This window comes from Rhipicephalus microplus, chromosome 9 (assembly GCF_043290135.1).
Source record: "Rhipicephalus microplus isolate Deutch F79 chromosome 9, USDA_Rmic, whole genome shotgun sequence".
NCBI lineage: Eukaryota > Metazoa > Arthropoda > Arachnida > Ixodida > Ixodidae > Rhipicephalus > Rhipicephalus microplus.
The window spans coordinates 56362902-56507080 of record NC_134708.1 but is presented as its reverse complement, the minus strand read 5'-3'; the positions used below and the strand labels follow the sequence as shown (position 1 = coordinate 56507080).

Below are 144179 nucleotides of genomic sequence, written 5' to 3'. Positions count from 1 at the left end.
CGTGACAGAGAGGAGTGAAAACTTTATGCTTTAGTGACCAAAGTTTCAGACCGTGCGGTGGGTTTTAGCCCTCTCGGTAATGTTTCGTTTTTTGAACCACCCTGCGTGAGCCGGCTGGCCTGCGCCGAACAAGCGCTATTCGGATTAAAACTATATCGGGTGCCACACACTGAAATCTCGGCAAATCTCGTTGCTTGCATAATCTCGATGCAAAAGGTCACGTGTTGGGTCGGCACTGCTTGCTTCAAAACGGGATGGCTTGCAAAGACTGGCGGCAGGATGTCACGCCCTCTTCTTTCTTTTCCTTACTTCATGCGTGACACTACTGCGCTGTGATGATGCCGTCAGAATGAGTTCACCAATTTGGCGGTTAGTGATGTCATAGCAATGTCATATTATGACGTCTTCTAATGACGATAATTTTTTTTCATCAATCGTCTCGGATGCCACGGACGCGGGATGCCGAAGGTCTAATTTCGGGTTTGATGAGGCATTTGAGGTCATCGTCTTAATCATGTTACCTGCGATTTTACTTGCCATAATCACGATATGATACTGAAAGTCAAGGTTAGGTGGTAGCTCCCCGAATCAGACACCGACATTTTTAACATGCGCTGACATAGAATAGTATAAGCCTCTAGCGTTTTAGCTCCATGCATTTGTCGTGGACGGCATCAAACCCGCGACCTTATACAGTCAGTATTTAGTATGATTACACTAGTAACACCACGGCGTGCAAGGCAGGAAAGTTAACAAGACACCTGGTTGGCTATCACAGATAATTATAGGTCGGCAAAAAAATGTTGGGCTCACTGTCACACAGGTCCCGTTAATTAGGGAGGCGATCGCCGGGCTAATTCCAAGGGCCAAAGTATCGGCCCCCCGAATTGCACCACGAAAGCGTGGACAATTTAGAAGTGGTCCTTTCTGACGCGCCAGCGGACGCCGGCTGTGGCCCAAAGAACAAGTCAGAGCCGCTATTTGATAAACAAACAAAATTATATTCTCAATAATGGCAGATCGAAAACAATACACAAGTATGTACACTCCACAATAGTTGAGTACGATATGTCACCAACCAAACAACGTACTACACAGAACAATCAGCCCCACTCGAACAACAGACACAGACAACAATACGCACTACAATGCAGTCGCATGCATTGAACAACCAAGGCACTTAAAGACTAAAGAGATAGAAAACCTATCCAGTCCAAAGTTCTTGGAACAAAAGTCTGGATGATACTATTCCGAGAATCACTGACTCAAAGTCCCGCGTTGTTGTCGATCCGCAGCCCCCGAAGTTTCTCTTCCAGGAAACCTCACGTCTTCAATAGGCCACTCTCCAAACTTCAAACTTCTTTGCCGGAAACACGTCGGCTTCACACACGCAGCTGTTGCCACGCGTCTTCGCTCGATAGCAGTAAACACACGCTCTTGCCGGTAGCTCGAGTTGTCACCCCTCAGGTGGAAGTCACCTCCTTCTCCTGCTTTGTCTCTAGGGACAAAACCTCCGCCAACTACACGGCGGAATCCCTACGCGCTCTGGCGCTAACTTTTGTCTTCTCCTGATCTCTCATCTCCGCTGCTCGGTTAAATACCTTCCGCGCGACATTCCAGACAGTTCTCGTCATTTAGTCGGCGCGATACGCAGCGAAGGCTGGGGAGAGGCGCGAGACGGTACGAGGGCCGTCCCCGACAGATGACTAAACCCGGCGTAACACACCCCTTTCCTTCTAGAAATTCTCAGTGCTTGCTCGGCCGCCGTTGTGGTGTGAGGAAGTTCATCGGCGAAGCCACGCTTCCGAGGGGAGAGCGTCGCGCGCCCGCGGAGCCTTGGATGCTTGTTTTCTCTTTTCTCTTTTTTTCGTGGACCTCGCCGTGTCTCTTCCGCGCGTTATCGCAAGAAGTTGGCGGCGCGCCCATTTTGAGCGCTCGTTCTGTGACACTGCCCCCAACTTTAAAAATATTATCTCATAATATTCAAAACCACACAAACGAGCGTGAACAGTTCCCACACACTCAAAGTCTGTAACATAGTCCGTTGCTCATGACACGTCACATTCGCAATAGATCACTAAATACAATCGCACATTGTAGTTCAATTCCACAACACATGAAATATAGCCACAGGTACATGGCTACAACACTTCATCACACATTCCAAACAGTACAAACGTACAAAGTTCTCTCATTACAACAATTATACAACACTATACATCACATCACAGCATCACAGCACAGACACTTCGACACTTGTGACACAGGATAACACAACATTAACACAACATATGGCACTCAGCACTGCCAAACACATTCTGATTCCACCTCAGCACCTATCCTGTGAATTTCGAGCTGCGCTTGCGTCCTTTCTTGCGGTGCTCGCTCGATCTCTTCTTGTTTTTCCTTGTTCTTTTTCGGCAAGCCTTTTCCAACGACGATATCTGAGGCGGCGTCTCAGCTATCGTTGTCGCTTCCGACACTGTTAATGGGTCATAACGTTCAACGGGTCCTGTCTGTTTATTTACCAGCTTGTTCATGTCACGGCATTGGACCTGGCTGGCTGACTCCGTCACCATTACACTGTCGGTCGGTTGGGGTCGTGCCGACGTACGTCCAGCTGCCCAGCACGTGAACTAATCAACACGATCGTCTTCTCATTCGCTGTCTCTTGCGCCGCGGCTTCACCTTGGACTCTAGTGAGATCCATCACGGGATGTTCCTCCACTGTATCTCGCGGTCGCTGGGTTGGCGAGGGCTCTATCTTAGGGTCTTCTCCCAAAAATTCCGGATCATTCGGTCCTCGCGCCCCGTCAATGTTTCCAATGACATGGTCGTAAAAGGGGCTCGTCATACATAGAGCGGTAACCTTCCCGCTGAAGTACGGGGTTTCCACCTCAATCTCTGCTTCGGGAAGCATCCGAACCGTACGGTCAATCAGGCAAACTGGTTTCGTTTTGCCTGTTAACTCACTTTCCCGTAGCAAATTTCTCCGCACGATAACCGTGGAGCTATCGGTATCTCTTTGAACCGTAATCTTCTTGCCTGCAACCTTTCCAGGCAGCGTTGGCATTCCCTTAGTAACACCGGTTGGCTGTTTTGACATTACAGCACCCACAATAGGAATTTTTCCCCATTTTTTACCTCTACGAATCCATCTGTGACGGCATTATTATCGGATTTTGGTGCCGCTTGCACACAGGATACCTGGTGAGTTTGACTCGCTCCGTTTCGACATGTGTCTGCTTTGTGCCCAGTCTGACCACACTTGAAACATTTTACAACCGTAGGGCTTGTGAAGTTAGTTCGGCAGTTTTTAGCACGGTGACCCACTCGGTTACACAGAAAACATCGCGGAATGCTCTCCGGTGCACGCTTCTTTTCTTCGGGAGCCGATTTCTTTGAATCTTCAGGACACTCCTTCTTGACCCTGGCCAAATTAGTTCCACCTTGCGCTTCCAAGAATTGATCAGCCAATTTGAGCATGCCTTCAAGTGACTCAGCTTTCCTCTTTTTCAAGTACAGCTACAGGCTTGGGTGGCAACTAGTAAGAAATTGTTCTCTAATTAGGAGCTCTCTAAGTTCATCGTACTCCTGCGCTGTCCCTGAAAGTTCAATCCATCTGTCGAAATAATGGCTAAGTCGGGCGGCGTACTGCATAGCCGTTTCACCATCAGCTGGCTTTCCTGTCCGAAATCTGTCCCGGAATCCTTCCACAGTAAACCTAAATCGCTTCAGTAAAGCAGTTTTCACTTTTGCATAGTTCGCTGCATCGGTCGGCGTCAGCCTACCGTACACACTGAGCGCTTCACCACTCAAGCAAGTACTCAAAGCAGTTGCCCATTGATGTTCCGGCTAATTCTGGCTCCTCGCAATCGTCTCGAATCAGTGAAGGTACGCGTCAAGGTCGTCCTTTCTTTCATCAAACGCTACAAGCAGCTTGCTTGGGTTCAAGCGGAAGCCATGATCTTCCCGTTCGCTGCTTTCAACTCTAGCTTGGACGGGAGTTTCACTTCGTTGTTGCAACCGGAGCCGCTCGAGTTCCATCTCATGCTGCCGCTGCCGTTCCCTTTCCTCTCTTTCTTCTTTCAGCTGTCGCTCCTTTACCTCTCTTACTTCCTTCGCCCTTTCAGCTGCCAACCTCTCTCGTTCCGACTCAGCGGCTTTTTCTTCCTTGGCTCTCTCTTTTTCTTCTTTTTCCTTCTGGGTGACCCACTTCCGTAGCTCGGGGCCAGAAAGACCCATCTTCTCACCAAGAGCGACTAACTTTTCGAGATCCATTGTGTCTCGCAAATAAAACCTTGCCGCGTGCAAAAAGTATCCGCCTAAATCAGTCTATCGGAACACTCCACTGCACTCGTTAACGAGAACACAGAGCAACACACAAAATCGTTCCGATAGCACTATCAACAACTCGAGGCTCTTTCTCACTACTTTGGACACACTGTGCACCAAAAGGTCCTGTCGCGGACGCCAGATTATTTGTCACACAGGTCCCGTTAATTAGGGAGGCGATCGCTTGACTAATTCCAAGGGCCGAAGTATCGGCCCCCCGAACCGCACCACGAAAGCGTGGACAATTTAGAAGTGGTCCTTTTTGGCGCGCCAGCGGATGCCGGCTGTGGCCCAAAGAACAAGTCAGAGCCGAGAGTTGATAAACAAACAAAATTATATTCTGAATAATGGCAGATCGAAAACAATACACAAGTATGTACACTCCACAATAGTTGAGTACGATATGTCACCAACCAAACAACGTACAACACAGTACAATCAGCCACACTCGAACAACGGACACAGACAACGATACGCACTACAATGCAGTCGCATGCATTGAACAACCAAGGCACTTAAAGACTAAAGAGATAGAAAACCTATCCAGTCCAAAGTTCTTGGAACAAAAGTCTGGATGATACTCTTCCGAGAATCACTCAAAGTCCCGCGTTGTTGTCGATCCGCAGCCCCCGAAGTTTCTCTTCCAGGAATCCTCACGTCTTCAATAGGCCACTCTCCAAACTTCAAACTTCTTTGCCGGAAACACGTCGGCTTCACACACGCAGCTGTTGCCACGCGTCTTCGCTCGATAGCGGTAAATACACGCTCTCGCCGGTAGCTCTAGTGTCACCCCTCAGGTGGAAATCATCTCCTTCTCCTGCTTTGTCTCTACGGACAAAACCTTCGCCGACTACAAGGCGGAATCCCTACGCGCTCTGGCGCTAACTTCCGTCTTCTCCTGATCTCTCAACTCCGCTGCTCGGTTGAATACCTTCCGCGCGACATTCCAGAAAGTTCTCGTCATTTCGTCGGCGCGATACGCAGCGAAGGCTGGGGAGAGGCGCGAGACGGTACGAGGGCCGTCCCCGACAGATGACTCAACCCGGCGTAACACACCCCTTTCCTTCTAGAAATTTCCAGTGCTTGCTCGGCCGCCGTTGTGGGGTGAGGAGGTTCATCGGCGAAGCCACGCTTCCGAGGGGAGAGCGTCGCGCGCCCGAGGAGCCTTGGATGCTTGTTTTCTCTTTTCTTTTTTTTTTCGTTGACCTCGCCGCGTCTCTCCCGCGCGTTATCGCAAGAAATTGGCGGCGCGCCCATTTTAAGCGCTCATTCTGTGACACTAACTCACGCTATATTTGAACTTAGGACTCAGTCAAATTCAGACTAACTGAAATTTTCCTCCGTCGGACTTACTCAGACTCAAAATCACTAATTTCTAGACCATACTCACTCGGAGTCACTCACTCTACTAGTCACTCGGACTCATTCGGAGTCTGGCCCACAACTCGACGTGAGCAGTCGGGGGGTGTCGACCGATGAGCCCCTTGGCGTTTATTTAGCTTTTCAGATCATGGTGTCAATTAATGCTCAACGCCAATGCCTCGCGTATTTGTTGTTGTGCTTTGCGCCTTTTGATTTTTTACCTTGAAATTCTAGTTGAGAGTAGTTGGAAATCTGCACGGACATTTCCGGCACGAAGACTCACACGGTATATTTTTTTCTCAACTCACAGTGAAATGGTCTCTCCCACGTGTTGCACACGCCTCTGGTCCATAAATATTGCCGCTGTGAATGAGCATTTAATTACGCGTGAGCAGGCGTTACTGTACACATGAGAAGGATGTTGTTATTACCTAAGTTGATTAGACGAGAGTCACAAAACTAAGGAAATACCAAATTGCATAAAAACAGCGCAAGAGGAGAGCACTGCATAAAATTTATAACGATGGTGCGTGCAGCATTATTATGTTACTGGGCGCATGCACAGTGGCGTAACCACTGACTGTTTGAGTGGAGGGGTAGGCAAAATACGGTGAGCTGGGACTGCCTATTTATGTCGGTACTAGTCGTCCGAAAGCTTGTTTTTTTTCATCAGTGAAGCCGCTTCAACTATCCGTAGTTTGTGCAGCTAATCACAAAACTGAAGTCATCATAAACGTGTATGTGTCATAGAAATTAGGCAAATCTGACAGCACACGCCTCGTTTACTACAACGTCACAGTTTCCTCCCAAGGGCGAAACAATGAGTGCGATCGCAACACTTTGCCAAATAACGTGAAGAACAGCAAGCAGCTCGACATGCACAGCGGGCTTCTCAAGCACAAAGGATGTGCGAAAATACAAGAAAGTCAAGCGAGAACTAAAAACATTCACAGCTCTACACCTAAAGGGCACTGCCCAAACACAAAGACGCACGAGACTTACGCACAGACATACACAGGGTGAGCGCAAACTGAGAACTGTCTGTCACACCTATGACTTCGCGGTGTTCGAACAGCGTGCCAGTTGAGCAGTGCTGGGTCTGCAGCGAGCGAAGAAGTCTGCAGTGAGTGAAGCAACCTTCCTTCGCTTTGTAACTTCAACACAAACTTTGTGGTGAAAGCTCAAGACGTGCAAACCAACCTCATCATGATAAGCACGCATGTGGAGCCACCACGCACTGTAGGGCAAAGTCTGCCTGATAGACATGCGCGCGCATCGCAACAAATGGCTGCTGATTTCAAAAGCGCGCCCTGCGCACTCTTTTGCCAATAATGCAGAGAACATTCTGAAATGCCTCCCCCCACCCCCTAGATTAGGGTACCACCAGCAGGGAAGGATGTATATAAACAGCTCAGCTTTATTACTCCGAAGAATATACAAGAACGTACGCTTTCGTGGCTGAAGTATTTAACGTCGTGCGCTGCGGAGCGAGGCGCCGCCCGTTCGAATCCGCGCTTTGAAAAATAACTTTTTGAATTATGTTTTAGTGAATTTTACATATGCGCACGTACGTACGTAAGGTTGGCCAAAACTTTAACTATCACGCGCCGCGGCTGCTTTTTTGTTTGTCCCTCAGCGCTGTACATCGAACAAAGTTACGAAAATTATTTCGTGGACATGTGATTTGTGGGCGTACACTTGTCCTCAACTTTTCGAAACCTGATTCAGTCGTATGACAGGCACGCAAAAAACTGCCACTCATGCATGCATACATACATACATACATACATACATACATACATACATACATACATACATACATACATACATACATACATACATACATACATACATACATACATACATGCATACATGCATGCATGCATGCATGCATGCATGCATGCATACATACATACATACATACATACATACATACATACATACATACATACATACATACATACGTACGTACATACATACATACATACATACATACATACATACATACATACATACATACATACATACATACATACATACATACATACATACATACATACATACATACATACATACATACATAGGACATGACCGCGATGGTGATGGCATAGCGGTGGCAAAAACCAGCCGGTAGTGTCCCTCTAATTGATATGGCAATGAATAGAATCCCAACAAATGGTTGCGAAGCGACGGCGGCAAGCCGAAGAACCCGATTATAGGTACAGTTGAAGGACACTAAGAAAAGGGATAAGACAAAGGCGGCTGCGAGCAGATCGCGAAGCAATGGAAGGCATACGCTTACGATGTCGTGCCCGCTGAATTATGCGAGGTGTGAGAGCTTCTTTTCCGCGAAAGTTTCAGTATCTTGAACTTTTTACCCCCATGTTAAGTTTTTTTTTACTTTTTTGTTTAATTTCAAACGTATCTGTGATCAGAATTCATGCACGAGCAACCTAGCATTATTTATAGATAGACCTATACCTACAACCTAAATGTAACCTAAAAAGAACCTGTCTGAACTAGCTAAGCACTGGGAACATCCAAGAAGCATTCAACTTTTTCCTGAGAATCTTCTACTTCGCTATTTCAAGCATTGGGTGGCTAAGGAAAAGCTTTGGCATTCTTTTAGAACTCTAGTTAGAAACTGAGCCACAGAAAACTACGTCTCAAAGAATATAGAAGTATCCAAAGTTAATAATATTGTGTTTGAAAGCGAGACGCATAAACAATTCATTTGCGTTCGTGAAAGGTTTTTCCTCTCGTGTTTTGAGAAAAAAGAAGGGAAAAGAGAAAAGAAAACGTGAATGGCGTGTACACCTATGGCTGTTTATGAGAACTTGCTCGTGCTCGCGAAGAGATATTCTGGCACAAATAAAGCGCAAAGTGAAGGCCAAACACGTACTTCCTCGACTACGCGAAACATGCAGTCGGACGTGCCAACGGCTATAGCTCCTGACTGGTCGCAGCTGCCAGCGTTCGGTCGATACTTCCAAGACCATAAATTTGGAACTTTCGCGTAGGATTTTATATGCTAGAGCTGCGCTTTCTTCATTTCTTTTAGTTATTATTATATTTTTTGTCACAATCTTTTCTCGATGAATAACGGCAAAATAAATACAGCGTTTGCGCGAAATCGATTGCCGGCTCGAAATATATCGAAGAAGAGAGGCAGGACAGATGGTAGTTGAACAAAAAAATTGAAATTCTAGACACTGAAGGAAGCGGATGTTGCTGGCGAGGTTCTCGCAAACAGTATACCGATACACTAAGTAAGTCAACATAAAACGAAGTGAATCATTTTCTTCGCGAAACCATTTCCAGGCCGCTACAAACCACCTGCACAACGCTCCAGAGTTTTCTTTATTTGCACTATCAATTCATGATTGATTCTTTTTTTCTCATTTTTTCGGCATTATATTACAACCACACGTTAAACAATTGTTTGCGGTAGTACGGAAACACATCAGTTTCAGTTTCCTTTGTGGTGGCACCTTCTTGCGGGCGTTCACATGTAAGAAATAAAAGAGAAAACGAGAAGCCAGTTGTGGTTGAACTCAAGCTGCAATTATTTAGAAAAGCTCACTCTCTGTGACGTCTAAAAAAACTCACCTTTTCTGTTCTGACCCATGGTGTGTAGGGGCACTCTTTCTTGTGCGACCTATTTATATGAAGGCGTTCCATCTAGACTCATGCCAGACACCATTTTTGAGTGCTGTGAGAACAAAATTCCGTCCTACTCGGTGTTCGAGTGCTGACTCGAATGCCGCAGTTTTGATCTCGGCTGCTGCGAACGCATATCGATAGCGGCAAAATTGGAGAGTCATATGTACTGTGCGTTGCAGTGCACGTAAAGAACACCAGATGATCAAAATTTTTGAAGCTCTCCACTATTAGTAACCTGCCTCATGATCATATTCTGGTGTTGGTGCATAGAACACCAGATCTTATTAGTAGGAATGAGATTCCAGGACATTTAAGCAGGGGTAGGTTGTGCATACCTATGTGGCATAATTGATAAGTGGGGGTTACTAAATCACGCGGTATAATGTCAAGAGCGGTGTGAAGAGTGGTGGTGTATACCTTTGCAGTGGCACGTAAAGCGTAGTTTCCTATTGACCGAGTCACCATTCCTTCGTTTCATTCGCAATAAATTCCATCGTATATCATACATCGATGTTCTCCTGTTTTAATACTCTTGTTGCAAAGGCAGCCTAAACAGCCTTGAACGTGACCGCGGTTACGTGCAACCGAGGCTCGCTGAGAACGTGAAATCATGGTTATGCCGCTAACAACGGTTGTAGCAAACCGAGCTTCGCAACTTCGGTGTGGCGGTTAACTGAGGAAATACAGGCATTCATGGAGGATGGTCTAGCCGCCTTAACCGAGAATGCTTTTAGCTGTGTAACTTTGGTGAACCGTAGTTTCTTGCCACCACGATTAGCTTGGCTTAGTAAGAAGGTCATCAGATTGTGAGACATGTATGCAGCAAAACAAACAAAAACGAAAACTTTAAAAAATTTTCCGTACATCAGAAAATCCTATGCCCTCGTTCACTACCTTCAAGGGTGAATTACGCGTACTCCACCACGCGATAAATTTCCGAGCTCATCGAAGGATCTATTTCTGTTATTGAAAAGCGCGCTAATTTTGCAATTTTTGCCCGCTAGGCAAGTGCTGCCGCCCTGTGAGTACGAAAAAAACTTTATTTCCTCACACTTAATATTGATTTGTCCGCAGCGCGTACGGGGGCGCGACGGTTAGTTCTCGCTTCGTATAACGTACGGTTTCCGTTTCTGGTGCTCTCGAATGTACTTGTATCCTTCCTTTTTTTTCTAATATCTGGAACAGTACTCGACTGATGAGGCGGGGGGGGGGGGGGGGATAAACAACAAAAGGGAAGGCAGGGAGGTTAACCAGGCACATGCCCGGTTTGCTAGCCTACGCTGGGGGAATAGGAAGGGAGCATAAAGATGAGAGAGAGAGAGGAAAAAAAACAGAAAGAGAGAGAGAGAAAAAAAGGAGGATTGTCAGTCAATCAGCTGGCGCGTATGCAGCGGTGGCACTACACAAAAGTTAAAGGTGGTCACATAGGCCTGTAGTCCTCAAAAAGCACAAGACAGCTTTAACTGCTTTTTGAGCTGTCGAAAGGCGATGACGGTGTTCCAGTAGCATCTGCACAGAGAGTGGCGATCGTCCAATTGTCGCAATGCGTCCGAAAGCTTCTGTCTTTCAGAGGCAAATCAAGGGCAATGGCATATCAGATGGTCGATGTCTTCTTTGGTGCAGCAGACGTCGCATTCCGCATTGTCGGTCAATCCGATGAGGGTTCTATATGCTTTTGTGAAGGCAACCCCCAACCAAAGGCGACAAAGAAGTGAAGCTTCACATCGACGGAGTCCGGATGGAGGTCGAAGTTCCAGTCGGGGGTTTATTTGGTGTAGTCTCGTATGTCTTATGCTTGGGGTGTTCCACTCCTGCAGACTCAGACTACGTGCCAGGTGATGCCGTTAATTTTTTTCTTTTTTCCCGACTGATGAATATTTCCGGAGGAAGTGCAGTTGCAGCCGACGGGTGAGTGCCCCTCTCTCTCTTATGTCTATGTACGGGGCTGACTCCTCCCTCCCCCCCTCTCATCGAGTGGTTCAAGCCCCTCCAAACACTTTCGTTTTATCGCATGTGCTATGCATACGCACATACATACGGCGGTACGCACGAACGTACAACCACCAATTATTTTAACCTGAACGCGCTAGCATCGACTACCTTGTCAATAAGCATCGATTTTTGGTGTCAAGGTGTCGGGTTCCCGGAACAGCCACATTACGTGAGCAGCTGAACAGGATTTTCGTAACGCGTATGCGTGATCATCATTGATTTCGCTGCTGTGGTTAGTTATACAGTGCTTTTCGACGGTGTGGGCGTTCAGGGTAAAAAAGAAAAAATGGACGGAATCACATCGAATGGTAAAGTCGACAGTTGGACGCATTGAAATTGCATCATCAAATGTAAAAGGCATGAAGGCGACGACGTGCAAGAAAGAAATGCCCTGTGAATGCAAGGTGTCCGTCATCATCTTCACGCCTTTTACCTCAGAACATCAAGCATGATTAAAATAGCTAGCTAAACTCTTCATCATTTATGCACTTCATTACTAATAATTCGTACTTAAAACTGTTATACTACTTAATCCCAGCTTATACAAGTAGTATCCTAACGAAAATGCTAAAATATTCACCTATTACTCGGCCAATCTCCTGCATTGGGTATGAGCGATGAGAGAAGAACCCCCTCTCCTTGCCCCCAAAAAATAGCTAGTAATGCCGGTGATCCCCGAGGAAATGCGAAACTGGTCTGGGTAGCAATAACAGAAAAATTGAACTTACATAATAGAAGAAATGGGACAGTTTTCCTTACGTGGGACTCGCGCGTCACTCATGGAGCATAAGCATAAGAAGCCCCGCCGCAGTGGTCTAGTGGCTAAGGTACTCGGCTGCTGACCCGCAGGGTGCGGGTTCGAATCCCGGCTGCGGCGGCTGCATTTCCGATGGAGGCGGAAATGTTGTAGGCCCGTGTGCTCAGATTTGGGTGCACGTTAAAGAACCCCAGGTGGTCTAAATTTCCGGAGCCCTCCACTACGGCGTCTCTCATAATCATATAGTGGTTTTGGGACGTTAAACTCCACATATCATATAAGCATAAGAAAACGCTACCGATTGGTAGTAGAGGCTCCCGAGAACACGCGAGCTAAATGTTATAGTGCAGCACGCGGCCTGAAATATACAACAAATTATCGAAGTCAGCTAAAATTTGCTTTCTCTTCCCTCGACAAATAACGGAAGACGTTCAAAAATCACTCGTAAATAGCCCATCTATCAGCCATTGGCTTATTTGAACATGGCGCGCTCGGCTGCTACAGAGATCACCGCGAGAGGCCGTCACTTGTCGACGCTTGCTCGTGCGATCGCACTGAAGAAGCAACGTATTCGGAAAAAAAAAGAAGGGCTCAAGGTCATGAGGCGTGCGTGTCGTTTTTCGTTTGCCCCTCCCTTCCCTCCCTACTTAGCTTCCAGCGCTTTAGTCGGGACGAAAGAAGAGAGAATGCGATTGCAGCGTGTGACAAATCTTTGTAATACCGATTGTACTGGACGACGTCTTAAAATTTTTGCGGCGTTGAGTTGGTGAGGCAATAGGCTTTTCTAGTGAATTAATTTCATGGTTACTCAAGGAAGTGTTTCAGCGCCCCTTTAAGATAAAGAAGGCACGAAAGACAATTCAGGAGAAGGGAGGTTCTGTCTGGAGAGTTCCTTTACTTCATTGCCTTCTGTAGGGTATGAAATGAAGGCTCAGCAGAAGTACCTTAGTCGATTATTTGGCTTTTATATTGGGCACACTACCCCCACCGTTTTCTTATATGCGCAAGAACGACGAACCGATCCAGCACCCTCCTCTTGGTGTGTCTGTTCCTATTGGTGGTTTCAAGCTTGCGGAGGCTACATTGTTATAGCTTGTGCTTCCAATGCGGGAGGAACCACATTCAATTCCAGGTGCATTTTTTTTTGCGAACGAGTAGAGAAGTACGCCAAACAGTTCTTTGTGAGTACTGATCTCGAAAGGTAGCCCCATGAGCTTCTGCAAAGGCCCCTTAGCGTGCCCTAATCTACCACAGCCTTGGTGAAACAGTTAAGCATTCGTCACTGCTGTGGGAGGGGGGGGGGCAAAATTGCTGCTGCCAGGCACCTAAATAGGTATGTACAAGCGCACTTCTGTACTGGCGCTCGGCCGAACAAAGTTTATGGTCATTGGGGACGGCACCCACTCTGTGCGAAATTGGTGGCATTGGGCCGCCAGACATAAAATTAACGTCATCCAGTTTTCTTTTTCTTGGTTTTGGAGGTTGTAGTAATATGGCTGAGCTAAGCGCCGGCATCATAAGCCGTTTCACCTGCTTCTTGATAGCGATAACAGACTCGAGCATCGCTGTTCTGGATACTGACAAATTTATCCATATTGCCAAATTTCGCAATGACATCATTTTAAGCCAGTCAGACAGGCCGCAGGAGCCATCAGCACCAATCAGAGTTGTCAAGATGGTGAATATGACAGTGATCCAAAGAGCAGACATTTGTCGACTGTTTTGTTCAATGAATCCAATGTAATATTACGGAGTCCGTCGAGTAGTACATGTTTTACTGTCTCAGAAACATGCATTTTATGAGTTTTTATCAGCGACTTATTAAAAAACATTCCATGAAAGGTATTCACAGCAAACACACTAATGGTCATTCCAGCCAAGTCTTTGCATTGCTTTGGTGCCATTGTTACTCAAGCAAAATGATTACAGAAGACGGAATTGCCCCTATCAGTTAATGAAACCATTTACTTCATCATATGGCACCTTACAATTACGTTCGAAGACGTACCCCTGTCATTGAGAACCCGCTTTTAAGGATTTTAGTATGCATTTGTGTATTCGATAGGTGGACAGGAAAATACAGAGATTAGTGACAAGCTACCTAGTGATGGCTCATCCAGATTTGGTAAACACTGCCGTGCCAATTTCAGCCCAACCGAGCGTAATTTCAGCCCACTTGACCGTAGTGTTCGAGCTTCATTCTTTCTCGAGGTTTTTTCTCGAGGTTTATTCATTAACAAGCCCAGTGCGTGGGCCTACTCGTAATGTCACTCTACACTCAGTCCTTATAAATGCCACTCAAGATACGAGCTTCTGTTGTGTGTCCGCGTGTTGAGCCGGCGAACAATGAGACACTGTCAACGAATCGAAGAAACAAGACAAGTTTACCCCCAATCGTTTCGTCACGCGTGGAGCAGTCGAACGTGGGCTCGTCATGGCCAGCTACCACAAACTGAGGGATGCCATCTGTTTATTTCCATTGTCATCGTCGTCATGACCTTTCTCGTCCTCGCTCGTCAACGGCTCAGAGTCGGCCTCGCAACCGGACTCATCCTCTCCTGAGGCGAGCTTGTATGCGCGACGTTGTGCGCGCTTGCGCCTGGCGTTGCGCACCGATCGGGTAAGTGTACGCTTCTTAGAGGGGGCATTGTCCTCATGATAGTGGAACTGGCTGTAGTCCAGCCCCGTGGGCCACAGGCCGTTGCACACGACGATGTTTGGCTCCACTTGGAACACCGCTTGCATGGGATTCTGGACTACGTTCACCGTTACGTAGTCGGTGATGGTGGAAGCACCGCGAGGAACTGTTACCCACAGTGATGGCGCCCAGTATGGTCCAGACGCTTGCGCCGCCGTGACGCCATCTTGGGGAGCATCCGCGCTTGCATCGACTTCGAAGCCAAGTTCCGTTTCTGTCGTCGCGGAAGTGCCGTCACCGGCGGCTCCGGCGAAGGTACATCGCTTTGGGACCACATCTTCGGCACGTGGTGTCGAAATTTCAGCCGGACGAACGGAACCACCAGGAAGCTCCTCGGTGTAGACGACACGGTCATCGGGCTCGCCAGTGAGCACGAGATTCGGCGAGATCGCAGATTTCGCAGTCTCCGAATGCTCGGGAACGACCGAGCAAGGCACCATGTTTGACAAGAGTTGCTTCGCCAGTGACGAAGCAAGACCACCACCCTGCGTCAGTCTTTTCAGCACCACCGTGACGTCACTGATTTCCTCGCGAGGGATAGTCTCGTCCTTCCGAATGAACACTGCAACGGCGTCCCCGGACGTTCAGTGAGCCTGGTTTGGGTTACCTGCGCACCCCTGCCACAAAGTGCAGTGACGGATGAAGAATTTTAATTTATGAATATGTTACGATTACTTTGAAACACATATAGCCGAAGTCAGAGCCAGGGACTCGAATGTTAATACCATGAGCTGAATTGAACAACATACCTGGAAAATCCGTCTTCGTCGTCCTCTTCCTCTTTCCTTTCTTCAAGATGGTTCGCATTTTGTCTCAACACCAATGAAATTCTACCAACTGACGAACTGTTAGAAATTGATCCAGTTGAAAGTCACGTTTTACTCGCAAACGCAGCAGCGAAGCGAAGAGCAATTCATTCGAGTATGTAAAATCAACCATGACCCATTTGTAGGCTGATTGTTCCTCGGGAACCTGGCACAACATGCCACGAGTGCGTAGATGCAACGGGTGGCACCTTGTCAAAAAAACTAAATCATTTAACAATATAAAAATTATTAAGTATAAAAATAAATTATTAAAAATATAAAAAATAGCTCTATGAGATATATAATGAGTAAAATAATGCTACGTTTATATCGTTGAGCAGGTTATCAAGCGAAAAGGACAACTGCTCTTGCTTGCCTTTTTTCATTCACGCTCTCGGTTAATACCCTAATTTATGACGCGCGTGTCTTGTCGAATTTTGCGATACGCGTTTCGGGGGCACTGACCGCTTTCACGCCACTCTTCTTAAGAACGCACTGTGGACAAAGAACACAGCTCACTTTTTTGGTAGACAATCGCTCGCTGGAACTGGCGCGCTTGCGGTGAAACCACAACACCGTATTCTCTTTTCGTCGAGGTAGCACAAATTCACTCCAATAAAAGTATATTGTTATCTTGTTCCTACGCCGTCCATCGACTTCGTGACAATATCAACAAGCAAAAACAAAAGTAAAGAGTTCACCACTTTTTATGTTTTTGTCAAAAATGACTGGGCGCCTTCCCATCCACTCCTTTTTGAAAACTTCCTTAAACACGTTTTTTGCAGTGCTCACGTTTGTTTGACAAAGCGACGATGTCACCATGTGACTTCGTGATGACGTTATCAACTTTTTTTTTTCATCAGTTGATGGTAGCGCTAGCACCGCATGCAGATGTCGCCGTTACCGGCTTTTCACCTTCAATGAGGCATCTACTGCTTTGGTATTAATAAACCAGAGTGATAACCAAAAGTATTCGACAAGTTTTTTTCTTGGTCTCCTGACATGTCCAAGTGATTTTCGTGTTTTCACTTTATTCGTTTGTCTTGGTCTTCTCAGAAGGTTTGAGTAATTTTGCTTGAACTTGTGTGGTTAGGACCAACACGCTTTTGTTAAAGTGCTACAAAGTTTGCTTTTTCTGTTCATGGCTGCAACGAAAAAAAAATAGTTGCAAATCAATCAACAACGCGAAGTTTACAAATTTTTTAACAAATGTTGTGGCTGTGCGTGCAAGAAACGTGATATAATTATGAGGCACGGAGTAGCAGAGGACTCCGGGTAACTTTACATCAGGGATTATTTGACGTGCTCTGACACCGCACAGCACATGCGTCATTACACCTTCATAAAAATGCGATTGAAGCGAATGGGTCGAGCCCCCGTCATTCTTGTCAGCGACCGAGCACCGCTATAACTGCTATAGAAGAGGCTAATAATAGAAGAAGCTAAGCACATTGCACGTAAGTTTATTTCGTCCAGTTGCTATCTTAGTCCCGCGCCTTCAAAGTTTTATCGCCAGAAAAGCATGGTGCACATCAGTACAGAGAGTGTAGGGTCCTTTGATACAGCCTAGAACATACTTAAAATCAATTTTTAGGTGCATTTTGAGCCGCTTCACGAGAAACACGTTTTCGCTGTTCACGTAAACAACCAACCACCCCTGCGTCACGAGCAAGCTGTACACCGTCGTCACTTTTTGGCTACCACAAACCTTGTGAACGCCGTCTCCTGGTGGACCTAATCAATGGAAATCATGCGCAGACTTGCCGAGGAGTTCAGAGGCATATATATGTCCTTGCCTCGGCAGTGCATTTTAGAGGCTAAGCTTCTTACAGAATTGCCTGGTCGGTCGTCGTCCAACGTCGCTCAGTCTGGCGTACCACCCCAGTAGCGTCTCCCTTATTATTGTATAGATGGCGCTGTTATAAAATGATGCAGTTTGGTGATAATATACTAGATGGCGCTGAACGCATTCTATGTCGTCATCGCCATTTCTCGTCTACTTTCGTAAAATTCACACTGTACCATAGAGATAGATGCAATATGTCGTTTCTGTGAATGCACACATGATGGCGTTGGAGGTGCAGATGCTCTACAATTGGCTGCTGCGTAAGCTACTCGCGGCGGCGTGGGGTGCGAGCTCCATAAAGAAAGTCACAGCTTTACGCAAAGGCGAAGCAGTGAACGCGATAGCAAAAAATTGGAAGGTCACGCGCAGGATGGCAAGCAGATCGAAACGTGCCCCACGTTTCTCACGCACAAATGACACACGAAATGCACTCACAGGCACAGATGAACGCGAATAAGCGTCTCAGTTGTTACTTCGCCCTGTCTGAAAAGCGCGCCCTTTTCGCAAACGGAGGATGTGCAAGGATTGCGGTGACCTTTGTAAGCCCGGTAATTACAACAGAATACGTACGAGGCGTACAATCCTCCCCACTGCAAGATAAGCGTGCGCGATCGAGCGTACACACCCTTATTCTCTACGCAGGCCAAAGTACACGTGACAGATGAGAGCCGCCGCGCGCTCACTGCGCCAGCTTGCTGATAATGCTGGCAACACGATAGTTCCCCCCGGAGATGCCCGCTAAGAGCGGTAAGTATAAATAGCTTGCCGTTTGAACGTCCCAGAAGGTACCCCAAGGGGGCTCAGTTGAAACGCCTCGCATTCACGACGCTGAGTTCCCACGTTCGATTCCGCGCGCCGGAGTGTTTTAAAGACGATAGTCTTTCTTGGAGACCCTCGACGCAAAAACTTTGATCTGTCTGTCTGTACAATTGTCTGTTTGTCTACCCTTACCGTGAACTGGGTACTCTAAACAGCACCAGCCGATACACCAAACGGCCGACCCCATCCGCAGTGTCCACCAGTGTTGCTCAAGGTTCAGCGTTCATAATTGTGCGATTATCAATTAAAAAGCAATAATTGCGCACATCTGAGGCACCATAACAACACGTGTATATTCTGCATGTGCGTCTTTTACCAGAAAAGGCATACATAAGTATTTCTAAGGACCGCAGCGTTTATCACGCTGCGCTGACCATGCAACACTTGCACGAACAAGAGAGTGTTTCCAACGCTTTGCTAAGCCGACATGGTGGTGGCACCTACCGTCGCCATGCGTTGCACACCTTATCCCCTCTGAGACGGGTGCGCATGCCCGTCTCAGGGCCACGCGATTCGTTAAAAAAACTGCACTATGGCACTCACGTCTCACGTGTGACGTGATTTGATGCGCTCGATAGTTATAGCGCGAGAACAGAACGACGGCACAGAGACAAGAAGGACACGAAGGATAGGAGCGCTAACTTCCAACTCGTTCGTCTCCGCTGCACGCTCGAGGCACTCTAACGCTGCGCCTCCGGAATAACATTCACCAATTTTCTTGCACAGAACATTAAATAAATGTTTTGTTCACTCTCTTCACATGCAAGACTATCGTCTTTCGATGACATTTGCAGATTACATGCAGATACGGAGCCAATTTTTTTTCTCTTGTTCTTTTTCTTTCTTGCATTTTCTTATGTATAGATACGTATACATATATGGTGCATGACATCGAAGCTGGCGGCGAAATACAGCCGAGAGGGTCCGTATATAATTGCTATCGCAATGAAAGGTGCTGACCCCCATTATCTCTCATTTTCCTTTCCCCGTACTTGGAGAAGTACGGCTTGCCGGATGGTGCTTAGTTTGACGCATGGATGAACGCACAGACGGACCTCACTCATCATTATTCCCTCCGTGGATAAGCTGTGATTTTTTGGGTGTGTCACGCATATTCTCAACGCCACAGACAGCATTATAGCAGCACCCAGGAAGCCTGTCTTGCCAAGAGTTGTCAACGCGATCTTCAAGTGCACGCGGTGTAGCATGCTCACGTAGCCAGTGATGTTCCCACCAAAACCACCCAGCACCCCACTTCATCGGTGGTCTCTGAAAGCGAAATTAGGACTGAGTGCTACAAAACCATCTCTAAGTAATTGTTGTTCCCTCCTGTTAACGAGTTTTTGAGCCATAATAAGTGGGTATGCGTATAGCAACAGGATAAGAAATAGTCGAAATCTGAGCGTCAGTGCTTGTTATTATACGCGATCGAAAGCAGAAACTCAAGGGTTATTTTAACGAAACGTATAGCTTGACTTCATCTAGAAAAGAAACGAAACCGACTTGAATCTTTACCAACCATGCTGGTGTTACAATGGTTGCTGTGCTTGGCTGCTGACACGAAAGTTCCGAGATTGTTCCCGGTTTGGGCGGTCGCATTCGAATGAAGACAAGTTGCTAGAAGCCCTTGTACTTAAATACAGGTGAACGTTAAGTAGGGCCGTGTGTACTAACTTTCCTGGGCCCTCCACTATATACGACATGCATCATAAATGCAGAGTTGTTTTGGCCCATAAATCTCCAAGTTTTTATTATTAATATTATTATTATTATTATTATTATTAATATTATTATTGTTGTTGTTGTTGTTGTCGTTGTCGCTGTCGTTGTCGTTTTTGTTGTTGTTGTTGTTGTTGTTGTTGTTGTTGTTGTTGTTGTTGTTGTTGTTGTTGTTGTTGTTGTTGTTGTTGTTGTTGTTGTTGTTGTTGTCGTTGTTGTTGCCGCCGCCGCCGCCGCTGCTGCTGCTGCTGCTGCTGCTGCTGTTGCTGTTGCTGTTGCTGCTGCTGCTATATTTAGTCACGTCACTTCGAAAACTGGACTGCACCTCTAGTTGGTGCACCAGGATCGAAGTAGGAGCCTCCCAAAATTTAAATTTTTGCACCACCTCACCCTGCAAGGGCAAATAGTTCTCCCCTTCTCGGCCTTTTGGAGGAACTCAATCGTTGTCTGTGCCCCATCCCAGTAAAGAAACCTGCCATTGTCCTTGCCTCCATGGTGTTGTGCAATGTATGACCTGCGATTTGAACCACTTGCGCAGCGCCAAACGTTGCATTGTCAAATAAGGCCCCGCCCTACGAGAGGCTGTCGATGCACTAGCCACACGGCCGATTCCCCTGTAGTGGCCATTTCATGTCTCCACCCACTCCATTGCCGACGACTAATCAAAGAGTGGGGTTGAAGGACGTGGCCTAAAATCGACCCTTCCGGCTCCACAACCGTTTTAGTCAAAGCCGATTGGAAAGCTCTTGGTGAAGTGACCATAGCTCTTTCTAATATCGGCTATGCGCCCGACATTGAGCTAGCGTGATAGGCGTGAACATGCTTAATGGGTAATTACGGGCGTCGTATATCAGCGAAATTCAAAAGGCCAGAGTCGTGTCGTCCTTCAGTTGCATTCACTCGAGTCCCGAATAGCAACATCGTTTCACATTTGGATAGCTAAAGCTCGCGACGCTTGCGTTAATATCGAGCTGATATATCAATACACCTCCGGACGCTTGTTTTGTTCACCGTGCATCTGAAAATAAATAAAACGTGCAAAAAGACACTTTTATCAGCACGTGTAGCAATCGCAGGAAAACGCAGCGTGCATCTCATGACTCCCTAACTAGTGATACCATACCCAAAATAATTCTGAATAAGTAAACCAACATTGTTGTTCTGGTGACTAACTGCCGAGAAAAAAGTTACCTCAATAAGCTTCAGTAGAAATGAAGCCGTTGTGCGATGGTTCTTTTTCAGCTGAAGCCTCTACATTCATAAATGCATTCATATTTATATTTGGCTGCAAAAAACAGCCCTGCGAAGTTTCCCCTGTCTCGTTGCAAGAGCATACTGTCGTTAGCGGATGAGAAAGGTAATTGAACACCACAGTTGTAAGCCCACAATCAATCAATCTATTTGTTTGTCTGTTTTCCTTCAATAAATGGCATGTATTCACTATAGAAAATTGGTTAAGAATGTGACGTTGAGACTTTGAAATGTTATTATAAAACTATAGGTGATTAAAAAAACAAAACAAATAAGATGGCGATATAACGTATTGCATTACTTTAAACTACAAGTATTATCCTATTGAGCGATGGAGGCGGAAATGTCGTAGGCCCGTGTGCTCAGATTTGGGTGCACGTTAAAAAACCCCAGGTGGTCAAAATTTCCGGAGCCCTCCACTACGGCATCTCTCATAATCATATGGTGGTTTTGGGACGTTAAACCCCACAAATCAATCAAATCAATCAATTATCCTACTGAGCTTGCGTTCTAGGCAACCGTATTTACCTGATGCGAACTTCTTGAAGAAATTGGTTAGATTTGGCGTTATATAATTCACAAAAAGTTTTAAATACAAGATTAAAATGGTTTTTGTTGTGTAGGTATAATGAAGTTACACACAGCATCAAAGCCATCCTTGTGGCAGTATCTCAAGTCTAAGGCACCGAGACTTGAAACATTTTCCCGCGATAAGGTTCAGCTAATTTTGAAGGAAGAGTAGTGAGAAGTCCAGTTTTAGACTCGGAATATCTTCGACATGAGAAAAAGTGATGTGCAATGTTTTGTAGTTCTAAGCAAAATTTGCTGAGTGATGATATCTGCAGGCAGTCCTGTGAAAGCATAGGTTGAATGGGGGGGGACGACATCGAAGTCTGGTGATCGTCTCGTCGAGATTGGCTCCAATGTGACTCCCATGAAAATTTTAGGCCATAATCACCATTTTTTTACACTCGAGCGCGCCAAGCTGACTAATTGATAGATCGATTCATATCTTGATTATTACAGAAAAAAATAAAGAAAACGCGAGTGGACACAGAAATAAGTTTAGGCTCTGTCGTTCTCGACAAAACAAAAGCCACAAGTTATAAAATCCAGGGGTATGACGCAATTGTAGGTTTTTACAGGGAGTATTAATTATCTTCATGGGCTTGCACACTTGTATTCTTTTTTCATGTTATTTTTCATTTGTCCACAGCGGTGGTCTCACGACGACACTGCTCAAATGCTGACCCGTCTGTCGCGGGATCATATCCCTGCCACAGAAGCTTTATTTTGATAGATGTGAAGCTTGCACGTTTAAGAACAGCAGGCTGTCAAAGTTTTCCGGAGATTTCGAGTACGGCACCCCTCATAATCATATCGTGGTTCAGGGTAGCAAAACAGAGCAGTAACTATTTCTGAAGACGCTAGTCTTTCTTGGGGACCTTCGACGCCAAAATAATGATCTGCCTGTCTTTCTGTCTGTCTGCACATTTGTCTAGTTGCCCGCGGTAACGATCCCCCATAGTGGTACTATAATAAAGAACTGTGACAGTCAGAGCTGTTATTTGAAACTAGGTAGGAGCGTAGGCCTAGCCAGCGACAGCAGCGATAACGTCCGGCGCGAGAGTCTCGTGCTTAGCACTGACGATGTGTTTTCCGAGCTATGCATGACCCACTACATTCATCATTACACATTTCCCTCTCGCTGAAGACGGAGCCAAGTAGGTGTTCTAAGGAGTCGTGAGAACAAGTGGTTCGTGATACGGTTTGAGACGATCCACGTGTACGATTTCGCGTCCTCGGCGACGCAGGTCCGGAGTAGGCGTGAGGGGTTCGATGAGGTAGTTAACAGCGGAAGTTTTCTCTATAATGCGATAAGGCCCGTGGTACCTGCTGTACCAGGAGCAGCAGTGGGAGGCACCCACAGCTGAACAAGAGAGTTGGGCGAAAAGTGGTAGTGGGACCGTCCATCGTTGTGACGAAATTTTTGTAGCCCTTGTTCTTGTGTTGTAAGGGCGCGAGCTAATTGTCGACCTTCTTCCGCATACTGAGCAGCTTCGGAAACTGGTGTTCCTTCGGATGAGTCGGGTCGGTAAGGGAGAATGGTGTCGATTGGAGATGATGGCTTTCGACCATAGAGTAAAAAAAGGGGGTGAAAAGCCTGTCGTCGCTTGAGGTGTCGTGTTGTAAGCGTACGTTACGTAGGGAAGGATAAGATCCCAGTTGGTGTGGTCGGAGGCGACATACATAGAAAGCATGTCGCCAAGAGTGCGGTTGAAACGTTCAGTCAAGCCGTTTGTTTGTGGCCGATATGCGGTAGTACAGCGGTGAGTCACGTGGCATTCAGCAAGAAGCTCTTGAATAACATCCGCGAGAAAGACGTGAACTCGGTCGCTCAAAAGTTCACGTGGGGCACTGTGACGCAGAACAAAACGTTGCAGGAGGAAAGACGCGACGTCACGTGCCGTCGCAGCTGGTAGAGCGGCCGTTTCTGCATATCTCGTGAGATGGTCGATCGCTACAATTATCCAGCGATTACCACCTGATGTGTATGGCAGAGAACCGTAAAGGTCTATCCCAACCCGGTCGAATGGTGGCACTGGGCACGGTAACGGCTGCATTGGTGCAGTAGGACGGCTAGGATCGTGCTTGCGGCGTTCACACTCTGTGCAAGATCGAATGTACTTTTGAAGGAATGTGTACATACCGCGCCAATAAAACCGAAAACGTGGCCTGGCGTAGGTTTTAAACAAACCGGCGTGTGCACACTGCGGATCAGCATGGAAAGCAGCACATATGCTGACACGGAGATGCCTGGGTATGACGAGTAGCCATTTGCGGCCGTCAGGGTGGTAGTTGCGGCGATAAAGTATTCCATCACGGATGGCGAAGTGAGAGGCTTGTCGGTGTAGCGCTCGAGATGGCGGGTGGACGAGTGTTTCAGATAGGTAATCCATCAGAGACGCAATCCACGAATCTTTGCGCTGCTCTGCAGCCATGTCGATGGGTCCTGATAGTGGAAGTAAGTGGTCTTGGATGGAGACACTCGCAATATCAGCAGAAACAGGCGAACGCGAAAGAGCATCGGCATTGGTATGCTTTTGGCCTGAGCGATAAATGACACTGATGTCGTATTCTTGGAGCCGTAAAGCCCACCGTGAAAAGCGTCCGGAGGGATCCTTGAGGGAGGATAACCAGCAGAACGCGTGGTGATCGGTAACAACATCGAAAGAGCGGCCGTACAGATAAGGCCGAAATTCGGTAATGGCCCAGATGATCGCTAGGCGTTCTTTCTCAGTTACCGAATAATTTGCTTCTGTTTTTGTAAGAGTGCTGCTCGCGTACGCAACAACATATTCTCGGTAACCAGGTTTTCGTTGGGCGAGTACAGCGCCAAGACAAACACCGCTAGCATCCGTGTGGATTTCTGTGGGAGCACTTGAATCGAAATGTCGCATTATGGGTGGTGTTGTTAGCAGTTCCCGGAGCTTCGCAAAAGCACTGTCGCAGGCTGGAGACCACGCAGATAGATTGTGGTCTCCCTTAAGTAGGTCACTCAGAGGGGCTACGATCGAAGCGAAATCCCGGATGAAGTGGCGGAAGTATGAGCAAAGCCCAATGAAACTACGCAGCTCCTTGAGAGTCGCGGGCCTCGGGAACTCGCTAACAGCACGTAGCTTAGCGGTGTCAGGGAGAACGCCATCATTTGACACGACGGGTGTCCGAGAACGGTCAACTTGCGTGCTCCAAAGTGACACTTTTTCAAGTTTAATTGGAGGCCAGCTGCAGAAAGGCAGCGTAGAACCTGTTCCAAGCGACGAAGGTGCGTGGGAAAATCGGGCGAGAATACCACCACATCATCTAAGTAGCACAAACACGTGTTCCATTTGAGGCCTCGTAAGATAGTATCCATCATGCGCTCAAATATTGCCGGCGCATTGCATAGGCCGGCATCACGTTAAATTCATGTAAGCCGTCTGGTGTAACAAAGACAGTTTTTGGTCTATCATCCTGATTCATGGGCACTTGTCAATAGCCAGAGCGTAGATCAAGGGAGGAAAAGAACTCTGCGCCTTGTAAAGAGTCGAGGGCGTCATCGATCCGAGGCAAAGGATACACATCCTTTCGTGTTATTTTGTTTAGGCGACGATAATCTACGCAAAACCGTATTGTGCCATCATTCTTTTTAACTAAAACAACCGGCCCCGCCACGGTGGTCTAGTGGCTAAGGTACTCGGCAGCTGACCCGCAGGTCGCGGGATCAAATCCCGGCTGTGGCGGCTGCATTTCCGATGGAGGCGGAAACGCTGTAGGCCCGTGTGCTCAGATTTGGGTGCACGTTAAAGAACCCCAGGTGGTCGAAATTTCCGGAGCCCTCCACTACGGCGTCTCTCATAATCATATGGTGGTTTTGGGACGTTACACCCCACAAATCAAATCAAATCAACTAAAACAACCGGCGACGCCCAAGGACTGTTTGATAGTTGAACGACGCCGCGCTTTAGCATGTCACCTACTTGTTCATCGATGACTCGGTGTTCAGTCGGTGAAACATGGTATGGTCGCTGCCGTAGTGGTGGATCATTACCTGTGTCAATCTGGTGGCATACAGTAGATGTTCGACCTAAGGTAGCGCTGTGACTGTCAAAAAATGGCCGAAACTTGTCAAGGAGGCTCAAAAGCTCACACCTCTGTTGTGGATCTAGGTCTTCGTCGATTACACGGTTGAGAATGTCATCGGCAGTGGAAGGGTCATTCCCGGAACTACAGGGGAGGGTGCTGACTTCCGATGATCCATCAGGAACGTCAAGTGTAGCGATGGTTTCGAATGATTCGATTGAGCCGATCCATTCGCCCCAAAGCAGCGTAATCGTGAATGGGAAAGGATTCCCCACAGGCACGTCGGTCGCACTACCTTGAAGAGTAACGAGAGCGGTTGGGAGCGGTGATAGGTGGCTATGAGCGAAAGCAGTCGAAGGCGTGAAGAATGCGGTAGCGTCGACGACGGTAGAACACAACATAGGTGCGAAGACAGTAGCGCGCGGAGGAATCCGAGTGTCGCCAATAATGACCAACTTCGCGTAGGAAGGGCGATCATCCGCAGGTAGAGCGTCACCAAGAGGACAACAGACAACTTCGGCACGGGCACAATCAATGACGGCTTGGTGATGGGAGAGAAAATCCCAGCCTAAAATGATGTCGTGAGAACAGTGCGGGAGTACTACGAACTGCACTGTGTAAGACACTCCTTGAATTACAAGTCTGGTGGTACACTCCGCCACAGGCTGCACAGGCTGTGCAGTGGCTGTATGAAGAAACGAACCCAAGTAAGGCGTTGTCACTTTTTGAATTGCACTGCAAACTTTTTCGGAAATGACAGAAATGGCGGTACCAGTGTCAATCAGGGCGAGTACAGGTACACCTTCAAGAACAGCATTAATCACATTCGGCGGCGAACGCAGAGGGCTTGTGCTTTGCGACGAGGGCGCAGTTCTTGCCTCTAAAACTGCGTCATTTAGTTTTCCGCTTCGATTGTCGGGGGCGTCGGCGCATCGGGGAGGGCGAGCGACGACGTGGAGAAGGAGATCGGTGATCAGAAGGTGGTCGTTGGCTTGGTCGAGGAGGGTGCAATTCGGGGTCTAGAGTGTAGGGAAACGTGTGGTCGTAGTCATATGGACGCGGGTTTTCACGTGAATGGAGCGGGCGGCAGCGGCAAAGACGTGCGACATGTCCGGGTAGACCACACGAAAAGCAGATCGGTCGGTTGTCGGCAGTGCGCCATGGATTAGGGACTCGGTGGACTGGAGGTCGTGGCAGCTGGGTGGTATAAACAGAAGCGGGCAGCGGAGGTGGCACTCGGAACGTGTGTGATCGTGGTCGTGCTGTTGCTTCGGAATGCGTCAATGGCGCATTGACTTGTGGCACAAGCTTTGGAGGAAGGGCCTCAGACACTTGGTCTTGTAAATTGTCCGCAGTGTAGGGCTAAGCGGTGCACTGCGCTCCGGTGGGCCGGAGATGAGCGACCGTTGGCGGGCCACTTCTTCGCGTACAAAATCTTTTATCTGCGAGAGGAGGACGAGATCTTGCGATAGAGTCAAGCCGGACGTCGATTCCTGATGGGGGACAGCACGGCGGGTGACCAGACATTGCCGGCGGAGCTCATCATAGCTTTGGCAGAGCTCGCTAACTTGAGCGACAGTAGCCGGGCTTTTTGAGATGAGCATCTGAAATGCGTCCTCGTCGATACCCTTGGAAATATGCTTGATGCGTTTCACCTCTGTCATGTTCGCATCGACGCGTTTGCGCAAGTCAATGACGTCTTCTATGTAACTGGTGAAATTCTCACCTGGCAGTTGATATCTTGACTGAAGGCGCTGCTCCGCACGAAGGTTGCGGACAGCAGGACGACCGAAGACTTCGAGAACTTTGTTTTGAATTCTGTCCAGGTTGGAACGTCGGTTTCATAGTTCCGAAGCCACAAGTGGGCAATGCCACTGAGGTAAATGCCGACGGTGGCCAGTCTCGTGGCTTCGTCCCATTTGTTCAGGACACTCACGAGTTCGTAGGTAGCCAGCCAGTCATCGACGTCGTGATCGTCCGTACCGCTGAATATGGGAGGGTCCCACTGACGGACCGCACCGGAGCCGGAGCACACGATGGCCTGAGGAGCCATAGGCGGAGGGCTTGTGGCAGATGCAGTGGTCATAGCGGCAGGTCGAGTCCGGCTTCGCAACTCCAGGAGTGCGAGGAGACCAAGCAAGCTCCACCAAATATAATAAAGAACTGTGACAGTCAGAACTGTTGTTTGAAACTAAGTAGGAGCGTAGGCCTAGCCAGCGAAAGCAGCGATAACGTCCGGCGCGAGAGTCTCGGGCTTAGCACTGACGATGTGTTTTCCGAGCTATGCATGACGCACTACATTCATCATTAAAGTACTAAATGATACCTCAAATGACCAACCCCATCCGCAGCACCCACCAATATTGCTCAAGTTTCAGCGTTCATACTTGTGCGATTGGCAATTAAAAATTTGGCTCCGTATCTGCATGTAATTTGCAAATGTCGTCGAAAGACGATAGCCTTACGTGTGGGGAGAGTGAACAAAACATTTATTTGATGTTCTGCGCAAGAAAATCGGTGAATGGTATTCTGGAGGCGCTGCGTTAGAGTGCCTCGAGCGTGCAGCGGAGGCGAACGAGTGCATCAAGTCACGTCACACGTGAGACATGAGCGCCATCTGGCAGTTTTTTTAAAAAAGCGAAGCACGCGGCTCAGAGGTGATAAGGCGTAGAACGCAAGGCGACGGGTAGGTGCCACCACCGTGTCGTCTTAGCAAAGCGTTGGAAACACTCGCCTGTTCGTGCAAGCGTTGCATGGTCAGCAAAGCGTGATAAACGCAATGATCTTTAGAATTACTTATGTATGCCTTTTCTAGTAAAAGACGCACATACAGAATATATACGTGTTTTAATGGTGCTTCAGATATGCGCAATAATTGCTTTTTAATTGACAATTGCACAAGTATGAACGCTGAAGCTCGAGCAACATTGGTGGGCGCTGCGGATTGAGTCGGCCGTTTGGGACAACGTCTGGTGCCGTTCAATGTACCCGGTACCGTTACGAGTGGAAAAACAGACAAAAGTACAGACAGACAGACAGATCAAAAGTTTTGCGTCGAAGATCCCCAAGAAAGACTATTGTCTTTAATAATTATGTATTTCACTTAAAATACGTTCCACAGAGCAGGTGCCACACAGGCCTCAGTGCTCATTCGTTGTCGCTGCAGATAAAATCCGTTATCATTGACAGCAAAGGTAGAAAATAGACTACATTAGACTCAGGTGGAACGTCAATAGACTCAGGTGGAACGTCAAGCACTTTGACTTGTAGCCCACCGCGTACACCAATTGATTTATTGAGGGAGCATTCGGAGGGCGATTTGCGAGCATATGGACTACGTTCGAATGCCTGTCACGCTTGTAAAAAGGCTATGTGCGCCTTATTGCATTGTGCGTGCGCATACTAGGCTCTCACAACATGCGCGAAAATAGCGAATCAACTGGAATTGTTAATGGATGTGCGTAGATGTGGAGCCAATGTAGTGAGACCATACGCGTCACACAAAATGTCAGTGGGAGCGCGCTTACTTCATAAACGTGAACATTAATGTTGGATAAACTCTGGCATAGTTTATTAATCAATAATGTACTTGGACAGAATTATGGCATACATAGAAGAAAAGCGTCTTATTTAGTTGAATTTTTATAACACCGAATAGCCTACAGTAGGAAAGGCGTTCCCTTTTATTTTCACGTTCGATTTGTTATCGTAAAAGACTCCATGAAGAAGCTCATTCAAAACTTCAATATAAGTGATTTGTCAATATTGCGAGAATCTTCATGGTGACGTCTTTCCCTGCAACGTTGATGCTGCGTGGCATCGGCGCAGCGTGTATCGTCTGGTTTTTAGCGTTGCTCAGCATCTTGATGGGCCGCGGAAAATGCACATTTTATGACTACCGTAACACTTGTTTCGCATTGTATTTTCGCAAATTCAGCATTGCATAGGCTAATAAGCTTCCTATCTACTTTTAGGAAGTTGCTCTAACAAATTTCAGTGTAGGTTTCTTCGAAAGTGTTCACCTTCTACATTTGTTTCACATGGCAGGCACAATGCATTTACTTGGTACAGATATACCCATATTCAGCAAGTGAGAGTGTTTCGAAAGGTATACGTATGTCAGAGATGGACGATAAAGAGAAAAAAAGAGTGCTTAGCGGTTGCTTCGTACGCACGGCTTTGTAGCAAGGGCATAGCCAGATATTATTTTCGGGGCAGCACCAACTTGGCCTCAGGGGTTGCAACCCCTTGAAATGGTATTTTTTGCTCTCTATGTCACGTCGAAGAAAGTTTCGGGGGGCTGGGGGCACGGGCCAGATGTGACACCTCCTGGCTACGCCCCTGCTTCGTAGTGTGGGATGTATTTTGTTCAATAGACGGGCATTTTATGGCGATAAGTTGTACGTGGCATATTATCGAAGAGAGAGAGAGAGATAAACAGGGGGTAGAACTTCTTTATTAATATTTTCAGTTGAGCTAAGAGCATGACAGAAACTTTTAGTACGGGTACTTTAGGATAATTTCGGCAATGTGTCGAGCCCGCTGTATATGACTCGGAGTACCGTCGCGGGGGCATCATCCCACAGATCTGTTTTGCGTCGAGAATAGAGGAGCGTAGGCAAGAGAGAGAAGAGGCTTGCGGGCACTCGATCGTTACACAGAACACTGATGGTGACCTGTCAAAGCCAGGATAACATCCTTCGTCTTGCCAGAGTTTATTCCACATATTTCTGCTCATTCATTATTTATGTCAAGACATTGCTAGGTTTTGTTGAACAAGACCATAAAGACCTAGTCTGCTGATGGTGCGTGTGAAATCGAAGTTATCTTCCACTTTCGAATGAATCTTTGTAGGCGTTCATGCAGTGGTGCGTAGTTTATTTCTATGCCCTATATCTACACCTGATATCAGGCTAAAAAATGCAGGGCTACCGGAAGTGCTAGCAGCAGCAATACTGTGGCTAGAGTCATCTAGTGATACCTTCAATCACACGCTGGACTAGCGAGCTTCAGAAGCATTCTCATGCACATGCCTGTTTTTGCTGAAGGCAAAAGAAAAAAATGAACTGAGTGCAAACAATTACCTCGCACGTCGTGCTTTGCACGAGCAGCAAAAAAAAAATCGGCCCTTTGTGACAACACCTGCACGACCACGATAGTCATGTTTTTCGACGCAGAATGATGCCATCCATAAAATTTTATAATAATAGACTAAAGTGGCACTATCGTCTATGGGAGGTGCGACACATGGCCATTCAGCAAGCACAGGAAATTTAGGTAGTGCGCAGATTTGTCGAAGCTTCTTTCTGTAAGCTATGAACGGCTTGGTGAGACCTGGAGCCAAACTGTTGCAAGACAAAATTTACCGAACCTTTCAGCAGTTCTACTTCACCACCTTCACCCGTCCAGGCATGAAAATTCAGGCGATATCACTAGCTTCACTTTGAGCCATTCTTTTATTTGAAACAAGGGTAAACACAGCAGGGAACCAAGCTACGAGTGTGTTGGAACCTACAAGCTCATAGCATTGGCAAATACTTGCACTAAGCATGTATTCCTATTGGGGCTCAACAATCACAATGCCAGAGTTCTGTCTAATAAATATTGTAGGATACTGTCTGGTACTAACTGGGCAAATGAACGCTACTTGTTTTAAAACTACCGTATTTCACTGACAACATGCGCATAGACAAACGGTGATACAGGGGTCCGAAGCTATACGACCACGCGGGATTGTCGCAGCCGCCTAAAACGCCGCTCGCGCCATCCCGTGACTATGATTTTCCATCTGTCCTCTCTGTTCCGGCCCGGTATGTTCGTCTCGGCTAGGAGAGCGACGCAGGAGGCGGCGACGCACGCGATCCACAACACGAACACTCCCAGCACGTCGTCGAGGGTCAGCGTGGACGCCTCTTCGGGACCCGAAGATGCAGAAGAGCCCCCTCCACAGGAACCCATGTCGCCCATGGCGATGCCCCACCAGTAGTTGACCAGTCCGGCTTCGAGAAGTCGTCGAATGCTGCGTGACAGGCGAGGCTCTACAACTGAATTTCCATGAAATCCAGCCACTCAGCCAGTAAGGCTTGTTGTTTTGGCAAGTTGGTTATTGTCAATGGGGTGCATAGTAGCACAAATTTAGAAAACACAGATAAAACAAAAGAAGTTGGAGGGAGCAGAAAGGTTGGGCGCTAAACTTTCAGTTACCTTTAAATAACAAAAGAAACGTACCCTTACATGCACACTCTATAGCCTGAAGATGTGGGTCTCGTCATCGTGAGACCAATATAATAGGCAGAAGCAACGACACAATAGCGCGATAGTTATTGGAGGCGGTTCACATTAAGAAGAGGGGCATGGGTTGCATTAGTGTCCCGTCTGTTTCACTTTACAAGCATGAGCTGCAGCTTCTTGATAGGCGATTGTGGCCAGTGTCTACCGATTTTGACGTAGGCATGCGGAGTGAGTTGCAGTCTGGGGCCCTGTCCTTTTGAATCAAGAAATGAAGTATTCCACCCGACCTTTCTGTTCCCTTCTACTTCTTTTGTTTTCTGCGTTTTTTTTAAAGTTTGCGCTACTATGTACCTCCACTTGGTGTTTAATTAGTCGCAGAAGCAATGAGTGACATCATCTTTTCTTATGTAAGCATTTCCGGCTGATAAGTCACTTCTGGTTTTTTTTAGTATTGAGAAAATGCCTATCAAAATAAAACTCACTTCCTTTGTTTTGATACAGGTTAAAAGTGAAGTTTGACACACATGATGCCGGAGCAATTATAATACTTAAAACAAGGACCCTAACTGTCAGTATAATTAATCAAAGTTTATTAATTTATTGAAAAAGAAGATTAATTTTATGTGAGTATATCTCAAATTATTGACACTTCGTGTAGCAGAACTCAACCACAATCTTTTTTTTTATGTGGCCTCTGCGTTAAGCTACTGCTGCGCGAAGTTCAGCCAAGGTACACAGCAGGGCTGTATTCCTTGGGTGCGACTACCACACACTCAAGGAAGGCATTGTGGTCACCTTGATTTTTTTTTTTTTCGAAAACGTCGTGTGACTAGGAGAAACAACTGGGAAAGGTATTGAACATCTTCCGCTATTTCTACGAGCAAACTATAAAGAATCAGCAAGGTTTAAGGATTGTTGAAGGTTGCACTGTTCGAATTTTTAGCTTGCAAAGGCATGCACATTGTAAAGTATGATGGCGATATTGAATGTGATTCTCGCACCATGAACAGTACAGAGGCGACTTTCTTAAAGAGCGACACGTAAGCAAAACACATACATTTTGTTGATGTTCTTGAACAGCTCGGGGTCAATGTCCTTGCGAGCGAAGCTGTTTAGAGGATGAGACACAAGTCCCTCACGGGCCATGTAGTATTCGGCGCCCACAAAGTCTTGGCACTTCGATGACACCTGGAAGAATACATGCGAACACAGTGCATGTAGAAAGAAAGTCACAGCCTTGCCTCAAAGGCGAAGCAATGAACGCGATAGCAACAAATCGGAAGGTGACGCACAGAATGGCAAGCAGATCGAAACGTGCCCCGCGTTTCTCACGCGCAAAGGACGCACGAAACATACTCACAAGTACAGATTAACGCGAATAAGCGTCTCAGTTGTTACTTCGCTGTGTCTGAAAACCGCGCCCTTTTCGCAAATGGAGGCTGTGCAACGATTGCAGTGACCTTTGTACGCCCGGTAACTACAACAGAATATTTCCGACGAAATTCGAAGGCTAGCCAAGACGATCGATTCTCCTCACTGCAATATAATGGCACGTGATCGAGCATAGAGCCCCTTATTCTCTACGTTGGCCAAAGTACGCGTGAGTGATGAGAGCCGCCGCGCGCTCACTGCGCCATCTTGCTGATAATGCTGAAAACGCGATAGTCCCCTGCCCCTCAAGATGCCTGCCGAGAGCGGTAAGTGGTAGACATAAAGTTTCTCACAATCATACCTAGAGGAAAATCTGGTGCTAGTGAGCTGCTGGATGCAAAGGAATGACGGGATACGTGAGCTTCAAACTTGACTCGGATTTGTATACCTTGAAGACGCGTCTGGCTTCACATTAAAATGATTGATTTCTTACTAAAAGAGAACGTAATAAGCTATTTATTTGTGTCGCTGCAAATAAACGTGTTTTATTTAACACTGGAACCTTTTGCGTCTATGTACAATTTTAGGAAGCGTAATAAGTAACCAATGGTGACTAAACTTGGCAGGCAGACGACAAAGCGAGTGTTCTTTCCACCGCGTTTATGTCGTCTGTTTCTTTCCTTCGCCGTTTGATTGTGCCGTCAAGGTGAGTGGACTTTTACTATTGATTAAAATACGCGTGAACGAGATCCGCCTATGAATGTTTTGTTTTAAAGAAGCTTCGTTTACGCAGTCGTATTCGCTTTGGAGCCGAAGCCTCACTCAACACCAGCCAACACAAGCCTTGCAGACACATATACCGTCATTCCCAGCGCTCCGACATCACCCCTTAAGAAATTCGCATAGACGGTGGCGCCACACTTCTCTCTAGGTATTTGTGAGAAACTTTATGGTGGTAGCTATGGCTAGCTTGCCGTTGGAAAGTTGAAGGAGGTACCTCTTCTTGGCTCAGTGGTTAACACCTCGCATTCACGACGCGGAGATTCCACGTTCCACGCCCACGCCAACACCAGTGGCGAAATCCAGCCGAGAGTGTACATATAATTGCTATCGCAATAAAAACTGTGCGGCTGGAGACTGCAGACTCAAAGCCGAAGCAAAGACATGCACTGAAATTCGGTGAAGAGCTTTTTGTAGGTGTAAGAACAGCAGAGGAACAAAATGCCGGGATATTAACCAGTATATGCAGAGAAATGATACGTTAAAGACAGAGAGTTTAAATTGTAGACTTTCCTTTTCCTAGCCTGCATAGGAAAAGAACTAAGGGGAAAAAAAATAAAGCAATGAAAGGGAGGAAATGTGTAGAAAAGGACTTTGAAAAAGAAAAAAAAAGCTGGCACACTCTCACTTTTCATTGATTTCATTGATATGTGGTGTTTAACGCCTCGGAACCTCCATATAATTATCAGAGATGCCTTAGTGGAGGGCTTCGAAAATTTCGACCACCTGGAGTTTTTCGACGTGGACCGAAGTCTGAGCAAATGGCCTACAGAATTTTCGCCATCATCAAAACTCACACTCTCAGTCAAGCTCGAGAATGTGACAGTCGTTTAGCCAGTCCGGTTGGCTGCAGAAACTTCAGCAATGCCTTCGTCACTTTTTGGTTGGAAGCTCCAACGTTACGGCACACCAAAAGTGATTATTCGGAAAGCGGCCTGTAATAATCAAAATAGACAATTACACACCAAGGAAAGGAATGGTGGCGTTTTAATGTTGAGCGTACAAAAAAAGAGTTTGAGAGAGAGGGTAATCAGAGAGAATCACAGTCTCACTCCCCACAGTCACAATGTTGCTTTAGGCCTATAACATCTGGTGTAATTACGTTGTCTTCATGAATTCACCCAAAGTCTTTTCGCTTTCTTCCGCAAAGACACAGTCTTCGTATACTGCACACTCCAACACACGACCGGATATTGTATGAACTCGGCACACAGGCCACTCATGTAATTCATCTGTTGTGGACCTAAGCATGTAAAGTGAAGATCACTTGAATTACTGAACTGAGCTTCCACGCATGCTAAATGACTGCAATAATGTATGAACTTTGCTATTTTTCTGTTTTAGTATGCCGTATGACAGATCTCGTAAAATTAAAAATGGCCACTCGTATTAGGTGATGTCGTAAGATGACAGGCAAGTAGCCCCATATCATGATACGACAGTATGACTGTAGCGCATAGTTCGCGACTGTCGCCACTTCGCTGTGCAAAAGCGACCCCTCGCATTCACTTTAGCTCGCCTTGTCTACATACGCATGTCGGTAGTAACCATTTGGCACTATCGTCCTGGAGTCATCAATGATGAATGTGACGAAGTTATTGTTAAAACTTTTCAAGACAATAGACTTGCACAAGACGCTGTAAGGTGATGGTGATGTCATGTATCGCCCAGTACTAGCGCACTGTGGTGTCGTGTGCCTCTGCTTTTGTCTTTCTCTTTCTTTCTTTCGATTACTAACTTTCAAACTACGTCATCTTTTTCCATTGTCTAGATGGGCGGGCAAAGTATTGCCTACTGGTGCACATCCATATGTTTTCTTGTTTTCTTTCCCTCTCTTCCTTGCTTCACTCCTTCATGGCGATAAAGTGTTTGGCTATGGTTATATGTCAGTTAAGTTTAGTGATAAAAAATATGAGGTTATATGCATGTCATAATCCTCAGATCACATATATCATGCTGTAGTAAAGAGCTCCGAAAGCTCGACCATCTGGTGTTCTTTAACGTGCGACAAATTTGCGTAGCATCCTGATCTCCAGCATTCCAGTTCCATTGAAACGTGTTCACCGTGGCAAACATTGAAGCCATGATTGTAGGGCCGTCAGCAGAGCGCCGTAACGACTAATCCACCGAGGTGGACGAGTGAACTTTCTAATACACTTTTCGTTGGAAGTCTGTGCTTGTTTATGTTGCATGTTCCAGTCCGTTGTCCATAGTAGTGGTAGCCTTCCCACCTGGAAAGCTAGAGACGTCGCGTCGCTGATTATGGCAGCACGTCCTTGAGCCACCTTTTCCAGGAGGGCCCTGCCGTAGAGCTCCTGCACCGGAACAGCGGTGCCTCTCTCTCGGATGGTGCGGCCGATTTGGCGCTGATCTGGATTGGTTGAATTCTGTGGAAATCGTTCAGGTGCTTTTTAAGGTTGTGTGGGCGGATTTAAACAATAGGTATGAAAAATGCAAAGACGCCATTCCCTACGCGCATTAACCATCGTCTCCGCTTCGTAGTAGTACTTAAAAAACTGGCGCAATTGGTTTGCCCGGAAACGAAATTGTACAGGGGTAAAGTGCGAACGTGAATGTGTACGAGCAAATGATAATGACAAAAATAAGCAGATGCCTTGCTTGACCTAACTGACTAGGCGTGTTTCATTAAAATGTGCTGCTGCGGCACAATAGGATATGCTCAGCCAAACAGTGCCTGCGTGGAGGCAACGACTTTTAGAGCGCACCCAACGCAAGTTCTTCGCCCCATCTCGCTATTGGTAACAAAAACGCGCTACCGTTTCGGAGCTCCGAAGAGCGCCAAACGGTATATGATGCATATAAATGTCTTGTCGTTAGCATCCTCGCCAAAGTACGTTTCGTGGCATACCGGTTAGCATCGCGCGTTGTGATTTGAGTGGTCGCTGGTCCGAGGCCGTGTGGCAGGATCTTTCCTTCTCGTTTTTCTCGTTCGATAGTCTTTCTTGGGGCACTTCGACGCAAAAACTTTGGTCTGTCTGTATATAGGTCTGTCTCTACATTTGCCTGATTGTCCACCGTAACAATTCCCTAGACTGTCAGCCTCAACTGCAGCGCCCACCAATATTGCTCAAGTTTCAGTATTCCCACTTGTGTCATTGGCAACTAAAAAGCAACTATTGCGCATTTCTGAGGCACCACAACAACACGTCAATGATTTGTATGTGTGTCCTTATACTAGAGAAGGCACACATGAGTAATTCTAAAAGCCATAGCATTTATCACGCTGCACTGACAATACAATGCGATGCTCATAAAGGCAAGTGTTTCAACGCTAAGAACTAAGACGACACGGTGGTGGCACCTGCCTGTCACTTTGCGTTCTACACCTTATCGCCTTCGAGACAGGCGGGCACGCCTTCCTTCGTTTTCGAAGATAACTGCCAGATAGTGCTCGTGTCTAACGTTCCTCGATGCGCTCGTTCACCTTCAGTGCAAGGATTGAGACTCTCTAACGCAGTGTCTCCACAATGCAATTCACCAATTGTCTCAAGCATAACTTCAAATAAACGTTTTGTTCACTCTCTCCACACGCAAGACTATTGTCTTTCGACGACATTTGCAGTGAAACATGCAGATACGGGGCAAATTTTTGTTTTGCAATCCTTTTTAATATATTTTACAACGTTATATCTATGACAAAAATATTTCAGAGAAGCCATGGTGCACCCCGGCATAAAACACTTTCGTGTTATACATTTGGTTGAAGTGTTTTGTAATAAAATTCGAAAGTTCGAATCTCACAATATAGCTAGAAATTATCGGGTTTCTAAGTGTGGTCAAGGCGTGAAAATGCTAAAACTCTAGTTTCCTGCGAACGTATACTTACAGCTACAGTTGCCACATATGATGTTCCGAGCCACATATATGGCACCGTCTGTGGTCGGTCTACAAGGTCTTCGGCACTCTCGATCTTTCGCACTTCAGACTTGATCATGAGGCAAGCACGCATGTGTCCACAGAAGGCGTTCATCAGCACTAATGTGGCCAGCCACCAGACTGCGCTGAGCAGACGTTGAGCTCCTCCTCGAGCAGGTTCCGTCGTTGCTGAACAGCGTAGTAAGAAAAGACAAAAAAGGGCGAAACTTTGTATAGCCAATCGTAGTATAATATAGTGAGGGCTCCGTGAAAGGGAAGTGAGGGGAAGAGGAGTCAGAAGAGGAGAGAGGGCGTGACGAAATCGCTAATGAACAATTCTCTGCAGCCCAGGATATCAAATAGCCTGCACGTTTAGAACACCAGCGTTTGCTTGCCTGTTGACGCCAGCATCTCCCTAGGGCAGGTGCAGCACTGATCCGCATTTCTAGCTACAGCCTCAACGTTTAGTCAGACTTTGTACAATTTTTTATTACTGCTCACTTTTTAAGAAAAAATTTCTAAGGGCCTCGCGAAGTCCCAAAAGTGCTCTTTTTTAATGGTCAACTTTCCTTCTGAGCCTTCTTTTGACCATTTCACATCTATCTCTTCGAATTTGTACTCGGGACAGGAAAATTCTGAGAAAAGACACTGGAAAAATATGATCATATTGTCGATATGAGTAAATACACCGCCTATCGCTTAGTCAGAGTACAGTGTGCATGCAAAGAAATGCGAGCAGTGTGGCACCAGTATTATCTACTGCGTCACACTTTTCAATTTATTGTAGCTTAAATGGCAGCAAAAGTCACTGAAGTCATCCTTGATACAATCAATGACAATTATAGCACCTTTTCATTGCTACCAAAACCAGAACGTGATGTAAACAGAGGGCCAAGCTGTTCGAATTTCTTTTCATATTCTTGTGCAATATTCCCCCAATACAGAAAGCCAGCGTCTACCCGGTGGTGCTATGTGCTGAACCAATACTTGCAGAATTAGATGCGGGTGCTCTATCACTTGACCACACCTGCGGTATTCCATGAGGTGCCCCAACCGTTCCTATGGCATCAGGCAATAAATGCTGTATCGCCCTTTTCTGTTACTGTTACATCAATCATATCGGTACCCAATCGTCTGTTCTGCAGTATCAGTCATCGTCATGTGCCATATAATTTACAAATCAATAGCACCACCCCGCACTTCGTAAGTTGTATGTGCGAGTGAAGAACCTGCGAAGGCTGCAGATGGCCGCAGCTCAAAGAGAGTTGAAAAATGCCAGCCGGTGGAGTTGAAAATGCCAGCCGGCTCCATCGAGCGGAGGAGCATCATTGGGTAACAGTAACCACCCTCCTATCATAAAAGTGTGCAACAGCGAAAAGCTGTTGCGCACATTTATGATAGGAGAGTGGTTACGCGCGCTTTCCATGCACAAATTAGTCGATGACTCGTACCCTTGTACGTGCTGTGTTTTCACCGCTTACTTCGCGTTCAAGCGATAGACGACAGGAAAACCACTTGGTTCGCTGAAGAGGCCACATTTCCTCAAGCTGGCGTCTCATACATTTAGCCTAATTATTAAAGAATATTTGTTAGTATCATATAATTTATTGATATTTATTTCACATTGAAAGTTTGCAGTGTTGCGTAAGGAATCGGCGCAATGGCAGTTAAAGCCTGAGAAAACAATGATCCCACATATAAAAAACCAGCCATACATGAGAAAAAATAAACATACGCCTCTAAAGCAAGCACATTCCGACTTTCCTAGAAATAGAGCCACTAGCGTGGTTGCGAATGACGCACGAAAGATATTGAACCTTATGCGCAGCTTCATATACACATCTAGAGAGGAAAAACAAAAGCATCAACCCCCCCCCCCCCCCCAAAAAAAAAAGCTGCTATAGTCCTGTTCGGTTTAATATTCTGAACATTCGATATCGCAGTCATAGCTGCATCCTTGCGGTGAAATTGTGGCTCTTTTTTCTTTTAGGCATTATTTTTATTTTCTCATTCTCGAAGTTCAACTACACGCTTCCCTGCGGCCTCTAAAATTATCTGATAAACATAAGCTTGAGCAAAAGAAAACCCTATTACCTTCGAGGAAAAGGTTCTCTACGTACATCCACGTTGCATCGCTGATGCTCCGGATAAAGGACATTCTCTTTTGGGACTTGTAGGCTTGCACGTGATTGAGCAGAGCTGTCACCACGGACACCATAATCAAAGCTATGCTGAGGAACATCCACACCTGTGATGTCAATAAAATTTATTGATGTGCGTGTGTGAGCTTACTTGGTCCCCCTTATATAGGCGCGCAACAATTGAACGAAGGACGAAGAGGCACCTACAGGTGCAGGCTTCAAACGGAAGATTATGTCTAAGCAAGACGCATATATCGTATGTAACAAACAGAAAGTAGTCAAATTATAGTGCAAACACTCGGTTCACAGACAAGCGTTCACTGCTCAGTTCACCTATATCAGTTGAAAAGTTAGCCCATGTCCGTCTCTTTTTGTCCTTCGTCCAAATGTTTTTCGGTTAACGGCGGAAAATTATTCAGAAGGGGCAACTCGTCTACGTTTACGATTAACGGTGGAGAATCGTTCAGAGTGGGAACGGAGGCATTTCCTGTGTGCCTCAGTCAGTTTCGCACAAGAGACGTGACCAGCCAATCTTTGACCATACGATGATTTCATGCGTTGACGTCATCGCTGCACTTGACGTTACGTAGTTCATACGGACATATGCATTCTATCACGAATTGTAGAGAACTGTGACGCCATGGTGGCGTCCCATGATGACGTCCTACCATGATGATGGTTTTTGGCGTCAGTCGTGCTGACACCGAGGCTGGTGGTCCATTTAAGAATTTATTGAGCCCTTTAAACTCTTTCACTTTGATACGGAAAATTACTTCGTTGAATTTTGTAGCAGTTTTAGACTTGTGTCCTTAACCTACTTTTTTGAATGGCTTGCTCAGAGTCTCATTTAAGAAAGCTACACGTCTTAAGACTAAATTAAGAATACTCGCCATCCAGTCAAAAGCCATGATATATCCAAAGACGCTGCTCTGTTGCGAGCTCTCGCGACCCGCCAAGATGCGCAGTTGCTCCATGTAGAACACGGTCGAAGGCTTAGCGATCTCCAGGCGTTCCGAGGCTGGAAAAAATGGTCCCATGGCCAGGTCACTCTCCTGGAAAAATTAATACGTAAGTGGAGACGGTGTTATCAGGTGGCACATGCAGTTTCTTCCTTTTGAAAAATAGTCATGTTTCAAACTCTAGCATGTTCCATTGGTGCGACGTGATTTCCTTCTTTATTTGTTTTTATTCCTACAAAAACAACAAATTGTGCAAAGGCAAAAAACTTGTAAACCTGAAAGCAGGCGCCTCCTTTAAATACATTACGGCCAGCAGCAGGCCATATACATACATTGTAAAAAGGGAAATTCGAAAGAGAGAAAGAAAAAAATATACCGACACAAAAAAAGAAAACGTTGCTCGCACTACTGGCGCAACGCCAGAACCAACAGCGGAGCTAGTCTTCAACCAAGATCGGAAGCTTTTGCTGGTAGATGCCGTTATGGTTAATAAATGACTTTTTGAAAGGGGAAAAGGAAGAGGTAAGTGCAGTTCCGTTACTACTTCTCTCTCAATGGAGGGCACCTCCACAGTTCTGCGCAGGGGATGGGGGTAAGAAGGGATTAGGAAAAGATAGGGAAGAATTAAAGGTATAGTGATAGAGATAGGCTTGGCTATCTTTCTCTGGTGTCAGTAGGTTGCCCCCTCTACCAAAAAATGTCACGTGGTTTCGACGGGACATACCACGTGGCTACCTGTGACGTGATGCCTTGATTTCGATTGTGGTTCCTGATGGGGAAGGAAAAAAAATCATTTCTTTTTTCATTTACTTTTGTAACTTCTCTCTTTCATCATTGTTTATTCCCCTTACCCTTTACCCAGCACAGGGTAGCCAGCAAGTCTGAGAACTGGCTAACCGTCATCGGCCATACCATGCTGAATGCGCCGGTTCTCGTCCGATCACCAAAGCTAAGAGCTGGCTGACCTCCCGGTCCTTTCGTTTTTCTTCACCTACTCCTCCTCCTGGCGGGAATGTCTCACATGACCAGTCGTTTGTGATTTTATTCATGTGACCTGCACTTACATGATGTTACTCGATTTTTGGCACGGTCGAGATTAGTTAGGTATTGTGCATGATTTCCGTCCCGTAACTAAATGTGACGTGTCACAAGGTTTTAGCTCCGTGATTCTTTTTACAAGCGGTTACAGCTTGTCACATGTTTCTTGACTAGCTCGTACGAGTACCTCGAGTCAAGTGACCAGTCGTTGCATGCGTTATGACGAGAACGTGTCATGTGAGTAGTTGTTGCGTTATGGTATTTGATTTTAGTCAATAACTAATCGCACAGTGTTACACGATATTAGCAACGTGGCTAGCTGTTACGGGATCTTGCTCGACCTTATTTCTGGGACTAGCTGATCCTTGCTTTGGGCAGTGACATGTCATGTTACTAGTTGTTACGTGGCGTTACATAATTTTTAGTCATGGTACTAAATGTTATATGATTTTTAGGGGTGTCACTTGGTGTTACGTGATTTGACCCGTTTTTCAGTCACGTGATTAGTTACGTGATATCTCGTGATTTCAGTCTCGTACCTCGTTACTTAAACGTTGTTTCTTATTCCTGTCGCCAGTTTTAACGCAATGTTACGTGATTTAAGCTTATGACTGAATGTAACCCGAAGCCGCGAAATTCACGTTTCCTTGACTAGTTATAACGTTATGTCACGCCAAGTACTGACGCGGCTACATCGGCAACGTGATTACGTCGGCGAGACGATATTTCCTGGAAAGGATGCGGCAACACTTGCACGGCGTACTTAGTTTTGATGCAGCACGAAACGTTCTCGCAGAACACAAGGAGAAGATTAAACATCGCTTCAACTTTGACGCCACCCGGGTCATCGAAAAGGAAAGTGGCCGCACCAATGGCAGTTCTTAGAATCTTGAGATATCCAATCACCTGGAAGTATTTACAGCTCAACTGGGACCATTGAGATGTAAATGGAGTATGTAAATGGTCTCCGGAACCAACGGAGAAGACGTATTAGCAGCAAGGACGACGGAAGAGGGATAAAACCACTTAAAAAAAGCACCCGCTTCGGAGCCAGCCGGGCAGCCACCCCTTGGACAAGGTACAGAACGGGTCTTAGACATCAAATGCGACTGGTGAACGTGTTTATTCGTGTGACTACTTACGCATTGTTACGTCATTTTAAGTCGCGTGACATACTCGCGCCTCGTAGTTCTTGCCTTCCACCAAGGCCTGAACAACTTTAGCACGAGTTGGGGGAGGGGGGGGGGAGATATAAAAAAGCGGATGGTGCGAGCGCGTGATGGCTCATGCCTGTTCGCACTACCGGGGCAGCGAAAAACTTCACTTTGCTGATATTATTGTGTATCACGTGTATTATAAATCTTTTTGGACACACACATAGATACACATTATCACACTTGTAACACGAAATATCTTCGTCAAACACTTTATATGAGCTCTCAGTGCATAGATCAGGCAGAGTTAACAAATATAGGTTGAGTAATCTGGGGAGAAAATACAATTGGTAATGAATAAAGACTGTAAAGACATTGACATTACGTTTATACAGTAAGACACGTGATATGTAACATAAGCGAGTAGCCACACAGAAGAAAATTTGAGGAAAGAATGTTGTTTCCAAGTTTCCATCAAACCATGTTAACCCTGAATTTGCTTTCGCATTGGGCTGCCTATACAAGAAAATCAAGTTGTGCCATGCGAACCTTCATCAACTTCTAAGATCGTAGTATGTGGTACTAATGATAAGTGCTGGAGGGTAATGACGCAAGATCTCGGTATAAATATGAGAGACGTCGTAAAGGATGGCTCGGGAAATTTCGACCCCCTGCGTTGTTTAGCGTGCAGCTGAATTTCGGCACACGCCTCAAGCATTTGATCCTCCACAAGAAATGTCGCCACCACGGTTGTACGTGATACTGATTTTTCATTATCTCACATATTTTGCGTCTTGCATAGGGAACGTGTACACTAAGAACTAGAATATTCAACACACCTGTTCCTAAAAAGATGCACATTCTGTTCGCACTCAAAGAGTTTGTGATCAGCATTATCAGATGGGCTCCACTGGGGAAAGAAAAGGAACAAAACCATAAATTATGACGATTATTACAAGAGGCATGCGTATTATGCACAAAGACCCTGTTGCGGCCAGACGTTCAGTTAGAACCTATGTAAAGGCTCCTACTGCTCGTCATTGCCAGTCGCGCACTTCAAACCCCTTTTTCGTGTATAAACAAGAATAAATTTATAGTGAAGAAGTGAAAGCGAACTGGCAGACAATTCTACAACACCGATCCCACTGCAATAGAGGTTAAAACGAGAATGCCAGCTCACTTTTTTTTTCAGTGCCTGGGCTAGAAAATGAAGGGAGTGAAATCTTTCTGGAAAACACAGCTACGGTGTGTCTCGGTGTAAAGTAGGTACACCCCAGCATTTTTTTTTATAAGTGGCCATTGAAAGAAAATCCGGCAAATGTGTGCTGTATACGCATACAAGGTACGAAAAAGAATACATGTCTCACATTTCGATGTAGCATACCCATGCACCCCGTCCAGGAGCCGTCAGCCCGAGGACTTCCTGTGGTCACCTCCGGAGGTAGAGCGATAGTGTAACTGCAAAGTTGCAGTGCGATGGCTGACATGGGGGCTCGTTACTGTAGCATCGTTAGGGAATATTTCAATGCATGTAACCCAGGACACAACAAGACACGAACACAGTACGAAGCCGTGTAGGTTCTTATGTTCTTTTGCCTTGTTTTTGTCCACACTCAAACTAGCTACAGTAATATTGAGAGGCAAGTGATGTAAACTGATATGTAGGGTGTGGGAAGTGTTTTTGTGAGAAGTTACTTATTTAACTCCTTTGCGCACAGACCTATTGTATTTAATTTGCTTACTATCTCTCTGGTTAGTCTAATTTTTTATATTATCCCACGTCTCAGGTCATATTACGAGGTCATTTTGTGAGCCTCATACTGTGCATTTAAAACACGTGAATAAGAACGCTTCGTTCAAATAGCGAGTAAGACATTGATTATTAAAAACTATGATTTTCAGTGAACAATCCACCAGTGCAAACACTACCATGATAAAATTTCACTATTCTTGATATAGGGCAGTTTATTTCAGAAAAAAAATTGAAGTGAAGCTTCACATTTCTCATATATGGCACATTGTATGGTACTGAGAACGACATTATCAATTCACAACACCAGTTTTGGTAACGTAAAGAAAAGTACGAGGAGGAGATGCGTGTGTGTATAACTTGTTCTGTGTGCGAATGGGTTCCGAAGATAGCGAAGGTTTAAATGTCTAGGGCAAATTATGCTAGTTCTGCAGCAAAGATTGCTGAATATTTTCGTAATGAAAAGCGCACACTACCAATTAATATAACCGCCAACCTCACGATTCTCGAATTCAACCCTGGCTTTTCGTTTGTTACGTTCTTTTTGTGCTTCTCAAAATAGCTTCTCACTACTGACTATCGCTGGCTGAGTGATTTCAAAAACCTATTCATTTTCTATAAAATTAGAACTATCCTAATAACTTTGCTGAAGAGCAACAAGTCTAAATGGAGGTCCGTGCAACGCTCCAGCAAAAATGGGGTGCCGAATTTTCTTTCGGTCCTTCAACCCCGCCACTCTGCTTACGTGTCATCTGAACGGAACCAGTTTTTATTCTCAGGGTACCTAAATTTTTTCTAATAAAACTCTATTTCAGCGTCCATATCTTCGGCATTGTCGATTCTATACCCAAGATATACAAGCTTGCATTTCCATGAGCTGTTGTCTAGATACTGTTTTACGCGTTTAGAGTAAAGCATATCAGGACTTATCTTTAGACCTTGACTAAGATGAATGATCTTCCGTGGTTCACTGAAAAACAATAGATGCTGCAATGCTACAAGACGAAATTAACGTAGCCTGTCCCGTTTCGACGTAATTGTAGAAGCTATGGCCTCCCTCACTGGCTTTTGACCCGTATGTATATGAGGAGAATAGTTAGTAATACCAGCTGGTATAGTCACATATTGATCACCGAAAGCTAACTCCGGCAATTTTCGGAGTTCAATGCATTTCAACGGAATTCACTGGGTGCATTTGTATGCACGTTTGCGCCAATCAGGCCAAGTTTCAGGCTTGAAAGTTTCGCACAATCTTTTTAAACGCATTTTATAGCTTGTCTCTGAACGCTCACATCGCTTGCCAGAATTAATGGCAAAATTGTGTGTGTGACGTTGATTTTCGTAAAGCGCAAGTGATGAAACTGATGCACCATTGCAGCGTTCGCTTGCCTGCTATCAATTCTGTACTTTTGGCAGGCGATTCCTTGGTTGAGTATGTGATTTCCTTTTCTGTGTTGTTAGCCGTGTGACGGGGGACAAGTGGTGTTGCATTGTGGGCTTCACACGATTCGCAATATATTCACCTTAACAGCGTAAGCGTTTTAGCTGATCGTCGCAGGCTCAAACGTCAACGGCCCGGACAAGTAGTGTAATCTGGCGGTGTTATGCGCAACCAGGAAGGTTCGGGCAAGGTATTACGCCACACGTAGCAGCGCACATGGTTCTGTATGAAATGGAAATTGATTTTTTATTTTGGCAAAAAGCAAGTACAGCGCTTGAAAAGACGCCTGCCCCGCGTGAAGACAAAATCCCTAGAAAATTACACAACTATCAGCTTAAAACTAAACAGTGAACAAAGAAAAAAAGCATGATGAATTGCTACTTGGAAGTTACACGTGTCAAAATAAGTGACACTAGTTCAGGCAATGGCATCAATAAATTTTATTCATGTGGCTATCGAATGAAACACAGAATAAAAAACATAACCAAACCTTAATCCAATTTACATGACAAAAATAAGACATACGACAAACGAAGTTTCAATAATTAAAAAAACAAATACATATTTTTGGTTTCGTTTTCGGTATTGCAATTTTTCGATAAATAAAATTATTTTCTAATTTGTTGCGCATTTCAGCTATCGAGCGCGTGACAAGAGTGTCGCCGCAGCATACAAGCACCATTACCCTGAAACTGTAAAAAAAATCACCGGACTTGCCCTTTATTGTTGCCGTTGCAATTGTAGGTGTTTCCTTTTCCGCAACTCATTTTTTCTGGTATTTGCGAGGATTGTAACCCCATTCCTGCTCCTACTACCGACATTACTGGTGATCAATGTTTTGAGATTATGTTACGTACCAGTAAATATTTAGTACACCTCATATAATTGTTGGATGGTCTCTAATATGTTTTATAATGTTTACCTGTACTGTATAGCTCTTTGATATCCCCTCCTTAATCCTTCAGTCCTCCGAGTAAAATAAATTAAATCAAACGAAATGCAAAAGACAAACCATGCAAGTTTGCTTGGAAGTCTCAGACACTAACTTGAAATGGAGCGCTTGGACGAGGGCGTTGAAGACGTTTCCCACCGTACCGTTCAGAAGGTACTCGCCGTTGGGGCCACGCCTGATATTTGTGTGTGGGCTGTACTGCGTAGAAATAATTATAGACACAAGAACAGTGAGGCAAGTTCTGGTCTTTTCCATGGCATGAATTGCCACTTCAGCAACAATGTAGGAGCAATAGACGACGAAAACAACAGTCGTATTCTGGGCAGAAGATTGACTTCACGTCGTGGCCTATCGTGAACCATAGAGACTCGAAGTTTGTCCACGCTTAAATGCACGCACTTTACTGTAAGACGCATAAGCGAATGTAAAACGTGGCCCGGTGGCAAAGAGGAATGCCTCTCCTCCCACCGGCCCACTTTTTGAATTCGCTTATGCGTCCTTCAGTAAAGTGCGCGCCGGGTCTATTGTGAACACGATGTCTTGCCCATGTCTTGGCTAAGCTGCAGGCATATCTACTCCAGCAGTAGTCCGTCATAACCACTGGACCACTATCAACGGGGATAGGTATATGACCAGCCTTTAGCAATAAAATAGCCTCAGTGATACAAGTAAGCTACCATGACATTACCACAACTCCTGCAATTGAAGAGCTGCGCCTGGAAATGCATAGAACTTCACTTGTTACAAAATACGACGCCAAAAGATACATGGTACCATTGCAACATGGTGCTCCGAAATGATGAAAACATGTCCACGATGCCTCTGGAAGAATATACGTACCGCATACCGAACATGGTATACGAATAAGGTAGTCTATCGGAGCAACGATAGTTAGCAACCAAGGTGTTTTGCCTGACGTGAATAGCAGTATACTTACGGGCAGGATGGAAACTCGTAAAACATTGTCGTACATATCAGGCGTCGATGCAAAGCTTGGCGTTCAGAAAGGAAAAACTTAGCAGAGCTGTTTTTTCCGCTGGTCGATTCAGTTCTGAAACAGCTACTACATGAAAGTTCTTATTCTTCAATAGAATTCAAGTAGCGGCTCTTACTCGTTACTGAGTGCACCGTTGTGCTGCGTAAAACGACCGGCAGCCAGTTTGCAAATAGCGCGAGCCAATGGGCTCCAGATTGCGCATGTATTGAACATATCCTCCTTCTCTGCGCAGCGATGCACCGAAATCATAACAAAAGTACGATGCATAAAGAACTAGGTCTATCAGGGTCAGCGCCGTCTATTCCCCGCCAGTTAGACAGCATTCATGCAGAACCAATCAATTCATTTTCGGCCTTTCCAAATGATAAGTGCGAACACGGTAAGCGCTTGTCGGCGCCTTGAATAATCGCAAGGCCGTAGAGTGCGAACTCTGTGAGTGCTCATTTTTTTCAGCTCCCCCGATTCCAGCGATTGCTTCAAGCTTTCGATCTCAGCAAGCCTTCAGCAACTTGCACTTGCTGCGCGTTCAAGATAAGGCCTGGTAACTGGGATATCAGGAATTCTTTGACGAGTCATAAACAATAGACAATAGGGGATTAGCACCACCACCACGCCCGAAACAGCAAGATATGACCCGTCAACAGTTGCATACTAATTACAAAATGTACAACAAACAATCCGGTTTATTAATTTAGCGGAAGGAGATCATTTTGAGTAGAATAATTATGTGGCATGAACGTAATAACAAGTTTGGTATATGTGGACCTAGCGAAATGACCGCGAGCGCGCAATGAGCGTAGCATGTAGTGATGTTTTACATAATACGTAATTCATGATTTTCATGTTTGGACGTGTCATTTACCTTTGTCATGTATTCACGTCACGTGATACCAAATTTGGTACAAGTGCAGCTAACGAAACAAACATGAGCGCATTGAGAGCGTGGTATGTTGTCATATTCTTACATGACACACATGTTGTGATTATCTTGTTTGCATCACTCATTTACCTTCGTCATCTATTGACGTCACGTAACACTAAATTAGGTATATGTGAAGCTAGCGAAACGACAGTGAGTGCACTATGAGTGTTCCATGTAGTCGTGTTTTACATGACATGCTTGTCATGATTATCATGGTTGGATGTGTCATTTACTTTGGTCAATCATTCGCGTCCCATGATACCAAAATCAGGTATATGTGAAGCTAGTGAAACAATCGCGAGTGCACCATGAGCGTTACGTGTAGTCATGACCTACATAACATGCGTGTCATGATTTCCGTGTTAAGGTCTATTACTTGTGTTCACCCTGCAGTCATGTCATACCATACCAGTTTTGTAATGTCATGTGAACGAAACACCACAGTAGTAGCAAGACCATGAAATGTAAATTATTACATTAATGACATGTCATACTTTTCATGTTATGACTTGTCCCTTGTGGTCATCATACGATCATGTTATGCCATACCAATTTTGACATCAATACCATTATCGAAACGGCCAGGCGAGCTAAAAGTCGTAGGTGGTTGGATAGATAGATGTATATGCTAAAGGTTGCTAAAGTTTGCTGAGAAATACTGTGCATTTAAAAAGCAGTATTCACTTACACACTCAAGCATCGCAGTGTCATAGTCGTTTCGCGAGTCCAATTGACAACAGAAACTTTAGCATTCCCTTCCGTCGCTACCTGCTTGAAAGATCAGATGTCCCGGCACCCAAATTGTGCTACTCGGAAAACGGCTGGTCATCGAGCCATGCTAAGGTTAGCGAAAGCTGATATCTTTTGGAGCCGTAGTGAGTTCAATCGCAAAGCATCGTAGGTTATGTGGCTCCTGGCAGAATGGTCCCTTGCAATGGCAATGCTCGCCCCTATTGACGGGCAGCATGGCAGTTCAAGACAAGTCCTGAGCGCCTGGTTCTGAGCACTAACGTACCGACCCACGAAATCAATTCTAGGAGTAAGGGCAGCCAGGCGGTCACAAAAAAAAAAGACTCTGCGTTTACAGAAATAATAGTCTCGGTGGTCATTATGTGACTGAAAGGTTATGTGATTGCCTGTGGTACAATGGTAAAGAGAACTAGCATGCAAATAGTCCGCGGCAAAGCCTAGGGAATATTATTGGAAGCAATTGTAGTTTTTGTAATAAAATTACAAATCAGGATTTGTGTACGTTCTCGCGAAGCTTTACTAGTGCTTAGACGTCACAAATACTGCTTTGTTTACCATATCTTGGAGTGCTTATCAAGTGCATTGACCCGCAACGGCTCACGATCCGAACGCGTTATCACCCCGATGATGTTCCTAACAAGCTCTTGAAAAATTTATAACTTAACTTACCTTTATTTTTAAATGATGCCAAGAAATGACTTGTCATAGAAATGATTTTTGTTATTGATACACGCTTCTGGTTTTCTTACTAATTGCAAAGAATTCAGTAAAATTTTTGCGTGGAATTGAATAACATAGCACAACTCTAGTCTTTAGAACGCTCAACTAGTTTGTTTGTTTTTTTTAGCAGGAAGCGTGCATGTTTCTGCAGTCTCACCATATTGTCCTGGCGGTGTTTCCTTCATATCATAGCAAAATTCTTGCACTGAAGCTAATCTCTACAGCGTTCGCCATAATTTCGCCACGATTTGGTTTGTTATCAGTTTTCACAAATGACCATATAGATTGAGCAAGAGTACCTCGGGGGAGAGCGCTGTGAATAAAGTCACACCCATGCAATGTGAGGAGAAGCTGCACCGAAATTCTTTGTGTTCGCAGATTTTACTCAAGCGCTCATTAAACTTGTAAATATTATACGTCACTCCCCTTCCTAGGTAACAGCACCGTTAATTACGACCCCATCTTAACATTTACCGCTGAACTTCTCTTATGGATTAAGAGTAGTAGCGGGCTGATTTATTATTGTATTTCCAGACCTAGATATACATTGATTACCACGATCGCCTAATGCATTTTTGTGAGCTAGCGTTATAGACGCATCTAAATGTTTTGATTTCCCAGTCATCGTTTCTAGATAAAAGTAAACACGTGCTCAATTTCATCAATGTTGAAAAAAATTCGAAGCAGTAAACCCCTGAATGCACACTAAAAAGAAACGATAAATTGTTATAGATAGATAATACTCTGACAACCTTAATACTCTTACAATATACTCTGACAATATACAAGATATTACTCTGAAAACCATAATGATGTCAACTGCACAGTTCTAGGCTCAACAATAGAGAATTAAAAAGTTCAAAGTTTCATTTTTATATTTCGCGCTGAAACGTCCATGCATGATTTGACGGATTACCAAGCGCATATATCGTAATTTGTCGTCATTGCTTCTACGGAATTCTTTCAAATTTGTTGCGCGAAGTCTATAGCCCCCTATGAAACAACTTCTGTATATTTTCACTGACTAGGAACTACGTAGAAGGGGCCGCCAAAGTATGTAACGTCGCGGCAAATTGTGCGAAAACTTCTATATGTGGTGCCACCACCCACATTTTTTTCTGGCACGCTTTCTTGCTAACCAAGCGTCTTGTCACCGCAAGTGGGATGTTTTTGGAAACAGGAGTTTACTCATACAAATGAAATCATCTCTCTCTTCAGTGTCCTCTTGAGCATTTTTTTTATTTTGTTACTGACCCTTGCTTTCGGAGAATCTCACCGCAAATGAAGCTCGACAGTTTTACATCTGCAGTAAGAAGCACTGTACTGAACAGAGGCTTGACACCTTAGTGGCGACTTGAATTTATTTAGCTTTTTATGTGTAACGTGAAGTTAGCTTCAGTACGTGTCTAACTCTTGTAGAACCCTCTCAAAGCTCATCAATTACATACTTGCATAAAAATTTGCATTGCGAATAATGTATTACTTTTTCACAGTGAATTATCGTCACTCGGGTTTAAATAGACTGTTCATATTGGTATACTGCAAAACAGATGGCGCTATACAACCCCGTTCAAGTTTTTGAAAATGGGAAAAGGTTACGTGAACACTGTTTCTCTTTGCAAGTTTTCTTCTTGAAACAGTGGGCGAGTGGTAAAAGATGCAATGTCGTTTGTATCAGAAATTTTTGGACAGACTGATACCCGAAGGCTTGAGGCTTATCTACCGAGCCACCGAGAAAGCTTTGCTACGCAGAGAGTGGCCTCTAAGGATGGCGGACTTCGACTACGACAAAGCGTGTCTCCTGCTGCATTCTTCGGTGTTCTGTGTCGGGTTTGCAACGTACGTCTATTATGTGGCTAAACAGTTTCTGGTAACAAGAACTTATGACATATAAAGGTATACGTTAGTCGGACAAAGGCACAATCACACAGGCTCGCTGATCAGGTAGTCGCAACGAAAGTAGATAGAAAAGCACGGCAATGTGTCCTCCTACCTGGAAAGCTGCCATGGGAATGCAGATATACAGTGTTGAACTCTTAGTGCTGAACAAATCAACGAGGACGTGCTGGTGCCTACATTCATGTTGGCGAGCCAACGAGACGGCTTTAAGCTCTCCCATAGTAGAGTACCTATAGCACTCTAAATCGTTACCCACTTTTTCTAAACACACTTACCTCAAAAGAACCTTTTTCAAAAACTCAAGTTAGTTGCTTTTAGTGGGACGGCTCAGTGCTCTCCCATAGTTGAGTACGAAGTACTCGAAATCGTTAAACAGTTTCTCTAAACACGACTGGCAGCATTTGGGTTGCGAATCGAGCATCCACCTTGTAATGCCTACGAGAGGGCTTTATGCTCTCCTATAGTAGAGTACCTAGTACTCTAAATGGTTAACCACTTTCTCTAAACAAGTATACTCGCCTTATTTAACTATATATGACCAACTGGACGGCTTTCTGCTCTCCCATAAGATAGTACCTGGTACTCCGAATCATTGCCCACTTTTTCTAAACAAACACAAGTATATGCAGGGGTTGTAGTGGGACGGCTTTCTGCTCTTTCATAGTAGAGTACCAAGTACTCTAAATCGTTGAACACTTTTTTCTAAACACACATAGTTCAAGCGTGTGAGGCCGAGGGGACGGCTTTATGCCCTTCCAAAGCAGAGCACCTATATTACTCTGAATCGTTAACAACTTCTTCTAAACACACAGTTAACTATGTTACTCTATGACTACACTGGATCACATCGCTGCAAATCTTGCTGCTAAAGTTGACGTTGGCGGAATGTTGTAGTTGTAGACATGCCCACATTAACGAAACTGAAGACCGTACATACAAACATTACTTGGCATTTAACTGTCAGGTTACAACGTATGATCAGTGTGAATACATACATACATACATACATACATACATACATACATACATACATACATACATACATACATACATACATACATACATACATACATACATACATACATACATACATACATACATACATACATACATACATACATACATACATACATACATACATACATACATACATACATACATACATACATACATACATACATACATACATACATACATACATACATATGTACTGTGAGGAACCGGTTTATTCGGCCAGGCTCGAGCCAAATCACGCGGATGATGATATTTTTAGATGAAGAAGATGTACAGGTGATGATGATTACAAAGAGAATAAAGAGTCATTCGCTTGTCGCGCTCACAGTAATTCCCCCGCGCGGTGAAAGCGGCCGCCTGGTCGCTTGACAGTATTATGAAATGCGTTGCGCATAAGGCTTTAAACGAGATACGTGCACTATCTCTGTTCCTCGGCAACGATGATCAGGACTAGCGCTAAGAGGAGAAACGCGGTAATTGACAGGAGATGTCTGTTCGACCGCCGTGTATAGCCCAATGAAGCGACTGATGAATTTGTCGCATAGGCCGGGGACGCGTAGTGGAGTCCATAGCAGAACTTCGTCACCAGGGGAAAAACTCACAACGCGGCGAGACGAGTCGTAGCGAGATTTCCGAGTGTCTTGAGAGAGGCCGGTGTTAACACGGGCCTGGTGACGGCAGTGTGCGAGACGAGATAGGAATTCTTCAGAGAAAGGAGCCGTCGAGGGTGCAGGGGCCGAAAGAAAGAGACATCCAGAGCGAAACTCGGCGAGCGACCATGGACGAGAAAAAATGGAGAAAAGCCGGTAGTGCGTTGAGCAGCCGTATTATAGGCGAATGTCACGAAGGGTAGAATTGCATCCCAGTTCGTGTGGTTGGGGTGAATGTACATGGCGATCATGTCCGATAGGGTCCGATGAAACCGTTCAGTCAATCCGTTGGTCTGCGGGTGGTAGCTAGAAGTGGTCTTGTGAACAGTGTTCGAGGCACGCAAAACTTGCTCGACAATGGAAGATGGGAAGACTTTGCCACGATCACTGAGGAGAATGCGTGGAGCTCCATGACCCAAAAAGATGTGGTGAAGAAAGAAATCCGCGATCTCAGTGGCAGTCCCAGATGGTATAGAAGCTGTTTCTGCGTAGCGGGTAAGGTGGTCGACTGCCGTGACAATCCAGTGATTCCCATTGGATGATATAGAAAGAGAGCCACACAAATCGATTCCAACGACTTCAAAAGGTGAGGCGGGACAAGGAAGAGGTTGCATTAAGCCAGCCGGAGCAGTTGTCGGTCGTTTTCGCCGTTGGCAATGGACACAGGAGGTGACGTACTTAGCGACGGCTGAAGAGAGGCTAGGCCAAAAACAACGACTTCGTATTTTGTCGTAAGCCTTGTGGTAGCCTAGATGAGCAGCGGTTGGATCATCATGAAAGGCTTCCAGAACTTCACGTTGCAGAGAACGTGGGATGACGGGTACCCACTTGTTGCCATCGATGTGGTAAATGTAGCGACATAAAGCATCACCGACAAGCTTAAATTGTTTAAGTTGTCGACGGAGTCTGGCGTTTGGAGGAGTAGTAGAGCCGGTCAAGCGGTCAACAATGGTGCGGCAGTATGGGTCGACACGTTGTTGTGAAACAAAAACGGATAGGGTGGCAGGGGATGAACTTAGCGCTGCGATTGGAGAGGTGCTGTCGTTTTGGAGTATCGATGGTGAATTGCTTCCGCTGGGCAAAGGACAGCGCGATAGAGCATCAGCATCTTGATGCTTCTTCCCAGATCTGTAGGCGTCATCGAAATCATACTCCTGCAAGCGAAGCGCCCAGCGACCAATGCGAGCCGATAAGTTTTTCAGCGATGAAAGCCAGCATAGGGCGTTATGGTCGGTCACGACGGTAAAATGACGGCCGTGAAGATATGGTCGGAATCTTTGCACTGCCCAAACAACAGCAAGACACTCCTGCTCGGTGATAGTGTAGTTTTTTTTCTAGAGCGGTAAGAGCACGACTTGCGTAAGCAACGACGCGTTCGCGTGAGTTTTTGTCACGCTGCAAGAGTACCGCACCAAGACCATGACTACTTGCGTCGGTGTGAAGGATGGTGGGTGCGGTGGAATCGAAGTGGCACAGTACCGGATCCGACGTAAGGGCTTGCTTCAATGCCGTGAAAGCGTTTTCGCAGTCTTCGGAACAAATGAAGGGGCGTTCTTTGCGAGGAGTTGATGTAGCGGAGACGCAAGTTCCGCGAAACCACGTATGAAGCGCCGAAAGTAAGAAGATAACCCAAGAAAGCTGCGCATGTCCTTTTGACGTAGTGGACGAGGAAAATTACGGCAAGCTTCTCGGGGTCGGGCCGAATTCCTTCTTTGCTGACAAGGTGGCCGAGAACCTTGATTGTCTTGCTAGCAAAGGTACATTTTTTGGTGTTAAGCTGTAGACCGGCTTTTTCAAGGCATGTGAGGACTTCGTCAAGACGTTGTAGGTGCTGCGAGAACGTGGATGAAAACACTACTATGTCATCGAGATAGCACAGACATGTTTTCCATTTCAAACCACGCAATACGCCGTCTATCATGCGTTCGAAGGTGGCGGGCGCATTACAGAGTCCAAAAGGCATCACATTGAACTCGTACAACTCATCTGGCGTTGAAAAGGCGGTCTTCTCTTTATCAGACTCCGACATTGGTATCTGCCAGTAGCCTGACCTAAGGTCGAGGCTGGAAAAATACTCTGCGCCCTGTAATGAATCCAGGACATCGTCGATTCGAGGGAGGGGATAAACATCCTTGCGCGCTATTTTGTTTAGCGCACGGTAATCGACGCAGAAACGCACTGTCCCATCTTTCTTTTGAACGAGAACCACTTGGGATGACCAGGGACTCGAGGAAGGACGTATGATGTTGCGTCGTAGCATGTCTGAGACGTTTTCCTCGATGATCTTGCGTTCTGCCTGAGACACGCGATATGGACGCCGATGTAAAATACGAGAGCCGTCAGTCTGGATGCTGTGAGTAGCGGTGGTAGTCATGCTGAGGGCGGGCGAGTTAATGTCAAATAGAGAACGGTGTATATTTAACAGGGCGAGCAAATCTTCAGTTTGGTCAGATGTTAAGTCATTGCTTATTGTTGCCGACACAGGTGTGGCAGAGGCATTGAATGGCAATGATTGCGACTTCGGAACATCGTTGTGGTTGTTGTTCGAAAGAGTAACAATCGCAACAGGCTCACTGTCGACCGCGCAAGATACTGTTTAGCCACAGGGGAGCAGTACACACTCGGGCGTTTGATTTATGGCGGTTAGGTACGTACACCCATCGAAGAAGCGAATAAGCCCCGGTGTGATCACAATGCCTCTACGTAGGGTATGACCGTAAGGGAGAATTAGTACGTCGCCATCCCCAATGTCGGTGCAATTAACACTTATTATTTCTTCGATGTATGGCCGAAGTACATAATCTGACTTGGGGACAAGGCGGATGTGTCCATTTTGTTCAAGCGGAGAAGAGTCAGTGGCATTTAGATGCAGGAGGCGCTGATTACATGATATGAAAGCGGACGCAGAAGACAAGAAATCCCACCCAAGAATGAGAGCTTGGGTGCACTCACCAAATACCACGAAAACAATGTGATGACGAATGCCTTCTATGCAGACACGAACGGTACACTGTGCAAGCGGACGAATGAGAGCGTTGGTCGCCGCACGTAGAGGTGGGCCGCCATAAGGTGTGGTGACTTTTCGAAGGCGGGAACAAAAATCAGCACGAATAATCAAAACGGCAGCGCCAGTGTCTACAAGAGCCTCAACACGTACACCTTCTACAAACACTACCATCAAATTCGATGGCCGCTCTGGAGGAATTGTTAGCTGTCCAAGGGATGCAGTTTCCCCTCCTAAAACTGCATTGGGGAGTTTTCCGCGTGGGCGTTCGTAGAAAGGGAGGCGGGCCGTAGAGGCGACACTGAACGGCGACGTGGCGAAGGCGACCTGCGGCGAGACGTACGGGAATTACCAGGCATGTCCGTATGGTAAAGAGGTGACGGTGAACGGTAATAGGACGATCGGGAGGGTGGCCATAAGTAGTTCATGGTCGGACGGAAGCTTCAATGTTCTTCGGAAGCGTAGCCGCGTTGCTCGTCTTGTTGGCGCCTTCGACAAAACCGAGCGATATGTCCTCGATAGCCGCAGCAGTAACAGATTGGTCGAGGTGGGCGCTGAGGTGCGTAGTAAGGTGGTGAACGCACTGGCGGTGATAACGAAGCCACAGGCGTATGGTCTGCTGTTGTAGGCACAGAAACGGTGGGTGCGGCAGAGAGCGCGGCAACTTCGGCGTACGTGCGCGTCTGGCGCACGCAGGGACTGTTGGAACACGTCGCACGCGATGCGGAGGCGATCTCTTGTTTAATCAGGTCTCGCAAGCTATCTTTTTCAGGTGGTGAAGTAACTTCCGCAGCACAGAAAGAGCAACACCCGTGCAGCTCTTCACGAACGATGTCGCGAATAAGCGCACGCAAGTCGAGGGGTGCAGGCAAAGGAACGTCGGTGGCATCGTAGCAAAGGCGAAGAGACTGAAGCTCGTCAACTCGCTGACAGATGGTTATCACGTCCTGGGTGGTGGCAGGATTTTGCGTGGCGAGGGCGTTAAAGGCGACGGTGTTAATGCCTTTAATAATGTGGCGTATTTGGTCGTTTTGAGACATGCTGGTGTTAACGCGCTTGCACAGTGCAAGGACATCCTCAATATAAGAGGTGTAAGATTCACCCGGCAGCTGCGTGCGTTGAGCAAGTTTCTTCTTTGCTGCCTCAGTGCGAACTGCAGGGGTACCAAATATCTGACGAATTTGCTGCTCGAAAGTGTCCCAGTCGGGAAGATCCGGGTGGTGGTTCCAGAACCAAGTTTTCGCAATATCGGACAAGGAAAATGGTACGCTGCGCAACTTCTGTGGATTGTCCCACCTGTTCAAATCGCTGGCGATGTCGTAGTTCTTGATCCAGTCTTCGACATCATCGCCTCGGAGAACGAAAAACACAGCTGGATCACGCAGGCGAGTGTTGTTGGGCGGAGCGGGTGGCGGTGGCTGCAGTAAGACGGCGACGTTGGATGGGCCAGGGTTTTCTTGGGCCGCCACGGCAGGGGGTTGTATGCGACGACCCGAGCGTAGCTCCAGCGAGAACGGGCGAGAGGACTTGAGGGAACGAAAAGCACAGTCCACCACTTGTGAGGAACCGGTTTATTCGGCCAGGCTCGAGCCAAATCACGCGGATGATGATATTTTTAGATGAAGAAGATGTACAGGTGATGATGATTACAAAGAGAATAAAGAGTCATTCGCTTGTCGCGCTCACAATACATACATACATACATACATACATACATACATACATACATACATACATACATACATACATACATACATACATACATACATACATACATACATACATACATACATACATACATACATACATACATACATACATACATACATACATACATACATACATACATACATACATACATACATACATACATACATACATATTGTAACGGGGTTTATTTGCAGAGCAGAACGCAGAAGGCGAAGCAGTCAGCAGCGTCCGGCCAAGCGCAAATAAAATGTGCTTGGCCGGACGCTGCTGACTGCTTCGCTTTCTGCGTTCTGTGCTGCAAATAAAACCCGTTACAAGTGGTGGATTCTGCTGGGTTTCGATCACCCTGGAGCTTCGGAATCGCATTTTACCATCCATTATGCCTACCGATGCAAGCACCACTCCAACTCCTCCACCGGCACCGCCTACTGTTCTCTGCGCTGGTTCTCTGCGTCTGCGAGATCCCCCTGTTTTCTCAGGCACAGAAGACAAAGACGTTGACGACTGGATTTCAATGTACGAGCGAGTGAGCACTCACAACAAATGGAATGACGCCGCCAAGTTGGCCTACGTCTCCTTCTACCTGTCAGACGTGGCCAAGCTGTGGTTTATAAACCACGAAGCGGAACTCCCTACATGGTCGGTCTTCAAAACGAGCCTCAAACAAGTTTTCGGGCGGCCTGAGGTACGCAAACGCCGTGCCGAACAACGCTTACATACTCGTTCCTAGCAGCTTGGTGAGAATTTCACAAGCTATATTGAGGATGTTGTGGACCTTTGCAAGCGAGTCATTGAGTCGATGTGCGAAGAGCTTAAGATCAAGCATATCATGAAGGGCATTGAGGACGACGCTTTCCAAATGTTGCTTTCTAAGAGTCCTCGCACTGTCCTAGAACTGACCGAGTTATGCCAGAGTTTTGACGAGTTGCGAAGGCAACGTCTTTCCACCCGACGTCCCTCGGTGCTCGACGACTCTTCGTCCAGCCTTTCCACCCTTGGCATAGGAGACGACCATGATCCTGTTCTCTCCAAGATCCAAGAGTTCATCCGCGCTGAGGTCGCTCGTCAGCTCTCTTTGATGTCCTGCGTACCCGATCAACCACGCAGATTGACGTCTACACTCCGCGACTTAATTCAAGATCAGGTCGCACATGTTCTTCCTCCCGCCCGTGAACTGCCGCCAGTCGCCGCACCTCTCACGTACGCCGAGGCCGTTGCTCGACCTCGACAGCCGGCGTTCCAGCCAGCGCCTATGTATTCGTCACCGCCCTTTTCGCCGCCGACCTATTCACCGCCGCCTATGCCGATACCACCTCGGCCGCAGTTTTCTGCCCCCAGCCGCAAGTCGGAGTCTACTCCGACGAATGACGGACTCACGACAACCGTCCGATATGTTTTGCTTGTGGCGGTGTTGGCTACGTGGCAAGTTATTGTCATCGTCACCAGGCTGCTCAGAACATTCGACGAATACCCTCTTTTGACCCTCAGTTTTCTTCTACGCCTTCAAGCCCTCCTTCCTTTTCCTTTCCTTTTGATTGTCCACACGGTCCCACCCACCGCTCCCCATCTCCCGTTCGCTTTCCCCTATCGACGTTCGCTTTCCCCTATGCGTCGCCGTTCTGGACCCACCGACCAGCAAAACTGACGGCCGCAGTTCGCGAGGCACGAACTGCGTCCCCGTCGCCATGCACAAGTCCTCGCCCCTGTCCAGCTAACGTCATTGAAGTGTCAGTCGATGGTATCGTCGTCATGGCGGTTGTCGACACCGGAGCCTCTCTATCTGTCCTTTCCATCAACCTGTGCCACAAACTCCGCAAAGTTCTGACGCCATTATCCGGCCTCTCTCTTAGAACGGCTAACGCACAAAGTGTAACACCCCTTGCAGCCTGTACCACACGAGTCGTCATCGAAGAGATTGTGTATATCGTCGAATTCGCAGTGCTGCCCTCGTGTTCTCATGACATGATACTCGGCTGGGACTTCCTTGCGAATAATAATGCCGTAATTGACTGCTGTCGCACTGAACTTGAGCTATCTGCACTTCCTGATGTTGACGCTGTCGAAACCTCCCTGCCGTATTATTAACTGTCTATTTCCGACGACACCACCGTACGACCGCGCTCTTCTCTGCTGGTGACTGTGTCGTGTGATGCTATTTCCGATGATGATGTTCTATTTACACCCTCCGCCCTGTTCATTCAACGCAAATGTTCTCCACTGCCCATTCATCTCCTTACTCTCCACCATGGCGTCACGAAGATGCTCGTGTACAATACGCTAGAAGGGCCTTTACCTTTATTCTATGGTGAATGTCTCGGTCACGTGCATCCGATCGACGCCCGTCGCATTTTTGACGCTCCATCTAGTTTACTTTCTACGGACCTCAGCGCACTCATTTCTGACTCTGTTGTTGACCAGTCACTCCTTGACGCTTTCCACCGCTCCATCGATGTCGCAACGTCTTCTTCAGAACGAAGCCAGTTAGTGAACCTGCTGCAAAAGTTTCGTACTTCTTTTGACAGCCACGCTTCTGGCCTCAGTCGCACATCGAACATATCTCACAAGATTGACACAGGAAGCCATACGCCTCTACGGCAGCGCCGCTACCGAGTCTCAGCGTCGGAGCGCCGTGTTATTGACGACCAGGTTGCTGACATGCTCCAGCGGGGTATTGTGCAGCCTTCTAACAGTCCCTGGGCGTCACCGGTCGTTCTTGTTAAGAAGAAGGACGGCTCCATTCGGTTCTGTGTAGACTATCGACGTTTAAACAAGATCACCCGCAAGGACGTTTACCCGTTACCGCGAATAGACGACGCCCTTGACTGTTTGCAGGGATCAAAATACTTCTCTTCACTGGATTTACGGTCTGGATACTGGAAAGTTCCTATGGAAGCATCTGACCGACCGAAAACAGCATTTGTCACACCTGATGGGTTATACGAGTTTACCGTTATGCCTTTCGGCCATTGTAACGCTCCAGCCACTTTTGAAAGAATGATGGACACTATTTTACGAGGCCTCAAGTGGAACACATGTTTATGCTACCTCGATGACGTAGTTGTCTTTTCCACCGATTTCGTCACCCATTTAAATCGTCTCGAGCACGTCCTCACACGTCTCACTGACACCGGCCTTCAACTCAACCTCAAGAAGTGTCGTTTTGGTACCCGGCAGCTCACCATTCTTGGCCACGTCGTGTCGCGGGACGGCATACATCCTGACCCCGCCAAGCTTCGAGCAGTCGCCGATTTTCCGAAGCCAAAGAACTTGAAGGAACTTAGAAGTTTTGTCGGCTTGTCGTCATACTTCCGACGCTTTATTAGAAATTTTGCTTTTGTATGTGCGCCCCTTACGGACCTTCTTAGCGGCGACAAGGACCTTTCCACCTGGTCACCAGCATGCGACGGTGCATTCACCAAATTACGCCACCTGCTGACTTCACCACACATCCTCCGCCACTACGATCTTGCCGCTCCCACGGAGGTTCATACTGATGCCAGCGGTGTTGGACTTGGCACTGTGCTCGCGCAACGAAAGGCAGGGTTTGATGAATATTTCGTCACCTACGCAAGCCAAACTTTAACGAAAGCCGAGGCTAACTACTCCGTGGCCGAGAAAGAGTGTTTAGCTATTATTTAGGCCCTTGGAAAGTTTCGCCCCTACCTGTATGGTCACGCATTCGACGTCGCTGATCACCACGCCCTTTGTTGGCTATCCACACTTAAAGACCCTTCCGGACGACTTGCTCGCTGGGCGCTCAAACTTCAGGAATACGACATCCGCGTTATTTACAGATCTGGTCGTAAGCACACGGACGCCGACGCCCTTTCTCGCTCACCCATATTGGATGAAGGTGTTTGCCTCTCTTCCCTCGAGCCTGCACTTGCGTCATCCGCCTTGCGCAACATGATGGTGGAACAACGAAAGGATCCCTGGATAAGTTGCCTCATAAGCATTCTTTCTGATCCTCTCACTCCTTCGCCGTCTCGTGCTCTCCGCCGCCAGGCTAGCAACTTTTGCCTAAGGGATGATCTTCTTTATCGACGCAACTACCTTTCTGACGGTCGCAAGTGTCTCCTTGTGATACTCCGTCATCTTCGAGCTGCTATCTGCGAAGCTTTTCACGCGGACCCACAGTGCGCCCACGCAGGCCTCTTCAAGACATACGCTAGGCTTCGACTCAGACTTTATTGGCGTGGCATGTATAACTACGTGCGGAAATTCATTCGCTCGTATGCTCAGTGCCGACGACAAAAGTTACCTCCCGGGCAAGTCTACCCGTCACAACCTCTTCCTTGTCCTAGCCGACCTTTTGATCGCGTCACCATTGACATTTACGGACCACTACCATCAACTATAGCTGGTAATCGCTGGATTATTGTTGCGATAGACCATCTGACACGCTATGCCGAAACAGCCGCGCTGCCGACTGCCACAGCCCGTGACGTTGGAACGTTTCTGTTGCAACGTTTAGTTCTGCGTCATGGTGCCCCTCGCGAGCTCTTAAGTGACAGAGGCCGTGCCTTCCTTTCTGACGCCTTGAAGGCATTACTCAACGAATGCCGAATCGTGCACCGAACAAGTACAGCGTACCACCCTCAGACAAATGGCATGACGGAGCGCTTCAACCGTACTCTTGGCAGTATGCTGTCGATGTACGTCGCCTCTGATCATTCAAATTGGGACCAAGTTCTCCCGTTCGTCACCTACGCGTATAATACTGCCGTACAAGCTACTACTGGGTTTTCGCCATACTTTCTTTTGTACGGACGAGAACCTTCAAATACAGTAGACACTATTCTTCCCTATAAACCTTATGAGTCCTAAAGTACAACTCTGTCCGAAGCTGCCCGACATGCTGAAGAATGCCGCCAGCTTTCCCGCTCTTTTTCTGCCGAGGACCAGTGGCAGCAGCAATCCCGCCAGACTGGGGACCGTTCGGCTCCAAACTTTCCACCTGGTTCATTGGTATGGCTTCGGGCACCTGCTACCGCACCTGGCCGCTCCGCAAAACTTCTTCCCAAATACATCGGGCCATACCGCGTTGTAGAGCAAACGTCACTCGTCAACTATATCGTGGAGCCCATCATCCCATCCACAGACCTACGCTACCGCGGCCACGACACTGTCCATGTCTCTCGTCTCAAGCCATATTACGACCCATTAGTCGTTTGTTCTCCCTAATCCGCCAGGATGGCGTCTTTTTGTGCGGAGGGCGATTGTAGTGAAGAAGAGGAGCTTCAGCGGCATTTCTCGGCGCATCAGGGGCATCGCCATCAGCATAAGGTCGTGCTTGCTGTGCTTGGCCGGACGCTGCTGACTGCTTCGCTTTCTGCGTTCTGCGTTCTGGAGTATATATGACTCCCTTTGAACAGGCACATCATCTCTTTTCGGAATCGTTATACTCCCCACTGAAAGTAATGTGACCCACACGAAACAGTTAACGTCTCTTAAGAATCGTATACTTGGAAAGTGAGAACTCCTTGAATGAAACGCACATGTTCTTTTTTTTTCTTACATCCAGCTCTCCCATAGTAGAGTACTAAGTACTCTAAATCGTTAACCAATTCTTCTAAACACATTGTGGTGCCCGGCTCATGACCCTAAGTACGCAGTTTCGATGGCGCTTTTGGCGGTCCTATTTGGATGTAGACGGAATTCTCAAAGCCCCTGCACCATGCGTTGTCAGTGTGCATCGAAAGCTGCAAACGGCCGAGGATTGTTAATTTCGAGAGCGCTCAACTGCGGTGATGATCATAATCAATAGCGGAATTTCTACGCTTAAAACCCAAGAAAATTTATTACTTTTACTAAGCTTAACAAAAATTATGTGTAAAAGACACGTGCAGTGCTCGGTCATCTGTAATGTATACTCTTTCAGCAACATAGGTTTGCTTAAAATGGCTTCACTACTCAAAAGTAAATATTTATCCAACATAAAACAATCAAGGACGCAAATAATGTTAGCTGGGACATCTTACGTGTAAAGCTCACGGTGAAAGTGGACAAGGGGTCAGTGGAAGGGAGGAACAAAACCACGTATTCTGATAATGAAGCTTTTAGGGAGACTGTTGCAGGGAGACCTCAACTTTAGTTAGGGATCAGTTTGGAGCCGCCACTATACATAACTGTCTTCATCAGTGTAGAGTCTATCCAAGGAAAGTAAAAATTCTCTAAACGCGGGTTAGCACCGTGAAGTACGCTTAAACAGGTCATCAAGTTCTTATTACGTCTTTCAAGTGAAGCATCTTGTAGGTTGCGGATTTCGATTCCGGCACTGTCTGCGAAAAGCCCAGTGTCGGCTGATATACAATAATCATCGATCGAGATTACTTCTCAATGCGCGTATCACTATTTCACTGTTTACTGGATATGAATGCATGAGCACCGTTGTGGCCTGTATAGCAACTAAAGTATCAGCCTTAACAACGTGTATGAAGGTCCCATTTCTGGGCTGGAGGAAGGAAAGCAAAGTGGCTGACAGGGCTATAGTTGATATAGCATACTTGAGGCTTAACAACGCAAAACAATACACGGCGGAGAGGTCCCGTCTTTTTCCTGTCCGCAGTGTGTTTGTTCACGTTCTTAAACCTCAAGGAAGGAAAGCGTTCGGGGGGAGCAATGTACAATGCCACAGGAAGAAAGGAACAAATGTAGTTGGTCAGGCAAAAACACGTCAAGATCCGCATGCCCCTTTTTCTATTGGTGGATAAGCTCCTTAATTTGTTTTACTCCTTTTGCAGGAGGCAACGAGCTGAGAAAAGAAGAGGCTGCAGCCACCACCATTCAACGCTGAGCGCGCACCGAGTTCCAGTGGTGGCTCCAAGACCATGACCCGTCTCGGCTAAGCATCGAGGAATCCCTGTCGGACAACCAGCGTTGGACCGACGAGGACCCTGGCGCCGTTGTCAGCACCATACTTAAAGATCGCTACGTTAACATCGACCCACTGGGGCCCCCTGAAGGCGAACTTCGTTCCGACAACAACGTTTCTCCCAAGAAACGCCTCTTGGGGACAGCACGCACAGGGGGTAATTACGTTGATTGTGACCAAAATATTCGACGTTGACAGAAATTCTCGCTGTCCTCGAAAAACAACTCCAAGGCCCTCCTCAGGCTCGAATCGCGCGCAGAACGACGCGTAAGCATGAGCCCGGTATCCAAGCCTCCTTGAAATTGATGGCCATAATTTGTGGCACCTTGGATTTCCAACGAACAGATCGCTGGAAGCAGAAAATATTCGTAGTGTAACGAGGGCAGTGAGCATGGAGCTCGAAGATAGAAAAGGAAGAAGACTTGCTGTGATCGCAGGCTTGCGTTCAGTTAGCCCTTGCGCTCAATAAAGCTTTCGTTCGCCGAGTCAACTCCTGCTGGTTCAACACCCCGTTTCAAGTGGTGGAAGTGCTGGGATACATCTGGTCCTCACCCTGGAGCTTCGTAGCCACACACTCCAACCACCTTCTGCGATGACCGATCCGGGACCGTCTCAGGCCGCCACTCCAGCTCTCGCACCCATACCTGTCTTCTGCGCTGGCGCTCTCCGGCAGCGCGACCCCCCCCCCCCCCCCCCATATTTGGTGGCACAGAGGACCAAGATGTGGACAACTGGATTGCCGAGTATGAACTGGTGAGCGCGTACAATAAGTGGAACGCAGCCGATAAGCTCACAAATGTGAATTTTCACCTGACCGACGTGGCGAAACTATGGTACAGAAATCATCGAAGTGATTTTAGTACGTGGTCGGAATTGGCAAAAACCCTCTCGGAAGACTTTGGACGTCCTGCTGTCCGCCGCCTTCGTGCTGAACAGCGCTTGCGTGGCAGAGTACAGAGAACAGATGAGACTTTCACGAGCTACATCGAAGATGTGCTCTTCCTCTGCCAGCTCATCAACCCGACTCTGGATGAGGCAGGCAAGATAAAAAACATAACGAAAGGAATCGACGATGGTGCATTCCAAATGCTTGCTGCGAAGTGTCCCCAGACAGTCGCCGAGGTGATTCAGCTCTGCCAAAGTTATGATGAGCTGCGTAGGCAACGTGCTTCCACACGTTGCGCTGCTCAAGACACCGCGGACCTTTCATCCCTCGACTATCGCCATGACACTGCCGACCACTCTGCTTTAATGCCACTCATAAAGCAATTCATACGCGAGGAGGTCGCCCGGTAGCTATCTATAATCACCAGAACTACCGAGCCGATGGCACCCTTATCGCCTTCGCTTCGTCAGGTCATTGAATCGCAAGTTGCCGAAGCATTGCCGCCAGCTCAGGCTCCACCATCTGTTACCGCACCACTAACATATGCAGCCGCTGTTGCTCGGCCACGCGCTCCATCGTCTCCGGCTATCTACGAAGCAACTCGCCACGTTTATTCGTCGACGCCACCTGCCCACCCGTTGACTGTCCCGTCTCCGGCTGTATACGAAACAACTCAAAACGTTTATATGAAGCCGCCGCCTGCACGACCGTTTCCGGTACCTTATTCAGCGACAAGTGCCCCTACCGTCAGCCAATGGCGCACTCCGGATAATCGGCCAATATGTTTTTTATGTGGCATCCCAGCCCACATAGCTCGTCACTGCCGCCGTCGCAGCTTCCCTTCTCATGACATTGCAGGGGCCTCACACTACATGCCCATTCAGCCGCGATATCCCGTTCCTGCCGATCCACCTCTAGACGTACGTACCGGTCGCCGCCCATCCGGCTCAAGCCGTTCGCCTTCTCCTCGTCGCAGATCTATTTCTTCAATGTTACGTCGCAACAGCCCACCGCGAGGGGAAAACTGACGGGCGCAGTTCCGGAGGCAAGAACTGCGTTGGCAGCGAAAATTTCAAGACCTAACTGCTGTCCCCCGAACGAAATCGAACTCTATATTGATGGCATAAAGGTGCACGGACTTGTTGACACTGGAGCTGCCGTATCTGTAATTAGCGAGAAACTGTGCCGAAACTTGAAGAAAGTGACCACGCAACTTACCGACCTATCTTTGCAGACAGCTACGTCCCATCATATTCAGCTTTCAGCTGTGTGCACTGCACGAGTCGTCGTTCAAGGTGCGATGTACGTCGTTTCATTTGTAGTTTTATTCCGTTCTTCGCATGACGTTATCCTTGGATGGGACTTTCTTTCGTCAAATTCTGCTTTGGTCGACTGTGCTCGTTCCGAACTCGAATTATCTGTGCCGCGCTATGACCCCGACGATGGCGCTTCGTGTAGAGTGTTTGCTGCTTCTGACGTTGACATTGCGCCTTTCTCAGCTGTTGTTGTCTCGGTGTCGTGTGCCTCCCCCCCCCCCCCCCTGAAATCGCCTGTAAAGTTTATGCCATCGGTCCCATCTGCGTGCCGTGGAAATATCATGCTTCCGTTTGCCCTCGTCGTTTTTCGCAACGGTCACGCTGCCATTGATGTGTGCAATCCCTCGGACAGCCCATCATCCCTACTACGTGGAGAATGCCTGGGAAGCTACGAACCTTACAAGTGCATTCTTCCGGCTACTATACCCGATTCTACGGTTTCGCTCCCAATTTGTGCTGTCACTCCTACCAACACGCCTAATGATGTTCTCGGCGTATTTTCGGATGCCATCGACTCTGAGCTCGCACCAACTCAGCGCGAAGACATTATAACTCTTCTTCTCCGCTTTCGCTCTTCATTCGATCGTGACCAGTCAGGCTTAGGCCGAACCTCTGTGGTCGTTCACCGTATTGACACCAGTCAACAAGCCCCGCTAAGGCAGCGCCCGTACCGTGTGTCATCTGCTGAACGCCATGTCATCAACGAACAAGTGGACGACATGTTGAAACGTGGCATCATCGAGCCTTCAAACAGTCCCTGGGCTTCACCGGTTGTTCTCGTCAAGAAAAAAGACGGATCCATCTGGTTCTGCGTTGACTACCACCGACTCAACAAGATAACGCGCAAAGATGTATACCCTCTGCCGCGCATCGATGATGCTCTGGACTGCCTACAAGGTGCAGAGTTCTTTTCTTCGTTAGATTTACGCTCCGGCTACTGGCAGGTGCCCATGGCCGAGGGTGACCGCCCGAAGACAGCCTTTGTAACGCCGGATGGACTATATGAATTTACCGTTATGCCCTTTGGCCTCTGCAATGCGCCTGCCACTTTCGAAAGGATGATGGATACCATCTTGCGAGGTCTGAAATGGAAAACGTGCCTCTGTTATTTAGATGACATTGTGGTATTTTCAAGTGACTTTGCGACCCACCTCAGCCGCCTCGAGCAAGTTCTTACGTGCCTTTCCACGGTGGGACTTCAACTTAACTTGAAGAAATGCCACTTCGGCGCTCGCAAGCTTGTAATTCTCGGCCATGTAGTTTCTAAGGATGGCATTCTCCCGGACCCTACGAAACTTAATGCAGTCGCGGCGTTCCCCAAGCCAACCACCATCAAAGAGCTTCGAAGCTTCATCGGCCTATGTTCTTACTTTCGGCGCTACGTCCGCAATTTCGCCTTAATTATCGCCCCCTTGACCAATCTTCTTGCCGGAAGTTCTGATTTGTCAGCGTGGTCGCAGGCGTGTGATGATGCATTTCAGGAACTCCGACGGCTTCTCACCACGCCTCCCATACTCCGACATTTCGATCCATCTGCTCCAACGGAGCTTCATACAGATGCTAGTGGTGTCGGACTAGGGGCCATACTGGCCCAACGCAAGGATGGCTTTGACGAGTACGTCGTTGCCTATGCCAGCCGCACCCTCAGTAAAGCTGAGAAGAATTACACTGTAACTGAAAAGGAGTGCCTTGCCATTATTTGGGCAATCGAAAAATTTCGGCCTTATTTATATGGACGTCCGTTTGATATTGTAACAGACCACCATGCGCTTTGCTGGTTATCTTCACTAAAAGATCCTAATGGTCGGCTCGCTCGTTGGGCATTGCGGTTACAGCAGTTCGATATCTGTGTTGTCTACTGTTCGGGCCGTAAGCATTCCGACGCCGATGCCCTGTCACGTTCGCCATTGGCTTCAGAGCCTGTCGGCTCGCCTATCTCCACCAGTGCTGCCTTGGCCATCAGCATTTCGAACATGCCTTTCGAGCAACGCAAAGATGCTTGGATTTCTTCTCTTTTGGACTTGCTCTCAAACCGGACGCCCGCTCCAGTTTCCAGGACGCTTCGCCGTCAAGCAGGACACTTCGCTATTCGGGATAACCTGCTTTACCGCCGAAACTACAGTTCTATGGGTCGTAAGTGGTTGCTCGTCATTCCCCGACATCTGCGCTCTGACATCTGTGCCACGTTCCACGATGATCCGCAATGTGGCCACGCTGGTGTGTTAAAAACATACACTCACTTGCAGCTGCGGTACTACTGGCGCGGTATGTACCGTTTCGTTCGCCGTTACGTAAGGTCTTGCCTTACGTGCCAGCGACGCAAAATGCCCACTCAGCATGCCACAGGTCCCTTGCAGCCGTTGCCATGTCCAGCACGAGCTTTCGATCGTGTCGGGATCGACCTTTACAGTCCGCTTCTTTATACTTCGAGTAGCAACCACTGGGTCATTGTCGCTATCGACCACCTAACGCGGTACGCTGAAACAGCTGTGTTACCTTCTGCTACCGCAAAAGACGTTGCGTGTTTTATACTGCAAAACCTGGTTTTAAGGCATGGAGCACCTCGAGAGTTACTAAGCGACCGCGGCCGCGTTTTTCTCTCCGATGCTATCAAAGCGTTGTTGAGCGAGTGTCACATCATACACCGCACTACCACAGCCTATCATCCGCAAACTAATGGGATGACAGAGCGTTTTAATCGTACACTTGGGGATATGCTGGCCAAGTACGCTTCATCCGACCAGTCAAATTGGGATAGCATACTGCCTTTTGTGACATATGCTTACAACACTGCAACGCAAAGCACCACTGGATTTTCGCCTTTCTTTCTTCTTTATGGACGCGAGCCATCATCAGCAATGGATACTCTTCTTCCTTATCGACCGGACCCTTCAGAGATGACTACCGTTTCTCGAGCAGCAGCACACGCTGAAGAAAGTCGGAAGCTTGCTCGTGCGTTCACGTCACATGACCAGACGCGCCAAAAACATCGCCACGACGCATCAGCCACGCCTATGAGCTTTGCACCGAACTCACTGGTGTGGTTATGGATTCCTTCTACTCCTCCAGGACTCTCCCACAAGCTTTCGTCCAGGTACCATGGCCCTTATCGAGTTATACGCCAAACATCCCCTGTCAACTACCTGGTCGAGCCGCTGGATGCATCTCCGGACAAGCGCCGTCGGGGACAAGAAATTGTACACATTTCTCGCCTCAAGCCATATCATGACCCTTCTGTGTACACCTGTCCTTAGGTTGCCAGGATGGCTCCCTCATCGCCCGGGGGTGAGTGTAACGAGGGCAGTGGGCATGGAGCTCGAAGATAGAAAAGGAAGAAGACTTGCTGTGATCGCAGGCTTGCGTTCAGTTAGCCCTTGCGCTCAGTAAAGCTTTCGTTCACCGAGTCAACTCCTGCTGGTTCAACACCCCGTTTCAGTAGAAATGAATTAACACTTATAGAATATGTCTTTTTTGTGTGTGTGCTTTTTCTACTATAGCACACTTCCGATCCCGACGGATGAAATACATTGGCTTTACTTTCAATGAAAGCATGCAGAGTGCATGGATATCGAGTTTCTACTGTAAGAGCCAGTCAGTTGGATACATACGCCGGTTCAATTCCAACAAAGCGGTCCCATGAAAAGCACCACAAAAGAACGGAGCATTTAGGAGTAGGTAATTTTAGTACATAGCGAACGCAGGTTGTGGTTGAAAGGTCTGACAAACACAGAAGTTCATGTTCTAATACTATGCGTGTAAATAAGCCCAGAAGAAATAAGAACAGGCACCACAAAGGCCTCCGTTTTTCACAACGTTCCGAAGGTATTAAAAATGGCATAGCCATGTGATACCATGGTAAGTCTTCCCTCATCAGAAGTCGCGCGAGTACAAAATGGGTGGCACCTTTAACCCACATTTTACGCGACCAATTGATGTATGCGTTATCGTTGCCCTGTAGTGACGTGCGTTCACGTCACTACAGGGCAACGATTTGTTGGGTACGAGCATCCGTGGTTGCAGAAAGCCGTAATATTCAACGTGTTCATTATTTCCAAGAGGTTGCTCTGGCAGACGTAATACTTTGGGGTAGTATATGAGTGAGTGAGTGAGTGAGTGAGTGAGTGAAATACCTTAGTGAGGTCCACAATAGACGTGAGTTAAGTCATCGTCACCTGGCTAGGCCCACTCGTGGACGGTCAGGTTAAACCTGACCAGCCTCGCGCTGGCCCTCTGGACGGCCAAGATTTGAGAGGTGAGGTCCTCGGTCTTAATCAGCTTGTTAATTTCCTCTTGTTGGAAACGGGGTCACCGGCGAAGGCACAACCCCCCAGGACATGCTCGAAGTCCGCATAACCACCACACAAGGGGCAATCCGGGCTTGAGAACCGTTCGGGGTACATTGTGTGCCATGGTACAGGGCTCGGGTAGGTTCTTGTTTGGAACAGTCTGAGAGTAACAGCTTGGGCCCTGTATAGCGAGGAGTGTGGCAGGGGCAGCGCTCTTCTTGAGAGATAATGGTGCTTGCATGCGTCGTTGTACGTGCTGAGAGGCTCGGATCGCCCAGAAGATGACGCGGTACCCGGCACATGGTCAGTCAAACCTCGTGCAGCTGATTGCATCTCCTAGTTCGGATTGATCGAAGCACCCTCAATTGCTTCAGAGATTATTATTCAGCTGCTTGGCTGACATAATATCACGCGCTACGTGACGCCAACAGGCCGAAAAAAAGTAATCCACACTCGCTGTCATGTCTAATGGCGGCACAAGAGTGATGCTCGGACGCTTAAATGCCCATAAAGTGGAAGAGGGAGGCAGGGGGCATAGCCGCCCTAATATCTCAGTTGCTTGAGCATGGGAGGCGTTATTCGAAGGTCGCAGGTTAACTGCCTGCCCACGGCAAGTTGTCTTTTCGTCCACTTTTTTTTTAAATTTTCAGTTATATTATACGTTCAGTACTAACAACATCCGCTCTACTTTTCTTGGAATCACTGTGTGTTCTCACTAATCATGTTGTATAGGGATTTAAAACAAGCTGGATGGTTGGGCAAGTGTGTGCAGAATATTGCTTGAAAAAAAATCTAAAAATCCACAGCACAAAGGCACGTCACGTCTCCTTCACTCCTTTGTGTTGAACTTTCTTCACGATTTTTTTTTCAAACATGGGTGTAAAACAAACTAGTTATCTTAGACATGTAAAGCAAGTAGCATGTTGGAGACGTCTAGTTTTGAAGACTGCTTGCTTTCTTCCAAACAGGAAGAAAGCAAGCAGTCTTGGTTTACCTCTGCGGTCAGCACCTTTTCTAAAATTTTTTAGCGTTTTGCTGAGCGCTATTCCCATTCAGACAGTGGTAAATACATGTTTAAGCAAAAGACACTGCTTTCTTTGCTAGGACCAATACCATTCATTGTTAAAATATCTGGCCGGCATACCTAAAGAAGCACGAGAATTCGGCTTGTGATTATCAATGCAAATTGGACACTAATGACGATTCTATTCTTTTTTGCCTGTTTTAGACCATATATATATATATATATATATATATATATATATATATATATATATATATATATATATATATATATATATATATATATATATATATATATATGCCCCATAATATACCGCAAATACATTAAATTAATTAAAATATTGAAAGTTACGTATAATGTACCACTCAATCAGCACCGCCATACTTAATACGTCGCGAGGATAGGAGTACGTTTGATGGGTCTTTTCTTCGATCATAGTGAAAACAGTGTTCATTATATATTCCTACATAACAGTATAATATCTATCTCAGGCTGGTGATAGAATTCGGCTGCGTTTCTTTTTGTGGTGTGCCAGCCTAGAAGCTTTGTCCGCTAGTTTTATTACCGCGAAAACATTTACGGCTGTATTGATGCCTCCCAAAATGTGCTGAAAATATAATATAATGCCTAAACGCATGAAAACCACCGCTTTGATGTCCCTTGAACCTTCTTAGAGTGCAGGAAGCAGCCTGTAACCGCTGTAGAATAATTTAAATTTTTCATCCAGATCTTTTTCTCCGTAGATTGACCTAGATTTCAGAAACTGCGAGTTATATCTATCTAATCAATACGTGATCCAGTAAATGCGAAAATGAGGGATGTCCTTTGTATACTCCGCGCAACATAATTTCCCATAAACTGTGTACCACGATATTATTTCGAATAAGCGCAACTATTATCTCTGCGCATTTCAAATGACCTCTCGAAAAGCACCTCAACACTGTGCAAACAAATGTTGTTATTGCGACGGACGTACCGCAGTGTCGGGAATGATCTAGCATCGCAATGTTTTGCCCCGAGCTGGACTGGTCATTTTCCCTACAGTTGCTAGATCTTAATCCCGTCTTTCTTATTGGATTAACGGCAATAATATTATCTTCACGAAAATAAGTACTTCAATGCTATCCTAGCTAATTATAGATGACTCATTCTCTTTGTGATCTTTTTTCCACATCCGATGACACGGTTATACTCAATTTAAATTACGTTCCCTCTCATTTACAACATACTCATTTAGTTTGGATACCTGGCCTCAAAGGTTTGTTTTACATTGAAGTGGCTGATTCTTTTGCAGAGACGTAGCTTCCTGCACCGATCTTTCCTGTTTTCCAACTAACGGTAAGGCATCACGGTGGTACAATTTCGCACACTTACAATCGGACAAATTTTACCACACTCAGCGCTTACCACTTCTCTTCAGTACAACCACCTTTTATTGCGTTGGCGCGGCTGTCTAATTAATAGAGGGAGGGAGTCGCCCATCACGAAATTTCATTTCTACGTTAACACCCTCAGTTTGTACATTCATAGATAAGGTTAAGTAAATTGGCCTTTGTGCTTTTTTGTAATCTCGAGTAAATTATTGGTCATCTTTCTTTAATCTTATCGCCGCTAATGTACATTCAGGAAGAGCATACTACTACCACCTTTCCGATGATGACAATAATGATTATGCCAATCATGATAATGATATCTTTTTGCTGATGGCACTCACGCAAATTTTGGGATGGACCACTTCGAATACTAAGTTGGAATCCGCCTTTTCTGATCCCCTGCACTGCTCTCTCGCATTTCGGTACGGTTTGTTAGCTGCCGAGACAACCGGTGTTGCTATAAAGAAGGCCTCAGAGACCAGGAGTCTTATCGCGATTTTTCTGCTAGGCATGTGCGGGCCAGGGCATTGTGGAAAAGGCAAATTTTTATTGCTGTTGTGGTTCTTGCCTCTAAAATGGCTCATACCCACTCAGAGGGATTTGCCAAGAAGAGATTTAATCACTCTGTTAGTCGTTTCGAAAATGAATTTTATAACCAACAGCACAACGTACGCGAATCAAAAAGAGTGCAATAGTTTTCTGGAAATATAGATCATTTCTTCTTTCTTTTGGGGCCCCTGCAGGATGCTGCAACTACAGAGCTGTCTTTGTGCCGTTCAGGAATACATCATTAAGATTAAAAAAGTATCTTGCTAAAATCGGCGTGCGTAAGCTATTTTATTACTGCAACCGACATTTCAAATCAATAACTAATTACTCGTGTGCCAAAAAATGAGTAGTGCACACAATATGGAAAGAGATCACCCCCTACTCTGCCAATCTGCTCCCATGGATGTGTAACATCTATGGAGGTCGAAAAGCAGAAAAATACCTTTGAAACAGAGCTGTTCTGACGCTATTCCCGCATATTCCATCCTGCGATGAATTGAAAAGTGTTGAACATTTTTTTATTGTGTCATAACTACGCAGTATAATTAGGAAAAGACGACTAGCTATTCCGTTTGCGAAGCTAGGTTTAAACTTATTCACTGAAACGATTCTGAATTTCGGTGCCTCCGTTTTGGGACATAGCCACAGAGATTTATTCGATGTAGTGTGTGATTTCATTCAAGCCACTAAACGTATTTCAACATAATGCCCACTTTGACAAATACGAGAAAAAAATGAGTCAGAAGTAATTTTCAAAGTGTGAATAAATATAACTCAGATATCCCAAATTAATCATGTTTGGCCAACTCAGCTGTCCAGTCAGCTCAAAAAATCAGATTATAATTGTTGTTATTGTGCTCATTTTTTTCACTCTATTTTTTTTAACTCCCTGGATCTTCTTTTTTTTGTAGTGTCTTCTTTTTCGTCCATTATTATTTTTTGGGGGGTAAGCAATAGTGCAGTTACCGTCCATAGGCTATGATATGTTTTCTTGGCCGATGCCCCCGAGTGGATAAGTGCCATGGTTTCCAGGCTACACACGAACGATTGACTCCACGTTAGCAGATACTCAAAAAAAAAAAACGGGTCGAAACGTAATTTTCAATTCTGGATAAATCTGTGACATACCAAATTAAACGGGTTTGGCAAAACCAGCTGTCTGGTCGGCTCCCAAAATCAAGTTGTAGCTATTAGTGTCTACTTTGTTGTTGATTCTTTTTTCTCACTGTCTAAATCTTTGGTTTCTCTCTTTTTTTTAACATACTGTCTTTACTATACAACCCCCACCCTTTTTTTTGTAAGCAATAATGCAGTTATCGTCCATATGAGACTATACGTTCTCTTGGCCAATCCCCCAGAGTGGGTACGAGCCATGGAATAGAGGATACAAACAAACAAACAAACAAACAAACAAACAGACTCCGCTAATCCCCCACACTGGGTATGCACCACAGTTTATAAGCGAACACGAGATAAATGGCACTTCGAATGGTCGTAGGCTGTTTTATTTTCTGCGCTGCTTGCTACGCGGTATACCGATGGCTGCCCGGACTGCGCGAGTGCATTGATCTTCCGGTCAAAATAGGAACCCTGCGTAGAGCACCGACCGTGGCCTCGGCTTACAAGGAGAAGAGGGACACCGGTCCCGAGGTAAGGCAACGAGTCACATTAAAGCGCTAAGGAATGTAGTAAACGAACAGAGATCATTTTGAGGCATATTCACAAAGCATTTATGACAAAGCTACACTTCGGGAACCGAATCTGACTAAACTTTTTTTTTTTACTGCGTAGGGCACTGGCGTCAGTGCAAGTTGCCCAGCAACGCACAGCGACGGAGCATGCCTAGGAGACCACGGAGAAGAATCCCTGGAACACAGTGATAGCATCGCCCGTAAGCGCCTACTTTTTATAAGTAGTTTCATGGAAACAAATGAATTATTAAATATCGTTCAGTGTCGGGCCAAGAAGTAGCAAGTAGTGAGCTATCCATATCTCCTACTGAAATTATTAGTGATGGTAGGTGGAAAAGGTGACCCGTTCGGAGGCGTGCTAAGAGACATGCTCGGTGGAAACCTGCCGATAATGCAGCTGTCTGCTAAACGTAGGCTGAGAGAGGGTGAATAAAGGTGGCATTTGTTCTTAATTGCGCTTGTTCATTCACCCTCAAGATGACAAATGCTGCATTGCGATGGCGGATCGTGAGCGCTCGGCTAAATAGCAAACAGAACGCGTAAGTCTTAGTGGGCTTGCTTCCATCTTGTTTGCAATTGGAACACGTGTGACTAGACGTGTGCATTTGGTATATGGAAATCTAGAAGGGGGTGCGAAGGGGTGAGAAATACTCTCCTATAGCCATCCATGGCGGCCCGTGACTGAAGACATCCGGTCGTTAGGGCTGTTCCGCGCGCTTCCCGCACAGCCGCAATGCACTTGCCGGGACACCTACCGCATGGTAGGGGTCCCGGCAAGTTGGCGACGCTGCGGACGGTGAAAGAGCGTCGCCTATTGGCTTATTTGTCGCCAGCTTTTGTGCGGTAGGGGTCCTGGAACGTGCATTGTGGCTGTGCGGGAAGCGCGCGGAACGGCCCTTACGTGCAGAAAAGCTGGCGCACAGAATACGTCACGCAAACTTCCGGTCACATCCGCCAATTTCGGCAAATCAAGAATTTTCGATCCACAGAAAGTTTCGAAATCTGCAGTTGCTAACAATCTGCCATTTTCACGCTCTCAGTCTGCCATTGGATTGCAATTGCTTCACCTAAGCCACAAAATCTGGATCTGGATCCGCCATTAGAAAGCAACACAACACTGCTCGTACTCCCCACATCACAGTTCAACGTAGTGTCAAATAAATACCAGTAATTCAACATACAAATACCCAGAAAAGCCTTCGAGTTGGCAGCTATGCCTAGGCGTGCCGTGAAAAATTAACTGAAACGTATTTTAACAAGTAGTTGCTGTTTCTGCAGTAGGAGATTCTTAGACTTAGCAAGAGCTCCTGATCATGGGCTCGCATAAGATATCGTGATGTTTCCACGCCTTCAATGCTGTGTAGGTCTGTCGGCAACGCACGAGCGTCAATTTAGCATGTTTTCATACCTTACGTGACCACAACTAGTCACTTTTAACACGCGAAAAATTCAGAATCCATGCTGTTGCCTGAACGCCAAGCTGATATCGATTTCAATAAGTACACCTGCAAAAATTATTTTAAATAAAGATCTAATATCATATTAGAGTTTCTGGAGCTTAACACAGAGTAAGAGGCACCTCGGTATACAGGATATGTGTTTGATGGTGTAAAATAGCCTACTAAAGTTGGCGTTCAAACCTCATCAAGCTATTTCCTTTTAGTTAAAATATACAGCACTTCAAAATTTTGGGTATGTATATTATACCTGTTTTCTCCTTATTCAGATGTCTGTGCGTATATTGTTTTTAAAGTGTGCAGTACTTATATATTATTTGTGTAATATAGTGATATCCATTTTTATAGGAGGCTAATTACGGCACTCTGTTTCATTATCTTATTTCACTCAATGACAGGGCGCCTTTGGTTGAGGGTGCAAACACTTTTGTCCGAGCACATGATGGACACACTGGTACCCCCTGACGTGCAAGCACTGCTTCAAGAAGCCTGGGACGCTATGAAAAATAAGCATTGGTTGCAGGGCTTCACCAACCAGACGGTTTCCATGCTTCTCACGGCCATATTCTGCATCATCATGGCAATGTAGGTGCCGTCTTTATTCTATTTTAGGATAGATGTAGGGATTAACTGATCACTGATTCATGCAGCCCATTTGTGGTATTCTTAAGTATATGTTTCGAATTGGGGTTTGGAATGAATCTAATAATTATAGTGCTACTCATATATTACAATCAAGTCAAAACGAGGTGCAAGAAATGTATTACAAGCTTACTGAATACTTTGAAGCTGATCCTATAGGCTCATTTGGCACAGATTTTCGACGGCGACACCAAAGTTCATATTAGCACCGCCAAGCAAGGCATCTTGGTGTCACTAGTTATCTCCTATAATTGCTAACTTCAACAAACGGTGGAATAAGTCTCGAAAAGAGCACATGATAAGGATATCTTAGTCGAATTAAAGAGAAGTGGTCATTAACAGAATGCATAACGAGATGCCAAGAAAATTACTGGTCAATAAGCGTAACCGAACGGACTTCAAGGAAAGGCCAGAGTGCCTAGAGGAGTCAGAAAGTAAAGTTGGCGGAAAATTTTTGAAAGTTTACGTGGATCACAAGACCACGAGAAGCGCATGAGGTGAAAAGCCCACTGAAGGGCCTTTACCCTTAATTAGGCTTTTCTGACTGATAAGGTTGTGAGGGGCGTTGTTGGGATAATAATGGTGTATGATAATGATAATTGTTAGGCTTTAATGATGATTTGGCGTGACATCGAAATATTTGCCTGCACATTTGAAGTTTCAAAGGCATCCTAACTTGGTAAACACGTCTTGCCCAGGAGGTGCTGTAACAGCACTCACAAGAAAAATACGAGTGAGGTAGAGCCATCGCCAGCGCCTCCGGTTGACGCCGTAGCCGTCGATTGGAAGTCCGTGTTCAGCATATCGGAGATGGCTCGTCTAGACAGTGGCAGTAATCGGCACGAAGGCGGTTACATCTACTCGAAAGGTGAGCAAGGGATCACCTTTACCGAATCAGACTTCCTCTTTGTTCGCGTTTCATTCTGACCCTGTCATTAGCTCCAGAAGGAGCGCGTGTGTTCCATCGGTAGATTTTCTTCTTTTCCATTGGTATATTCTCTTCTACGCCGGAGCTATCCCCTCCGCCAGAGTGGAGTGCTCCGGCGTAGAGTTCGTGGGTCACGTAGCATCTGCCAATGAATGCAGGATGCAAACAGTCGAGCTAATTCCACTGCTTATGCGACCACCACCAGTGATGAGGCTGGAAATTTCGATGCATATAGTATAAAAAACCGCGCGTCCCAATGATTATCTGTGACGGCCACCGCTCTGTTCTCCGTATTGCTTCGAGAGTGGCGTTCCAGTTTGCGGGCACAGGATCACCCAAATAAACTTTTAAGTCTCGAAAGCACCAATCAATGCCTTCATGTACGTCACGACCCCGGGGAATTTCTTGGAACTCCCGAAATTCGAGCTTTCGAATGCCAATTTTAGGACCCGAGTCGAAAAAAAAATTAGCAGATCCCACTTACAGTGGGAATCGATGATATGCGAAGCACGAATGAGAAATGTTGACATGCCACTTTAAGATCAGCACAACTTTACGAAGTGGACGTAAATAATGTCATGCATGACTTCCGTGTCATGATTATCATGTTTGGATGTGTCGTTTACCTTCGTCATCTATTCACGTCGCGTGATACCAAATTTAGTATATGTGGAGCTAGCGAAATGGCTGCGAGCACGCAATTGGAGCGGTATGTTGTCAAGTTCTTACATGATGCATGTGTCAGGATTACAATGATTGCACCAGTCATATATTTTGTCATCCAATGACGTCACGTAGCACCGAATTTGTACATGTGGAGCTAGGAAAACGGCCGCGAGCGTATCATGAAGGGCCTGTGATACTCCACTATAGTGGTGACGCGCGCGCACGCTGAGCACAGCGACGCAACGTTAGCAAACCCGAGCACTCAATAGTCTGACGCCAGGCGTGACCAGCGTCCATCGACGTGGCCCGACGGCAACCAGCGCGAAATGTGACATGCTGCATGTCACGCCGATGCGTTACCCAGACAACACTGCATCTCCCTTTTTTCGTGACGGAGGGACGCTGGACGCGCCGAAACGCGCATGCGTCAAAACAACGCAGCATGGCACGCGACTGCGAGTATATGGCAGGACCGGCGCCTGGCGTGGCAACGCTGGCATGACGCGACGAAATGAACGCCAGCCAGCACGTGCACCGCGTCTCGTCGAAATGTATTGGCGCCTTGACTGTAGCATGTAGTCATGTTCTCACATGACACGCATTTCATGATTATTATGTTTGCACCAATATCATATCTTCGCCATCCATTCACGTCCCGTAATACCAAATTTGGTATAAGTGAAGCTAGTGAAACGACCGCCAGCGCATCATGAGCGTGTCATGTAGTCATGTTGTTACATGAAACACATGTCGTGATTATCATGTTTGTATGTGTCATATACCTATGTCGTCCGTTCACGTCGCGTAATAGCGAGTTAAGCACATGTGAAGCTATCGAAACAGCCGCGAGCGCATCATGAGCGTGGCATGTAGTCATGTTGGTACATATCACAGATGTCATGATTTTTATGTTGCGGTCTGTCGCTTGTTTTCGCAATGCAATCATGCCATAACATACCAGTTTTTCAACATGCCATGGGAACGAAATTACCGCATGAAATGCAGGACCTATAAATGTAAATCATGACATCCATGACATGCATGTCATGATTTTCATGTTGTGACTAGTCAAATATGTTCTTCATGCAGTCACGCTATACCATACCAAGTTTGGTATCGCTACCAGTATCGAAATGGCCAGGAGAACAAAACGTCGTAGGTGGCTAGAAAGATAGATAGATAGATAGATAGATAGATAGATAGATAGATAGATAGATAGATAGATAGATAGATAGATAGATAGATAGATAGATAGATAGATAGATAGATAGATAGATAGATAGATAGATAGATAGATAGATAGATAGATAGATAGATAGATAGATAGATAGATAGATAGATAGATAGATAGATAGATAGATACGCTCAAAGTCGCCGAAGTTCGAAAAGAAATGCTTCGCATTTGAAGCTCTAGTTTAGGAAAACATTCTTGTAGAAGCCGATTGACTACAGATGGCAGTGAATTGTACGACAACGCGAAAGGTCGAACGTCAGGCTGCCTTGGGCGTGTTCAGTGGAAAGCACTTCGGTACAACGGTCTTTTACTTTACGCACCACGGCACGACGTGCCCCAGATTCACCTTTTGCAGAATGATGACCACTTTCCTAACTTTAGTCAGTTTTCCTTCAAGCGGCAACAAATGTTTTGACACTGTGTTTTTTTTTCTTATCGTCAAAGAACAGCCCCTCTGGAAGTACCTACTTACTTTTTCACAGTTCATAGCCACATCACACACTTGTTGGCGAAAAGTACAGCCCGAAGTCTTAAAAACCCTGTTTGTCAACAAGGGGCGTGTGCTCAAACTGTGTACCGCGAGGGAAAAATCTGTACTTTTGTTCAAATCTACCCACTCAGAAACGGTAAAACTGCCCGATTAAGTTCTTGTTCGCAAGGTTCTCTCAAGAGGTGTCACAATAAGCTTGAAGCAAGCTTGTTGTTCCAAGGAAACGTTTAATGGACTCTAGTTATCCTCTGCACCTGTTGACCACCATTGTCGAAAATCTGTATCGCGAGGGAAAAATCTGTACTTTCGTTCACATCTACCAACTCAAAAACGGTAAAAATGCCCGAATAAGTGTTTGTTCGCAAGGTTCTCTCAAGATGTGTCACAATAAGCTTGAAGCGAGCTTGTAGTTCCAAGGAAATGTTTAATGGACTCTAGTTATCCTCTGCACCTGTTGACCACCATTGTCGAAAATCTGAGTAGGAAGGTATGCAGCAAATTCCAACGCGCAGAGAGCCGCCACTAAAGAGGACATAGTTGTGGGGGTGCCCAACACATGCAAGCGATTTCGTGTTATTTGCAAAGGATAGAAAAACGTTTAGGCGCTGAAATGGTGTTTTCTTCTTCCGGTTGATTGCAAGAGATGTGCAAAAAGATTAATGCGGGCAGCAGCGCGAATTGGCACCGCAAATATGATCAAGCAACGGAAAAAATTGTTGATTGCAATCACGGCGTTAGGTACTGGATTTCTTTGACATGTGAACGCGTGTACAAAGACCTGCCTGGAAAGTTCATATAACAAGGACTTGGGGAACAACCGCACAATGCACAAAAAGATGTATGTGGGGTTGCGAAGCGCGCCTCCGACGACGTTACGAAGGGCGCCACGAATCCCACCACTGACTCCACTGTTACGAAAGACGGTGACGCCAACACGGTCCCGAAGGCGCCACTGCTTCGAACTCCGCCGGGAAGGTCACCAGCCAGATTTGGGTGCACGTTAAAGAACCCCAGGTGGTCAAAATTTCCGGAGCCCTCCACTACGGCGTCTCTCATAATCATATAGTGGTTTTGGGACATTAAACCCCACATATCTATCAAGGTCACCAGCCGTTTGGTAGCGTAGGTTTCTCAGCTCGCGACTGCTTCTGCGCAAAGCTGATAGACGAGCGGACGAGATGACGGTTAGTTAAGCAAGGCTTTTGTACAGCTTATATACAGAGGCGTTACAAATTCGGCACTGGGGCCGACAGCTTAAGAGACTCGCACAGCCGAGCTATATCCTCTTACACATACGTCTGCTCTGACACACATGTCTACTGCTAACACATAGCTCAACTCAACTCTTTCACCTAAGTCAACTGCTCGCGACGCGCCGCAGGGCTTCTTTTATATGCACCGGGCGGATTTTTTGAGTAACCAAATGTCCAACCAGAAGCGCCGCTGGTCGTGAGGTCAGAATCCTCCAATGGGGTCGCCACTGGGCCGCGTCATCGAATCTGAAGCCACTGCGTTGCACGTGGCTGCACCCAAGGACGAGTGACGTCGCCGCACATTGCGTCTGACTCGCCAGACAGGAAGGCGCCGGCTCACTGGTTGAGGTTACTCACTGCACGTGCGCGGCAGAAAGGCGCCGTCGCGTGATGACGCCGTTGAGTTGTTCATCGCGTCAGGCGGGCTCGCGTGCTGGCCTTGACACAGATTTCCTTTTTCCGAGGCATGGACGTTCGCTGTGGACTCGCAGACATAACAGGCCCCCCGCCGCCAGACAATTCGCCGGAAAGACGAGCTGCTTCCACGTGGCTCGGATGTCAGGCGCGCTCGTCTGCCAGGTCCCTCCAGGTTCGCCTCCAGGGCCATGGGGAGAATGCAGCTCCAGACTCCGTTCCGGGAACACATCCCATTCTTAAGGACGGATCCCAACTCCACTGGCTTGTCGCCACAACTTGTCGACCAGCTTCGCTCGTCTCTTCTGACGATCTTTGGTTTCAGCACTTGTCGCTGGTTCTGCAACTTGTCAAGAACGGTTCGACAACAGACAACACAAGACACAAGCAAGTGCTCTCGGTCACCCGACAGAAAACCAGACAAAGTATAGTACATCATATACCTAGCTACGTGTCTATCAGAATTTTGTTCCCTCTACACCAACAGGCACATGTGGGACACAAGACTCTTAAAATGAGAACTCAATTTATTTTTTTTCACGTACAACACCGTAACTAAATAGAATAGAAGATAAAGCGGGCTCCTTGAGCTCGTTCTAGACAAAAGCGCTCAGCTAAGGCCGTGATGAGGACAAAATTTGGCCCCGAATCGCCAGCGAGAAACTGAAAGGGGGAGAAGGTACTAACTAAACGCACGGCTCAATGCGTCTGCATTAGCGTTTAGCTTTCCTTTTTTTGTTAGCGAACGTCAAAGTTGTGCTGTTGGAGCATCATGCTCCATATCAGTAACTGGCCACTTTTAGGCGACGATACTTTTGCAGTACTAAGGGTTGCTGGCACTTGCGACGTTGCACATCTGTGTAACTACAATAGGGGAGTCCAGATTTCTCATAAAAAGGAACATTCCTTCTCAGCTCCTTCTTCTGGACTTCACTTAACCTAGGCTCTAGGTTCAACTGCTCCAAGATTACCTCCGATCCCCTTTCGATTACATCACTAAAACTCCAAATTTCTGCTCCCTCTTCCTCTGAAGCATTCAACAGCAGATTTACGACCACTTGACATTGAACGTATGGTTTCATCAAGTTACTGTGGTAAATTTTGTTCGGCCGCTTTCCTAATTTCACATCATAAAAAGTATCAGAAATCTTCATGGGTGTTTTCCACTTGTCCGCAGATTTCCCCGCTCTCTGACAAGTGTCGCATGAGCGTACAAAGTCTTCGATATCCTTCCAGCATTTCGACCGATAAAACTCAACGGAAACTCTAGCCTTGGTCTTTTTTATGCCGAGATGCTCTGCCCATGCGTTTTCATGCGCCAGTTCCAATAGTTGGCGACGATACTTTTGTGGCACCAAGGGCTGCTCATACTTGCGACCTTGCGCATTTGTGTTGCTCCGATACAGAAGCCCTGCTTTCTCAAAAAAAAGTAACATTCTTTTTCTTTTTTCCCAAGTTTACGCTTTCCAATAGCGCTTTTATTGAGAAGTGCTCACGCTGCTCTCGACTGAGCGTTTCTCGATCAACCCTCGACAGCTCACTCCAACTTTCCGCTACAGGCGAGAGCGTTGCACCACTCTCGCCCTGACTCAATGGCGCCATGTCGTCTCCCGCTGCTATGGAAACCGTGCCCGCCGCTTCGGCGACGGGCCGCTTGAGTGACTGCGCAAACGACACACACGGAGAATTTCGTGTTATAGGTTCCCTCGACTCACCGTCAGGGTCACACAGATCTGCTGCTTTTGAACTTCTTTCACCACAAAGAACAAGATCAAGCTCCCGCGAAAGCTTCCGCGCTTGCGATCGCGTGAGGGCCATGTACGCTAAGTTGCGGAAGAATGATTTACCCTGCTCTTTCAGAAGCTGCTCTGAGTTGTTAGAGAAAAGATAAGGAAAACTATTGGGAAGCGCGACAGACACAGCCGCTTCGGTGCCAAGCTTACCGAACGAACATTCAATGACAACCGTAGCGATTGGTAAGCAAGCACTCTGCTCTTCGGCGACTTGCCTAATCCACGCGCATTCTCCTGTAAAGTCATCCGGAGACACCAATGAAGGATGGACAACGTCCATGGTTGCCGCTGAGTCTCTAAGTGCTCGACACGTTTTCCCATTCACCCTAATTTCTTGGAGATACGGCTTAACAACCGCATGTTCTTTTCCGATTCTCGAATTGTTGCAAAAGCAAACTTTTGCTTACAGTTAACCACGATGTGCCCTTCCTTTTTGCAGTTGTAGCAGATTAGCGGCTTCTGTGATTCAAACGCCCGTGTGGTATCAGTGCGTTGTTTAGGAACCTCACTCGATTTCTCCGCTTCCGTTTGCCCTTCCCCTACAGTGTCCTTCGTAAGAGACGGGTCCTTCTTGAAATTACGGTGCGGAGCGGGTTTCCGTTGATGAGGTTTCCTTGAAAAGCCCTCTTTCCTTTCATCCTTTTCAACGCGCACTGCCCTGCTATGCAACTTTCGGTGAGTATAATACTCCTCAGCTAACTCTGCTGCCTTGTTTAGCTGTACTTAACCAAGTTTGTCCTGCAGCCAGAGCTTGACATCCTCCTCGATGCAGCGGTAGAATTGCTCCAATACAATGCATTCTACCACTTTATCGCGATCGTCATAAACACTTTCGCCCTTGAGCCATTCAATTAAATCGGCTTTAAGACGAAACGCGAAGTCGACGTTTGACTCATTCCCCTTTTTAGCATACCGGAACCTTTGCCTGAAAGCCTATGACAACTTATAACGTCTCAAGAGCACTTCCTTAACCTCGTCATAGCTCTCAAACGCTTCCCTCGACAAGCAAGTTATCGCGTCGGACACTTCGCTGGGAAGAAGAGCTAACAGGTTCTGCGTCCAAAGAGACCGCTCTAAAGCATTTCGCTCACAGACGTGTTCAAACTTGATGAGATACTTCACCATGTCCTTGCCTACTACGAACTGTGGCAATTGGTCCCGAATTATTTAACCGCTGACCTGAACTGTCGGAGAAGCTACGCTAGGCGCCTGCGAACACTGTAGGATTGCCAATTCTATTCGTTTCAACTCGAAGCGCTCCTGTCTCTCGGCCTCTTCACGGCGTTCTCGCCATTCAGCTTCTTCACGTTCGCGAACTTCTCGCCTCTCAGCTTCTTCACGTTCGCGAGCTTCTCGCCTTTCAGCTTCTTCATGTTCGCGAGCTTCTCGCCTTTCAGCTTCTTCACGTTCGCGAGCTTCTAGGCTTTCGGCCTCCTCGCGGCATGCTTTGATATCCACCCAGGCCTCATCGGCTTCCTCAGCCGACACTCCTTCATCCTTCATGATCTCAAGGACCGTCTGCTTTCGTTTCGCACGGCCCAAAGTAATGCCGAGTTCCTCAGAAATTTCGATGAGTTCCTTCACTTTGAGGTTCTCCATCGTTCACACTAGCCTCTTGCTGTTTGCACCTGTTAAGAATCTACTTGCCGTACCCACTATAAGCCTACTAGCAAGACGCGCAAGCAATTTTTCACACTGCCGTGTTTACCCCCTCCACAATAACTTTAATTTCAAAGCACTCTGATTTTGCTTGAAACGATCAAAGCTCACTCTAATGCTTCACACAGCCCTTCTCCAAACTACTGTAACCTGAGCTAGAGTAGTCTGGTGAACTGAGGGGAAAACATCAGGCACTCACCGCATCAATGTCGCTGACGCCGGCCGATCCCGCAGCTGCCAACCACTGTTGCGAAGCGCGCCTCTGACGACGTTACGAAGGGCGCCACGAATACCAACGCTGAGTCCACTGTTACGAAAGACGGCGACGCCAACACGGTCTCGAAGGCGCCACTGCTTCGAACTCCGCCGGAAAGGTCACCAGCCGTTTGGTAGCGTAGGTTTCTCAGCTTGCGACTGCTTCTGTGCAGAGCTGATAGACGAGCGGACGAGACGACGGTGAGTTAAACAAGGTTTATGTACAGCATATATACAGAGGCGTTACAAATTCGGCACTAGGGCCGACAGCTTGAGAGACTCGGACAGCCGAGCTCTATCCTCTTACACATACGTCTGCTCTGACACACATGTCTACTGCTGACAGATCGCTCAACTCTTACACCTAGGTCAACTGCTCGCGACGCGCCGCAGGGTTTCTTTTATATGCACCCGGTGGATTCTTTGAGTAACCAAATGTTCAACCAGAAACGCCGCTGGTCGTGAGGTCAGAATCCGCCAATGGGGTCGCCGCTGGGCCGCGTCATCGAATCTGAAGCCGCTGAGTTGCACGTGGCCGCACCCAAGAACGAGTGACGTCACCGCGCGTTGCGTCAGACTCGCCAGACAGGAAGGCGTCGGCTCACTGGTTGAGGTGACTCACTGCACGTGCGCGGCAGAAAGGCGCTGTCGCGTGATGACGCCGTTGAGTTGTTCATCGCGTCAGGCGGGCTCGCGTGCTGCCCTTTACACAGATTTCCTTTTTCCGAGGCATGGACGTTCGCTCTGGACTCGCAGGCATAACAGTGGTCACTTGGGAATTTTCTGTCAGAGGTGTGGTGGGGCCCCATGTTTCAAAGCAACCGTGTTTTGTGTAGCGCCAACCTCGCAACTACGCGTGGTGTAATTGAAGTCTACTAAATAGACAATATTAAAAGTGTGTTAGTGTACCTTTCTTTGCATTGTCGGTTAAAGGAAAGAGGCATGTGGAGTCATCGCTTTGACATAGGCGGGTGCGGATTATCATGATTTGGGATGAAATTTCTGCAGCCCTCCACTACGGCGTCCTCATAATCATGTAGTGGTTTTGGGACGTTAAACCCCACATATCAATCAATCGTGATTTGTGATGACACGTGCGTGCTTTGTGCTGTATCTTTGCATGTTGTTCCTCGGCTCTTTCGATATACATTCACTGTGTGAATAGCGTGCGTGATCGCAAATTTTAATCTAATTTGAAAATTTGCTTGTGTTCTTGTTTCTCTTTTTGTCCCTGTGGTGCTGCGATACACCATATAGATATCTGAACACAATACCAACTAGCACGGCACCATGCCTCAGCAAATGCAGGGTATTTCGTCCATCTTTATTTGCAATTAATCGCAGGAACTGGAGTGAATGAGCTTTGCAAGAAAAATGCTGCGGCCGCGGTGATTCAGCGCTGGGTGCGCTATAAGTTCAAGCCGTGGCTTCAAAGGGCCGAGTCTCACGCAAGCGCTGAAGAGTTGCCATCGAGCAGTCGACACTGGATCGACGAAGACCACGGCGCCACAGTGAACACGAGCCTCGAAGATTCCGTTCTTCGCCCGGAAGAGCTCGAGCCTTCTGACGACGATAGGATTAGTTCTGAACATCCGCTCCCTTAAGAATACCAAACACGATTACTGTGATTGCATGCAAAGCTTCATTTTATTCGCTTATTCAATATTAGAGAGTTTTAGTACTGCGGAATGGTTCTACGTACGCATCACGCAAGCGCCTTGCGTTACGTGGCGTCGTTTGCCACTAAGCGGCTTTTAGTACGCCGTAGTACCCGCGTACGTAACGAGCGTGAAGCGTGTTGCGTTATTTGGTAGATCAAACTAGAAATACGTGTTGTTGACAGCTAATGTGAGCCAATCCAAGTGTTATAGCCAGATTATGGCCATATTTTAAGCCACAGAGCTGGTCGGTGCTTGCCTTCGATGCCGCCATTTTGCAAAACGAAGTCTCGCGCTGTCGCGAACTTGTTCGAGAGCGGCGCGATCACCTCATACGTACGCACGCACGCATCTCATGCGTGCGTACGTAGCGGCTGCGTACGTAACGCGATACGTGCGCGTTGCAGTCTGCGCATGCGCACTACGCAGAACATGGCGTCCTTACGTACGCAAAGCCGCCACGTACGCAGCGTACGCAGTACTAAAACTCTATATTTAGATGCGAAACAGCTTTTGACTAGCCCGTGTAAGGGCTGGTTCACACTCGCGGCAAGCATGCCTCGCTGTTTGACGTTTGACGTTCTCAGGCAGCCGTGCGCGGCTGTTTGCTACGCGCACGACCACCGTTCGAAATATAGGTCCGAGACACATTTTTGTCCCGTTTGCCGTTTGCCGGAGAGGGATTTAACCAATCAGCGACTCAGAAGCGACATGGCTGAGTCGCGTCCTCTGCTTTCGCCTCTCCGCATTGTCTGCGTCGGCCGCGGTACACTTCGAGCTGCTTGCTTCTTGCTCCGCGGTTTTCACGATATCTCGTACGTGTTGGTCCTAGACTACGTTGCAGCAGTGAATAGAGCAAATTCGCCTGTTCGGTATTAGAAAAAGCGCAAAACAATTCAAAATGACATCCCCAAAGCGCTGTGGTTTAGTGGCTAAGGTACTTGGCTGCTGAGCCGCGTGTCACGGGATCGAATCCCGGCTGCGGCGGCTGCATTTCCGATGGAGGCGCAAATGTTGTAGACCCGTGTGCTCAGATTTGGGTGCACGCTAAAGAACCCCAGGTGGTCGAAATTTCTGGAGTCCTCCACTACGGCGTCTCTCATAACCATATGGTGGTTTTGGGACGTTAAACCCTACATATCTATCTATCCATCCCCAAAGCAGGCGTTTGGACAAGTTTGGATCCAGCATTATCAACAACAAACAAACGTGTAATATATGCCCTCCGAAATTTGAGAAGGCTTGCTTAGGTTTAGAACATCAATTATTTGAGTATGGTTCTCGAAAACGGTGCCAAATCGATTTGAGTACCGTGTTATTGAAGCTAAAGCACATGAGTCTAAAGTTCGGAGCTCAGTTCGGAGCATCAGTTCGGAGCTTACGAGCTACAGAGCGTACGGCTTCCGCTTGATATATTCGAGGCGGTCGACAACTGCATTTGGGAGAGCAACCATGTTTGTCGGAGGAGCTTGCTGTGCAATTCGAAGAGCTCTCCTGCGGATGGTGCTGGCCGCTGGTCTACTGCTCCACGCCGTCAGGGCATGCTTGCTGCTAACGTGAACCGGCCCTAACACTGTCCCTCTGTGCAAATGCGCCGCGCACCGCAGGTGTTGGCGCAGTGCGAAGCTTTATTAGTTAATTCTTTACATTGGTTAATTCATTATATTCTATAACACGCCGCATGTGTTGGCATGGGTCCAAGTTATATTATTTAATTTGTTTATATTCGTTCATTCGTTAAAGATTTCTATACCGCACCGCAGGTGTTGGCGCGGTGCCAAGTAGGTGACGCCGCTGCTGCGCGTTGACGTCATGCTCCCCTCGCAGTACGCACTGGCGTCACTCTCTCCCTCGCCAACTGCGCGCACGCCATGGCGCCCGCAGCTACCTACCATCTCGTCTGTTCACCCGCAACACCTGCCGCGACCGTCACTCGCTACACCACCGACTCGTCGGTTCACTCGCAATAAACCTGACGGGCACCTAACGTACATGTCGAAACACAGCTGTACGTGTAACCTACATGACCTACGCCGGCCACCGCAGCACGCGCGTGAGCGCCGTTCAACCCTGACGTCACCCGTGCGCAGCGCTGCTCTTTCGTATTCGATCAGGGTTCTCTTCGGGGAGATGGTCCAAGTTTTTATTTGTACCCGTTGCTTACGTTATATTTTAAAGCCCCCAAGGTTGCTTTAATCGCCATCGCTCTCATTATGAACAAGGATGTCTTTGGTATTTATTTTCGTGGTCAGTGTCCGAGCTTCTTTTAATTATATCATAATTTCCCTGTTTGGTGACTCACCGTCCATGCCTGCAATAGGTGATAAATTATCTATATTCCGCGCATGATGGATCTTAGAGAAACTTGTCATGCTTGCGGCCTATTTCGCGTGTGTAACAAGTCATTTATTACTGAACTGCTCAAAGGTAGCAGGGGTTTTTAGCAATATTATGTACTTCTTAATGTTACAATCTTTCGGCAATACCTTATTGCGTAGTTGTTAACGGAACGCATAGGTAAGCAAAGTTTTAGTACCACATATTTAAACGCTTACACACAGTCACGTTCATGCCTGTGAGGAAAACGCCAGCATTCGGTACTTTCCGTTTCTTCTCTGTGGGACGACACTTTGCGGCTGTTGCTGGTCCTGACGTGGTGAGTGGGCTGCACATGCTTCTGGCCTACCACGACACGTGAGAGCTCAAGACTGCCGCAAGGTCTCACTTTGCAAAGGAGAAACCGCCTACTCGCAAGCTCTGCTCAGATGTGGACAGGGCTCTACGTACCATAACATGTACATTCACATTGTCTCGGACTACTGAGTAGTGATAGCAACAATTAAAATATATATTTTAGAGTTTATGAAAGATTTAATCATCGTGGTGGAAAAAATCATAGGTGAGGGTTCTAGCTTGTGCAGTAGGCGACAAGATAGTTGATGCATATCTCAAGAAAAATTAACAGGAATGTTCAAAAACTATACAGGCGTCTGTGCATCAGCAATGTACGCTGATTCTCTGCACGCGTACACCGACGAGTCCACAATACTAAACACTTCTGCCGCAGCCTTTGTCATCCCAGACATTGATATCGCTCAACGATTCAAAGTGAACCATATAACCACATTAACTGCCGCAGAGCTTGTCGCTGTCCGGAAGGCAATAAGATTTATTTCCAGAGAGTGACCTTGAGCCTGGACGGTTTTCTGTGATGCAAAACCCGCTTTGCAAACCTATAATTGCATCATGAGGCAAGGTTCGTATTACATATTGGCAATAGAAATAGCAGAACTTATTCAGGTTGTTTCAACAAATGGCCATCTTATCACTTTCCAGTGAACTTCCACGCATTGCGACGTGATGGGAAATGAAGAGGGTGACGCTGAAGCTAAAACTGCCCTAAACAGTGCCCCTGAAGTACGCATTGCGTTTTCACGAGTTTACACGAACGCCCTGCTTTGCTGCTTGATGCACAGCTACACATTCAAGCACTGGACCACCACCGGAACGGCGACACCGGTGACTTCACAAATGAGACCCGCAAATGAGGTTCCACATGCCTCCTAAATGGAAGCGGCACATCACATGCACAATCCACCACACTTGTTTTGGTGGGGCGTACACAAGACGTTACGCACATATCACTGGTCGCAGTGGCACCAGCCCCAATTGTGAACGCTATAATGTGCCAGAAACACTTGAGCACATATTTTGTGTCTGCCCAGCATACGCACGTGAACGACAAACACTGATTTCTTCTACTGAACGATTTTGCAGTAGGTCATTAACTGATCAGACCATGTTGGGCCCTTAGCCAGACACCAACAGAGCAACTGTGGTCATAAGAACGGTCACAGCCTCTTTAGAAGCAACTGCGCTATATGCGCGGCTATAACATTTTTCTCAGCTGGAAAATATTATATATGCTCACCTCTATATCTCACCATCATCATTCATTATTCTATCTTCTCCCCTTTCGCCTCCCCCAGTGTAGAGTAGCAGGCTCGAGCAGGCTGTCGTTCAGGCCGCCCTCTCTGTAAATAAACCTGTCTCACAAGATATATAACCATCCCGTCCAGCTGTTGTCAGACTTATTCGCCAATTGAAGTTGTGCAATATATGCGTGGCTTGTGTGATTCATTTGTGATTGCTTCTTTTTCTAAACAGGCGCCTAGGCCTTCGCAAATCACTTAAGCTTCTTTCTATCACACTTAAACATTTCTGACATTTTTAGAGTCTGGAAACATTATTGGCATCAACTTTATGGCTGCATCTCCGAATGCACTAGGGACTATGTGGGGTAGGGGGGGGGTCATGCCTAGTTAGTGTTTTATTTTACAGCAAGAGCTGTTATGAAATCACAATACAGCTCACGTGCGCACTGTAGTTGTCCGCCGCCGCCACTGGTGTCCATAACCACTATCGCACGAAGGACTTATTGAGATTTAAATCCGGGTTCCTTGCGTACGAGCCCAGTATTCAATCACTGAGCCATGGTGGTTTTTTTGTAACTGCTTTGCAAACTGGCCTCATAGAAGCTTGATGTCGGGAAAGGAATCGCTTAATATCAGTAATAAAGCGTTTTATAACAGCAAAATAACAATCAGGTCTCATATAATGCGAATTGCGAAAAAAGTGGGTCGTCGAACGCTCCAACCATTTAAAAAGTTTGACCTTCTTGACAAAATAACTATGGCGCGTACCCTTTTTTTGAATTTTGAAGACTACAAATGCTTCTGTCATAATTCTTCATCGTCGTCAGGCACAACAATAAAAAAATTTCACAAAGTTCCTTGCAAGCGTGCAGAAGGTACCAGGCTTCTCTGAAGAATGACAAAGGATGGCATAATGCATACCTGCCTACTACACAATGATTAATGGCGTAGTGGATACTTCAGTTGTGAGTGATAGTTACTTAAATACTGTCTAAAAAACGCTCTGAGCGGCCGCTCTTCCAGCTTGCGCTGTGACAGTGCTCCGCCTTCCGCACGGGCCGGGTGGTTTTTCATAGGATGCTATTTTTCGGCGAGGCTCGCAATGGCGTGAGACACGGCTCCACGTCGGTTCCGTAAAATGACCACTTTTTCACGCGCAAAGGACAACAGCCAGCTGATAAAGTGCTGTGTGTGGTTGCGGACGCGCTCAGGATCCTGTGGCTAACATTCTGAAAACTGTAAGTAGATTTTAAAGGATTTTATTGCGCCTTCGGTGTTCGGCTACATTGTGCGTCTCGCCAACTCCACCGTTAGGCCTAGCGCTGAGGTGGTGGGATCGGCGTTCGAGGCTCTAGGCGTCGGCTCGTAGAGCGTCTGCGGAGGCACTATGACAATGGAAGTGACTGTTAATGGTATAGATGCCGATCAAGAAGAATTGGAAAGCTCGGACTGGGTGACGAAAGTGTCGAAACGAGTGGCGGAGCTCCAGGAGAGTCAACAACGGGAACGCGATGGCGCCACCAGGGCGGCGTCTACCAGCAGTGGATGCGGAAAAGAAGGCAGGACGATGCCGGCCAGCTTCAATGGCGACAAGCATGGTGTAAGCGGGAGACCCTCATATAAAGCGGCGGGAAAAAAGCTCGCGGAGCGGTCAGTAGCGTCGCATCTACCGCGTCTTCCGAACGTGGATCACAAGGTTATTATCAGGCCCAAAGAAGGACTGACGCTCACCAGACACTCTGCACCTGTGATTGGTGGAGCAGTAAGGATGGCAGCAGGCATTCCATGGCAGAAAGGTCGGGAGGAGGACAGGATCGTTGTCAACGACAAGCAAGGAACATTGATATACAGCACGCCCAGGGAGGATGATGCCAAGAAAATGTTGGACCTGAAAGTCGTAAAGCTCGACGGCAAGGAGTACGAGGTGAAGACATACATGGCTGCGCCTGAAAGCTGTGGCAAAGGAGTGGTACGTGGACTTGATGTCAGACTCTCTGAGAGAGAATTGGAACTGGCTTTCTCACACGGAGAGAATCGTCCTATTCTTGGTGTGCGAAGGATGGGCAACTCAACTTCGCTAATCATCACCTTTGTTGACGACTACGTGCCTAGATGGATGATCTGCTTTGGGACGCCGATGAAATCTTTTCTTTACAAGAAGAGATATGAAGTGTGTTACTAGTGTGGTGAGCTGGGACATCAATCCGACGTATGTGACAGCCCGCACGAAAAATGCAGAGGTTGTGGGGTGGCCTCCCCACCCAAGGACCATGAATGTACGCCGAGGTGCCGTCTGTGTAGCAAGGAGCGCGTGACCGGAGACAAAAGGTGCAAAGAAATTTTTCGGACACCTTATATAGTGAAGAAGCGACAGTGGGAAATGAAGCTGGAAGAAGCGCTGGAGCAAGAACGACGCAAGGCCTAAGAGGGCCTACAGCGGCACAGCAGGACAGACGGGGCTCAAGATCGTTCGAGGCGCAAATCCAAGCATCGAAGTAGATCGAGAGGGTGCTCGGAATCCTTCTCCCGATTGCGACCGCTGGAGAAGCCGGGAGTTTCTCACAAGGCATCCCATGATGGTGGTGATTGTGCCCAGGAGAAGTCAAAATCCACAGGACCACAAGTGGGTTCGGTAACTAAGGTCTCCCAGGATGCTAATACAGAGATGATTAATGCTCTTAAAGAGCAAAACAGGATATTACAGGAGCAAAATGCGGAATTACGCAAACGGCTTGATGAAATTAAGGCTCATCTAACCAGTAAACCAGGGAAGGCGTTGGAAACCCCCTGGTAGCAAACCAACCGCCTTTAAAGAAGAAGAGGGCTAAAGAAACCGAAATTGAAGAAAATCACGGAGCGAGCATTGAAGCGCTTGAGGTGGAAACAAAGTCATTACAAGGTATGCTCCAAGCTGTACTAAAACAGATGAAACAAGTAGGCAACGCTATTGAGCATATTAAGGCTGAATTTTGAATTTGCTAGCAGGGACCGACAGATAGAATGGCTATGCCAAGCGCTCAAGCTAAACCAAGATGGCTCTACACTCTTGCAGTAATACGATTTGGCAGTGAAACTGTAGGGTTTTCTCGCGCAAACATGCGGTTTTACAATCTTTTCTTACCAACGCCGATCGACCGGAAGTTATTGCGATCCAGGAGTGTGGCAAAAATGCAAAATTAGCAGGTTACAAATCTTTTGCCGAGTCGGGTAATGATACCCAAGTTACGACCTTCATAAAGAGAAACATTACGACATTGCAGCACAAGACGGGGAACTCGCAGATCGATCATGTTTTAGTCGAACTCGTGCCTCGCAAGCGTCTTTTTATCCTGAATTTGTATAGTTCCCCCAGGCAGCGCAAAATCAACTTTGGTGATCTTTTCACGAAAACAAAGGTTATTTCAGCAAACGGTCTACTATTGATTTTGGGGGACTTTAATGCGCATCATACGGCATGGGGTTATAAATCCACCCAGGTTAAGGGCAGAAATTTGTGGAACGAAATTCAACAACATGAGCTCATACTTATAACAGACCCAATGCATCCAACGAGGAAAGGAAACAGCGTATCTCAAGACACGACGCCAGATCTTACCCTGGTCAGCAGTGCCACCGCCGCCACGTGGTGCAATACCGGCGAAGACCTAGGTAGAGATCATAGAATTTTAGAGATTATCGTTGCCAATGGCCCGCTGGTGATCAATAAGGGAAAAGTTAAAACTACAGATTGGGTGACCTTTAGAAATATCAGGTCGGAACAAGGCCTCATATATGATATTAACGATTGGAGTAAAGGGGTGATCCAGTCGGTTCAGCACGCTACCGAAGAGATTGACGCTGGCGATGAGGAAGTTGTTGATAGACATCTTGTAAGCATGTGGGAGAAAAAGAAAACCTAGAGCCAAAAATCAGTCAGAAAAGAGGTGACAGGAATCTCCGAAAGGAAGTTGCTGCACTGAATAGAGAGATCAAAGATAATGCATTGGAACTTACCAAGCAAAAGTGGGGTAGTATCTGTGATCAGATGGATAGAGAGATTGGCAGTGCTAAAACATGGCAGCTACTAGCCATCTATTAGACCCAGAGAAAACCAAGTCGGAGGCCCGACAGCAACTTCCAAAGCTTGTGTATAAATATGAAGGTCAGACGACGGAATTATTAACGGAGGTTAGGGATCGATACCTCTGCTGCGTAGAATCTCAAAAGCTCCCTGACTACGCTGGTTCAGAAAACCCGGACCCAGACAGCCCCATCACGGTTGGAGAAGTCAAGGCTGAAATTAACCGACTTAAAACAAAAACGGCTGCCGGTCCGGACAAAATCAACAACAGAATGCTCAGGAATCTTGACGACGGCTCCATTCGTCAACTTGCAGCTTATATGCAAGAATGCTGGGACAAGGGAGAAATACCGCAAACTTGGAAAACGGCCAATGTAGTCTTCATTCCTAAGCCAGGGAAAAAGCTCAGTCTTGAACATCTCAGACCCATTTCCATCACATCTTGCAAAGGAAAATTGATGGAGCACGTCATCCAAACAAGACTGACTAGGTTCATGGAAGATGAAAACCTGCACCCTGATACTATGATAGGCTTGAAATGCCACCTATCGACGTGCGATATTATGCTACAGCTAAAGGAGGAGATAGTAGACAAAAAGACTGTTGACACCAAAGTAATTGTGGGTCTGGACGTCTCCAAGGCGTTTGACAATGTCAAACATGAAGCCTTACTTAAGAACCTTAGTGCGCTAAACGTGGGCGCCAAGACATACAACTACGTGAGGGGCTTTCTCTCACATCGTACAGCCACTATCAGCATGGGAGGGCAGTCGCTCGAAAACAATAAATTGGGGAATAAAAGGACGCCCCAAGGGTCTGTACTCTCTCCGACTCTTTTTAATATAGCGATGATTGGACTTCCTGAGAAGTTAGAAGGAATCGAAAATTGGCACCACACAATATACCCAGACGATGTGACGCTGTGAATAAACAGGGGTAGTGACAGACATATTGAAAGCGCACTTCAGGCGGCTATAGATACCATCGAACAATATCTCTAACCACTAGGGTTAAAATGCTCGGAAGAAAAATCAGAGGCTCTTTTTCTACCATCGCAAAAAAGGAAAACAAACAATCCCCTCGGAAGGGGTTGTGACATCGCTTTGCGAGTGAATGTAATGCTATTCCAACCATAGACAGTATTAGAATTCTAGAGGTGCGCATACAAGCAAATAGAAAAAACACTGAAACTATCCGGAGACTCGAAGCTAGTGCGAACCAGACGTACCGCCTGCTTAAGCGCATTTCTAACAATAATGCGGGGATGAAGGAAGCCAATCTTTTAAGATTAAATCAAGCTTTCGTGATAAGCCGTGTACTATACGTTGCCCCTTATCTTAAATTAAGTATAGCAGAAAAAGATAAAATTGAAGCCATTATAAGGAAAGGCATCAAGACTGCGCTAGGGCTTCCCCCGAACACCTCTACGGTTAAACTTCTTGGACTGGGTGTCTCTAACACTTTGGATGAACTAATAGAAGCCGCCATGATATCACAGCACCAAAGACTTCTGAGAAGTAGAACCGGGAGGAAAATCATGGAGCGCTTGGGGTTCGAGCACACGGAGTGTTCTAGGCAGACCACTAGCATACCTAAATCAACTAGGGCAAGACTGAAAATTATACCGCTGCCGAAAAACATGCATCCGGCGTTTCATGAAGGCAGACGCAAAGCTAGAGCTGTAGCCCTGCAGGCGAAGCTTGAAGGTCGATCTGGCGTGCTTTACACGGACGCTGCAGAATACGAAAGAAAGGGAGCACACACAGTGGTAGTGGTTCGCGAGAACGGGTACCTGGTCTCGTGCTGTACCTCTAAGAACACAACCACCACAGAGGCAGAAGAACTTGCGATTGCTTTGGCAATAGCTCGAAAAGGCACTCGAGTGATAGCTAGCGACTCTAAGGCAGCCATTAAAAACTACGATATGGGCAGGATCTCTGCTACAGCCGCCAAAATTCTAAGACAAGGACCAGTACCCGCAGAGCTAATCTCACTAGTATGGTCCCCGGCCCATCAAGGTCTGAAGGTGAATGAGAAGGCGCACGCGATCGCCCGAGGGCTCACTTTCCGGTCGAATGACGCTGACCCGCCGCCTTCTCGCGAGCAGCCCCTCTCCACAAGAGACGAACTACGAACGTTTCAGGAAATCGCCGCACACTATAAACTCCACCGTAGGATTTATCACGAGGCAGCTAAACAGCTGAGCAAAAAGGAGGAAATTCTGTGGCGAAAATTTCAAACCGGGGTGTTTCCGAAGCCTCACCTGTACAGTAAATGGCACCCGGAAGTGTTCAGCTCCAGATGTGTGCACTGCAACAGCACTGCGGGTTTAGTGCACATGGTATGAACCTGCCCATCCTACGATGATCCAAGTAGAAACGTAGAATCCTGGGAGGCCTTATTACACAGCCGTGACGCCGAAGAACAGCGTCTAGTCATCGGTCTCGCCCTGACCACCGCCGAGTCCCAAGGAATTCCGGCCGATGGCTAGGGGATGATTGGGGGCAGAGGCCGAAGCCTCCTCCCCCGCCATTCTAGACGGATGCAATAAACGTTATTTCTCTCTCTCTCTCTCTCATAGGATGCTAAATTACATATCTAAACAAGATTTTTTGCCCGACAATATGCTTGTATAGGGTGTTTTCGCGAAGAGGTTTTAAGCACCACCACGACTTTATGGTAGAATACTTGAATTCCGCGAAGAGGGCCCTATAGTTCTCATTTCATCAGTTGATAGATTTTGTTTTATTTCATTTTTGCTTTCACGAACAGCAGTGTGAGCTCCAGTCTAAATATATATATATATATATATATATATATTTATATATATATATATATATATATATATATATATATATATATATATATAATAGCTTTTGATATATCATATCAGGACCTAAAACACTCATCACTGATGCCAGAGCCATGGCTCCTTGCCTATGGCTAGGTAGGTAGCGAGTGCAAGGGAAGAATAGCAGGCACCATCGACGGTGTGTGTCGCCGAGGCTGACGCAATCACTTCATCTTGAAAAGTGAGGCTGAGGGCACGAAACCTTACCTGCTGTTAAGTCAGTAAGAGTTAACAGCAGTTGACACTGTTAAGTCAGTAAGAGTGACTGACGTTTCTGGAGGTGAAGGCGAAGTAAACTTTATTTGACCCTTAAGATCAGGCAACCCCAAAAGAGAGGTTCACCGCAGTTATTGGCCGTTTCCGCGCCGGTATTCGTAGACCATGGCCCTCCGCCCCGTTCGCCAGCCTCCTTGACGGCTGAGAGCTGGACTTAGAGCTCGGTGCTTTTAAGGGCCCTCTTCCTGTTCTATGCTGAACTTTACGCTGCGTGACGCCAGCCATTACCAGAGTATGTGAGCGAGTTTGCAGTTATCTACCCCAGAGCTAGGATATCTTGGGTTTAGGCATTCAGTGAAGTGACTGGACGTGCTACGAGAAAACGAGCCTGCCTGCAGCAACCTAAAAGCCGACGACTGCGGTCTTGTGAGCATGGAATGCGGGACGAGGTAGCTTCGCCTTGACTGTAGGTAGTGGAAAATAACTTCGTTAAAAGTTTTAAATAGATCTCTGAAGCTCTCTGTGAACTCGCTTCTGAACCGGCTCATACCACCACGGCTCGTGATTTTTTCGCGCATGGTTATGGGCGAGTCCTTCGACGTTCGTAACACGGTTGCACGAATTCCTGAACACATGTGGGCCAGGAACTAGGTAATGTGTGAAAGCCTCATATAGCCCCTGACCTGAGAATATCAGCAAACTCCCTGGAGATCACTCCTGAAGCAAATGACCCGACGGCAGCGCTGGAGTCCGCAAATATTTAAGGACATGAAGGGCCCTTCATCGCCAGTGATATCGTGACCTGCTCTGTCACGGAAGCAGACACCTTCTTAATCGAAGAAGAGTAGCGTTGTTCTCACTTCATATTTCACTATTTCGCGCGCGATAACGGTTACGGGCACCATGGACAGCGGACAACTACACTATTGTCATTGTTATCATATATCTGCTTTCGCTCTATAGTAACGCAAGGTGCAATCGGGGCCGTGGTGTAGCTCCACGGGAAAAGGCGGGAAAAACGGTCTCGCGCGAATGGTGAGCGCCGCACGTGAAAGGGTGACGCCGCCAGTGCCTTAACTACACTTTTTAAATACGATAGTCTTTCTTGGGGACCTTCGACGGAAAAATATTGGTCTGTCTGTCTGTCTGTCTGTCTGTCTGTCTGTCTGTCTGTCTGTCTGTCTGTCTGTCTGTCTGTCTGTACGTTTGTCTGTTTGTCCGCCCTTAACGATACCTCAAACGGCCGACCCCGCCCTCCGCAGCGCCCACCAATATTGCTCAAAATCCAGGGCTCATACCTGTGCGATTGTCAATTAAAAAGCAATCATTGTGCATATCTGAGGTACCATAAAAACACGGCGACGTTTTGTATGTGTGCCTTTATACTATAAAAGGCGCACACAAGTAATTCTAAGGACTGTGGCGTTAAACCCGCTGCACTGATAGTGCAACACGGGGCGGAAAAAGGCAAGTGTTGCCAACTCTTTGCTAAAACGACACGGTGGTGGCACCTGCCCGTCGCTTTGCGCTCTACTCCTTATCGCCTCCGAGAATGGCACGCATCTTTCTCCGCAGGTGCGCACGCCTTCCTTTGTTTTCGAAGATAACTGCCAGATGACGCTCATGTCTAATGTGCCTCGATGCGCTCGTTCGCCTCCGCTGCACGCTCGAGGCCCTCTAACGCAGTGCCTCCAGAATACCATTCGCCAATTTTCTCGCACGGAACATCAAATAAATGTTTGTTCACTCTCTCCAGATGCAAGACTATCGTCTTTCGACGGCATTTGTAATTTAACATGCAGATCCGGTGCCATTTTTTTATTGACCCATTCAAGGAAGTTATGTGCCATGCCATCCGAGAGCCAGTAAACGACGATAATCAGGTTACTAGATAATTACTTGGAGACTAGGTTGATGACATCTTAAAGAACTCCTTCAAAAATTGGAGCATATCCATGCACGCAGTAAATCAAGATGAGTGGGGCGAAGCGTCCATCCGTCCTTCCATCCGTTCGTGTTTCAATCCGTTCTTGCATTCCTTCGTCCGTCCGTGCGTCCGCTTGGACAAACGAAGTGGACGAACCATACTCACTGATGGACAGATGGAAGGACATAATCCCTGACGGACGGAAGCATGGTTGGACAGACTGACGGACGGACTCATGGAAAGACGGACGGGCTCGCGGACGCATGTACGGATGGGCTGAAGCACAGACGGGTGAATGGAGGGGCAAATGGACTGCCGGACGAACACTTCGCCCCACTCATCATAATTCCCTCCATGTATATGCTGAGGAAACTACATAAAATATTTCCCAACAACATAAACGCACGATGCCATCTTTTGAGCAACTCATAAACTAGGTGAGGCTACAAACGATTACTAATAGAGAGGAGGGAACGACCTACCACGTAGGGAGCTCCGCCCGTAAAAAGCCGAAGAGGACAACTAGAGCAAACCAAGGAGAATTAAAGAATAATCCTCCTTGGAGCAAACGCGTCGCAGAGTAGTGTAAGTTTGGCCTGAATGTTGCGTAATTGGGTATGGTTTGGGCATACCTAATGGTTTCTTTGTATTTATTATTATTAATATTTATCGTGTGAAGGAGAAGCGTTGGCTTCAACGAGCGGTGGAACGCTGACGTTAGGTTGTGTTCCACTACTGGTTTAAAGTACTGTTGCTTTCATCGCATCTACTCGAGTCAAGCGAAAGCCAAGTAAAGACACCCTTGGCCTCAGCGAGCGGTGGAACGCCGACGTTAGGTTGTGTTTCACTACTGGTTTAAAGTACTGTTGCTTTCATCGCATCTACTCGAGTCAAGGGAAAGCCAAGTAACGACACCCTTGACTGAATTTTGAACGCGTGATCCAGTGCCTTCAATTGCGAGTTGGCCAGTGAACGGCTGCGTAGCGCGAGGAGTCGGTTTCATTTTTGCTGGCAGACGTTGCCTGCGTCGGCCTTACGAGTTGAGAAAGTGGGAGGGAAGCGACAGTCGGCACGAGACGCAAGCATGCGGCACGAGACGTAAGACGCGAGCATGCGCAGTGGGGGTGTGGACGGCGCCGCCGACGCCAGATCTGTAACATGGTGCGACTAAAGGTTGTTCCACACTTGATATTCCGCGTGGATTGTATTTGTGGTGAAATGTTTCTAATGACCTCAAGCTTTTCCACCTTCCAACAATTTTTTTGCCTAGCTTTGAACGGCAGAAAATGAGCCGTGACTCAGGATTAAGGCTGTATATGTTACCTTAGAGACTCAAGCTGCGTACCAGAGCTGAGATGAGCTTTGTTGGCACTGATCTGAACAATGGGAGACCCCTTCAAGGGCGTCGTTTGAGCGAGGTGTTCCAGGTGGGCGTCGGGTGAAAGCGCTAACCACGCAGCCTCAATCAGATTTTCAAGTCTAACAGAAGCTGCCTGCCAAAAAGCCAGGAATCGCTGCGCTAGCACTTAAATGCAGGGACATTCCCCTCTCACTCTAGTAACCAGTAATAACTGGTTGGCGCTTACAGTTATGGGTTTAGGTGTGGCTCTTCATACATTGATTCCTAAGGTGTACTATAGGCACCCGAGAGTGGATCAGAGGACGCAACGAAGCTCTTTGAGCCGCCTCAGCATTGTTGGTACCGACTACCAGGGATACTAAGAAAATGGAACGCTAACTGAACACAGTGACACGCTGAAGTGTCAGTGCCCTTTTTGGCAAGTTTTCAAAGAACGATTTCTAGGCGCTTACATAATCAGCTGCGACTCTCTTGCTCACAACTAAAAAGAAAATATTATGCACGTGCAAGTTCGGTTTTGCTGTGTCTACTCGCTAGGCTACGCATTGGAAGACTCGGTTTTGCTGCGCCTGCTCGCTAGGCTGTGTGTTCTGGTGCTACCATCAGATCTCGTAAACAGCATTGCCGGGTGCCTATATTCCGCCAATTCAAAACTCTCTGGCAGAGTCCACGCAGTGTGAGACTCGATGTAGTGTGAAATGAGCCGCTGAACAAATCGTCCAGGTTACTGGTTTTTTTTTTCGTTATAGAAGCGATGCTCCTATAACGTGGGTAATGTGAGTGGTGTGTCTCCTGTATGTATCTCTCGTTTTAGTCCGTGGAATGTCCCTTGGAAGTACTTGTATGTCATGAATATACAATGAAAAGATGCGAGATGGTGGTACTTTCAGTGGGCGGACGGACGGATGGACGGACGGATGGACGGATGGACGGACGGAAGGAAGGAAGGAAGGAAGGAAGGAAGGAAGGAAAAAGAACGAAAGAAAGAGATAGCGAGAGAGAAAGAGAGAGAGAAAGAGAGAAAGGAAAGAAATGAAGGAAGGAAGGAAGGACGGAAAGAAGGAAGGAAGGAAGGAAGGAAGGAAGGAAGGAAGGAAGGAAGGAAGGAAGGAAGGAAGGAAGGAAGGAAGGAAGGAAGGAAGGAAGGAAGGAAGGAAGGAAGGAAGGACTGACGGACGGACGGATGGACGTTGACAACGAATCATTCACAGTTTACCGATAAAACCCTTCGAAGCTTCGCCCCACTCATCATCATTCACTCCATAGATATGCTGTGATATTTTTTTTTTGATGGAATGATGGAAATCAGCGAAAGCTGAAAACACCGCACCGGCACAATTCCCGTGATGCACTGGGAAATTCACAGGCAGATCTCAGCAATTTCTCCCTCTTGCGCTGGTTGTTGTCGCATCCTAAGACGACGCAGTGGTAGTAGTAGATGACCTTTTGTAAGCGGGCGCAGTGTGAACAGGCGCTTTTTCGCATTTTAAAGTTCCAGAGCCACTGCTTTCCAAGCTAGCGAGGCACGCCTTGCCAGTTCAATACAAATTAGGGCGTCGCAGGGAGCGAGAGTATACCGCCCAAAAGCGCCTGGGTACGAGATAGGCGTGCTCTCGTCTATGGTACAACTTGGGGGGAAATTTCACAGATTATTCTGACAATCTCTGCATTGGGTAGGAGCTAGTGACAAGGGACAAAAATATTCTTGATAGTGGGTGTTTCTGCTCTCATTAAGAACATTAGTAAGTCGCAGTGCCAGGCAGAAAGAAGCACAGGGTTCACTCCGGGCACTGAGGAAGGAAGGAATTGCTCGGCCGACCACCATCGTGGGTAGAAGCCACATTAGTGACTGATTAGAAGAAGCGTAACCACTGAGTATCCCCCAAAGTGGGTAGGTGCCATTTATCGAAGGAAATAAACAAACAAGCTGTAGCTGAACCACGAGAAGCGTTCCACGAGAAGCTCGGTGGAAACCAGGGAACAGAGACTGGGCTTGCCCGTGCTCAACCTGCTGGGGTGTTCTTGGCTGAGGATTGAGTGGTTTTAACTTTCTGTCTTAGAGTCGGATTTATAGTTTATCTGTTTCTGAGTCTAACCATATCCCTAGTGCTCATGTCAACTACTTCTCCTGGCCAGGCGCGATCCGCCTGTTCAGCGTCCCTGCCTTCTAACGAATTACCGTTAGACTCCTTTTTCCGCAGTGGTATCGACAGCATTCCCGTGGCACTGGTACCTACAAATGGAGGCTTCATCAGACTTACAAACCCCCAGGCGGTTTAAAAGGAACTTAAGACAACTGCAAACCATTTCCAGACCATCACAGATGTGCGCCCATTTGGGTGAGGTGGTATCGTGTTTAGGTCGCCGGATCATACCTGCGTGCAGGATCTTCTCAAATGCACCTCGTTTGCTGCTACCCCGGTGAGTGCTTTTATTCCGCCTCACCTTGCATGTACCAAAGGCCTTGTACGGGGAGTCGACTCCAAGCTGAGTCCATCTGAGACCCTAGACAGGCTCTCTGGAGCAGGCGTAATTTCAATTTACCGGTGTAATCGCCTAGTCGACAACGAGAGGGTTCCAACTGAATCTGTCATCGCGACATTTGTGGGCACAAAATGCCGATCAGAAATAAAATTCTGGCCACTGATCTTCCGAGTAGAACCCCTCGCTTCTCGTCCGATTCAATGCAAGAACTGCTGGAGATTCGGCCACAGTGCGGGAGCATGTAAATCTAACGTTCGTTGTAGCACCTGCGGAGAGAGCCATCCTTCAAGCAAGTGTACTGCAACAGTGGAAAAGTGTTGTCTCTGTGGGGGTGGTCAATGCGCCGACAACTCTGACTGTTCCGCTCGTTCCCGGGAGGTTCAAATCCTAGAATTTATTGACCACCGCCACTGTTCTCGAAGGGAAGCCACTGGCATAGTTAGACACAGGGCTTTTGGATACTCTGGTATTACAGCGCGCTGCACTTCCAGTATGGACTCAAACCTATCGCATGCTATTGAAACTGCTGTGGAAAAGGCAGTGAGTAAGGCAATGGATAAACTCATATCTAACCTTTCCGACTGTTTGGTGCAAATTCTTTCAAATCAGATTGGACAAACAGTACAGACTAGTACAGAACCTGCAGTATTAGACATTACCAGCGATGCCACACAGCTATGCAACGTAGTGTTGGATGAACTTTCTGCATCTGCAGGCAAGGCTAAGCAGTCACGAACACAGGTGCACTTGGACCGACATTCGCCTCAGCCGAGCAGAAGTACTGCTACAGATATGGAACTCGATATACGAACTAATAAACGTACCACATCCCCTATCTTCACCGATCTCAAGTCCAAATCTAAACGGAATGCATCAACTATTTCGCGTGAAGATGCTAACAGGGGCGCGACATGCGCCTCTGTGGTGCGCTCAACACCATAGGTCAGTTGAGGGTACTACAGTGGAACTGCCGTTCTATATTCTCAGCCTCAACCGACTTACATTACTTTTGCAATAACTTTAATCTTGATATTATAATTCTCCAAGAAACTTGGCTCACACCAGATAAAAATTTCCATCTTGCAGGTTTTCGTTCTTTTCGATTAGATCGCCCACCTCGTGGTGGTGGTTTAATGATCCTTGTATCAGGTAAATTATGCCATAGGGCGAAAATTTCTTTCAGAATGTTAGACTTAGATTGTGAAATATTAGCATTAGACTTGTGTCTCCCCGGATACCACCCTTTTGATTGATATGTGGGGTTTAACGTCCCAAAACCACTATATGAATATGAGAGACGCCGTAGTGGAGGGCTCCGGAAATTTAGACCACCTGGGGTTCTTTAACGTGCACCCAAATCTGAGCACACGGGCCTACAACATTTCCGCCTCCATCGGATACCACCCTTTTTCAATTGTAAATTGTTACTTCCCCTTCGGTGTGCAAAGTACGCGTTATCTTGACAGCGTTTTGGTAGCATGTAAAAAGGAAATTATACTCACAGCAGACTTTAATTCACATCATTTGTCTTGGGGTATAAGGACCGATTCTTGTGGTAGGCGACTATGGGAATGGACTATTGATCACAACCTCTCCTGTCTGAATAAAGATCATGTAACATTTGTCCGAGGTCAAACTAGCTCAGTATTGCATTTAACGTTTTGCTCCAATGCAATCAAGGTTTCGTCATGGGCTGCTCTGGATTCGGCAACTAACAGCGACCATCTTCCATTAGTTTTTGACATTACTTGTCCAACAATACCTTTAGATCAGCCAAAACGCACATACATCAACCATAGCAAATTTCAAACCTGCCTCCGTTCTGCCATTTCCAAGCTTGGAAATGCCAGTACTAAGGAGATTGCATCTACGATTGGTTCAATGCTGGAGGGATCTAGAAAAAATCCCGAATTTTCTATTCCATCCAATAAACGATCTTCCTCTCGTTGGTGGAATGATGAGTGTACGCGCGATTATAGAAGATGAAAAGCCGCTTGGAAAAAAGTTCTTCTTAATCAGAGCCCAACAAACTGGAAGGACTATCAATTCCTTGCTGGCGTATTTAAGCGTACAGTGAACCGCGCGAAAGAAGAATACGACAGTAGACATTTTGATTACCTTTCTAAATCTAAAAATAAGCGGGCTTTGTTCACTTATCTTCGGACAAGAAAGGTACTGCCAGCACCTTTAACGTTACAGTCATGTATCTTGACACCGGAAGAAATGAACCCCCCTCTAGAAGACGTAGCGCAAGGTTTAGAACGCCGCTTCACTGCTAATTTTTTGGCTATTCAGCCCGTTCTGGTAAACTTGCATGAATTTCCAGAAGTTTCTTTAGCTGAATTGAGTCAGACAGTATTATGCTTACCGAGGACGGCTCCCGGACCAGATGGTATTACGAACTCTATGTTAAAATGTTTACTCCAGGAATCACCTAATCTTTTGCTAGAACTAGTGAATTATTCTTTAGGGAACGCATGGATACCTCCAGAATGGAAACTTGCCAAAATGGTATTGTTGCTAAAAAAGAAAATGATGCATACACGTTGGATAACATAGAGCCGATCACACTGACATCAAACTTGGTGAAATTGGTTGAGAGAATCATCAATATACGAATTAATGAACTTATTACCATGAGGTCAATTTTTAGTCCTTCTCAAATTGGGTTCAGGGCTGGTTGTTCAATTTTGGATGCCCACATTGATTTAGAGAGTCGACTTCAATTAGCTCGGCTACATAAAAAATATGCAGCTTTAGTTACTTTAGACATCGCTAAAGCATATGATACCGTGGAGCACTGTATTTTGATAAATACCTTGACTTTCCATCATACATAGTAGCGTGGGTTCACAATTTTCTCGCAGACAGGAAATTTAATGTTTTAAAGATGGGTTTTCATCATCTACTCATACCCAAACGAGCGGAGTACCGCAAGGCTCGGTGCTTTCCCCGGTGCTATTTAATTTACTAATGAGCACCATTCCACGTAAACAGGATATAACAACTTATGTTTATGCAGATGATATCGCATTTTTTGCGATGGCAGATAACATTCAGACCTTATATGAACGGCTGCAGACTTACCTTAATATATTGGAGAGCTGGCTCGATGGCAACAGCTTTTTACTTAATCCGAGTAAATGTGCCCTCCTTCTTTTCCTGCTGCATTACCCTGTGAACATCTCTCTGTCTTACCATCATGAGAATATACCACAGGTGGAATCTGTTAAATACCTTGGAGTAATTTATCACACATCGCTTAACTGGCGACCTCATATCGAATATATCGCCGGAAAAGGTGTGCAGGCCATTGGCATATTACGTAGGCTAAGCAATTACCGCATAGGTATGAGAAGAGACACATTGGTAATGATATATCGCATGTACGTTCGTCCCATTTTGGAATTTGGTTGTGTACTTTTCTCTAGAGTTCCAGCTTACAAGTTGCGGCCTCTAATTCTTCTGGAAAGAGAAGCTTTGCGCTTATGCCTTGGCCTTCCCAAAACAGTTGCCAACAATGTGTTGTATCTCGAATCGAGGGTCCCTCCGCTTTCTTGTAGAATTCGCCTTCTGACTGTTCAGACATTCTTAAGAATTTATGAATCACCATTACGACATTCAGAAACGGCCTTTATTTCCACCCCGGAATCATTTTTTGCTGCTAGATGGCCACGATTTCACACGCCACAAATTAAATATGTGCAAAATTTACTGGAGCCTCTAAACGTACGTATACGCGACATCACGCCGATTCGTGATAATTTAGCCCCGGTAGAAATTCGATTCGACGACATTTTTTCTAATAATGCCAAATTACTTCCCCATAATATTTTGGATGGTTTACTACAAGATCACTTGCGCCGTATTACAACGAACGTTATTATTGCTACAGACGCATCGCAATACGACGAAAAGTCAGGGGTTGGTATTTTCAGTCCGATTTTAAATTGGATTTATTCCCTTCGACTACCCTATTTTATACCTGTTTTCGTGGCTTAGTTTCTGGCAGTAGTGCTCGCCTTACGCAAGTTAGATACAGCAATTACATCAGCTGTCATAATAACAGATTCCCTATCTCTCTGTGCAGCACTATCTGTTGGTGCTGATAATCACGTAACAAAGGCGTTCCGTGCACTAGTACCTGCGCATTTGAGAAAAGTACGATTAGTTTGGGTGCCTGGACATAAAGGTTTGTTTCTAAATGAAATAGCCGATTCCTTAGCTAAGTCGTCAATCAGCCAACCAATTCTACCACTCTGTCCATCATCCGCTTATGTGAGCGCTGCTCGATTCCGCAGACGTACGCTGATGCAAGTCTTTAAAGGTTCAGCACTAACAAACTCTACAGATTATCGCTATTTATTATATCCCTGGCGAAGAGACTTTTGCCGCACTCGAAAACAAGAAGTAGCTATCACAAGGCTGCGTTGCCGCGTACCAAATCTAAATTTCTATAAGAACAGGTCTGCTCAGGCACCTTCGCCACTGTGTGCATTCTGTGATGAACTGGAAACAATAGATCATTTCTTTTTGACCTGCAGGCGGTTTAACACATTACGAAAAATCCTATTAGAAATACCTTTACGTGGTATTGGTATGGACTTATCTCTGCCTGTCATTTTGTCTGTTGGAGCTTCCATTTCTGGTTTCTCTAATGCGACAGTATGCGCGGCCGTCCGGGACTATATTGATGAGACTAGTAGGCTGACTAATAAACCAGTTGTGAAGAAGAAAGAGCGTCATTGGCAAGCAACATCGCCACCGCTTGGGTACTGGGTGCTGGGCTTGTCCCGCTCGGCTCGTGCTGATCATCGCCGGCATCTGCTTGACCGTTGCTCTTGCACGATCGTGTTTCTTCGTAGGACCACCGTCGCAACAGTCGTCAATAAACCCTTTTTCAATTGGTGGAAGGTGCTGACATTCCCCGTCGCCTGAACCTGGGTGCTGCCATTCGCCGTCGCCTGAACCTGGAGCTGCGCAACCGAACGCTACCTCCCATCATGGCTACCAACAACGCGCAACCTGGCTCTTCCACTCCATCCCCCAGCAACCCCGGCGTTCTTCGTTTGCGAGAGCCCAAGGTCTTTAGCGGAGCTGATGAGACCGACGTGGAAGACTGGTTCGCTAACTATGAACTTTTGAGCGCAAACAACAAGTGGGATGACGCGGACAAATTGATTTACGTCATCTTTTACCTCACTGACGTGGCCGAAATGTGGTATAACAACCACAAAAACGACATCACGACGTGGTTCATCTTTAAAACCTTGTTTGCTGACGTTTTTGGCCGACCCGCAGTCCGCAAGTCCAGAGCCGAACAACGCTTGCGGACTCGCGCACAAAAGCCAACGGAATCTTTCACCAGCTACATCGAAGACATTATTGGTCTTTGCAACCGTGTGAACACCACCATGCCCGAGTCGGAGAAGATTCAACACATCCTCAAAGGGATAAATGACGGTGCATATCAGCTGCTCCTGGCCCGTAATCCTGCCACCGTTGCGGAACTTGTCACTTTGTGTCAAAGTTTCGACCAGTTGAACAAGCAGCGCGCCCTGACTCGGCCATTTTCCTCACACGCCGACTCGCTCTCCAGTCTCACTTCTGTTCCCGACCACTCACCAACCCTGCAAGAGATTAAAGATTTTGTGCGTGAAGAAGTAGCTCGGCAACTGTCGTTAATTCCCTTCACGCAGCAGCCGCCGTCCTCTCGTCTGCCCTCACCACTCCGCGACGTTATTGCCGAAGAGGTAGCTCAGGCTGTTCCCGTCGCTGCCCACCAGCAGCCTGTGGCCATGCCTGTTGCCCATGCGCCGGCTATGCAGCCCGTGGCCGCGCCTCTCACGTATGCCCAGGTGGTACGTAGCAGACCCCGCCAGCAGCATTTGCCACCCATGTCTTCAGTCGCTCCCCACTCCGCCCCATTTTCGACACCTTGGGCCGCACCACGAGTCAGCAATTCCTGGCGCACTCCTGACAATCGACCGATCTGCTACGCCTGCGGTACTCCAGGACACGTGGCACGATATTGTCACCGTCGCTCCTAACCACTCCACGACGCTACTCGGCCGTTACCGTATGACCCACAGCCCATGCACATACCTGCTCCCTATCCCTCACCGCAGTATGGATACACTAACTTTCCTGAGTCTCGGTCACACCAGCCTCAAACTCACTCTCCCCGCTCCCCATCTCCTCGCAGGCGATCACTGTCCCCAATGCGTCCTAGACCCGCTTCCTCCAACCGGGAAAACTGAACGCCGCAGCTCCAGAGGCAAGAACTGCGCCGTCGTCGAAATGCTCAAGTCCTCGCACTTCACCAGCTAACGTCGTCGCTATATCTGTCGATGGTGTTTCTACCTTTGCCCTCGTCGACACAGGTGCTGCCGTTTCTGTTATAGCCGCCCAGCTCTGCCGCTCCCTACTCAAAGTGACCACGCCGCTCTCTGGACTATCGCTTCGTACAGCTAGCGCACAACAAGTTCGACCTCTTGGCACCTGTACGGCCCGCATATTCATCCAAGGCTCTATGTACGTTGTCGAGTTCATCGTACTTTCGGTGTGCTCGCATGACGTTATCCTCGGGTGGGACTTTCTGTCAAATCATCATGCCATCATCGACTGCGCACGCGCTGAAGTTCAATTTTCGCACCTGTGTGACGAACCTTTGCATGAAATCCTTGATCGGTCGCCAAAACTTGTCGTGCGTGAGGACACTGAAATTCCGCCAGCCTCTCTTGCCGTTGTCCCGGTTTGCTGCGATGACTATAACGATGCTACAGTAATGTTTACACCTTCCGACATTTTCATGAGCCGCAGAGCCGTTTCCTTGCCTTTCGCTACACTCGACGTCACTGCTGGCCGAAGCAATATTTTCGTTCACAACCCCCTTTCTGCACCGCTTACGCTACTTGCCGGCGAATGTCTCGGTCGAGTGGAGTACCTCGATTCCTCTTTATTCCTTAGCATGCCAGACGAATCGTGCAGTAGCGCCTCGACCGAACTTCATGCCCTTTCCCCACTGAAGTGCTCATCGAGTGACACCTTCTCGAGTTCCATCGCCGACACCTCAAGTGCCCATGAACGCGCCGAGCTTCTTAATCTCCTCCAGCACTTCGCGAATTCATTCGACGTTTCCCAGCCGCAATTGGGTCGGACTTCCGCAGTGCACCACTACATTGACACCGGTTCGCACCAGCCATTGCGTCAAAGACCGTACCGTGTCTCTGCTGCAGAATGTCACGTCATCAACGACCAGGTCGAAGAGATGCTACGCCGTCGCGTTATTCGACCATCGCACAGTCCTTGGGCATCTCCTGTCGTTCTAGTTCGAAAAAAAGATGGATCGATTCGATTTTGCGTCGACTACCGGCGATTAAACAAGGTGACGCGGAAAGACGTCTATCCATTACCGCGCATAGACGACGCCCTTGACAGCCTCCAAGGAGCCGAATTCTTCTCCTCCTTAGACTTACGATCTGGATACTGGCAGGTTCCTATGGCAGAAGCTGATCGCCAGAAAACTGCGTTCATTACACCAGATGGCCTGTATGAATTTAACGTAATGCCATTTGGTCTTTGTAATGCTTCTGCCACGTTTGAACGGCTCATGGACAACACACTGCGTGGACTGAAGTGGTCTGTGTGTCTATGCTACCTCGACGACATTGTCGTTTTCTCTCCCGATTTTCCTACGCATCTGCTTCGGCTCCAACTGGTTCTGACGTGTTTAACCAACGCTGGGCTCCAACTGAACCTTAAAAAGTGCCGCTTCGCCGCGCGAGAGCTGTCCATCTTAGGGCACATCGTCTCCAAGCATGGTGTTCGACCCGACCCTGCAAAACTGCGAGCAGTCGCTGAGTTCCCGAAACCTACTACACTGAAAGAATTACGCAGTTTTGTCGGACTATGTTCGTACTTCCGGCGCTTCGTGCGAAATTTTGCATCGATCATGTCACCACTGACCAACCTCCTACGCGGTGATGCAGACCTTTCATCCTGGTCTTCTGACGGCGACGTCGCGTTTGCCACGCTCCGTAGTCTGCTAACATCTCCTCCAATTCTTCGGCATTTCGACCCAACAGCTGCAACGGAAGTTCACACAGACGCTAGTGGGGTTGGTCTAGGCGCCGTCCTCGCCCAACGCAAGCCGGGCTACTCCGAATACGTCGTCGCTTATGCGAGTCGCACACTTACTAAAGCTGAGGCCAATTACAGCGTCACTGAAAAAGAGTGCTTGGCGCTAGTGTGGGCGCTTCGCAAGTTCCGCCCTTATTTGTACGGTCGCCCATTCGACCTGGTAACGGACCACCATGCACTTTCTTGGCTCGCCACATTGAAAGACCCTTCTGGCCGCCTAGCTCGGTGGGCACTGCAAATCCAGGAGTACGACATTCGTGTCATCTATCGCAGCGGACGCAAGCATTCTGACGCCGACGCCCTGTCGCGTTCGCCTTTAACTCCCGACTCGGCCTGCGGAACCACTGGTATCTCCATCGCATCTCTCGACCTCGACTCCTTTACCAGTGAACAACACAAGGACCCGTGGATCGCTTCTCTTTTTAACTGTCTTTCTGGATCTTCAACCACTGCGGTACCACGATCTCTCCGACGTCAAGCTGCTCATTTCGCCATTCGTGATCGGCTACTACACCGACGCAACTACGCCCCCGAAGGTCGTAAGTGGCTCTTGGTTGTCCCGCGCAGCTTTCGATCACAAATCTGCGCCTCCTTTCACGACGATCCCCAATGTGGTCATGCCGGAGTTTTCAAAACTTACGAACGCATTCGCCATCGCTTCTACTGGCGCAGAGTGTATAATTTCGTTCGAAAATTTGTTATGGGCTGTCCTGACTGTCAACGTCGCAAATCACCGCCTTTCCACTCGTCCGGTGCGCTTCAACCGCTTCCGTGCCCTGCCAAACCTTTCGATCGGATCGGAATTGATCTCTATGGCCCTCTACCGACAACATCAGATGAAAATCGGTAGATTATAGTGGCTGTGGACCATTTAACACGCTACGCTGAGACCGCCGCCCTTCCAAGTGCCACTGCGCGGGACGTAGCATCCTTCATCCTTCATCGCTTCATATTACGACATGGTGCACCTCGAGAACTACTAAGCGATCGAGGTCGAGCCTTCCTATCAGAAGTCGTAACGTCTCTGCTTTCTGAATGCCATGTTGTTCATCGCAAGACCACGGCATACCACCCGCAGACTAACGGGCTCACGGAAAGGTTTAACCGCACCCTTGGCGATATGCTCGCCATGTATGTGACATCCGAACATACTAACTGGGATCGCATTCTTCCATTCATTACGTTCGCATATAACACCGCGGCACAGTCTACCACTGGATTTTCACCTTTCTTTCTTCTTTATGGACGCGAACCATCCCACACCATCGATACTCTCCTTCCATACCGTCCTGACGCATCCGAATGCCCATCTGTGTCCGAAGCTGCCCGAAATGCGAAAGAGTGCCGTGAACTCGCACGCACCTTTACGTCTCGAGAACAACAGCGCCAGAAAGAAAACAACGTCGACTCTTCCCAAAGCCCCAGCTATTCCCCGGGATCACTTGTATGGCTGGCTGTTCCTTACCAAACCCCCGGCATTTCCTCAAAACTCGTTCCAAAGTACGAGGGCCCATACCGCGTTTTGGAGCAAACCTCGCCGGTGAATTTTCTCATCGAGCCACTTTCCCCATCTGACGACATGCGCCGGCGTGGACGTGACATCGTCCACGTCGCCCGCCTTAAGCCATATTATAGCCCTCTGCCTCCAGACTCTTAGGTCGCCAGGATGGCTCTTTTTCGGCGGGGGCAAATTGTGAAGAAGAAAGAGCGTCGTTGGCAAGCAACATCGCCACCGCTTGGGTACTGGGTGCTGGGCTTGTCTCGCTCGGCTCGTGCTGATCATCGCCGGCATCTGCTTGACCATTGCTCTTGCACGATCGTGTTTCTTCGTAGGACCACCGTCGCAACAGTCGTCAATAAACCCTTTTTCACAGTTTTATTATCCTAACAGGTTCACATAATTATATACGTATAAAGGCTGATTATTGCTCTATTCTGAGAATAAATTTGTTTATGTAAATATTTGTATGCATTACATTTAGCACCACACTTTCCTAGGCTATCGGTAATCTTTCTGTTAAACCTCCATCATTCCAAATATGAACAGTAAATGTTGAAACCACTCGATTCTTGGCCGATCCCCCACAGTGGGTATGCGCCACTAACAATAAGAAAACAACAACAACAACAACTGTAGCTGACGCAATGGCCTGGCACATCGCCGTTGGCTTCTGCGTTTTCGGCATTGGCTGGTATGCGGTGGACCAATACGTGCCAGACCTGCTTCCGCGCATCGACGTGGCCGTCATGACCGCAGGCAAGCACATTTCATCCGCAGCACGCTCCTTCGCCATCGAGAGCAAGGACAAAGGGGACCGTAGTCTCAAAGCGAGCCCACAGTCAGAAACCGTAGATTCAGCCGAGAATCAAGCAGAGAGCAACAACTGTGGTGACGGTCAGGGCACGAGAAACGAAAGCATCGAGGAAAGTCAACAGTCAGAAAATTGGAGCATGGTCAAGCAAGCCCTCAATGACGATGAAAAGGACGGCAAGGACATAGGAAGCGGTGGTCTCGTGGTGAGCCCGCAGCCAGAAACCGTAGGTGAAGCCGAGAAGTGGGCAGTAGACAGCGAGTACAGACATTGCGAGGGCAAGAGGCAAATTAGCATTGAGGACTGCCAACAGTCACAAAATTCGAGTGCTGTCGTGCAGGTCCTCAAGGACGACGAAAAGGGCGACAAGGGCAGCGGTGAGACTGGACAAGAGACAAGGCCATATCCAAAGACCAAGGAGGCTGAGAGCAAGGAGAACCAGGGTACCAAAGGCACAAGAGATGCCGCACTCTACGGAAGACCGCAGCGAGAAATTTTCGATGCCGTAGAACAGAAAGGCAACGTAAGAGAGCCATTTTTGAACGTGGCGAGGGCTGGTAAAGTTACAAGTTCTGAGCCATTTTATGCAGGGTGGCATGGCTGGTGATCCTGGTTTTACGATCCCGTTCCGAAGTGAGGAACATGTCGCACATTCCAGAACAAAACCTTTCCAGCCGGTTCATAACACAGCGGGTAAGCATCAAATTTAAAAGCTACATTATTTCTTTCCGTTTGAATACAGGATCATTACATAACTCTACCCTTGTAAACGAAGGTCAATTCCTGCAGCACACGTAATAAACTTGTCTTGGTTGTGCTTCCTCCGTTTCTTAGCAGAAATATTTGCATGGAGCGAATCCTCATGAGCCTTTCTCATAAATTTGTGACTCTTCGTCTATACTCAGTTTCCACAAATGATCACAAAGAGCACTCAAGCGTACCCCATGCAACAGCGCAGGCCAATAAAATGTAGGACAAGCTCATTTGGCGCCATGAGTAGCTATATCAATTTCTTGAAGGTCGTAGCTTTGACTACATCGTTCCAAGAATTCGGAAATATGCTTAGTCACTCCACTCTCTGGGTTTTCACCGCAGTTATTTTGAGTCCGTACGCGAACACAGCGCTGTTAATGAGGACTGTTTGATAGTTCTAGCTAAGTTTCCTATATTGAACTTATGAGCAAATTGGGCTAGTTGGAGCATAATCATGATAGTCGGCGCAAGCAGCACATGAAAAACAAGAAAGTAAGGCCTGCGTGCTCAGACTTGGGTGCACGTTAAAGAACCCCAGGTGGTCGAAATTTCCACAGCCCTCCACTACGCCGTCTCTCACAATCATGTGGTGGTTTTGGGACGTTAATTGAACGCCACATATCAATCAAAAACAAGAAAGTACCTGACACGAACGCTGTCTAACAACTGAAAGTATAATCTGAAAAACGTGGCATATACAAACAGCAAGAATCGCAGCAGCAAAACCGTATCTACCTCAACCCAAGCATCAGATCACGTATGCTGCAAAATATAAAACCTGGGCATCTGTGAGCACAATTGAGGGCTGGCTGGCGCACTCCTTAGGAACATGTTGGACGAGTGCGTGATTACATAACACGGTGGTTTAGGCTTGCACACGTGAGAGAGAGAACAGGCAAGTGCTACTTTAATGAACAGCGTCTCTGTGTTCTCTGTCTCTGAAATATCTACGTCTTTTGTAGCGCTAAAATAACCATGTGATGCAATAGTTTTTTTTTGCTATTAGAATGCTTCCTAAATTTCACGTGGGCACTAGTACAGACTGGGGAGCCAGCTGCTGTCTTTCCTATATTGGTTTACAGCATAACAAGCCATTTTCTCACTGTCGTTGATGCCGGATAAGAACAAACACACGCTCAATTTTATTCGTTGTTTAATAAAAAGACATTGATCAATTTTGAATCATGTAGTTTAAATGTCTGTAACCATGCCTTTCAGAACTTTGCAGAAACTGAAGCTCAATATTTTCGCATGTATAACAAAACGGACGTTATTAACACGCTATTTGTGACATCACTGTTGAATTCACTCTGGCTTGCCACAGTGGCATGGCTGATGAATTTGTTTTTTTTCGAATTCTACGAAATTTAACCTCAATAGGCATTTCACCATTGTAGCACACTTGGAAAGCTTCAAGTATTTGAAGCTGCTTCCAACGTCGCATTATCATATTGTTTTCACTAGGTTAACGTTGCACAGCTGAGGGCGAAGAGTGAGATTCAAATAGAGGAATTAACAATGGTACTGTAACACAGATGGGGCAAGAAAATATCGTGTTAACTTGCGAAAGAGTGTCCCCTGAACCTAAGTTTTATTGCAAAACAGGGACATAAAGAAGATACGAATACACACAAAGCGTCTCTTCTTTTAATCCCTATCTTGTTCGCCCAATTCAACTTGCAAATTTTCATGGACCGATTGAAGCCCAAATGTCAACCTTTCTGAAGTTACCATGAACACTTGTATTTTTTGCAATTTCACCTTCTAAACAGTGGGCCTGAGAAAGAGTATGCAAAGCATTTTGTACGAGAAACTCATGGAGATACTGGTACCCGATGACCTGAGGATTATATACCGAGCCGTCCGGAGAGCGTGGCAGCGGATGGAGTGGCCACAGTGGATTGCTGATGTAGACTGGGACATTGCACGCCTGCTGCTGCTCTCTTCCTTGCTCTGGATCGGGATCGCAACGTATGTTTCCTCCATGACTAAGATGCTCGCCCGTTACATTACGTAGTATAAACGACATAGCTTTATAGCTCTACAGCTCTATACATTGAGACAGGTGCGCTGATAATGTAATTGCAACACAGGTTGGTGACAGACTACGATGAAAGAAGTCAGGAGACAGGGTAATATATAGACTTGGGGCTCATTTAGTGAAACGCAGGGCCACAACTTTAAGCGTAACGGCTTGTATGCAATCCGCCATGATGGAACTGTGGAATATGGTGCTCAAACGTTGATCCGAAGGTCACGGGGTCAAATCTAGGCCATGGCGGTCACATTTCGATGGACGCGAATTAGTTGAGGTCCGCGTACTCTGTGATGTCACTTGCACGTTAAATAACACTAGAAATTTTCGGAGCCCTCCAATACAGCGTCTCATAATCATATCGTGGTTTTGAAGCATACAACTCCATATAGTATTATTTTAAATGCGAAGCCTTTCTTTGCGTACTGCAAGCACTTCTGGTGTCTATCTGCGCGTGTATATATCTATCTAGCCGCTTACGTCAGGGTGATTTCGTGATCACCCCATTAACTTGGCGTGAACCAAAATTGGTGTGGGAGGGTAAGATGGTTTGACAAATATTATGCGCTGGTCAAGACATAAATAATGCCACGATTCTGTCGCATACGTTGTCAAACACGTACTGCCCGAAAGTGGCACATGCTCGCAGGCGGGTATGTGCCACAGGTAATAGACAGTATCTACCCAGGAAGGACAGTAACACACAAGGGCAATTCGAACACGTGATCGTTAAGGAGTTCATGTGTCAGCAGCATTCACCCTACGAATGCAAAGAATGAATTTCAGGGTGAAAGCAAGAATCAAACCCAAGCCTTCTGCGTCGCAATGAAGTATTCGCGACTCCAGCAGTTCATGCGCCATCTAGCGACAATATAGGGAAGCGGCATACTGAGGTGCGAACAGTCCAAGCGCAAGTCGTATGGGGTAGAAGCACGGTAGGATGGCGCCAGGCCTGCATGGTAGACGCAGCACACTCACATTGAAAGCTAGAAGAGCGGCCTTTCAGAGCCTTTTCAAAACACTCATTCGGTAACCGCTGCAAGCACACTTGCTTGATACCCACCAGGGAATAAATAATGAACTTTCGGGTAGTAGGCCGGCATTCGCTATGCTATTTCTCGTCATTCTTCTGAGAAGCGTGGTATCCGCTATAGACTTGCTAGGAATTTTGTGCGAATTGTCCAACGCTTGGCTGACGACGATGAAATATTATGCTGAAGTGTATATGCGCCACAGTTAATAGGGAAACAAGAACAAGCTATTGTAAAGGGTCGGAGCATTGGACGACCCACTCGTTACGCTAATCGCATTGTGTGACGACTGGTTCTTCTTTCGCAGTTGCAAGATGGTTCATAAGTCGTATTAACGCGATTGCTTTCCCGACATCAATCCTGCCTAAGGCAAGTTTGCCAACAATTCAAAAGCACCGGAGTAGCTCAGTGGTAAAATACTGGGCTGCCATCCAGCGGACCTAGGTTCGAGCCCCACTGTGCCATTGGGGCTAGGTCATGCCTGCCTAACGCAAGTTTGACAACAAGTTACAAGCACCGGCGTAACTCAGTGGTAGAATATTAGGCTGGCACCCAGCGATTCCGGATTCAAGCCCCACTGTGTCATTAATGCAGGGTTTTTTTTTCTAATTTTGCGCGATATGGTTGCAGACACCGGCGGTGGCGGTGGGCTTGCGTACCTACATATATACACGCTTGCCTTCACAGTAGTCAAGGCAGGGATATTTACAAGAACGTTTGCCATCTCGGATTTTTCGGCAGTTCCTGTCTGAGTGTGTCAATTTTTGCGTGTACTATAGCCTTGGTCCTGGATGAAACAAATCTTTTGGCATGCCATAATCAACAAGCATTTTTTGACATATCGTAATGGTTCTCGTGTACGACCCCTAGTCTTCTGGATGCATCCCTTGTTGTGCAATAATTCTTCCAATAATGAATATTTAGGAATTTCATCATTATCAAAATCAATAAATGATAGCCAAAGATAGCCATTGCCACGCATTTACACCTTGTATATTCAGGAGGCACTATATTTACGCATCGCACAAGTAGATTCCAAAACATTCCACAAGAGTGCATTGTAATGTATCGCAGTGAATGTCGCAAGCAGAGAATGATTCAAATGCCTGTTTCTCACACATACGTGTAAACAAAGCAGGATAACGCCTTTTTCACGAGGACCCATAGAAAAATCAAATATATTTACGCGATGAAGTCGCCTGCCTTTCGAAAGATTTATTTCATGGCCAGCATCACTAACTCAGCATACACTTTGCTTTTTCTTCTTTTCTTTATGTGGCAGGCTGTATTTTAGAGGCGGCACAGAAAACAGGAAGAAGGAGATCGATGCATCGCCAGAAAGCACGGCCTCTGAGCCGCCTGCTGGCGCCGAATCGAGCCTTCTCGAATGCGAGGTGGCTCGCCACGCCTTGCAGGCTTGTCGACATGAGGGGGGCTACATCTATTCTAAAGGTAAGCCCTGAGCTGCATGTACTGCTCGTGTTGTGCACACAACGTCATAGACGACAATAAACGAGTCGCGAAAATGCAGGCAACGCTGAAAAAAAAGGTCCGAAGAGTTCGAGCAACCCTGGGCTGGCCCGTCGTTGGGCATGAAAAGAAGTTTCAAGAAAGCCAGCAAGAACATAGTGCTCGTGCGAGTGAAATGAAGTATGAACGTGAGGTAGACGAATAGACGTTTCATTTAGATGTGAACCCTTTTGTGTGAACCAAGTGGTACACATGTCCGGCTGGAATTGCTCATGTATATAATCTTTATACAGATGGCGATGCAACAAATTTTTTGTAGAGAGCCTATTTCTTTTTTTCTCAACTCGTCTAGAGAAAACAACATATGCCGCCCTAGTGCTTTACTATTGTCGTCGTGATCAACTGATGACATAGAAGATTTTGTTTCGATGCCTTTTGTGGTGATCGTACTAAAACGGAGGGAATACGCTAGAGTCCTGTGCGCTGTGCGACGTCATATTGCATTAAAGAACAGCACATCGTTGAAAAACTTAAATTCGGAGCTCTCAAATGCATATCATGATGGTAAGACGCAAGAAGCCGGAAGTTTTCACTATTATGAAAGGAAGTCTCCCACCTCCCCAAAAAATAAAAAGTCTTGGAGTGTGTTCGAGCTTCGCCTTCCAGAGTAGAACGGGATAGATAAACACTGTAAGCAAAAGTTAGCTGAGATGGGAGTTTCTCCAGCATATCAGCCCACAAAACTTCCCTCGGGTGCCGTCCACCTTGCCTTCAACAATGCTGCAAGAAAAGGAACGTGCGCGCGCAAAACATTGTTCATATCGCACAATCCTGGAACTACTACTGGATGAACATTTGTTAGGCGCCTAGTACGTGACATTTCCTCCTTTTGCTAATAGGAGGAGCTCTTACTACGCGTTCGTAAGTTGCCGTGTGCACCTGTGAGCCGGTTGTGATGGATAAGCCGCTTAAAACTATACCCACTTCATTTCGCGCTTTACGTTTTTTACGCCTGGTGTAAGTTTAGAATTATGCTACGCAATGTCATATGCAGAAAGGATACTCCTTCTCTTACGTAATACTCGTATATGGTTTTTCTTGCATTTTTTGTTTTTTTTTCTAAAGTAGCTTCAAGCAATGACGGGGCTCTGTAGTAGAACACCTGATTCCACCCAGACGACCTGGCTTCGATTCTCGCTTCGGACCAAAACATTTTTACTTTTGATTTTTCGCATCTTTCTCAATTTCTCGGTCAAGGACAAGATGTTTATTTTTCGCTCACAATCAACGACACCAAGGCCCACCGCGCTGTCAAGTACGTATATTAAGAGCATGATTTTTGGTTTAGGTTCTTGAAGCTAAGCGCTGTGCAAGCGACAAATTTCGAAGGGGCTCGTGCCCGTGCTGTCCGCGAAATGCTTGGTGGCACCAGTGTGCGGTAACCTCCGGTTGAGATATCCTCTTATTTCACGTTGCCGAGCTTCATTGTTCAGTGTATACGATCACATGGTCGTCGTTGTGGTCCGTAGCAATCAGTGTTGCGCTGTCAGTAAGCACTTGGATTGAGGTCCAATTCCTGGCATGGGGGAAGAAGAGGGTAAGAATGGAGTATTCTGCAACGTGATAGAAAAAAAACGAAGGAAAGAAAAAAGACAGAAAGAAAGAAAGACAGAAAAAATAGAAAGAAAGAAAGAAAGAAAGAAACAAAGAAAGAAAGAAAGAAAGAAAGAAAGAAAGACAGAAAAGAAAGAAAGGAAGAAAGAAAGAAAGAAAGAAAGAAAGAGAGAAAGAAAGAAAGAAAGAAAGAAAGAAAGAAAGAAAGAAAGAAAGAAAGAAAGAAAGAAAGAAAGAAAGAAAGAAAGAAAGAAAGAAAGAAAGAAAGACAGACATACAGACAGACAGACAGTCAGACAGACAGACAGACAGACAGACAGACAGACAGACAGACAGACAGACAGACAGACAGACAGACAGACAGACAGACAGACAGACAGACAGACAGACTCGCACACCTAGCTACACTCAGCCCCAAGTTAACTGTCGTGGGTAAATCTCCTTCATTTACTTTTTTTACTGTACTTGCAGGAAGCAACCAGTTGAGAAAAGAAGACGCTGCGGCTGCCACCATTCAACGCTGGTCGCGCACCAAGTTGAAGCGGTGGCTCCGAGAGCACGCACTGTCTCGGCCCAGCATCGAGACGTCACCGGTGAACAGCCAGCGTTGGATCGACGATGACCACGGCGCCGTTGTAACTACCGTGCTCAAAGATCGTGATGTCAGCGTCGACACGCTGGGGCCTCCCGAAGGAGGCCTTCATTCCCGCAACAAGGCTGCCCTCGAAAAGGGCCTTTTCGAATCAGCCCGCAGAGGTGGCGACCACGTGGATTCTCGTCGACACACTTGGCACCGACAGAAGTTCTCGCTTACCTCGAAGAAGATTTCCGACTCTCTCCTCAGCCTGGAGTCACACGCAAACTCACGCGCTAGCTATAGTCCCGCATCCAAGCCTCCTTAACGTTGACGGCCACATACAGAACTCTACCTTGTGGCTCCTTTCGCCTGGCCGATGAAAAGGGCGCCGGCAGCGAAAAATGTTTCTAATATTTGAATTACAACTCATAAAAATTGTCCCGATTCCTTCGTGTGTGTGTGTGTGCGGAAGTGGGATGAAGGGAAGGTGTCTTCTCCCGAAGCAAGCTTCTGATCCCTCCTCACTGACTTTTATTTCAGGTAAAGCCTTTCTGCGCACCGTTATCTGAAGAGACAGACTGTCGCAGTCCATCGCTGGCTTGCTATCACCGATGAAAGTTCAAGGACTGTCGAATTTGTCTCACTGAAACCTATTCTGACTACGCAGACGATTTAGCAGTGGGTTGTTTCAGTGCACCAGCAAACGCTTGTGGTCTATATAAAGAGCGTGTCGTCCTAATACCTGAAGTTGACAAACCCTGAAATTCCCGTTAAAATACGTGGTGTATACAAGCGCACAACGAAAAAATTCACGGCACCACAAACGCGTCCGGTTTTCGCACCATTTCAAGGCTGTAAATATTAGTATAACCATGCCTTACCCTAAGAATTTCTCCAACTCACCGTGACCACAAAATCAGTAGCAGGTTTAACGTACCCATTACGTGTCTTTTAAATATATACTTTCAGCTCCCGTTGCGGTGGCCGGTGTTGCTGAATGTTTACAGAAGTGTGCTCTGTTAAGCTCCAGCTTGTTTACAGTAATCAATGGCAACAAACGTGTCATTCAGGCATTCCTTACATGCATTGTGTATCGCGAGGTCAAGTCGGAAGCTGGTTGATACGGCTGCGAATGAGCTAGGTAGCCCCGCTACGGCGGTCTATAGTGGCTAAGGTATTCGGCTGCTGACCTGTAGGTTGCGGGATCAAATCTCGGCTGCGGCAGCTGCATTTTTTTGATGTAGACGAAAATGCTGTAGGCCCGTGTGCTCCGATTTGGGTGCACGTTAAAGAACCCCAGGTGGTAAAAATTTCCGGAGCCCTCCACTACGGCGTCTCTCCTAATCATACGGTAGTTTTGGGACGTTAAATCTCTCACATCAGTCAATAAAATGAGCCAGGTATGCGCCGATTTGCATGAGAAAGAATGGGTGGGTGGATAGACAAGAAGCGGGCTGACATTCGTTTCTTTTAAAAAATTGGGGACATGAAACCTTCGCTATTACAAGTAAAATGGGATTGCGATATTCTGCCCCTAGAGCGTACTTCGAACCCTTAGCACATGATACTTTTTACAACTTTCTATGCACGTGCTAAGTTACCCTAAGGAAATGAGCGCAGTAGCCTGTGGTAATTTTGTACCCCGAAATTAAGAAGGGCTCCTTCTTAATTTTGGTAGAGGAGTCCCTTAAAATGGTCATATTTTGCTCTGTATGCCATGGCAAGAAACATTTTACTGCGGGGAGGACACGGCCCTGGTGTGCCAAGTCCTGGATACGCCACTGGCTGAAGACATGTTACAAGTTCATTGGCTGTTCGATAGTGTCCTGACAAAAGCCATAGGGGAGAATCGGTCATGAAACTGATGGTACCTTAATTTAGAGATAAAAGTGTTTTACGAGCATAATATGTCTACAAATGAATAATTTAAAAATAATTTGGCGAAACAAGAATTAAAAATATAATTAACGGATAAAAAAGACACTCGCCAAGCTAGAGGGTTCTAAGTAAAGTAAATTTATGCTTCAACTCAGCATTCCTTCATTTTGCTTCCCTTTAGAAATCGCATGAGACTTCGCTAACGTTCCTACGCGCCTAATTTCCTTCTCAGTGATATTCTCAGCGCCGAATTCAGGAAAACTTCCTGTCCACGTCACTTCTCCACTCAATGTACTGAATAATCTCATAACACCTCTTCGCTGGCCCACTCATTCGTCGCCACGTTCTCATTCATCGCCGTGTAAAACACCCAGTACGAGGTGTTTTACAACATGAGGGGTAGATGCATTTATTTAAAATATATACAGCATTATGGCACACGACAGGGTTTTCTTTTTTTTTTTACAGCAAAAACTGTTATGAGATCAACACTCGAGTAACACGCAGCTGTCTGTCGCCGCCGCCGCCGGTGTCCATAACCACATCGCGCGATATTTAAAAAAAAAAGACCTAGCACCAATGGCACAGTGAGGCTCGAGCCCGGGTCCGCTAGGTGCCAGTAAAGCATTCTACCACGGAGCTATGCCGGTGCACGTGACTTGTTTGCAAACTTGCCTTATAGGCAGGCTTGCTATCCGGAAATCAATCGCATTATTACGACTTATAAAGCGTTTTGAAACAGCGAAAGAACCACCAGTCGTCGCACAATGCGAATAACGTAACGAGGAGCCCGTCCAATGCTCCAACCCACTATACAAAAACTAGTTCTTGTTCCCTTATTATCTGTGGCGCATACCAACTTCAGCAATAATTCCCCATCGTCGTCAGCCACTGCATGAACAATTGACTCAAATTTTCTTGCAAGTGTTTAGCGCATACCACGCTTTTCAGAAGAATTACGAAAACTAGCATAGCGAATGCCCGCCTATGCTACCCAAAAAAATATTAGTAATACCTTAGTGGGTATCAAGCAAAAGGGCTTGCAGTAGTTACCCGATGAGTGTTTCCAAAAGGCCCTGAAAAGCCTCTCTTCTAGCTTTCACTGTGACTGTGCTGTACCTTCCGTGCTAGCCTGTGCGTTTTTTTTTCTTCGTTTAGAAAACCAGATAAAAGTGTCTATCCAACACAGCAGTGCCAAAAAAATATTCAGCTAGCAGTGAGTTTTTGCCATGCCCAACGAAAAGTGGTCTCCTTTCCGTAAACTACATAATGGACTCTCGCAAATTATGAAGAGAGGGAGGAGGAGTAGACATTTTGTGTGCTGCAATGAAAAAAAAAGATCCATCAATAAAGAAACAAAACTCCACAAAACCAGCACGAACTGACAACACAAGTTCGCACTTGTGCTGTGCCGTTTCTTTCTTTTTTCGTCAATGCAAATTTAATTGTACGTGCAAAAAGTTTAAACAATGTACAACCAAGTTGTCGTTAACGCCTAGCTATGGAGAGGGACGTAGAATGTCAGTGTCATCCTCATCATCTTCTTCACCATAATGTAGTCTCGTAACACACGTAGGCGGCTGGCCCAACGAATTGCGACTTCTCACATCCTGTGGGAAGCAATGGCATGCATTAAAAGCGCAGCGCGGGTCAGCCAACAAGGCATTGCGCCCCAGCGGCGGACGTTTTGCTCATCGGTGGTCCGCGAGTCCTACTGTACTCGTCACTACGCCCAGCCCCCGCCTTCCACCAGCACACAACGCCCTGATGTGAGCGTCATTTCCTATTATTATTGTTTTTCTTTTCTCTCCTGTCTGCGGCATTCCATTATCGCAAAGACGTATGGCAGATACCGGGTAAGGTGAGCCGTAGCAACCACAAAGTGGCCCCAGCTATGGGTGATAAAAAACAACTAACAAACACGTAACCTAGGTCTTCCAGATTCGAGAATCGCCCATGGGCACTCGTAAGTTTGCAGCATCGAATATATGCGCGTGAGTCTGGGAAACGGTGCGGAATCGACACGAATATTAGCTATCGAAGCTTCAGTGCATGAATCTGGAGCGAATACAACCATCAGTTGGCAGCAAACAAGCTACTGAGCTTACGACTGCCCCTTGATAGATTCAAGGTGTATGAGAACCACTTTAAGTGGCCTGGCTTTGTTTTTCGGGTGCATGCATCCGCATTTCACACATTGTCTTTCGGTCCACGCAAAGCTTTCTGCGTGTAGCGGAAGACTGGGCAGATTAAAGCACTATACATGATGATAAGGGGCGCGAAAAAAACGACACACAACAGAGAAGAAGTACACGGGACGACGCGCTACTAGCAACTGGAATATTTTATTCAGGAAACACCATTTATACCGCAGTGACATCAAATTTAACCCAACGAATTCGTTGGGTTAAATTTGATGTCACTGCGGTATAAATGGTGTTTCCTGAATAAAATATTCCAGTTGCTAGTAGCGCGTCGTCCCGTGTACTTCTTCTCTGTTGTGTGTCGTTTTTTTCGCGCCCCTTATCATCATGAACCAGCACCAACTCGCCCAACTTTTTACTTTACTGACTAAAGCACTATATTCACAAACGTATGCAGCATGCTCGGTTCACTGTGCCACGTGTGAGCTGAATACGAATGCCCGTCGCATCGCTGGAGTGCATACTTCATTGTATGCTACCACTATCTTAGATCATTTTTACATCTGACATGCTTAATTTACCAAAAGTCACACTTTCAGTTTATAAATAAAGGAAACTCAGTGTAAGGTAGTAATTGTTTTTCAACGTTTATATCACAACTGCGAGCTTCGTGCTCTATTGTTGCCTACGATGTGTCTTGTCGTCTCCTCTTCCGTTTTTGTCTGCGTATTTGCGCTGTTTTTACATCCAAGTATGATCTAGCAACTTGCCCAAATTTGTCTTCCCGTTCTCTTTATCAGCGTACCAACTTTACATGTTTATCTTCCTTTGATTTCCTCTTTGATTTCTCTGTTTTCCACAATCCACGAGTATATCACCATTTCCTTCATGCGTCACATCATTGTTTTCTTTATTATTGTATTATTCTGTATGGAGGTCATTCTCAAACTTTTGTTTATTCCTGTGACGATTGGTTTGTTCCTCATCCCACTTCCAAATTAAAAATTTTTTATATTATTCACAAATATTATTGTCAATACCACGTAGTGGCGTGCAACTTATTCTTTAGACGCTAAAGTAGATAATTGAAGAACTCAGAAAGGAACAGAATAAAACAAAGTGCACAGGGCAGGCGCTAAACATCAAGTTACTTCATTTTGAAAAAGACCACAGACAGTAGACCCCTCCAGTGCATTCGTTCCGCCGCTGAATCGCTGATCAAGCATGAAACCAAAAAAGAACGCATTCTTTTTTGAATAAACAGATAGGGGTTTCGACAATGCACAAGCTACTCTTGTTTTGATGTTTTAAGCTTTTAGCGACTGTTTTCTCAAAGCATCAGTGGTTTTACCTAGCATCTGAATCTTACGAAGCCGTGGTACACACGTGCAGGCAGCGCAATAGACTGCCAAATGTGCAGTACCTTTGTTCTTCAAAGACAACTCGGGTGTACCGTAGTGGGTAGGAACCGAAATGAAGGCGCGAGCAAGTGAGCAAGCGTTCGACTTAGAACTGAAGAAACCACTATAGCGGGTTTATGCCACCAGCCAAGAATCACGAGAGAAAAACAAGGCCGTTGAGGGTGATTTGTCCTAATGGCGCTTCGTATCGTTTTAGGCTGGTGCATTCTGTGCGCAGCTTATTGCGTGGTCGACCCATGGCTACCCAGACTGCTCCCGCACCTCACTGTCGCCGCACGGATGGGAGCTCCCGCCAGCTCACCTGCCATGGCCTCTGCTCCAGAAGACAAGGACAGAAATCAAGTGAAGGGCGCTGATCTCGAGGCAAGGCCATTAGCAGCTTGAAAGCAGGAACGAGTGAATGTAGGGAGCGAACAGCGAGATTTCTGGGGGGAAGTGAAGGCACGAAGTTTCATTCACACGCAAGGGTAACTTTCGGCAAAACATCCAAACAACATTTTTCGTACGCAGGCCTCCGGTATCGACGGAACGTGTTCTGCGACACAGGGTGACCGACCCTGTGCCCGTAAGGATGTAGTAGAGCCCCCGGAAAGCAGTGACAGCTTTGCAGGTCAGCATTTACTGTTTTCTAGTTAAGGCAGATACCTTAGACGCTCACCAAACGCGGAAATTGGCCGTCGGCTTAGGTGGCGTCTTCTAGATTTGGCGAAACCTGAGTATACTTCATGATACCAGCGTTGGCTCAACACATATGACATAAAGGAAAAAGAATCAAGTAATAAAGGTTGCTAAAAAGTGAGGTGATTCTCAAGCAAGTGTGCGTGCACTCGGCATACCGAAAGTAACATGACCTCAGTGTTACAAAACGCCTTCAGTGACATCACCCTGCGACATTAAGGTGACGTCACAGATTCCCAGAACGCGTGACATTGTCGTAAAATCACGGTGTAATGGCATGACGTCATCGCAATACATCGTCACTTGGCCCGAGGGGGCGATCACGAAGCCTGTGTTTAACCATGCGGAGTACAGAAAGCTTTCAATGCTTATCTTGAAGGCAAGGCATATACCACGTTATCTCTAGTAAGCTTTTCGAGGAGTGATTGCATAAGGAACACTGTTAACTTTTTGAGTAGTGATCTAGCGATTCATTGATGACATTGTAAGAATTCATTGGACGTCATCTTCCTCATCTGTCAATAACCATCATCAGTCTTCGCCCGTTCCTCTTCATAATCGGCGCCATCTTGCTGTTGCTTGAATAAAGCGTCAGCTGAACCACTGTATTTCAAGTGGTGGAAGGTGCTTCCCGATCTCTTCGACCTCTCTCCATCCAAAGCCAGCTCTTGGAGCTCCGTTCGGGACGTCGCTTACGCCAGCTGAGCACCATGGCACAAGAGCAAGCCCAACGGAACCACCCACCGGCGCAACCACCAGCCGCCAACCCTAGCCCGGTCAACAACCCTCCTCGGGAGCCTCCAATCTTCTCTGGTCTGCCTGGTGAAGATGTCGAAGACTGGCTCGACAACTATGACCGTGTAGGTGTCTACAACAACTGGAACGAGGCATTGAAATTAGCACGCGTCTAGTTTTACGTCTCTCAGGTTTCCAAGACGTGGTTCTTGAATCATGAGAGCCAGTTCCGGGATTGGTCTTCCTTCAAAGACCTGCTACAACGCATTTTCGGCACACCGACCATCCGTTCAGAAGTTGCTCGCAAGAAACTGGCAGAACGCGTTCAACATTGCGGTGAGTCCTACACTTCCTATATTGAGGATGTGCTGGCACTTTGCCGCCGTATCGACGACACCATGCCAGAAGGTGATCGTGTCCGGCACCTTCTGAAGGGTATCGGACCTACCGCTTTCAACGCCCTCGTCGCGCACAACCCTTCGATGGTTTCCGACGGCGTCTCTATATGCCAGCGTCTTGATACCTTGCAGTCAATCCGCCTGTGACCCGACTTCTCTGAGAACCCCCTGGCAAACAGCATGGAGCTCCGATCCATCATTCGAGCCATAATTCGTGAGGAATTGCAAGCCTACAGTTTACCTCCTTCTAACAACGTTCCCGCTCAACCCGCCTCTAGCGATCTGCGTAGCATTATTAGGGAAGAAATATCAGCGTTTCAAAGCACCCACCATGCTCCACCATGCCCCCAACCCGCTTCGTATGCACAGATCGCTTCAATGCAACCCTCACCGTCTCAAGTACCACCACCTGTGCCTGATCATGAACATCTCGCACCTCTAGTCGCCCGTCCACCGAACCCAACCTACCATTCTTCCTGGCGGGCCCCACGGCCCGCCAGGAACTGCTACTACTGTGGACTTCGAGGACACATTTCCCGGGTCTGTCGACGTCGGCAGCAAGATGAACGTCGTGGTTATGCCATTTTTGAACGAGACGACATATGTGCTCGAGGTTACTACCATTATGCCGACAGTCGTTCCAACCACCGATCACCGTCTCCTGTGCGCATTTCCAACACGACCAACAATACACGTGCATCCCGACCACGCTCCCCTTCGCCACTCCGACGCTCTGTTTCACCACTTCGGCCTGTCTCTCAACTGGATGCCCAGTGATCGGAAAACTAAACAGTGCAGTTTTTAAAGGGAAAACTGCATCGCGGCGAAATGACCCAAGTCCTCCTAAACGACCGTCAAACATGTTATTGGTAACTGTGCAAGGTGTGCGGGCGGTGGCTTTGGTGGACACGGGAGCAACTATTTCAGTTATGCGTGCTGACTTGTGTTGAATTGAATTGTTGAATTGATTGAACGTTTATTATCATTTGTCACATGAAGTTTACAAACACTGATTGGACCCATAGCCTGAGGCTAGTGTAGGGTTCAATGAGAAAAGTAATGGACAGAAGCAGGAAATATCAAATACACATAATACATATGTAGCTATATAGACACTGTAAATATACACATATACAGAGTAGAGAAGTCTTTCTCTTCTTAAACAATCTGGTCACACCAAACAAAACTGCATGTGCGCATACAAAAGTTATGACAGATAACTTCGTGGACACACCCAAAAACATCAGTTGAAATACATAAAGAACATCAAACTATCACAAGTTTTAGTTAGAAAAAAAAATGCTAGGTTTACAAGATTCACCAGCGTATATTTATACAAACGTAAGTGCTTACCACCCAAGAGAAAAAGAAGCATTTACAGCTTGCTCAAGAATTGATTTTTTAGTTTTACCGCAGCATTGTGTGATGTCTTCAATTCAGTGGGCAAACTATTTCAGATCTTTATCCCTGTGAATTGCAATAATCTCTCACCATAAACGTTAATTCATGGCGCCAAGTTAAAGTTACCGAACGTCCGGCTTCTAGTAGGGCGGGAAGAGGAATAAAATAACGAGACATCAAATGGGCTATTGTATTTTATGATACTGTTAACACAAACGGTCATCTTATAGTCACGCAAAAGATCGAAGGGTAGTATTTTTAGCGATCGGAATAACGGCCGGCTTGGCTCGTTGTACTTACTGTGAGTTATTATTCTTATGGCACGCTTTTGTAGCCTTCGAAGGGGATCCAGATAAGAATCATAAGTCCAGGCCCACGATTCTATGCAGCAGATTAAATGACTATTGATGAAAGCAAAGTAAAGCGCCCGCAAAATGCTTTTATCGAAGTAGCCTCTAGCTTGTAAAAGGGCGTGGCAGCCGGAAGCCAGCTTTACACAGACGGCGTTTATTTGACCAGCCCAGTGAAAGTGATTATCTAGTATAATCCGGAGGTATTTAAACGTGTCCGTACGTTCCAATATGCAGTTGTCAATTTTTATCTGAATATCTTCGTAACTAATTTATTTCCTCTGGGAATGAAATATAATGTACTTCGTTTTTTTAGCATTAACCGTTAACCTGTTAGCAAAAAACCACTCGGAAATTTTTTTTAAATTCTGCGTTTACTTGTCTTTGTAATTCAAAAACGTTGTCGGCCGTACATATTAACGCTGTATCATCGGCATACATAATAATTTCGGAAGAGCTTAATACATGAGGCAAGTCGTTGATATAAAGGGAGAAGAACAGCGGCACAAGAATTGATTCCTGTGGCAACCCTGTGTTCAGATATTGCAGTGTGGAAGTAATATCGGTCATCACGAAAGCCTGCTGTCTGTTTTTGATGTAATTAGAAAATAACTTATAGGCTTGATTACGTATTCCGTAGTGCTTTAATTTATGCAAAAGAATTGAATGATCTACCGTATCGAATGCTTTTTGTAAGTCAAGAAAAACAACTCCCACTAGCTTGTTGTTGTTTAGGGCCGTGTTAATCGATTGTGCTAATGTCAACACTGCGGATGACGTAGAATAATTAGACCGGAATCCATGTTGCTGAGGACAAAGAACCATGTATTTCTGTAAAAACTTATTTATGCGGTTTGATAGAATTTTTTCAAAAATGTTATTTACAACGCTAAGAACCGATATCGGTCTGTAGCTAGACGGATCAGAAATGTCACCGTTTCTGTAAACTGGAATTACTTTTGCAATATTTAGTATGGATGGGTAAGTTTCGTTTTGTATAGAATGACTAAATAAATTGCATAAGATTGGTCCTAAAATATCCACGTTTTCTTTTAACAATCGTGCGGTAATTTGGTCTATCCCAGGAGAGAGAGAATTAACTTTAATAAAGGTCCTGAAGGGGCCTGGGCACCCCTTACGGGGGCCAGCCCGGTGGCTCCGCCCATGTGGGGACTGGGAGTCGGAGCTCGCCAGCCACCTTTTGGGCCTTCTGGACGGCCTGGTGTTGAAGGGCCCTGTCGGGGCTCCTAAGGTGGTTGAACCAGTCGTCCTCGGTGGCAGGGGACCCGAAGCTAGCGTTTAGCACGGGACACTGCCACAGCATGTGACTTAAATCGCACCTTGAATTTTGGCATTTGGGGCATTCTGGCCTTATATCTGGTAGGTATTTGCTGCAGATATAGGGGCTGGGGTAACTGTGCGTTTGCAGCAGTCTAAGTGTTAATTGTTGTGCTTTATTTAGTGCTGAGTGAGGTGAGAGGAATTCCTTTCTAAATAACTTATAGTGCGAGCAAATTTCATGATATGATAGGAGTGGCTCCCGGTGCGTGTCGGTGTCCCCGGCCAGTGAGCCGGACCGCGACCCCCCGCGGCACGTAAGATCACGCGCGAGGTTATGGGCCAGCTCATTACCGTTAGGGACCCCTGGTTGAACGTTGATCCCTTCATGACCAGGGAACCAGTGGATATGCTTGTCTACAGTTATCTGAACAGATGCTAGAACTCTTAATGCCGCCTGGCAAAGTGTACCGCGGCGGTATGCCAGTGCAGCGGGTTTAGAGTCGGTAAATATTGTGTCGCGCTGAGGGAGTGCTAGAGCAAGGGCAATGGCCACTTGTTCAGCCTCGCAGGCTTTCTGAGTTTTTACGGTAAGAGCATTAAGAGCTTTTCCGTCTGGGGCGACCGCCACAGCTGCAAAGTATGGTTTGTCCACGTATTTAGCGGCGTCTACAAAAACCACGTCTGTCGCGTGTAGGTTGGCCGCTTTTAGTAAGGATTGAGCTCGTGCCCTTCTTCGAGCCTGATTGTGCACCGGGTGCATGTTCCTGGGGAAGGGTAGTACTGTGATTTTAGCGTGAAGGTGTTGCGGTAATGATTCTGCTTCGTTGACTTGAGTTGGGATAGGAAGACCTATGTGTGAGAGGAGTTCCTGACCCGCAGATGTCGAAGACAGGCGCATGAGTTGGGACATTCTTTGTGCTTCGATGATTTCTTGGAACGTGTTATGTACCCCAAGGGATAGCAGGCGCTGCGTGCTTGTGGACACGGGTAGACCAAGTACTCGTTTTGTGCATTTTCGGATGAGGTTGTCTACTTTAGTTTCATCGCCTTTGCTCCACGGGTGAGCGCAGGCAACGTAGTGAACGTGGCACATTAAGAACGCATGAAAGATGCGTAGTAGGCTTTCTTCTGTGAGTCCTGCGTGTCTATTAGCGACGCGTCAGATGAGGTGCATGACTGCCTCAGCTTTTTTGGTGAGATGTGTGATGGTTAAGTCGTTTTTGCCATTCTCCTGTAGGGTAATGCCCAGAATTCGAACCGACGACACTATCGGGATAACCGAGCCATCCATTGTGGAGAGGTGTATGGTTGGTTTGGCTTTGGTACGGCCGTACTGTGGTGGCAGAAGCAGCAACTCGGACTTAGATGCCGATAGTATGAGGCCCGTGGGCTTTAAAAATGTTTGTACTGCAGTGACTGCTTCCTGAAGGCTCGCTTCGATTTGTTCATTGCTCCCTCCAGTACGCCAAATAGTAATATCGTCGGCGTAGAGCGCGTGTTCTATGCCTTCGACGTGTCTCAGCTTTTGCGAAAGTTGCCTGAGGGCTAAATTGAAAAGAAACGGTGAGAGCACCGACCCTTGCGGGGTGCCGCGCGGGCCTAGGTTGTAGGTGTGTGACTTGAGATCCCCAACTTGAAGTGTGGCCGTTCTGGCTCTTAGGAAAGAGCGGACGTATTCGTAGAAACGGCGGCCTAAGCCTGCCTCCTGAATCTCGTGTAGTATATGAGCGTGGCTTATGGTATCAAAAGCTTTCTCTAAGTCAAGAGCTAGGATTGCTCGGAGGTCTTTGCTCCTTACTGTAAGTAACGTCTCCTGCAGCATGAGAAGTACGTCCTGCGTGGCCATAGCCGGCCTGAACCCTACTTGATCGAATGGGAAGAGGTGTTTTCGCTCTGAATATTTTGTGACTCGACGGAGAATGACGTGCTCCATGACCTTACCCACACAAGATGTGAGGGAGATGGGTCGTAGAGAGTCGAGTTCCAGGGGTTTGTTCGGCTTGGGAATGAGTATGACGGTCGCGGCCCTCCATTCTGGCGGGACGCTCCCTTGCTCCCAAACCTCATTCATGTGGGTGGCTAGTGATTCAATGTCATGGTCAGCCAGGTTGCGGAGTAGCTTGTTGGTGACTCCGTCAGGACCCGGAGCTGACTTAGTATTGAGCTCTGCTATTACCGCGCGTATTTCAGCGCTAGTTATAGCATGCTCAAATGGGTCGTCTGCGGCCCCCGCATAAGGTGGGTAGTCTTCATGTGAGGTAGGTTCTGTGCATAGATACCGGGCTGCTGTAGCATCTAAAATCTGCGCGTCGGTAAGTTGCTGTCCTCGCGCTTTGTGTAACAGTCTATCTAGAGTTAGTCGTTGCTCTGACTTGGTGGGCTTGTCGCCGAGCAGATGCCTGAGAAGGTCCCATTTTAGACCCTTTCTCATGCGTGCGTCAAGCGAATTACACACCTCATTCCACTGATTGCGTGCTAGTGTGTGACTGTACTCTTCGAATTGTCGGTTGAGCAATGCAATTCTTTTTCGTAGCCTACGATTGAGTTTATGCATTCTGCATCTTTCTTGAAGACTTTTGTGAGCCTCCAGGAGATGTGCGAGGTGGCTGTCCATGTGGTCTATGTTGCGTGTTGTAGAAATATTTTTGGTAGCTTGTTTTACGTCCCGCTGTAGTCTCGCAAAGAGTTCAGAGAGTGAAGAGTAATGGTTGGTGTCTTGTTTGCGTATTTGCCTAAAAAAGTTCCAGTCTACTACTTTAAAGTCTCTGGGCTCGAGGCTGCCTATATTGACTGTTGTGCTACAGATAAAGTGATCGCTACCAAGGTTAGCTTGCAGATTAACCCATGTGGGGTTCGAAACGTTGCGTATTAGGGTCAGGTCAGGGGATGAGTCCCGTGACACTGAGTTACCTATGTGTGTGGGGGTAGAGAGGTCGTTAAGTAACATGAGATTGTGTTGAGTGATGTGTGTATGTAAGTGGCGTCCTTTCTGTGTTGTGCGATTGTAACCCCATTGTACATGGGGGGCATTGAAGTCCCCCGCGATGATGAGGGGATGGTTGCCTGCTATCTGCGTCGCTTTAGTTAGTAATGTGGTGAATGTTTCTGTGCTGTGTGAAGGTGAACTGTACACGTTAAGAATAAATACCGATTGCTTAATGTGAGCGCTGGGGATAATCTCTATCATCTGATGCTCTATTTTGAGGTCTGGGCGTACTGCATGTGTCGTGTAAGCATAAGGCTTAGCCACACAAGTGGCTATTCCTCGAGCTTTGTTCCCACAGACGGCCTCGACTCTGTATCCGCGAAGAGCGAATCGGTCGATACGCGTTTCCTGCAGGAGAATGACGGCCAGTCGTTGGGTCATAGAGCCAATGAAATGTTGTAACGTTTCTCTTCGCGTACGGAGGGTACTTGCGTTCCATTGCCAAATTGTGAATGATTGTGACGACGCCATTTTAAGGTCTAGATATTTGCCCAGCGCGCTTACTGCGTGCCAGGTCCTCCTCCAACACCTTAGTCCTCGCGTCTATTTGTGCTGGCCATGCAGCCAACTCGATAAGTTGTTTCTGCATGCTCTCTAGTTTAGCGTTGAAAGCGCTGTACTCGGCCGTGGTCTCTGCGCGGTACTGCTCTAGTATCGCGTATATATTGGCTATAAACCGGTCAAAATCGGATTGCTCTTCGGCCTGGAGCGTCGGGCCTGCCCGTTTCTTAGCGCCGCGTATCGAGACGGGGCCGCTGATAATGCTACCCTCGCGCGATTCGGGGGCCTGTTGTTTTGCTAGCTCTTCTTTAAGCGATTGGATTTCTTTAGCCTGCTCCGCATACATGCGTTTTAACTGTGCTAGTTCTGGGTCAGGTTGCTTTGGCGAGTGTCCCTGACGCTGCGCTGCGTGGGCCTCACCTTTGCATGCCACCTTGTCGGCCCAGGTAGGCTGGTCAGTGGGAGTAGGATTTCGTAGGCCTAGAGGAGATCCTTGCGGTTTGGTGGTCTTGGCAGGAACCGGGCTGGTTGCTGGGGTGGGTGTTTGCTGCTGGGCTTGCTTTCGTCGGCGACGGCGATGACGACGACGGCGCACCAGGTAAGGCAGCTGGTAGCGATGTCGGCATTCGCGGTCGCCCGTGCGGTGTGCTTCACCACATAAGGCACACACTGGTTGGTTGCACACGTGTGGGTTGTCCGTTGGTAAGTGACCGCAGTGGTCGCAGACCTTGGTTGAAGGAGTGGGGCACACGTCTTGGCGATGGCCCACTTGGCCGCAAGTACGGCAGGTGTCTATTTGGCGCTTATACAACGTGCAGCGGTAGATGACCTGGCCGCAGTAGACGTAGTTGGGCACTTTGAGCCCGTTGAAGATCAGAATCACAGTTTCAGTGTTCTTGATGCGACGCGCTCCCAGTAGGCTTGAGTTACGCGGTTGGATTAGCATGCGGTTGAGTGCGGCGTCGTCAAAGTCAGTGTCGACGCCGCGAATCACGCCTCGGCTCGTGATACCGGCAGGTGAGAGGTAGGCCGTGACCGGGTGTCTCTGGTCGGTGAGGATGATCTCTGTTACTCGGCTGTACGCTGCTGCATGGTCTATCCCAGGAGATGTGTTAGTTGAAAGATTTTTAATAATATGAAAAACTTCGGAAAGTTCAATATCATACATCACAAACGTATTGACATCTGGGTTTGACGCAATGTAACTGTCTGCAGAGCGGGGAATTTTGTCTGCCAGAGCTTTGCCTATACCAGAAAAGAAGGTGTTGAACGCTTCGACGGTGCTGTTGTCAATGCTGTCAGGAGTAACACGTTGTGATTGACGGCCCCCAGTAATCTCATTTATGATACCCCATATTTTGCTTGTATCACCAGATGCCTCCTGGATGCAGCGTGAGTAGTATTGTTTTTTACGGGCCCTAATTATCATAACGCATTTGTTGCGCAGTAGCTTGTACTGACCTAAATAGCAACGGTTCGTCTTATGGCGTTTCCATTTATTGCACCAGAAATTCTTCGTTTTTAACAGTTGCGAAATGTCATCATTCATCCAAGGGCAAATTGGTAATTGATACGAACGTGCAGGGAGTACGCGACAGCAGTTATTAACTGCGTTTTTAAGAATTCCTATCAGGTTCGAGAACTCAGTATTAACATCATTGTCATATATATCATTAAAACTGATCTGCAAGAGGCTCTTTTTCAGCATTGTGTAGTCTGTCTTGATAATATGTCGTCGATGTTCGTTCTTATTTTGGATTAAGTTATTAAGTACAATAATCATCGGAAGGTGATCCGCAATGGGTTCTTTGAAAACGCCAGCGTGAACGTCGATATCTATATTTGTCAGAGCGTGTCAGAATTGATGAAGATACACTTGTAACACGCGTGGGGGTGGTTATAACATTTCTGAAGTTGAATGACTGCAGCAAGAATGAGTAGTCCTTATTAGCATCATGGCTAGTATCAAGGTTGCGGAAAGTGAAGACACCCTACCTTGGATCACCTTTGATTGGGGCCAATGGAGCAATAATTAGACCATCGGCCCAATGTACAGCGCGTGTCTTCATTGATGGTATTCGTCATCACATCACCTTCGCTGTCTTAATTTCATGTGCTCATGAACTAATTTTAGGTTGGGACTTTCTCTCATCAGCATGTGCATTAATTTTTTGCTGTCAACGTGTAGTCGAAATGACCGAGACCGATTACTGCAGCGAACGCGTCGACGAAACACCATTGCGTTTCTTCACAGCTTCCGAATCCATACTGCTCCCAGGTCAGGAGAAACTCATCACCATCACTTCTCCGATTATTGCTAATGGCGACATCCTTATCACCCCTTCCAGCAGCTGTCTAGCTCGCGGCGTTGTAGTCCCCTCCAGCCTTGTGCGGTTCAAAGACAGTGCTGCGATAATCCTTAACCTGAACCCTACCCGAGAGCCTGTCCTCCTACCCCAAGGTTCTGCAGTGTCATGTTATGTAGATACCCAATCGGTATCTTTGGTCTCTCTTGGCGCCTTGACAGCTCAGCCACAACAGGCCCAGTCTGTTACTTCCTCCTTCTTTGCTCCCGGGATAAATCCTGACATTTCTGCTTCTCAACGTGAGGCGTTGCTAAATTTGCTAACAGAACACCAGGCCTCCTTCAACGCCAATGCTTCTGCACTAGGACAGACCACAGTCGCGCATCATCGCATCGGCACTGACGGTCAGACTGTTGTACGCCGTCGTCCTTACTGAGTCTCCTTGGCTGAGCGCAAAATAATCGAAGAAAACGTGATCGATATACTAAAAAGAACATCATACGACCCTCTACCAGTTCTTGGCCGTCACCCGTTGTGTTGGTACAAAAGAAGGGTGGATCGGTACGATTTTGTGTTGATTACCGCGCGCTTAACAAGATTACCCGAAAGGATGTATATACGATGCCCCGTATAGATGATGCACTTGACTCATTGCAAGGCGCCCAATACTTCTCCATCCTTGACCTTCGGTCCGGGCATTGGCAAACACCAATGGGCGAAGCAGACAAAGAAAAGACCGCCTTTTCTATGCCGGACGGTCTTTACGAGTTTAACGTAATGCTATTCGGCCTATGTAATGCTCCCGCCACATTTGAAAGGATGATCGACACTGTTCTTCGTGGCCTCAAGTGGAAAACTTGTCTATGCTACTTCGATGATATCGTCGTGTTTTCTTCCCCTTTTGCTGATCATCTGCAACGCCTAGATCAAGTGCTTAAATGTCTCTCCAATGCTGGACTTCAACTAAACACAAAGAAGTGCCATTTTGGCAACACAGCTATAAAATTTCTAGGATATCTCGTTAGTAAAGATGGCATCCAGCCCGATCCTGACAAAATTTCCGCAGTTCTCACCTTTCCGCGACCCTTTCGCTCCAAAGAACTACGCAGTATCCTCGGACTCACATCGTACTTTCGCCGCTTCATTCGCAACTTCGCCACTATTGCCACTCCTCTCCACAAGCTCCTTGCCAGTATCGGTTCCTTCAATTGGAATGATCAATGCCAGGCCTCATTTCAAGAACTCAAGCAGCCACTGACATCCCTGCCGGTGCTTGGTTATTTCGATGACAGCGCACTTACGATATTACACACTGACGCTAGTGGACAAGGAATCGGCGCCGTACTCCTCCAGCGAGACCATGCCTTTCGCGTGAAAGTTGTCGTGTATGCAGGCCGCACTCTGACCTCTGCAGAGAATAGGTACTCGATAACCGAACAAGAGTGCTTGGCTGTTGTCTTGTCCATCCAAAAATTTCGTCCGTACCTACATGGTCGACATTTTACTGTTGTGACAGACCACCATGCTCTTTGCTGGTTGTCCACAATCAAAAACTTGTCGGGACGACTTGGCCGCTGGATTCTCCGACTACAATCTTATGACTTTGACGTCATCTACAAGACTGGAAGACAACATCAAGATGCCGACGCTTTGTCACGATGCCCTTTGCCGCAGTTTTCGGCGCACGTCACATCCCCTTGCCAAATCGGCTATACGGAGGACGCCTGGTCGATATCAGCCATTTCTTCCCTACCTTCATCCACCCATCCGTCAGTACTTACTACTCACCAGCGAGCCGATTCTTACTGCACTGACATCATTGGTCGGCTTACCGGCGCTTCATCTTCCCCTAATGCCAGGCTCCGGAAACAACCCCGACTATTCAAAATGGAAGACGATGTGCTATATCGATACATTTTCCACCCGGAAGGCCACCGATGGGTTTCCGTCGTACCACCAGCACTACGCACTGAAGTTCTCTGCGCTTCCCACGACGACCCGACGTAAGGACACTTGGGTTACTACAAAACATACGAGCGTATCCGCAGTCGATTCTTCTGGCCAGGTCTTTCCATGACGGTAGCTAAATATATTGCCTCGTGCGCACTTTGCCAACACCGCAAGCGGCCCACAACTGCTCCAGTCGGGACCCTACAACCACTTCGTTGTCCATGAGAGCCGTTCTCTGTCGTCGTAATTGACCTCTTCGGGCCCCTCCCAACTACATAAGACGGCAAGAGATGGATCGTCACCGCTGTTGATCACTTGACCCGGTACGCTGAGACGGCCTCGATCACTTCAGGAACTGCCTCGGAAGTAGCAACTTTCTTCTTGAATGCTATTTACCTACGTCACGGAGCCCCTCGTGTTCTTTTGAGCGACCGGGGCAAGGCATTTCTTTCAAGCACGCTCAGTGAAGTTCTTCAAGCATCAAAAGCAGTTCATAAAACAACATCTAGCTATCACCCGCAAACCAATTGCTTAACGGAAAGATTTCATCGCACGCTGTGTGACATGCTGTCCACGTATATCCGACCGGACCATCGCAATTGGGATGCCGTACTTCCCTTTGTCACGTATGCATATAATACGTCAGTTCAACGAACCACAGGCTATTCTCTATTTTTCCTAGTATACGGACGCCAACCGACATCACCACACGACGTTTTATTCTTTTCTGACCCCGTCAACTCTTCACCATTCGTTTGCGACCAGTTTCTGTCCCGTGTTGCTCGATTCCGTCGTCTTGCCCGTGTAAACACCGAAGCTAGCCAAGAAGATCGCAAACATCGTTACGATGCTACTCACCACGTCGTTATCTACCGCCCTGGCGACGATGTACTTCTGTGGACTCCTGCGCGAACGCCTGGCTTATGCGAGAAGCTTAAGTCACGCTATCTTGGCCCCTACAAAGTTGTCGAACAGACCTCACCGGTGAACTACCTTGTCACACCTGTTCATGTGCCCACTGACCAACGCTGCCGTGGGACAGAGATTGTGCACGTTTCGCGTCTCAAGCCCTATCGTATGCGTTCCCCAGCGTGATTCGCGGCCAGGCTGGCCGCTTCCGTCGACGGGGGAAATTAGTGTAAGAATTCATTGGACGTCATCTTCCTCATCTGTCGATAACCATCATCAGTCTTCGCCCGTTTCTCTTCGTCATCGGCACCATCTTGCTGTTGCTTGAATAAAGCGTCAGCTGAACCATTGTATTTCAATATAGTACCTACTGTATAGAAAAGGAATATGCAGTAATACAATTATATTTGCAGTTAACACGTACGCGAAAGACTTACTGCAGCCCAAAAAGTATGCAACTTCTCAGCACTAGGACAGAAGTACTTCCGAGTGAACACTAAGAACAAACAACATGCAAACCAACACTAGCGAACCACGTTTGGTGCAGTTGTTTGAACAAACATTACAAAGTAGTGACTTTTGTCTTGATGCTCTGAAAAAAAATAAAGCACGAAAAAAATGTCAGAGATGATGTCTTCCTCAAGGCCGCTTGTCGAAAGATGGGCTCGATCAGACAACCGCTGTTCACGGATTTTTTCATCGCGAGATTCTATCTTCTCCATCCTGCAGTTTTTACTATCCACCACAGTACTTATTACTCAGGTGCCCTGAGGCGGCTCTAGAACTTGGGCGTTGG

At 47.0% G+C, this 144179-nt stretch overlaps 3 protein-coding genes across 4 annotated transcripts; 1 reads left to right on the top strand and 2 right to left on the bottom strand.

Moving 5' to 3' along the window:
* Positions 1–31491: 31491 nt before the first annotated feature.
* Positions 31492–38314, bottom strand: LOC119165059 (uncharacterized). Its single transcript, XM_037417252.2, has 4 exons — positions 38101–38314; positions 36485–36640; positions 33160–33290; positions 31492–31890 (listed from the first exon to the last, which is right to left on the bottom strand). Exons 1-4 carry the CDS (start codon positions 38242–38244, stop codon positions 31587–31589), a joined length of 735 nt encoding a protein of 244 aa, XP_037273149.2. The 5' UTR covers positions 38245–38314; the 3' UTR covers positions 31492–31586.
* On the bottom strand, positions 38250–47891 carry LOC142772266 (putative glutamate receptor). Its single transcript, XM_075874466.1, has 4 exons — positions 47659–47891; positions 44789–44879; positions 41089–41322; positions 38250–38318 (listed from the first exon to the last, which is right to left on the bottom strand). Exons 1-4 carry the CDS (start codon positions 47817–47819, stop codon positions 38250–38252), a joined length of 555 nt encoding a protein of 184 aa, XP_075730581.1. The 5' UTR covers positions 47820–47891.
* Positions 47892–77006: 29115 nt separating this feature from the next.
* On the top strand, positions 77007–124892 carry LOC119165060 (uncharacterized). Of its 2 annotated transcripts, XM_075872823.1 has the most exons (7): positions 77007–77188; positions 77330–77429; positions 79085–79271; positions 80027–80196; positions 119491–119689; positions 122067–122236; positions 124340–124892. In XM_075872823.1, exons 1-7 carry the CDS (start codon positions 77015–77017, stop codon positions 124768–124770), a joined length of 1431 nt encoding a protein of 476 aa, XP_075728938.1. In that variant the 5' UTR covers positions 77007–77014; the 3' UTR covers positions 124771–124892. The 2 variants fall into 2 exon arrangements, with proteins under 2 accessions (XP_075728938.1, XP_075728937.1); XM_075872822.1 differs by lacking the exons at positions 77007–77188; positions 77330–77429; positions 79085–79271; positions 80027–80196 and adding exons at positions 116791–117488; positions 117556–117658.
* The last annotated feature ends 19287 nt before the right edge of the window (positions 124893–144179 follow it).

Bases quoted from the DNA above. Each gene is read 5' to 3' on its own strand.
- LOC119165059 (XM_037417252.2), bottom strand. From the start codon at position 38,244: ATGAACGCCTTCTGTGGACACATGCGTGCTTGCCTCATGATCAAGTCT. The intron at 36,641-38,100 runs GTAAGTATACGT...CGATTTCCACAG, and splicing joins CATATGTGGCAACTGTAGCT to AATTCAACCAATCCAGATCA. The intron at 33,291-36,484 runs GTGGGAAGGCTA...GTATTCTTCCAG, and splicing joins CGACGTCTCTAGCTTTCCAG to GTGTCATCGAAGTGCCAAGA.
- LOC119165060 (XM_075872822.1), top strand. From the start codon at position 116,799: ATGGCCTGGCACATCGCCGTTGGCTTCTGCGTTTTCGGCATTGGCTGG. The intron at 117,489-117,555 runs GTAAGAGAGCCA...CATTTTATGCAG, and splicing joins CCGTAGAACAGAAAGGCAAC to GGTGGCATGGCTGGTGATCC. The intron at 122,237-124,339 runs GTAAGCCCTGAG...CTGTACTTGCAG, and splicing joins GGGCTACATCTATTCTAAAG to GAAGCAACCAGTTGAGAAAA.
- LOC142772266 (XM_075874466.1), bottom strand. From the start codon at position 47,819: ATGGAAAAGACCAGAACTTGCCTCACTGTTCTTGTGTCTATAATTATT. The intron at 44,880-47,658 runs GTTAGTGTCTGA...GCAACTTTGCAG, and splicing joins GTCCAAGCGCTCCATTTCAA to TTACACTATCGCTCTACCTC. The intron at 41,323-44,788 runs GTGAGACATGTA...TAATTTTTCCAG, and splicing joins TGGGTATGCTACATCGAAAT to GAGAGTGACCTGGCCATGGG.